The following is a 121,896-nucleotide window of genomic DNA, read 5'->3' as shown; positions in this document are numbered from 1 at the left end:
TCTTTTCTCAGACAGGTCTGTGCAGGAGTCCTGCCTAAGGCTGCCATGTAAGGCCTGATTATCACTGCGCAACATACAGATATGGAGAGCATTCATAGACACACATGGTGGAGGAAGTTTACAGAATGGCATGGTCAGAATGTGTTTAAGATAAGGATGATTGTTATGACGGTAGTTTTATTTTTTATTTTATGTTATGAAGAACAGATATCATAAAATATAGTTACGTTTATATGTATATTTTTGGCAGATGTTTCCTACGAGAGTGAGAAAATGTATATATAGATATTCGACAGAGTATTTATTTGATAGAGTATTAGTAATAATTGATTACTAATAATAGATTATCTCCAAATCAGCATATTTCTTTTGAAGGACCAATATTATTGTTTTACTGCATTTTTGATCAAATATATGCAGCCTTAATTAACACAGCCTTTTAAAAGACCTCTTTTAAAAAAAAAAATTGATTATTTCCAACCATTCTATGTAATGCTATACTGTGAATATTTAAAGTGATGGACATTATCATAGTGCAAACAAGACTCATCTTTTTTCACATGTAAAAATATAGTTTAATTTCTAAGTGAACTTTATATACTTTTTCTACTGGTCTTGGCAACAATAATTCATCAAATGATGGAGTAGAACATTATAACTAGGCATATTTCCAAATACACATGAAGGCAAGTACACTTTCAGCATTGTAAAGCGTTAATTGTAACAAGAAGGAGAATCTTTTTTTTGTGGCAGTGCTGGCAATGGATGCAGTTGCATGGTGGGCTGTGTTTTACCCCCCACCTAAACTCTCTTCACAGGAATCAAAGAAATCCCATGAGCCTTTGAAACAGTGTGCATTGCAACCACTCGCTGAAGAGATTTTAGTTAATCTAGCCCTCTCACACAAACTATGCATGCAGACGCGTGTTTTTTGCAACTTTGCACGCTATTTGCACTCAAGCGTGTTCTCAAACATGTGCATCTGTGTCCACGTTCTCCGTTTGTTTTATTCGGTGCACGGCGCATAGGGTGGCATGCTTCCACAGCTCAGCATTATTACAGGCTGCTTTTGCAGTTGTATATAACAAAGCATATGCAGAAGCAATAACATAAGACAGTATAACAGGAATTCCATGTGGCAGCGGAGTTAATAAAAAACAGTAAATGTACAGTAGGATATTGGGTTAGAATGTCTGCGCTACAGTGGCCGTGTTTATCTCTATCTCTGCTAGTGTAAGCATTCCTCTGGGTGCTCCTGGAGGCTGGGTAATACTCAGAAGCACAGCCCTAGTGCTTCAATAAAAGGCTGTCGAACTGCATGTGGTCCAACCTTGAAGCAATAGAGATGAAAGGTTTAAAAGACCTGTTGCGCTTGCTATTTACAGAGTCTAAGTCCCTAGCCGTGGATCTTTTTTATGGTTACAAGCATGTATTTTTTCTTTTAGCATGATACCAAGGAATTAGTTTTGGGAGTTAATAGCAATAAGTAACAATGCCACTAGTTTTTACAAGTAACACGAGAGTACTTCAGATTTTGCTTTTGCTAGTAATAATTGTGAATTTGTTCTCTTTTTACTTGTTCGGATAAATAAATTAAAGTTAATTTAACTAGTTTAGTTTTTTGGGGTTTTCATTTTATTCGTTATTGTTTATTTATTGAAATTATTGTAATTTCTTTTAGTTCTATTTAACATGATTTTATGTTTTAAATATAATGTTGTAATTCTAATTCAGATTTGAAACTGTGAAATGTTTATATTTGTTATATAAAACATTTAATTCAGTAAATAAATAAATATCGGTTATTTTGCTTAGGTAGAATAACTGGAGTTACGCAATATTGTACCTTTTTGTAAATTACAGTGGTTACATTTTTTTTAACTTTTAATTATGTCTATAATGTACTGTATAAATACTATGAACAGGTGTGATACAATATCAATTTTTGTATTACATAAATAAATGTAAAGTGCACAAATGCAAAATAAACACGTATCATGTCCTTAGAAAATGGTCAGGATTGGGAATGAAACACATTTCTGTGATGACTTGAAGATATTTTGTAGACGTGCAATCCCAAATCCTTCTGTAGTGGAGCAGTTCCAGCTTTTCAAAGCAGACAAATTAAACGCTGGCCAATCGCACAGACAGAGGATGTGCTGCAGCCCCGGGGATGTGGATCTTGTCAGAGTCTGTGATAGATTCTTTGGCCTGCCTGAGATTAAGGTATTACTTACAGCGGGGTGGGTCGATACAGACGCACTATCGATGACTGGATAAAGGAACACGGTTTCTGTTCTACCAGTCTTATATGATCACTTTTCGCGTGCCTGGGTTTGTAGCACGTACAGTATCCCACCCTCACCTTATCAGCCACTCAAACCCTCGATGTCAGGTTGTTGTTCATGCAGAGGTAAAGGGCGTAAATTAGCCCATCATGCTGATGAAACAATCTAACCCTACAGAGGACCCCATGTCTGATATCGAGTGCTGATGTAACAGATTTTATTCTGACTGGCATTTCCATCTAGACAGTAATAAGGTCACCAAATTGCTTTGGCTTCACAGAAAATCTGTTTACGTCGAGCGTTGTATACAAACATCTCTCAGGTGATCCGGCTTCGAGGCACATTTGAGGTGTTTCAACTGAGAACAGATGGAGCAGAGGATTACAGCTTCCTGATACCCAACCAACCAGAACGTTTGACCCAACATAGTCAGTAAACACTACTAGAAATGGCAGGAACAGGTAATAAACACTACTAGAAGAGTGGATAAGGACAGTGTTATTAGAGATGGAAGAAAAGAGGAAAATAGGATACCAGAAAGCAGATAGACGATGGACATGGATAAACATAAAGTAGTATAAAGCAGTAGTAAATACATTATTATTATTTATTTTACATTGTTACTGTATTTAAGTACAGTTTTTCAGTATCTTTATTTTGGGCAACTTTTACTGCACAACAATCCACGTCATAATATTGCACTTTTTTCTCCACTACATTTTATCACTTGTTATTTTGATCTGGAGAAACTTTCATGCACTATGAGATGTTTGATACGTAAACGAGATGATTCTTTTTAATGAGCCTGTTAAATCGATTCAAGAATTGCAATTACTGATTCATTCATCAATTTGACTGAACGGATTACAGCTTTTCTAAAGTCAACACTTACAAATAACACATAAAGATAGTATGTTTGTTTTTAGCAGGATAGAGCATAGGTCTGTATAACTGTAAAATAAATAAACATTTATCAATCAGTACTTTACTTGAATATGTAACTAAAAGTTAAAAAAGTCGAATAGTTTTGTACTTTTACCCAAGTAAAATTCAAACAGACTACTGGAGTAATGTTTTAGAACATGTCTACAGTGTCTATACTTGATTTGTGTACTTTGTGCACATTTAATACATTTAGTATCTTAGCAGAGTTTACTCTGAACAAAAAACATTATAAACAAATTGTGCAGTGGGGTCCAGTTATTAAAATATTTTTATTTTGGATTTTTTTATAACCTGTATTGTCAGCTTACCAATAAAAAGTTGATTAGATTTTTTTTTCTCTCTTTTGCTTTATTAATAGCAACCTTCTAGATGCATGAACTTCACAAGTTTGTGTCAAACCTCATGACCATGTTCTCCAGCATGATTTGAGATTAGCACTGAAGCCTCAATGGAAACAAGAACATCTGACCGTCTAGACAAATTTACTTCTTTGATTAGTGATCTAGAAACGGAAACATTTTTTTATGGAAATCAAGTTGCATAAAAAATAGTCATATAATAATTATATAAAATTTTCATATATTTTTCAAAATCATACATTTAATTTTTTTAAGTTTACATATGTAATTTAATGGTCTTTTGTATTTTTTTTTTTTTTAGTGGCATTTGGTGATATTTCACACTTCGCCTTCTGCTGAACTGAAAAGGACTAAAAATCTGTTGGGTAGAATGTCAGAGGAGGATATGCAGAGGTAAATTAAGGAGAAGGAAGTTGCTCGGGGACAAATCCTTCGCCATCACTTTTAATCATAAGAGATCAGTAAATAATCTGTTAGAGAGCAGTCTCTCATGCTTCAATGATCTTCTCTGACTGTCGTATCGAGATACTGTGAGATAATTATGGCTTCCCGTCTATAATTGTACCCATGCCAGTGATTAATTCCAATTCCAATCGGTCATATTGATCAAGGTTCTGCATGCGTTCACCGCTGACATTTCCGTCGGTTAAAGGCCGTGTGAGGTAATCACGGATCTCCCTCAAACTCTGGAAAAGAATGGTTGACATTTAACCATCATTCTTTAGAAATCCTCATTCACAGCACATGCCTCACATCAAAATACCCAACACACACAGAGTGTAATTGCTACACACACTCTCCTCACACTTAACTACCACGCCAGTGGGGACGGCACAAAACCTGCCAGTCTGTTTTCCTGATAAGTAAGTGTGTTTTCCCACAGAAGACCATCAGTCCTAGACGTATTTCCCTTTTGAACAGTAAGTACTGCTTTGTGGTTATGGCATCATCAAACTGGCAAATAGTACTTTAAATATGAAGAGGGGTGGTTTTACACACAAAAACTATGTTTGATGTACAGTACGTTTGAAGTCATGCGTGTAAACTCCAGATGTTCGTTTGATTCACAGGGCTGTCATCAAAGGCTTCACGCTGTGTGTGTGTGTGTGTGTGTGTGTGTGTGTGCACATGCTGCTGTGCATTTGTACGTCCAATCTGTGTGTGCAAAAAATAAGGACCACTTATCACCTGCCTTCTGACATCTTTACATTTGAAACCCCTTATATTTTAGGTATAGGTGTGTATATGTGCAAACAGTTGACTGTAACCTCTTTTGCCGTCGTGATCCCCTAACGCTTCCCTCCGCATCCTCCCCTGGTCACCATGACAACAGCCCGCTCATCAGCTGCTGTTTGCAGATCAGCCGAAATTAAGACAATTCCCAAATACCACGACTTAATGGAATTATGCCTATGCGTGTCACTAGTCTTGTACAAAATGTGTTTGCTATCCTTCATCTAAGCTTGTGTGTTTGTTTCAGGTCATAGCACAACCTTAATAGGATAAAAGCACAGAGCTGAACGCAGGAGCGCAGGGGCCCGAATCAGAGCCCAACGCCAATTAGATTTCTCTTTGACTTCATCTTTTGTTGCTTGATTCCCTCTCTGCTATTGATATCTCACTCAGATGAATGAACAAGAAGCTCGTATTTAACATCAAACTCTCTTTGAGGTTTTATTTATTGCATTGAATGCTCTTGTTTCTCAATCTTTACTTCACAGCCTGTGATTAAACACTAATCAGTCTATTTTTTTATGTAACACATCTGATATCTTTTTTAAGAGATGAAACAGACTGCAACACCTAAAGCTATGAACAGTCAAGCTTAATGAGCAGTTAGAATTTTTATTCACATTTTAATTTTTTTGAAACAATCCCAAACTTCGGAACAGTAGGGCTTTCAGCTGTTACATCTTTTGTTACGTTCTGATAAATGGTGTTTTTTGATTTGACATAATAACAGTAAAGCAATTCTTCTGCAGTTCATTTTGTTCATTTTTCGACAATATTACCCTTGCAATTTTATATGGAAGGGATGTGCAGGTGTGTGTAGAACAGCTTTGAATGTGGCTCATCTCAGTCGGAACTTAAACTGTTTAGTTGAGACACTGGACCACTGATATCTCTTCTCAGTGCTGGTTTAAAACATAGGGATATTTCTCATTGTTTAGCTGTCAAATATGTGAGCATCATTAATATGTGACCATGGAGCATAATTATGTGACCGAAGTAGCACAGGTATATTTGTAAAGAAAATTTAATGGCAAGAATCATTAGGATAATAAGTAAAAATCCATAAATATATACAATCCATAAATATAAAATATACCATAAATATAATTTGTACATTTCCTACTGTAAATATATCAAAACTTTTTTTTTTATCACTAACATGCATTGCTAAGGACTTCATTTATACAGTTAGGCGATTTTCTCAATATTTAGATTTGTTTGCAAATTCAGATTACAGGGTTTTAGGCTAAATATCGTCTTTTTACTAACAACCAATACACAAATGGAAGACATTATTTCAGCTTTCAGATGATGTATAAATCTCAGTTTCAAACAATTGGCCCTTATGACTCGTTTTGTGGTCCAGGGTCACATATATAGAGGTAATATAAGCAATATTACACAAACAGAAGCACTGATGTACAAAATTGTATATCAAATTAGTAGTAGTTGTTGATAGTAGTTGATAGTAGTTGTTATGAATTCATTCAAGCCAACTTTGCCAGTTTGTACTTACTTATACCCATATACGCAACCAGTCAAAAGTTTTAAATAACCATCAAATATTTCTTGAGCACCAAATCAGCATAATAGACTGATTATACTAAAAAGCTAAATATTGCTGAAAATGTATCTCCGTCACAGAAATCACAGAAGTCTTTTAGTAACGTGTAATTTTTTAAAACAAATCAGTTTTGTTCCCTCAGTTTTAAACACAGTGTCTATATATATATTCTTGGTCTGCCTATTGTAAAGTAATTATCCCTTCGTTTCCGCTGTAGGAGAACTAAGATTGAATTCAATAGCTAATTACCTCTGACTCTTTGGTATGTGTGTGCGCGCGTGTGCGACAGTGGTCATATGTATTTGTTCTTTTCTCTGTTTTAAATATTTAAGGCCATATATGGATACCGTGTGATTATGCGATCAGGTTGTCGTTCCCTTATCTTGGATCTTACCTACTTTTCACTCTCATCTTTGTCTTCCCCCTCACATCCCGCTGCCTTATCAAGATGAAGAAGAGTTACTGAAAGAGAGACAGATGTTCTCGGTTCCAAATCATCTCTTTCCCTTTAAAGTGTATGACTATATTTAGTAATGTAGGCCTGTTCTGCTGAGTGATGCTGTATGATTGTCAGCCTTTCTTTCAGAGCAGCAGTCCGCAGACTTTTTGACTTATTTCTAAAATTAGAGTGCCACTTCGTAAGGTTGCCCCCCCCAGAATGTGTTTTGTTCGTATTTGTGTGCAACCTCTGGTCAAGAACTATCATTTTTATCTGAGGAGATGAGACGTTCAGCCGTCCTTGGCCATGAGCCAGTTACATTCTATTCTCTGCCTCTATCAATGAGATTAACTGTGCGTTTGTGTGAGGCATTCTGGGGAAGCTCTGCAACAACTTCCTCTTGCAGAATCAAAGTAAAGGAGCACCTCGCCCATCTTTCATTTTCTTCATGTTAACATTTTTTCCTGCTGTTCATGTGTCTGCTTGCTCAGAGACTGTCACATACGGATGTGCTTTTAACTGGAGAGTAATATCTATTTTGAAATTGTTTGATCTAGTTGTCGGTACAGGCAGAGCTTGTGCTTTTGCATATAAACTAGTTTTTGCATCCATTGAATTCAGATGGAATGGTGGTTAATATTTATGTACATGCATATAGTACAGTCGTTTTTATATATCTTAATATCTCTTATAAATGTAGGCCCTTAAAATTTAGCTTTTTTTGTGTATCTCATCTGAGATGTGCACAACATAATTTAGCACATCTATTATTATTAAAATGTTATTACAATGTTTCAAGTTTGAATGTTTGAAATTTTGACACTTCTGGGGAACCTTTCTATGCAGAGGTTTGTTTATTTATAAGTCCAAACCATGTGGGACAAAAGTAATGTTCCAAAGAAGTATGAAATATCATGACTGAATACAGAATATGAAATACCACCTACAAGTCTTTTATACAGGTTTAATGAGAATTTTCAAATTACAATAGGCGACCGAGACTGAAAATGGACAAGAACACAAAATCTTGCCCAGATTTTATTTTTTAAAATAAAAAAATTTAATGTTTCAAATGTATGAGCCAGTTCCTTATTATACAAACAACTACAATGAGAACTTTATGTAAAAGAGTGAATTTCTTCATTTTGTATGGCAATCTAGTAATTTATCAGATTCCTATTTTACTAAATTCCTATATTACTAAATTGCTTTTTTTTATGATTAAAGCACAGAGCAGTTTTTAGAGGCTTAGAACAAATGAATGAATGTTTATTTATTTCCAGAAAATGATCTGGTGTTTTCAGTATCCACATATTTGGATACAGCATGATCCGCGGAATATATATTTAATTCTATATTCGAAAACTGCTTTCTTTTAATCATTTCAAGCTTTATATACAGAAACTAAGATTTAATAACTGTCTAATTTACTAGATCAACATCGCCCTCTAGTGTAGATATAAAGCAACAGTGATGTTCATTATTTAGAAAGCACTCCTACATTATACATAGAGAGCGGTTAGTGTAAAGTTTGACGTAAATGTGGAAGTAATAAATGGAATATTTTGCTCTTTTTCCTCAGAATATGCCCGGCCTGCACGATGGACTCCAACAGCACCGAGTTGGGCCTGTACTCACCATCCAATGCCCTGGGAGTGGGAATCTACCCGGCATCCACTCCTTGGCCACTGCTCCAGAACACAAGCCTCATCAACCTCAGTGCTGCTGTTTTCAAACTCAATGGGAGTAATGTTGAGGTTGAAGGTCAATCCTATGATCCTCTGGGTGGCCACTCGCTCTGGCAGGTCATTCTCATCGTTGTCTTTACAGGACTGCTTTCCCTTATTACTATTATCGGCAACATCTTGGTCATGGTGTCGTTTAAGGTCAACCGCCAGCTCAAAACCGTTAACAATTACTTTCTACTTAGTCTTGCTGTGGCAGATCTCATCATTGGGGTCATCTCTATGAACCTGTACACCGCCTACATTGTCATGGGCCAGTGGGCGATGGGAAACTGGGCTTGTGACCTCTGGCTAGCAATAGACTACGTGGCCAGCAATGCATCCGTCATGAATCTGCTGGTCATTAGCTTTGACCGGTATTTCTCCATCACAAGGCCTCTGACGTACCGTGCCAAACGTACCACCAGGCGGGCAGGAGTGATGATCGGCCTGGCATGGTTTGTGTCGCTCATACTTTGGGCTCCTGCAATTTTGTTCTGGCAGTATTTTGTAGGAGAAAGAACCGTTCCACCGATAAATGCTACATTCAATTTCTCTCCGAGCCCATTATTACATTTTGCACCGCAATGGCGGCTTTCTATCTGCCGGTGACGATAATGAGCGTTCTGTACTGGCGGATATACAAAGAGACAGAGAACCGTTCTCGGGAACTTGCAGGATTACAAGGCTCGGTTGGAAGGTTTGGAGGTGTTGAGCGACCTCGCTTCCACCTCCGCGCCACTGGGGGAAGCTCTAGAAGCTGCAGCAGCTTTGAACTGGGCCAACCTGGCCACAAACAAAGCTCCGTTCATGGCCTGAGTGGGCGATTCCATTGCTGGGGGTGGAAGTCGGGTGGCAGGGATAAAGGTGGACCTCACCGGGAGGCAGATCAGAGCAGCAGCGATAGCTGGAACAACAACGATGCTGGACTGTCAGCCGACCACTCAGGCTCATCTGACGATGACGAGAGCGCGCCATCCACTACGCGGGCCATCTTCTCCATCGTTCTTAGTCTGCCTGGCATGAGGGCAGCCGTAAACTCCCAGGTCACTTCTTGTGAGGATTTGGACACTGAGGAAGACCCATTACGGTCCTCTGTGGAGAACGACAGCAGGGATGGCAGCATCTCACGCTCTGTCACGAATGGGAACAAGAGGTTTGTCGGAAGCATGAGTAAAGTTCAGTCAATGTCTGCCATACAGCCATCAGCAGATCCAAATGTTGAAGGCACCAACACCACAGTGAAATCTCCCTCAGCGCCCATAACTTTCAAAGAGGCAGCTCTAGCAAAACGTTTTGCAGCTCGCGCAAGGACGCAGATCACCAAGCGGAAGCGCATGTCACTAATAAAAGAAAAGAAAGCAGCACAAACTCTAAGCGCCATCCTTTTTGCTTTTATTATTACTTGGACACCTTATAACATCATGGTGCTAGTAAACACTTTCTGTAATGGCTGCATACCAGAGAACCTCTGGGCGCTAGGCTATTGGCTATGCTACGTTAACAGTACAGTAAATCCTATGTGCTACGCCCTTTGCAACAAGACTTTTCGTAGCACTTTCAAAATGATCCTGCTTTGTCGCTGGGATCAGAAAAAGAGCAAGCCAAGCTTTCCACAAAGACAGGCTGTGAGGTTTCACAGGAGCATACCGACAGACTCCACATAGCAACCTGATAGTGAAGCTAATTTGCTAATGCTTAAAGTTACAAGGGGTGATTCCCCAAGTATCTGTACTATATAATGAAGCTTTAATGTGTAAGTCTCAATGTGGACGTGTAGTTCAGTTACTTATGATGCCGGGTCACTAGATTGTAACATTTTAAGACATTGTGGTTTAGTGTACAAAGAGCTTCAGTGATACTGAAGTACAACTGAGCAAGTGCAATTGCCATCAGTACTTCCTGTGGACTTTTATATGCCTTTTACTAAATCAGCAGTGCCAACTTTCAGGAGTTCAGCAGTGACATATAAAAAGTAGATTTGAAAGGAGACTGTATATTTTGAACCTCAGAGAGCCGATCGGATGTGACTCTCTCATTTAATTGTTTTAATATTTTGGGGTTGAATATTAAATATCTCATTTTTGTCAGTGAACAAAAACAAAAATACGATTTTTAAATAAGGTGATGTATATCAAAGTATTGAAGATATTTCTTTTTTCTAAGTGCTGATTTCTGTGAAAGCGTGCCACACAGAGGTTCAGTATCTTTGCTGTCTCGGTAAGTGTAAGTGTTCTTCTGCAACATGTGAGCCACAGTTGAACGGTTTGTAGGTTTTACTCTCCTGTTGAAAATTTTGTTTATTCATAAACAACAGCACTTCCGTAAGCTGCTCTTGTATAAAGCGTGGTTGTTTACATTCGTTTTGCTACAAGTATTTTAATAGCTATTATGTAGGTTTTCAGTGCACATTGAGTATGTTTGTATATGTTTGGAATGCCTTATGTTTGGCCTTTGAGATTGTGCACTGAATATACTGGGCTAGCTGTGAAATCATTTATGAAACCTAAAGAATGTTCTTAGCTGTTTAATGGACATTCAGATTTTAACATCAGTGCATTGGAACGTAATTCCATTTACAGCCAAACAGTTTGCTGTCACCACCACATTTGGGAATGCCTGGCTAAAACATAACAAGACTATTTAGTTTCCTAAAGTAGCTGCAGATTTGCTTCATAAAAGCACACAAAATACTGACCTATCAATCAAACATGCATCTTTCTTCAACTATGGGCTCCATTGGTACTGTGGAGAAAATAAAATTGCTTAAAACGCACTTTTAACACACGGTTTATTTAATTTGCATATTATCAATGTACAACAGTGGTCATGTTTTAAAATGTCATGTATATGTGTGATTTCCATCACATCTCCTTACTCCCTTTTCATGCTAATTTCATAACTTTCATAGATCCTAAAAATACACATATAAATAACGCTCTTCACAAAAATTAAAGCTTGATTGGAAAATACGCAAATTTTACATTTGCCATTCAGTTCGAACCCTATAGTGTTTTGAAGAAATATAAAATAATTGCCTGATTTGTAACCACCATTTGTATTAGAGTAAAGAAACTTTTTTGATATGTTTTTATGTTTTACATTGCAAACAAAGGCTGTATGTTTTGTAAGGCCTTGTAAGATCAAAGTTAAAATTGAGCTTCTGTGCGGTGTGTTGTTTGTGGCTGTGCTCTCGTTTTGTTCCAAATTGGCTGTGTACAAGTTAAAGTTAAATGATAGAGTTACTGTCAGATTTGTGATAACTGTTGAATGTTACAAAAATACAGCCCAGTACAAATGCATTTTTATCCTCAGATTGTTTCTCAAAATAAATGTAACATTTTAAAATGAACCGGTGCTCTTTCTAAATATACAACATGTTTGTGGAAACTTTTTTGTTGGTTTGTTTTGTAATTAAGTCATAAAGCTCTAACACTGTCTGTATGAAAGAAGATACATCAATTGCTATTGGCGGCATGTAATAGGAAGAGAAGCCATGTGATGACAGTATGCATGTGATCGAGGAAGAGGAGCAGCCCAGCGAATGTCACAAACACTTACTTGTTCCCTCAGTTTACCAGAGACGCCATCCAGGCAAGTATTCATTTTATTTCTGTACTTCTGTTTATGCTTTTCTGTCTTGATAGACAGGTCTTCATTCTAGACATGTTCATTCTTGATCCAGGTCAGATCAATTTGGATTAACAGTGACCTTCTAGACTAATCATACAGTGGTAAAGCAGACCTCTTACACAAGTGATGTGAGGAATAGAGAAATGTATCCGTATGTGATAAGACATCAGCAGTTCCATGCCTTGAGGAAAACATTTCATTTAACTTGTTTTAAATTAATGCAGGAATATTTTCTAGGTATTTTGATTTTAATTTACTTTAGTACTAATAGTTAGTACTAAAGTAAATTAAAATCAAAATAGTACTAGTTTAGTTTTTGATATATAAAAAAAAATGTAAATTTGATATAAAAACATTTTATATATGTCATTTCTCTAGGCATCTGTGTACTGGATTAAAATGAATATTGTATAAATCGGTTGAAAGCTCATGGGCATGTGTCTGATGCTGCAAGGCTGGAGGATAACTCTGATTTCAGGCCTGCTGGCCACAGTCGTACATCAGTTTATGAGATCAGTCCATAAGCTCACATGACGCTGCACTGGCACACCGTGTCCGTCACACACACACACACACACACACACACACAGATGAAATTCCTGTGCTATTTTCAGATGTTCCATGTGCAGGATTGGATAGAAAAGGGGTAATTTCGATCACATAAAATAAATGCTACATTTGAGGTTTTGAATTTAAATGATGCTACAGTACATCTAAATGCATGTGACTTTAAAGGGATAGTTCACCTAAAAATGAAAATTCTGTTATTAATTACTTAATTAATTACTTACTAATTACTTTTCCAAACTATGACTTTTGTTTATTTCGGAATACAAATGTGACTCTGGACACAAAACAACTCAGAAGTTGCACAAAGAGTTGTGTTCATTGGATCCTGGGCTTGGACTCAGACTGCAGTTGTGAATGAACTTAAACTTGGACGTACATGTACATGGAGATTTGGATATTTTGGACACAGAAATCAGAGTACAGATGAATCCATGTCACATTTTTTAAAAAAAGTAACATCAAATTAATATGAAAGGACATAAATAATTTATTTTATGCCATCAACTGTTAGGATATTAAGATTGTATTCCATGAAATATTTTGTAATTTTCATACTGTAAATATATCAAAACTTTTTTGTGTTTTTTGTAATAATTAATTTTGTTTATTTTCTCTCTATGTTCTCTATGTTCTCTCTCTGTCTCTCTCTCTCTCTCTCTCTCTCTCTCTCTCTCTCTCTCTCTCTCTCTCTCTCTCTCTCTCTCTCTCTCTCTCTCTCTCTCTCTCTCTCTCTCTCTCTCTCTATATATATATATATATATGTGTGTGTGTGTGTGTGTGTGTGTGTGTGTGTGTGTTATTTTGGATGTCAGATTACACGTTTTCAAATATACCAAAAATACCCAAAACAAATCTATAAGAAAGCTTATTTATTCAGCTTTCAGAAGATGTATTAATCTCATTAAAAAAAAAAAAAAAAAAAAAAAAAAAATGATACCCTCATTATTGATTTTGTGATCCAGGGTCACAAATTAAGATATTTATGAAATAAATGAAAAAAGCTTGAGAACTGACATGTTCAAGACCCAAAGAAGTAGTAAGGACATTTTTGGATTATTGTTGCTCTGTGCCTTTTTTACAAGCAGAGAAATTAACGCATGTGGGTCACTGAGACTGAAAATGGAATACAAAAGAAATATGTAATTTAAAAGTAATTCTGCTCCTAATTCTCTTAATTTAGCTCAGCTTTAATTAACTTGTGTCCTCCTCTCAGGTCAGTATAGCAAGAATCAAGATGCAAACCATTCAGACGATAGAGATGCAGTTACCTGTCCTGCGAGAGAGTTTTCACTCCTCTCCCTTCAGAGAGAGAGCGAAAGAACGGAGGAAGAGCAGCCTGACAAATCTCATCAGAAGACAACAGCAACAGTTATTACTCCAGCAACAACAATCAGAATTACATCAGAAGCAACAGCTGTTCTCATCCTCACAGGGCCACACTGCACATGCTCAGTTGGTCCGCTCTTCCAGCAGCCCGTTATGTGACTTGGCAGAGCAAATAGATGAGCAAGAGAAAGTGAAAGAGATTGGGAGGCAGGGGGAGCTGTCTCTCAGACAGTCCTCGGCCACGGCGTCACAGGCTGCATCATCACAGCAGCTGCTGCCGATGGTGAAGAGAGAGAGAGAGGGATTAGAGAGGGAGGGGGAGAAAGTGCAAGGGAGCTCGGAGAGGGAAAGAGGAGAGAAGAGAGAGCAGCACAGAGAACGAGAAAGTCAGTCCAATTACACACGTTCTCAGCATGGCCTGATCGCTAAAGGTGTTCGCCTTCTGAGGAACATGGGAAACCAGGAGGCCAAGCAGAAGAAGTCCACTGTCACATCAGGAGTGGAAGGTGCTGGGAATAGTGCGAGCATCGAGGACCATGACCATGAACATCTCAAGAAGATTAAGAAAAGTAAATTGTCTGGTGACTCGGGCAAGAAGAAATCCAAATCGGAGGGTTCCAAAGGTTCTGTATTTTCCAACATTCGTATCAGAAAGGGCCTCTCCCGGAAAGGGTTGTCCAAAGAGGATGTACTGGACGATGGGATTAGGATTAAGAGCATGGATGCTAACGGCAGCAGTAATGGTGGAATATCGGGTGATGAGCTGGAGGGTCTCACTCCTGACAGTAAGCATCTCACAGCCGAAAGCAGGCAGTCGACCCTGGACACAACAGAAGATGATGCTGAGAGAGAGACTGATGGATCAGGGTCAGATACAGACCTCTGCAGCTACCACTCAGCCACCGAGGCTCAAGATCTGCTGTCGGATATCCAGAGGACTATCAGACAACAGCAGCAAATGGAGGGAGTTGCTGAGGGGCAAAACTGTACTAGACGAATAGGGTCTGAAAGCCAGACTGAGGTCACTCAGGGTCTTACTTTTAGTGGCCTTGCTTGTATGGGCGAACCAGAGAAGACAGAAGCTGTATCTACAGCTGACAGCAATAAACAAGATCTTAAATATAGAGAGGATACAGAAATGGTGATTACAACACCACTAAAGGCAGAATCAGGTGACGAAGTTATTGATGATGCAAATAAAACTGAACGTTTGGCCATTGACTGTTGCATTCAGGATAGCATCACTGACACAAGTAGTGTCCAGGATACCATAGCTGTTTCCAAATCAACCAGTAACTACAGTTTTCAGGATACTACAGCAACATCCACCTCCTATGAGAGTGCAGAGGAGATCCTGGAGAGTTCATCTCTGTCATCTCCACTTGAAGAGTGTCATTTTGGTAGCAATAGCCTCACTCAAAGCCTAGAAATCGGTCTCAATTCAAGAAATCAGACCAACTCTATGTCCAAAATCAGCCGGGTCATTTTCGTCCCACAGAAGAGCATTAGTAGTGTAGAGCTGAACGTAGAGGGTGATGGTCATGTAGAGGAGATAGATAGAGAGTATTTCCACCAACAGAGAAGGAAAAGCAGTGCAGCGTCCATCACACAGTGGTCATCTGAGAACTTTTTAGGCTTGGGGTCACGACCACGTAGAACTTCCAGCACTAACCTCGGAGTTAAACCTTATCCTACAGTACACACTTCATACGTTAAAACAACCACCAGACAGCTTACTTCACCCATAATATCTCCATTGACAACTCCTTCACCAAGCCCTATGTGTCCTCGAAGGGTCGGCTTAGAGTTGGGTTTAGGTCAAGGGTCATACAGAGCAGGAAGCTGGAGAGCACGGAGACAACGGTCCTGTAGCATTGCAGGTCCAGTGGGTTGTCATGAAGAATGGTGTGAAGCCATACATGATCAATCAGAGCTTATTGATCACGGCTTCCAAAACCTCAGATCCAGGCAAATGCCATCCACCTTTCCAGATGTGTTTTCAGGTAAGTCGTTGTGTTTTGATTGATTTTATATCAATGTTCACACTTATAATCAAAGAGACCTGATGTCTAGACCAACAAAAAGATGCTCGAACCTATCTTAGCAACACATACTAGCTGTTGCAGAAGTTCATATTTTTTAAGGAGTGTAATTCCATGTCATGGTTGCCAGGACGTGGTATTATTTTTCCAATTTTTAATCTGGTTCACTACCCTCAAGGTTCAGTGAGCAGTCAAAAAACATAAAATCTGGCTCTGAAAAATGCACACTACACACATACCCACAGAAACACACACAGACACGTGTTAGCTACTGGCTAAGAAAGCTCTGGCTTCTGCCTCATTGAGTCAGAATGCCACAGGAAGTCACTCAAACACACACTCATACAAACGGACACACTGTTTTTAAGTGCTGATGCACAGTGACTGCTCCTGACAATGAAGGTTACAGCAAAACAATTCAGATACAAAAGAATAGAAAAAGATTTTTTAAAAAAGCAGATTTGGAGACTATTGGAGTCCTGCCTTGATATGAAGCTATAGCATCCGTATCTAAATGTGTTTACAAAGTCTTGGGGACACTGAAGTATAAAATGTTTATTCAACCAAAGCTTAAATGTCTTGGAAGGCACATTTGTGCTCCGAATATCAAGCTAAAAGAATAGTACATAATAATAGTACATGCATATTAAATGCACTAAAAAGTGTTGTGTATTACAAACAATTTAAACTCACTCCTAGACATATAATTTGCATCATGTTATGTGAATCCTTTTTAGATAGTGTATGCATTTACTTGATGCTTCAAATAAAACTGTTAAGTTGTAAGTTAAAAAAAAATCTAATTCAACAAGTTATTCCTGCAAGCATTAGCATGCTGCTAACTTTATAGGTCAAATAAATCAGAGACAGTTGAGAGCTGAGCAAGCATAAATCTATTTATTAGTAATTTTACATCCAAATTCAGACAGCACATGATGGAGCAATAAGAAAATTAGAGTCATGTTTTGTAGAAAGAGGGTTTTTTTTCTTATCGATGCTACACAGAAATCAGCCTATTTACCAGACTATGATGGAAGACTCAGGATGAGCTATTGAGTTTGTGTCCAGCTGATAAATGAGGGAAAGGAAGTTGAAGAATATGTTCATGCTTGTGGTGGAGAAATAATTCTTTCAGAAATGTGCAGCAGCTGACCAAATGAAAATGCTCTACTTGTTTCAGATGTGAAATGAATTACGAAGATAAAAGCTTCAAAATTTCCACTGTATGCATTTTCTGTTTCAAAGCATTACAGACACTCAGTCAGAGTCTGAGACAAAACAAAATACATAAAAGGATTTAGTGACAAGTACATATACTGCAGCAGTCATATACAACTGCAGTATTTTCACTTTCTCTATTGTTCTGATTTCACTCTCTTATAGGTCTCTCTCTGTTCGAGAGGTGTCTTGTACAGTGGAAATGTTCTGAAGATGACAGTGCTTTACAGGATGTTGAGAGATTCTGTTCCCATATTCTGGCTTTGGGGATTCTACAGCCTTTCAGTGACTGCATCAAGGAACCACCCTCAGGAAGTGATGTTACAGATAAGCCCATTTTTAATGTATGACCATCAGATTTTTGTCTCTTTCCTATTTTATCATGCACAAAATCTTTTTATTATTATTATTATAATTATAATTATTATTATTATTATTAAAGCATCTGAGAAATGTATTTTTGACATTAAATTATCTTGTATAGTTCAACATCTTCAACATCAAAAACAAAAGAAGATATTTTGAAGAATCCTGGTAACCAAACAGTTGCTGGTAGACATTGACTTCCATGATTTTTTTTTGTCGTACTTTGGAAGTCAGTGGCTACCAGAAATTGTTTGGTTTACCTTTAAGATTCCAGAACACTTGCTAAAGTTTGTATGAGATGACATCAGTCACGAGATCACTTTCTATTATGAAACATAGACATAAACATTGAAATGCAGGTGTACAAGATATCTTTTCAGATAAATGTTTTTCTAAATATTGAATTACTTTAGGATTTAAAAAAGAAATTAGTCTGTGTGATTGAACATCATTTAAATTAATATAATTCTCTATCAGACACATACACACTTGTTATAATGCAAAAAACTTGAAACCATACATCATCAGCATAGATTTTGTCTTTTAGCTCTGTACTAAATTGCATGAGGAAGAAACAGAAAAGCTGTTGATGAGTGTTTCTAAAAACGTGCCAGATTTCACACATTTTATATCACTTCGTTGAACGACCCGCAGAGTCGACTCTGCCTGAGCAGATGTGAGATCAGCTTAGCAGCAGGGTAACTTTATGCTGTAGTCGAAGACAGAGGAAGTGATGCACATTATGTATTTATTATCTCATGCATGAGAAAAAAGTGAAATTTGGATTATTCTGCTACAACCCACAAGGCGTGTTGTAATGCAGTATGTTATGAGTGATACGCTAAAACATGCAACAATGTTTTCGTGTTTTTGTGCTCAGCCCGATGACCTGATTTGAAAGGACTCTTTTTCTTTTGCTTCAACAGCCAAAGCAGATTTGTGTCTGCACAGATAAACATTTAACACTGCTTCTGCGACTTGCCCTTCCCCCTTTTTACGTCATCACACACATACACACTTAACCTGCTTTAGCAGTGTGCACACACATAATCATGTTGTGCGAGTGTACAGTATATTTATAGACCAAGTACAGCACACTTTCACAAACACGTGTAAATATGTGCATCCGGTGCTTGTGCATGCTTAAATGGACACATCTGCACACATAAGCCATCTGACTGGATTACGTAAGATGGGTCACATGCCCTCTGGTGCTGCTCCATCTTAGTATTCATCTCTGTGTGGCAAATATCAAATTCATTATCCGTTTCTATCCAGATATCTATCTTTCTATTCCTGTATGTTTTCTATATTTTACTGTCACCTATTTACAGTACACTAAATTGGAATCATATAATTGTCATTAAAAGGATAATTCACCCAAAATCTGAGAGCTTTCTTGACTGAAATGCAACTGATATATTAAAGACACAGAAAGGTAGCGAGGACATCAATAAAATAGTCCATGGGTCAACCGTGTCAGTTTTGTTGCTTTCTATGCAGGGTCAGAAAGCTCTCAGATTTCATCCAAAATATTTTAACATGTGATTTTAAGATCAACAGTGGTCCTGTGGGTTTGGAACAAAATGAGGGCAAGTAATGACAGAATTAAACTATCCCTTTAAGCATCAGTCACAATGAAGAATTTAAATACATTTGTTACAGCGGTTTTATTCCTTCATCCAATCAGCAGTCTTTGCTCGTGTACTTTATTCCAAGTCTTCTGAAATCAAATGATAGCTTTGTGTTAAGAAGAGACTGCATTTAAATCTTGCTATTACCATTCAGTTTCATTATATGGTAAAGAGCAGCTTGGGCATTCAAACAGGTTTCTAAAGACAGAGTAAATGATGACAGAATCTTCATTTCTGGGTGAACAAACACTGCTGCTCAGTGACTGAAATAACAGTAACCCTGTTGTGCTGGTAGACGGCAGAACATGACTTAATACTGTGATTTCACTAGCAGTGATTTCAAGAGGACAGCATAATGGCAGCATTATTGTCCCTATTCACTATCATATATTTATTGACAAATATATCACTCTGATCACAACTTTATAATAATGTATTACCAAGGAAAACATGTACTGTGTTATAGTGATATCTGTTATATCCAGCTTGTAAGGTTTACCTTTAAATGTTGTACAGTCATACACTGCAGCTCTGCAGCAGGTTCCCTGCATGCTTACGCAAACCCCCAGTGATGTGAATGGACAGCCTCTGGAACAGCCTTTCAATTTGTATGTGTGAACATGCTGGCAGTGTCAGCAAGACAAATGCCATGTATTCTTTCTGCTCTGGATAGTGGTGATGCTGTTCTTTCAGTCTGCCAGCAGAGGTCGCCCTTCACACAGCCCTGCCACAGAATTCTCATTTTTTCTTGCTGTCTAATCAGAAAAGCATCCTCAGGAACAGAAGGCTAATTTTAGATTCTTGTTTGCAGTTTGAAACATTTCTTGCCATAATCAGCTGCTTTAATTTCAGCTTTCTGTATCTTTCACATATACAGAAGGAGCAGCTGTATACCTGGGCTCCACTGGGACAGAATGAGATCAGAACACCTGGGAGGCTCCAAACAATGTGGCCTCCGAGTCCGTCCCCCACTGCTGCACAGGTGCGAGTATATGCACGAATATGGTTTTATATACCCAAACAATGAACCGATCTACCATTATTGACATTATAATGATATTTGATGTGTATCATGATACTGATCATTTGAAATATATTGCCATATGTATGGTTTTAAAGAATGACACCATGTCAGTTAATATCTTCCTACATAATAAACATCTGGTAGTTTATGTAAATACCATTGTATGTGAATTTCAGCACTATGGTTTATCTCAAAGTACCATAATACTCAAAGTACCATATAACACCCTAGTACCTTTTATATGAGTAATTAAAACTTTCTATGCTAGTACCATGATTTAGGCATTTTGATGGAATTATTTTATTGTGTTTTTGGAAACGTTATATAATAAAATGATGTTATTTTGTATTTTGCATTAACATGTCAAATTTATAATGTATGAATATGGTAATCATTCAGTAAATATCAATATACCTTGGTCTGATCCTATACCATAACTGTGCTATGGTACCACCACAGTACCTTTTTAAGGGTAATTCCGAATATATGATACCATGGTTTTTTTTTTTAACATGGTGACATGTTAATAATACAATGTTTTTTTGACGTGTAATATGGTAAAATCGTGTTATTATTTGAAGTTCTTTGCAGCACAATGTGGAAACCATTGTGTGTGAATATAGTTATGATTCAGTACCATATTAAATACCTTGGTATTACCATCTCATTTCATTGCTGTACCCGTGTACATATTTGTTAAAGCTGTGCGTAATCAAACATACATAAGCTTTTCTATATCGTTCATGAATGTGTATGTTTGTAAGTGTAAATACTTTGCTAGTATTTCATTCTCCATCAGGTTCAACACACTTACATTGCTAAGAAAGTATTTTAGCACCTCGCAAGCCATATATCTCTTTAGCGTTGCTATGAGATCCTCTGTAAACAGCATACTAACAGCATTTAACCTGATCTAAACATCTGTCCAGCAGGCGCAATGCCTGCCATTGCGTTTTAAGATCCACCGTGTTTGAATTCTGAAATGATAAATGGCCGCTTGCATTCCAATGTTCAAAGCACACACGCAACACCTTATGTTACAGCTTATTCCTTATGTTCCTGGTAGGAATATACTTGAATGTGATTTGGAATGCAGACTTCTTCGCAATTGGAAATTTACTGCCCTCTCGTTCTTGTGTTGACATTTTTGCAGAACATGTCTTTTTTTTTTTGATACTTGTAATTCATAACATATATTAAAGCCTTGTACAAATGTGACCATATCAAATCACATGAAGGAACTTCTCTGGCTACTGATGACTCTAGAATTCCTGAGGCCTGGAAGTTTGGAGCCAAATTTTCCAAGCCTCCCTGGCTGTGGAAGAGGGTTTTGTGAATGAAAGCGTCCCCCTAAACCCATGTCAGTCTGACAGGGCCCATCATGTAACCAGACTCCATGTGTGTGATATGTTCTCCGTTCCCCCCGACCCTTCACACAGACCCACACAAGCTCTTTGAAGCCGTTTGAAGCTGTGTAATAGAAAGGCACAAACCCTTCCCTTTTCATTCCCAGAGACTCTGCGGCTCGCCTTTTAGGAGTCCTCAGAGACAACTTCTGGAGTCTAGACTTGTTGGACTTCCTTGACCCTCGTTGCCAGATTGTATGTGTGCGTGACGAAGTTCGTCTCTGTATGTTGTGTGTGTGTGTGTGTTTTATCACCATGTTTGTGTGTTCGCCAAGTGCATCCCTTGTGTGTTGTGTGCTGATTTTTACACCCTGGCTGTGGTGGTTCATTCATTTCCCTGGGTTCGCTCTCTTCCCTTTATCCCGGAAGCACCGCTACGTTTTCCCGATCAGCCAAAGTGCTTTTATTGACTTGTGGGACGCCACATGCGTGCCTGGTCTGTGTTATTAAGAAACACGGCCCCTTACTCACAAACACACACTCACTCATACCATTCCTCAGAAAACTGGGTCTCGAAGGGGAAACTAACATCCGCTAAAACAAGGCACTAACTCATGCTAGTACGATTGCATGTGACAGGAGGTGTCTGTGTTTTTCATTCCATGCTGCTGTTTCTTTTTAAAGATGTGAAGTCTCTCTTTTCTGTGTCCCGCTCTCCACAGGATAGATCCACGGGGCAATCTGGAACCGTTCCGGAAGGAACTTCCGTTTCCATTCAGGAGCTAGAGCGAACAATTGAAGAATTACTTGTGAAAATATCAGATATGGAAAAAGACAATAATGTTTTGGATGGCACAAAGCTTGGAACAAGGGATCGAGAAGTGGGTGGTTTAAATCAAACCATTAAACAGACTAAAGGAAATGAACAGCGAGTTCATTCAGCCATTCAGACCTCACCTGTGGAGGAAGCCTTTAAATTTCTAGTGCCTTTTTCAGACCACTCACATGCTCCCAAATTAAACGACACCGCCACTTCACCAGTAGGATTGCCCAATGCCTGTAGCTGCCAAAGAACACTGGAAATCCCTCCCCCTGAACCACCACTACTTCCCGTTGTTTCAGGTTTACCAACACCTTCAAAACAAAATGCATCAATACCTCCACCTCTTCTGCCTCCACTCTCAGATTTGACTCAGCTCCATCTGTCTTTTCCAGGTATGCCTCCACCGCCACCTCCACCTCCACTTTCATGTATGGCTCTGCCTCCTCCACCACCTCCGCTCCCAGGCATGGTTCCACCGCTTGCACCTGTGGGCGCGGCTCCACCTCCTCCTCCTCCACTCCCAGGCATGGTTCCACCCCCTCCACCTCCACTCCCAGGCACGGCCCCACCCCTTCCTCCTCCTCCACTCCCAGGCACGGCCCCACCCTTTCCTCCTCCTCCTCCTCCACCTCCGGGCTGTGGACCCCCACCACCCCCTCCTCCACCTGGTTTTGGGCCACCACCACCCTTCGGTCCCCCTCCACCCTTCGTGGGGCTGATGCCATGTAGCATGACTCAGGAGTCTGTCCCCCTGAAGGCTGTCATCGAGCCTCCTCGGCCCATGAAACCACTCTACTGGACACGGATTCAGCTACAGGCCAAAAAGTAATCACATGCCTCGTTGATTGAATGCTGCATGTTTTTGCAATGCGTATACTGAATGCTTTCGTTTCACCTTATTTCAATTCAGCCAAGGCTTGATTATGATCTCACATGCGATAAGGCAAACTGATATTTTTATTTCCCTCGCTCATAGGGATGCCAAAAGTGCCCTGGTGTGGGAAAAGGTTCAAGAGCCATCAGTAGACTTTGACGAATTTGTGGAGCTGTTTGCCAAAAGTGCAGTCAAGGAAAAGAAGAAACCCATCTCAGATACCATAACAAAATCAAAGGCCAAACAGGTAAGAGGACTTTACTATACAAAAAACACTGGGTACAGGAAATTTTTGGATGTCCCAATAAGTAATGGAACTTAGTTACCCCCCTCGTCTCAGCTCCCCAGACGACATTCCTTGTTGTCTTTCCTTGAAGACAGCTTTGCCCAGGCCCCCACCTCATCACACACAAAACCATTAACACTGATTTCACACGCACAGCTTGTGAATCAGAGCCTTACAGACATTCAGTAAATGTTATAAGCTTTACTTAATGTTCCCTCAACCAAAGTGTGACTATGAGACTCTTTGATAAGACTGTTTACCATCAGAAACAACCCAGGCATCTACCACATCTGAAGCTAATCTCGCTCTCTCTCTTCCTCTCTGGTAGTGGTGTGAAAATTAGTCACTGGTGAGAGTTTTGTGGTTCTTTCGTCTGGAGTCAAGCAGATTTCTGATAACAACCCACAGCTACACAACAAGCACATTACAAACTGCATTACACAAACTAATTTAATTGTTCTGCAGCTCTGTTCTTCAACTATGAATTATGTATGGATATTTTTAATAATCTAGAAGATCATTAAATCTTTTCTTTAGTATTAAATACTTGTTTTTCAGCAAGGAAGTATTAAATTGATCAAAAAGGTATAAATAATTTTCAAATGAATGCTGTTTTTTTTTACTTTCTATTCATTAAAAAATTCTGAAAAGAAATTATTGCAGTTTCCGCAAAAAAATATTAAGAAGCACGACTTTTATTAACATTATTGATAATAAGAAAGTTTACTGTGAAACAAATCAGCATGTTAGAATGATTTCTGATGGAACATGTGACATTGAAAACTGAAGTGATGGCTACGGAAAATTCACAGGAATAAATTACATTTTCAAATATGGAAAAATATAAAGGTCATTTACAGTGGAATATTATTTCATAATATCAGTGTTTTACTTTCATTTCTATCCAATAAATGCAGCCTTAGTGAACATAAAAGTCGTTTAGACTCCACACATCTATATATGATATATACAGTATATATATATATATATATATATATATATATATATATATATATATATATATATATATATATATATATATATATATATATATATATGTGTGTGTGTACTATTATAATACCATTAGGATATTTACCAATATAGAGTTGCCAATAGAAACTTCTGTGGGGAAAAAGGTTTTAATATGAACACGTTTTGAGAATACACAGTGGTATTGTCTACAAATAGGATAAATAACAAACTGGATGTTTTAACTTGTAAATATTGAGAAATTCTGAGACTTTTGAAAGTTTTCTGTTTGCTCTCTCTCTCTCTCTCTCTCTCTCTCTCTCTCTCTCTCTCTCTCTCTCTCTCTCTCTCTCTCTCTTTCTCTCTGTGGTCTGTAAGATCTGAGGAATGGGAGGGGGGGTCTGTATTGAGTTAAAACCCACAACCCTCAAACCACCAGCCAACCCAGCGACTCCAGTCAGCCTAGTGTGGTCATGCCACACTTTATATGTGCGTGTGTAAGAGAAAGAGTGTGTGTATATGCATTAGATAATCTCTTCAACATTATTTAAAGAACAGTTGCTTTAGTCTTACAGTTTACACAGATCAGTCAAAATTAAAGTACTAATATAATCAAATGCCCTTATAATTCATGTGCATTAGATGTATAAATTAAAAACAACTGCCCGAAGCTCCATTTGAGCCCACATAATCATGTTAATTTTATGAATCATATTCATTTTATGGCCCATTGCTCTGGCAGTAGTTATCTGGTCCTTTAGCTGGTAGTTACTGTACGACCGCCGAACCGCCATCCTCCCTCATACAGCGACATCCACGCTTCCCACCGAAACGGTGCTAAAGTATGGAATCAATTCTCATTGGTCGGTAAACGTCTGGTTTGAGATCCAGCTCATCACGAGCATTAGTGTGTTTCCCACATCATTAACGTAGCACAGCACTCTGCAGTCGCGCTGTGTTTAGTGGTCATGAGCCCTGTGGAGATAATGAGAGCCAGCGGCTTTCTGATGATCACACTGGGCCGCCATCACGCTTTCAAGTGTGGCCTGTACTAGAAGGTTTTCATGACTTCAAATTCTTTCCAACAATCAGAATTAGCATGTTGTTAACAGGCAGTCGTGAAAGAAGATATGTTTTCGATGGCACTCAATGTATATGTTTTAATAGACAGAAAATGCTAACCTACAGGAGAACTAGTAAAGGCACACGGTTTCAAAAACACTGTGCAGCGCACTACAAAAAAACATTCTTACTCAAATATCACAACCTTTAAACATTCATAAATCAAGATATATTTATGCAAGTAGTAAAATAACTTCAGGTATTAAATCTTCATTTCATTTCTAAAAAAAGATTATTTTTCTCAACCTACTGACAAATGTTCTTATTTAAAAGCAGAAAACTTAAGCAAGACTTCTTATCTTGTATATTGATTTCTTTATATTTTTTTTATACAAAATAGACAAAGCTAAAAAGAAAAAAAATATTTTTTGCAGTATGAAAAGACTATGTGAGGTATCCCATGCATCCACACACAACTTATTTGGAAATGCCTGATTTGAAGGGGCTGTCTGAAAGTGTCAAAATCTATTTCGGTTTAATATGACTAGACAGGTCTGTCATTTGCATAATTACTGTGGTGTTCCTTGGCAGAGCCAGAAACTGGAGAAAGTAAAGTTTTTTTTGATATATGTGGATGCTATGCATGAAAGAATGAGACAAAGTCCTCTCCATATTACCATATGAGGAAACAGTCATAAATACTCATACTTTGGCTTTGTTTTTGACTTCCTTATTAGGCCAAAGTACCTCTGCATGCTATTAAATTTATGAGAGCAGCCAGATGAAATACTGTGTTTATGTATTTTTGTCACCAGCAATAATATTCAGGGTAAACTGCGTTTAAATAACTGTGGAACCTTTTTATAGTATAAAGTAGCTGATGTTTTATAACGGTAACAAAATATACCTTCTTTCTCTGTCTCTCTCAGGTTGTCAAGCTGCTGAGTAACAAACGTTCTCAAGCGGTGGGGATTCTGATGTCCAGTCTTCATTTAGATATGAAAGATATTCAGAATGGTGAGGTTATTTATTCAATTATTATTATTGTTTATAAGGGTCTTGATAGCGTGTGTACTTATGACACCAGCTACTCCTCTAAGAGATTCTGCTCAGCCTCCTGTCAGCATGTGACTTCTCTAAGGAGGGAAACATGATGTCACAGCCAATTAAGAGTCATTGTTCGGTGCTGTTTATACAGTTACTGATTGTGTTTGAAAGCTGGAGGGAGAGGGGTTGGTTGCATTTCAGGGTTCAAGAATAGGTTGATACTGTAGATCTTAATGGATGTGATGATTAGAGCAGCATCATCTTCCTGGTTGTGTTCTATTATTTTCCTGTAGTTTTACTCTGCTTTTGCATATATCCTCATTGTCCTGTTTCTCTGCTGAAGATATTTCCTCATCTGTCTCTGGAGTCTTTTTCGCTCTAATTTGTCTCTTTCTATCCCTCTTATTGCTGTCATCACTCTACCTGCTCAGTCATCCCCTTGAATTGAGTATAAAGGAAATAATGCAGTTTCTTCTCATCAAAGGTTTGGGAATGTAAGATCTGTCTCTCAGCACCCAGAGCTATCCAGAACTCTTGATTGTGCATTTTGTGAGTTACAGAGGAGTTGTTGTAATAGAATAGGTAGGGAAAAGCCCAAACACTGTGACGGGTTTATTATTTTCGCATATATATTTTTAGATTTTCTACACACATTTTATGTCCCTTTCTCCTACAGATATCTCAAATGACCTGTGTGTTTCCTGAGTCAAATCAAACTTGCTTGTAAAAAGCAAAGAGAGTAAATTATGATAGTCATTCTGATTCATTGAAACACACTGATTTGTTAAGGAATTAAACTAGTCTTTATGAGTCACTGAGTCTTCAAAAGATTTATTTTGATTCGCTTTGCTGTTCAATTAGATTTCAGTGCAAACTTAGAACCAAAAAAAGATTACTTTTCAGTACTATCTAAAATTTATAATTTCTCAATATATTTTAGCAGTGTTTATTTTTAATCATTCATTAGAACAAGAGAAAGAGTGAAGTGAAGACCTCTCCATATATTATTATATTATATTATATTATATTATGATAATTTAACTTTTAAGTTAAGTTTAAGTGAATCCCTTTATTAGTGAGTCACCGAATCGTATGATGCACTGATTTGTGATTCATTTGTTCATTCAGATAAACCACTGCCATGTTGTTTGATTCAGAACCAAAAGATATTATTTTTTGTAATAGGGTGAATAAATAGGGTATTCTTCAACATTGTATTTTTATCATTGTGTGCTTTTTAGCCATTCATTGGTTAACAGGCGGCAGACAAGCTGTATTCTGTTTTCTTTCAGTAACATTTTTTTTTTCATGCATAATTTCCCTCCAGTCTAATCCACTGTAACAACAATCCTTTGTTAAATTCTATTTTTCTTTCTTCATTTTAATGAATCAGCAAAGCTGGATGCAGTTTTGAAAACCACATCACATTATGTGAACGGATACCTAATATTACACACACGCACACATGCACACACATCCTCAGTTAGTCTTTAAACTGCCGGCATTTGAAGAAATTTTTACTGGCTCTTTGAGAATTTATGGGCACAGTCCCCATCTATTATGCAGCTCAGTACCCACAATTCAGCACTGGTCGAGTCTCATTGGGTCTCGCTGCAATTCCACCCATTGCAGAGGCCAGTATGTTTGGCCAGAGTTAACCACCAAATAGAAACAAACAGTTGCTCTGACAGAGTTATTTACCCAGAATCAATACATTCCTCAACATCACGCTTCACCACACTGACCTGGATCAGGCCCTTTGAGGAACTAGGAAAGAATTTCGTGAATTGGTTTAATTGCAGAGTTTAAAGGTTCATGCAAAGTTATGAGCCATTTATTACAGTCGGTAGAGAAGATGTTGTCTCTCTTTTCTTTCATTATTCAATTATCAGCCATCAAACAACATTAAAAACACTCTTCTCAGGATTATTAAGGAAACTAAACCTAATCTAGTGCAACTCCTCGGTGGATTCTCTCTGAATCGCTCCCTTTGTGTCAACTTTCTTGTTTCCCTCAGCTGGTTTTCATAAGATCTCATGTTTGAGCCTGAAAAACACTCCTGCGTGATTGACTAGAGCACAGGCAGCTCTTGCACAAACACACTTGGTGACAGGCCTTTGATTTCTACCCATAACAGTCTCAAAGTTTCACAAGTGAGTTCAGAGTTTGTGCATGTGTGAGACTGAATTCATCGGCGTGTGACGCCAACCCCCTCTGGACGATTTGTTTGTTATGTTTCTTCAGTGACTCACAATCGGTTGTTCTGCAGCACCGTCTGTTTGGGTCTTCTGAACTGTCACAGGACATTGTTTTGTGGAAACATTCTGAATCATGGCAGCCATCACAAAGAACGCAACCAGAAAACATATGTGCACAATCATGTTCTAATATAAAATCCTTCCTTCTCTTCTCTTTGTTAGCCAAACATTGTGCCGTCTTATACTTAGCAGTGTTTAGAGAGAGAAGGTGGTGTGTGTCCGTACAGCTGAGGAATTGCAAACATGGTAGCATTCGTTGTGTATTTTCCTTTGTCTGGTTGTGTACGTTTGGAAGATAGTAATTATGGAAGCTTGGCACGAACTGAACTTTATAAACCTGCTAGGAACTATGGCACTGCTGGAAAAAAAAAATGTTTAGCCTATGAAATATGTAACAAGAGCAGTTAAAATAATGTAGTGCAGTTCAAACCTGATCCATAAGCTAGCATTGTTCACTTAACCCGAGGTTGCTTCAGGGGGATTCCTCCTGTAATAGGTGTTATTTGGATAAAAGCGTCATCTAAATGATGAGCTATATAACAGTAAGAGTGAGTGAATTTCAGGTGATTATAGTCATTGGGCTGTAAAATGTATAATTGCGTTTATTGTTTCAGAAATGTGAGAATTTTTACACAGACACTCCTACTATAATTTCCACTGAGCCTTTCTGTTTATAACAAAACAATAGTTCGCTGAAATGCCATAGATAGTATTATAATTATTATTATTGTTCATATGCAGTGCATATCATATGATATGATATATGATGTATGATGATATATGATATGAAATCATGACATGATATCATATGATATGAAAACTTTTTAATGCTAAACACATTTTTTTAATTTAAATGTGCGTTTTAATGATAATAAAAATGAAAATCTAAAATAATAATAATTAATATGGACAAACGAATGCTTAACACATATTTCTAACATTTTTTTATAATAATAATAATAATAATATTATTATTATTATTATTGTTGTTGTTAAAAGTTTTGTATTATTGATGAACAAATCCTAAGCAGACCTAAACAGACTTTAGCCAATCAAAAAAAAAAAAAAAAAAATCTAAATACACATTAACATATGTAATTCTTTGGTATCTCTGATGCAGAGACCATAACTCACCATACAATATGAGAATTTTGTTGTGCTGATTTGTTTTTTCTCTACAAACTTTTGAAGCTTTTTAAAACAGTGTCTTTCTCAGATTAAAGCAAGCCCACCACACAAACTGCATCAGAGCACATCCCTGGACATCCAGAGACAAATTGATTGTTTGGAGACTGTGTTGTGGGGGTGTGGGGATTACACTGTTGTTGTTTGTGTATGTGGTGATTGGGGTGCAGATCTGGTGGGATGCTGTTGTCAGGTTGATGACAGGTTAAATTACCCAGTCATAGATCGTGTGTACTTTTTTCACTCTCTTTCTAGTTTTCTCTCTACCTCTGTCTGTGTTTCTTCTCCCTATCTCTTTTAAGGCTGTCGATGCTCTCTTTGATATCTTTCTTCCGTAACAGGAGTAATGCTTTGCTGTCTGTCTCTATTTTCTGTGTCTGTGCATTGGCCAGATATGGATGTTTTTGTTATTCTTTCTTGTGTGGTTTCTGGAACGCGCCAATGATCAATTTCTCAATTCCCCAAATGACTAAACACACAAAAGTTATCCCATAATAGCTCTATTTAGCACAGAAAAAGTGTTTGGTCTAGCCAGCTCAATAACAGGCCTGCAAGAGATTCAAATGCTTTTATTATGTAAAAACAGCTTTGGAAAATAAATGTTTGGTGCTGAGTAAACATGTTTTGATAAATTATGCCCAAGCCCAAGGTTAAAGACTTTTTACTTTTTGAATAGTTAGTTTTTGTTGCTCTGTATGTTACTACGTAATCGTTTAAGTTTCTCACTAAGGCTGTGTTTTTTTAATCAATACAGTAAAATGACTTTTTGAATTCATTTGAAATGAATTTTAAATAACTGCTTTCAGTTTTTTGTTTTTCTCTATTTTCTCTATGTTTCTAACTTATTTCTGTGATGCATGAATTTTTACTTTAGTCCTAAGTGTCTTTCAAAAATCTTTCTAATTATGCTGATTTGGGTCTCAAGAAACATATGAAACTTATTAGCAATGTTGAAAAGAGTTCTGCTGCTTAATATTTTTATGGAAACAATGACAGCATTTTTTTCAGTATTCTTTACAGAAAATTCAAAAGATTTGTGATAGACTGTCTTTACTGTCACTTTTCATAAATGTAATTTATCATGCAATATATAGTATTTAAAGTTGTTTAGTTTACGGACACATTATATTGTTTTGATTATGAATGAGTCTTCATTTTGTGTTTTTGGAAACATCAGATTTGACATTTTAATTGGAAAATAATGACAAATTCTCATACAGTTTACAAGTGGTATAGTTTTTCCCAGCAGCTTCAGTTAAAATATTTGCCTGAGAAATCATATGAACAGATCTTGAGTACTGATTGGTCGATCAGTGATGGATTTTTCTTCTCTCTTTCTCTGTCTGACAGCCATCTTGAACATGGACTGCACCGTGGTGGACCTGGAGACGCTCCAGGCGCTGTATGAAAACGTAAGTCCGAAACATGACAAGGCGTGACAGTCCAGATAAGCAAATGTGATGAATCCCGACGTTTCTTATGAAGTATGAATTCCATAAGTGATCATTTATCATATCATTAAACTCTTAAACATCTCAGAACTGGACAGGATATACCCTAAGATCTTGGAGCTTTGCCTTGACGCGGTCCGCTCCAAAAAAGAGCCACGGAAATGTGTGTTAAATACCAAAACAAACATGCAGGCCACAAACACCGCTGGAATGAGTAAGGTTTACCATGGAGCCGGGGTGCGTGTCACTGTCTGAGGGAAAGAGAGAGAGGAACAAGACAGACGTGCAGACATGGAACTGACGACAGACAAGAAGACAAATGAAGAGGATGAGGTTTTCCCTCTTAAAGAATGAAAATCGGACAGTTCAAAAACTGAAAAAAGAGCTTTGAGATTTGTAGCTTATGTAACTTATTGGCAGTTACAGGCTACGTCAGTTTGACGTGGCAACATTAATCAAACCTCTTTCTTGGAAGATCTTTGATTCATTTTTAGATGACTGGCTGCTATTTTCTTTCATTCTTTAAGTGTGTGTGTGCTGATGAGTTTGCGCACTATGATCGCCATGTGCATTGCAGCAACAGTCATAAATCTTGCTGTCAGCACTAGAGCTCCTTTACATGTTTTCTCTGTGCGAGTGTGTGCCGCACGTCATTATGATGAGATAAAGACGAGGCTTCATCTTAAGACCTGCAAGATGCCAGAACACTCCTCACACATTTCTAATAATGATTTAAGACACTTCATATGTTAGCACTTTTCTTGTGATTTTGCTCCACGTATCATTTTGAGAATATTTTATAATAGCTTTAATATTTATATATAGTTGTTCATGACACTGATGTTTTTTTTTATTTTATTAATAATAACTATATGAACAAATATTTTGATAAACCTATGAATTGATTTATTGTTTAGTGGGAAACTGCTTAAAAACATTGTTAACCTGTGTGTGTGTCACATCTGTAAAGAGAGAAAAGTAGCACGAATCTAAAGGTTTATCGCAACAAAGGACAAAAACTGATCGTTTAGATCTCCAGTAATCATGGGGTGTACAAACAAACTATTTTTCCCCAACCGCTATCCGAACCACGTATATTGATTTGCACAGAGCCGAATCACAACCAAAGCAATGTTCTTCCGCAAGATGCATGCAGTTTCATTTTTCAACCACTAGAGGGCCAAAAGTCCCATTCTGGAGTGTTAACAACTAATAAAGAGACATGAAGGTGTGGTGTGTGTGTGTGTGTGTGTGTTTGTGTGGGATTATGTGTAGTAACGTTCTGCTGAAAACTATCTTTTCTTCCATCCCTCTGTTTTTCCTCCAACCCACTCACCCACCCATTCCCAATGTAGCTTGAGGCGATGTTGTTGAGTTTAAATGTTGAGGTTGTTTCTCTTTAGTGTGCGAGACTCCACGCTGTCTCTGACTCCTTCAACCAAAACCACAGAACACCCCCTCACACACACACATAGTATATCCCCTCTTTCCTCTCTCCCGCTTGTTCTCTCATTCTCTTTTTCACAGTCTGACTCAAGCAAAGTCTGAAGTGTGGATCATACTTTGTTTGTTGGGTCATACAAAGACTATAAAGATCATAAAGCAACACACCCACACACACACATACACACATACACGCTCCAAAGAGCATTAGAGTTTATATCACTATTAGATGCTTTATAAAGAGACTATGAGTGTATTTTCCCAAAATGAAATCACATTTCTCTCTAAGTGTACTTTCATTCTGTTTTTCTTTTAAACAGAGAGCTCAGAAAGAAGAGATGGATCAGATTGGGAAACATATGAAGTCTTCAAAAGATAAAGAAAATGCGAAACCACTGGACAAGCCTGAACAGTATCTATCTATCTATCTATCTATCTATCTATCTATCTATCTATCTATCTATCTATCTATCTATCTATCTATCTATCTATCTGTCATTGTTGTATTTTCCTTGCTTCATTCATTTTGCTCTCTCTCTCTCTCTGTCAGGTTTCTGCTGCAGTTGTCAGAGGTTCCTCAATTCTCAGAGCGGGTTTTCTGTATTCTCTTCCAGTCCACCTTCACAGAATGTATTACATCAGTTCAGCGCAAGCTTGAAACACTGCTGAGAGTCTGCACGGTGAGAGCGAACGTGAAGCACTCTAGTCAGATTCCACTGACAGCTTCACTATTGTCGTATTTCAAGTTAAAAGTTCAACTAGAAAGCAGCGAAGAAAACATCTGTTTCACTCCCTGCGCTTCCTCTTCTCCCTCTTCCGTTTAAAGGCTCTCCAATCAAGTCAAGCCGTTCTGCAGGTTCTAGGTTTGGTTCTAGCATTTGGGAACATTATGAACGGGGGCAACCGGAGCAGAGGACAGGCAGACGGATTTTCCCTAGACATCCTACCCAAGTTAAAAGATGTCAAGAGCAGTGTGAGTAAAAGTGAGATCCCTATCACTAGTTTAAAGCAGTTCACACTGAAATAAAAATTGTCATAATTTATTTATCTTTATCTCATTCCAAACCTATATGACTTACTTTCTTCTTTGGGAAACAAAAGAATGTTTCTCTGTTTTGTCGATACAGTGAAAGTCAGTGGGGTCCTAATATTGCATCATTTTATTTTTATTTTTCCATTTTAAAACTGAAAGTAAACTATTTTCTGTGAATGTGCTGGACATCAGATTCGTCAGCTGTTGTAAATAAACAACTAGATAAATGCTTCTAAACTGCAAAAATATTTTCTGCGACGAATGAGCACTTTTTTCATCTTTGGAACGCAAATGAAATGTTTTTGATGAAATCCGAGAACTTGACTGACAAGGAAGAGGAGAAATAGTTAGTTAGTTTGAAAAGTCATTAGTTTCGTTTTATTTGCACGCAAAAATTGTATAGCTTTATAAAGTTATAGTTGAATCACTGATGTCACATGGACTATTTTAACAATGCCCATAATACCTTTCTGGAGCATGATAGTTGCATTGCTGTCTATGTAGGGTCATGGAGTTCTTGGATTTTATCAAAAATATCTAAATTTGTATTACAAAGAGGAATGAAGGTTTTATGGGTTTATTGCTTTAGCATAACAGGCTATTTTTGTACAGGTAAAAATATCTATAAAATGACTAATATTTCCAAAATATCTTTTTTTGCTAAAAGAAATGTTTTGAATGGCATGATGGTACGTAAATGATGCCAAAATATATAGTCCATTACTGAAATAGCATAAACCTTAATCTGAACATGCATGGGAATTTGCATACAGTACTTTGATGGTCTCCTGACCCCATTAACCAGGTCATAAAGAACCCGTTCTGGCAGTTTCACTCAAAATGAGCGGTTATACTTTATTATGCCAAGGCAGTAGCCTATATCCACATCCCATGCGGTCTGTGTGTCTGCACACATGTGCATGTGAGCGAGCGCCTTTGCAAGCCACCAGGTCTGGCATCTTATTCACAAACGCTTTGAGCTAAATGAGTGTATACAATCCCAAAACATGAAAAATGATTATTCTCCTGTGTTTATTTCCATCTCTCATCTCCTCCTCCTCTCGCTCCATCAGGATAACTCTCAGAGCCTCCTGTCCTACATAGTTGCTTACTATCTGCGACACTTTGATGAGGTAGGTTTGGCCAACTGTTTATTTCACTGGTTTGACTAACAGACCCCCAGGTTCCTCAGAATCACCCTTCATGGTAGACAAAAAAGTGGCTTTGTTTTTGGTTTCATCACTTTGATTTGCCTTTCTTTCCCTTCACCATATAGACAAATTGCCGCTCTGAATGAGCAGAGGCCTTTGATTGTTTGATGCCCTTTTTGGACGTAGATTAAAAGCGCTGTATTGTAAATACCGTCAGCCGTCGGTCCAGATGTTGTGATTACAAGGTCATGTCTAAATTGACAAAATATGATCCACAGGTTGTTGAAGTGCTTTTAACGTTCAGGCAAATAACAAGGAGAGAGAAAGAGAGAGTGTGTGTGTGTGTGTGTGTGTGTGCATGCAAGCGGCTCTGATCTCTGACAGACGGAGCGTTATTGAGATTGATTTGTTGTGTTTGATGTTTTCATTGTTTTTGGAATCGTAATGATCTTTACACACCAAAGTATTTGAACATTTCACATTCAATTATTTTTCAAATCAAGCATTGCTACAGTTATGACCTCATAAAAACAACATCCTGTTATTTTGTGTGATTGCGCTTTAGATTTTCTGTTGTTTGTGTGTCAGGATGCAGGTAAGGAAACATGCGTGTACCCGCTTCCAGAGCCTCCGGATCTTTTTCATTCGTCGCAGATGAAGTTTGAGGATTTTCAACGTGACCTGCGCAAGCTACGGAAAGATCTGAATGGTGAGATGCGGACACGTGCATACGCAAAGCAAATAAATGAATTGGATACACAGGCTTCACACACACTTCTGTGCATGTACGTGAGATCACATATACGCGCAAACACATATGGACATACACACATACCCGCAAACATGAGCTCACATACAAGTGTGCGTATACAAAAACACACAGACATGTTTAGTTTGTATACACCAGCGCCAGTGACCCGTGTTCTCCTTTAGAAGGCTCATTGATTTTCAAATGGCTGTTATTATTGAGCCCCCAGCTGGCTGCCACAATGATCAATACTGCAAATGTGGTTTGTTAAAGGCCCCAGCATGTAAATAAATGAGAAAAAGGTCTCATTTCAGCACTTTTCCTAGGGGTCTACCCCATTTTACAGGCCTAAAGCACTTAACTCAAGGTTTCTGCGGGTGAACTGCCCATATACTATATTAACGTTCAAAAGTTTGGGGTCAATATGAATTTTCTTTTTCTTCTTTTTGTGTAGTTCACAGAAATACTTTTAATGAGCATGAATGCATTAAATTGATCAGAGATAACAAAAGAATCTGTGCTATTATATAATAGCTGTTTTCGAACCTAATCTGGAAATCAACATATTAGAATGATGAGTTATTTGAAATTGTAATCTTTTTGTAAAGCTTTTGATCAAATAAATGTGGCCTTGGATCAAATACATTTTAGACATTAAAGTAAAAGGAATGACACGTCCATCCATCCATAAAAATCCATTCATATTTTAGTTTGATAGTCCACATTTTATAAAGGTTAACTCATCTTTTTGAATAAAATAAATACATTTCAGATCCTCTTTTGTTGGTGGGAAATGCCATAAATTCTTGTGTATTTGAAAAGAAACTAGCAGGCAGGTAAAAGGCTTAAACTGCCTTATACATACTCGCTTTGCTCCCTGACCAGTAAAGCAATTTATCAGGGTCTTCAGGAGGTTAGTGAGATTGGTTCAGCTTTGTGCCGCAAGTCAAAGGTTGTACGACCTAGCTTAAGTGCACGACAGAGTGTGAATGAGGTGTAAGAATCCGATTACATGCTCAAAGCCGAGTTTAAATCCCTGCAAACATTTTCATTGCCAATACAAAAACACACACACACTCACACAGATGTGGAAATACTCACATTCCACTGTCGGTGTGTTTGGCTTGTTCAGATCCTTGAAAAAAACACTCGTGGATGTTGACGTGGTCAAATTAGAACACTGCCCTACATCAAGAACACATTTACAATCAATCACTTGTCCAGAGTGAGATTGTCTACCACGCACAAATAATAACGTCCAAGCCTTTTTAGTTCCACTCGAAGCAGTCAAACATATCAGATGGATTTGCATTTGGCTCATGGAAATTTCGATTGAAGGATGGTCCGTTTGATGCATTGCTATACAGCCTATTAGCTTCGCCCCTGCTGTTAGCCATATTTTCGCGTGCCTTCGCTTAAATCCCTTGCTGGCGATTTGCATTGTTAATCTTTCAAAAGCTTATTAGTTGGGCCCACTATACATGTGGTTGATAAATTGTAAATGTACTTTTCCAGAGCTTGTATGCTTAGCTAAATCGTTTTGGCGTACACCTGCTGAACAGATCAAGCCTACGTTTGTTTAACGCAGGCAAATATTTCTTCTCTGGCAATGTTCTGTGTTTCTCTGAATTCTCAACTGTTCACCTCCCTAAAATCTCCCTGTGGCCCAATAAGCATGGCTTCTCTCTTACGCCAGGCTCATACAATAAATGGATCATCACTACATTAGCAAGCTAAGCTAAGCGCTAAAGCAGATGTGCGACACTGACAGCTGGAAGGGGCACAGAGTTATGCAGGCGACCCGGCAGGTCCTCGCTTTCGCAGAGCCCTTGATCCAGCTGGCAGGGACATTAGCATGTGTGTGTGTTTGCATTGCGCTGATTACCATGCGAGGCTGTGATCCATCACCCATTGTAGTGATGGAGTGTGACACGGTGAAGCCTGTCGGCCTGTTGTAAGACTCCAGGTGTACAGCGAACAGAAGCGAAGGAAAGGTTCATGAAATGGGATTCATTAGCATCTGTTAGCACAGGTCACAGATTGCACATTTTTCTCTGAAGTGATACAAGTGTTGGAAGTGGGAGCAGGAGGAATGTACTATAACATGCTAACCTGCTAATAAAAGTCCTTGCTAGTTGAAATGCTAATGCTTGTCCTGACAGTTTAAACTGTGAAGACTGACTGAAAGAAGTTTGGCCATATGGTGAGGCAATCGCCGTGCTAGTCTTTTTAAGATATCTGGCTGACTTGCCCAAAAATCCCTACAATATTTCTTTTGAAGGTTATTTATGTTTATAGTAGTTTTATATGCTGACATTAAATGTTTTCACTGTTCTTCAGTTCCATTAATCATTTTGTTTGTTTCTTTCTCATATCTGTGTTCCTGTTCTCTACTTTATTTTACAGCCTGTTCAACAGAAAAAGAAAAGGTGTGCAATATCTCATCTGAGGAGCACCTGCAGCCCTTTAAGGACAAAATGGAAGAATTTCTCACTAGAGGTAAAAAAACAAAAAAACAAAAGCATTGCAAACATAAGCCCAGTTCAGACTGTTATTGTTTTACATAGTTTTGATATTTTATTGCCACATCGGAATGAATTTTCTGGTTGCATATCATGGATTTAAACAAGAAACTAAAGTAATATTAGCCATGTATTATTGGAGTGAATTCCAAAGACAGCATTGATTTTTGAAAAAGTTCCAAAAAGTTTTTTTTTTCTTTTACTGTGAATCAACCATGCTCTGCGATGCTGAAAGCTGCAAATTGTGTGCAGTAAATGAAATCGGCAACCATCATAAATATATAATTATAACTTATATAACACACACACACACACACACACAAATATCAGGTCTTTGCAAAATTGTTCATCAATTGTTCATTCAGAGTGGTTCAACAAAAAAGTCATCAAAGTACAAAGTAATTTTTAGCAATTAAATTATGCAAATGCATTTCTCAATACAGTTAATAAAAATGATTCACTATTTTCAAATATAGCTATTCGAGTCATTTGATTAAATTGCCTGTACATTATATAGTACAGATAAGTATGCCCTTTTATTCGTCATTGCCTATATATATAAAATGACATCACTCCCACTCCAAATACAGAGAAGCCGTGCAAATATTCTTTTACAGACGTCACCTTAGGAAACAATTAAAGTCTGAATAACGCTGGGATGGATGTACAGTGACCCTGTGTGAGCGGAGAGATGAGGTGCTGAGAAATAAATGTGACAGAGGCTCTGTGAAGGCCTCTGGGAGCCAACAAGAATTCTGGGAAATACATCTGACCTGACCCAGACCCGATCGTTCCAACATTATTTATGCAAAGCTAGTGACATGAAAAGTGAGAGTCCTAAATTTCATTATTCTCACTAATTCCACGTTCCACCCAGAAACTTAAATCGCTAATTCAACCCTTTCAGTATTTGGTTTCTCTGATGAAGGCGAGCTGAACAATCTTTTATAATAGTTGCTCTTCTTGTTTATTTACCTTCTCTGTTCTCCATCTCTGCTTCGATCCATCTCTGTTTGATATGGTTTCTGTTCTCTTGTTTATTTCCTCTAAGTGTGTCTGAGTCAACCTGCCTGATCTATCTGTAGCACTGAAGACTGTTTCTGTCTGCACTTTATTCTTGTCAACAATTCATTGGCCTCTTTTCGTCTTTCACACTCCAATCATCTTCAATTGCCATGCCGTAACCTCTTTTTCCATCGCTCAGCTCGGAGTTAGCTGGAACGTTTTTCTATTTTTCATTCTCTGCTTCACTACAGGCTTAAGCAAATGCTAAATGTGTTGCCGTCTCTCTCTCTTTGTATTCAAATTGGTCCTCGTAACAAAACCCACATGTGCTCTGGCGGCAGGGTGGGGTCCTCGCTGAACAGCCCCCTCCTCATCTCTATCCCTTTGATCTGGAGACTCGTGGGTCTCCTTCATTGAGCTCTCAGATGGGTGACATGACCACGGAAAGAGCCCCTTCAACCCTCCACACTGCCTCCAGTTAGACAGACAGAATGGGGAGTGGAAAAAAAAGTACTGGTCTTATTTTTTGTTAGTTGTATGATTTTGAAACTCCAGGAGAGTAACAGTCTCTGGCTCCAGCGCTTCAACCACTACTGTTTATTTTTCAGAGCATGAAATTAACTACAGAAAGGAAGCGAGGAAGAAAAACTGAGCAAGACAGGGCAGTGTATGTGTTTGAGAGATAGAGACCGTCTCTGTGATGTTTGGTCTACGCTCCGGCTTCTCATACAATTTTTTTTTTAAATGCAGTACTATTTCCGCTGCCCTGGGCACTGAGAAGCAATGTGATAATCCATTTACTGTGATAACAGATACAACATATACAGTAATAGTAATAGCCTTAGCAATCGCTACCAATCAAAAAAGTTTAAGCACAAATACTTGAAGGAAAAGTAAAAAAAAAAAAAACCACAATTTACTCACTGTCAAGTCATCTTAGGTGTATATGACTTTCTTCTTTCAGACAAACACAAAAATTTATCCCGGCTCTTCCAAATTTGGTAATGCTGGTGGATAGCGGCCATTATTTTGATGAGCCATAATTTATATATATATATATATTGGTTGTAAATCTAACCTATATGTTTCTGGGTGGTTAAGACGTGTCTACTGAAGCAGATCAATTCGGTTCTTGTAACAAAAATATAAAATTATAACTCAAATCGCTGACTTACAGCAATGGCTGTATGCGATTTGAAAAAAATAAGAGTGCTGGCTTCTTGGCTGACTTCTGACTTGACGTATGATGTAAGCCGCATTCGTAATGTAAGCTCAGAAGAGCATTGACGAACGAAGACGAAAAAGGCAAAAACAAGAAGAAAAAAAACAACGTCAGAGGATTTCACTATAAGAACAAATGCAACTTACGTCATACGTCAAAAATATAAATATTTTTGTTACCAAACTCATTGATCTGCTTCAGAATCACCTGGAGGTGCATAGGTCAGTTTACGATGGATAAGTGAGATTTATGGAGCTTCAAAATAATGGTCACTATCCACCAGCATTACCAAGCTTGGAAGAGCCAGAATCATTTTTTTTTAAAACTCAGACTGTGTTTTTCTGAAAGAAGAAAGTCATATACACCTAGGATGGCTTGGGCCTGAGTAAATTGTGGGGTAATTATCACTATTCCTTAGTCAGTTTGAAATATTGGGTACATGAGGTGTGAACTGAAGTGATCTGTATTTTGGGGATTCTCTAGTTGCTCAGAATTGTTGTGGTGAGTGGTATGAAAATGTGTTCGAACACTGGGCTCGTCATTCAATTTATTAGCGGATCACAGGAGACTCTCCACGCAGGAGTAAATGAAGTGACATTGACATTGCTGCGGTAATGACTTCAGAGACCGGCTTCTGCGTCTGCAGTCAAACTACGCCTCATCAAACGTTCATGCTGAGACTGTTTGCCAGTATGATTTTACAATGATTTTCTCCTTGATATATTATGTCAGTGGATTACAACTGGCTAACGTGTAATCAGATTTTCAGGGATTTATGTTTGTCATGAAGATCATAGACCTGCAAAGACTTACGCAGACATGTATGCGCGTTCTCACACCTCTCACTTCTGTCTGTTTGTTTAAAACCGGAACGAATCTTCGTTAACCTCTTCCTGATAACCCGTGTCATTCGGTGACAAGCAAAACAAAAACATATTTTAAAAGTATAAAAGTCTGTGTCACAATTACAATGTCCTATTTTTATTCCCACAGCCAAAGCAGAGCTGGAGCTCCAGGAAAAACAGCTCGCTGACACGCAGAGGATGTAAGTTGTCTTACTGTGTTAACCGTGCCAAGTCTCTTGTTCACTTATTATTGTGTCATATTGGTTATGTCTCCTCTGTGAGTGTGTGTGTGTGTGTGTCTTTTGTGCATTAACATTCAATTCTCTGTCTCTCTATATCTGTAATTTTCCCTCACTTATGGATTACTAATCGTGCAATTCGCTTAGATTGATTGACAGTTTGTAGACTGTCTTTTTTAAAAGGGTCGGTTTTTCAAAACCTTGGCTCTTGGAGTGGAAAAAAAAGAACAAATGTGACACGTCAGTTAATTCTGAAAGTTTTTGTGTTCATTGTCTGAATGTTGCCGTTTCTTCCAAGTACTAGTCTTAAGATTGCTGTGGGCGAAAAGAAATTACACTTGTCGTTCTTTATGTAAGAGCATTATTTTTATAAGCTAAAATTTCACATTTCACATGCTTGAAGTAAGCCGATCAATTTCACAATTCCTCAGTGTAAACTTTCTAATCTTATTTTGTAATATTTTGTTCATAGTGTCATGCTTTTCTTTGAATGCTTTCCAGTTTTCTGGAGCTGTGCGTGTTTTTCTCAGTCAAGCCTAAGGCGGGAGAGAAGGAGGTTTCACCAAACACATTCTTCACAGTGTGGCACGAGTTTTCGTCAGATTTTAAGGAGCTCTGGAAGAGAGAGAATAAATGCCTGCTGCAGGAGCGGTGAGGAATATTATGCCTCTGTTGATGTTTTGTCTAATTGTTTTCACTGCAAGTCACCTTTATTTTTTATAAAGTTGTAAAGAAGCACTAAAAGACATTATTTAGCTCAAGTCAGTCACCGCTAATGCATATTTTTTTTAGGTTGAAAGCTGCAGAAGAGACTTTCAGACAAGCACGAGAGAAGGCTAACTACAACGTAAAGCCTAAACATGCATCAGGAATAGTAAGTATTTAAAAATCCCTCAATTCACATTAAAAGAAACGAATAACAGTGTAATTAAACGATTTAATATTTCACTTTCTTCTCACTCAGAAAGCCAAGCTGGGACAGAAGATGTAAATTTCTACAACAACAAAACTCCTTTTAGCCCAGATCTTTTTTTTACTTGACAGTTACTTCAATATAAGAATAATAGCCATGAGAGGGTTTGCATGATCTTAGTATATGAACGTGATCAGAATTGTGTCGTTTCTGTAGTTTCATATAAAGACAATCAAAGATAAAAGTGCCCAAAGTATGATAATTCACAAGTAAATTTTACGTTTTTACCATCTAAAAAAGAATTTAAAAAACCCTCATTATTCATTCATAGCTGTAGCACAACTATTTTCACTGTCTGCTTAAAACATCTCTCTTTTACATCTCTTTAAAGCGTAATGTTTCAAAAAGCTCAGTCTGATCTGATTGGTCTGCTGTTCAACCTCTTACAGCATGTCAGAAATGTAACTTTACAGTTTTCAGTTTCAACTATGGCATCGTTGTTGGAAGTCCTAATTGTTCTTTGAGGGTGGGCCAAAGCAAGCCAGTATGTGTGTGTTATGCTAATATATATCATGGTGACATAGAAGTCATGAAATAATGGCAGGACAACAAACGAGGCGTTTCAGGCAAGTGTTTCCTATTAGAGAGATTAACTCCCTTTGGCATGGGCTTTGTGCTTTGTAATTTTGCAGATTGTTTACATGCGCAAACAGCTATGTTACGCAGTAAAGGAAAGGTTAAATAAAAAAGCATAATGCCATAGGTGCACTTTAAAGCCATACATTGAAACAATTTTAAAAAAGCATGCTGAATATTTAGTATAAATTGAATAGTATACAGTAAATGTGCACATTTATTTTCATATCGTCTGTCAAGAAATCAAAGAAAAATCTATTGTAACCTGTGTGTTTAATTAGCATAAAACAGCACTCTTATTTGTAGGTGAAAGTCACATTTAATGAACTAGAGCAAATTAATGGTGGTTTCATACAGTTTGGCTAATTAAACAATATACTTTTAAATAACGTTTATTTTTGATGAACTAGCAATGAAATTTAAGAAAAATGATTAACTGAACAAAAATATTGCAATCTTGGATATAATACCTGATCTGTGACCTGTGTAAAGTCCAAAAAATGTGTTATTTTTTAAAATAGTAAATTTGATCATATTCTGCGTCCACAGTTTCCTCTACAGGTGTTTATATACTTTAGCCTATGAAATTGACACAGAATTGAGTGATATGTTGTGGGTTTCTCTGTTCCAACTGAACTGTGAGATGTGTAATGAACGGTTGTTGAGAAACATATGGAAATATTATGATTTATGACTTATTCTTTATTTTGTGTGTACAGCTGCTATCAGTAGTTCAATAACCTTTAATTTAAAATACTTAAATATTTTCAATTAAAGAAGCTGACAGCTTTATAGCTCATGCGTGCTGTTCTGTGTGTGTTGCATTAAGAAATGAAGAACTGAAGCAGCTGCCGTATTATTAATTTCCATTCCCTTTATGAGAAACTGTAGAAATGTACAAACACAAAGGTGCATAGAAAATACGAGAAAAAACCCCCAAAACAAAACAAGACATATATTTAGTGTGAAATAATAGATTTATTTTTAGAAGACATGTTTATTATATATTTTATATATATTCATAGATTTTCTATGGTTGCTTTATCATATAATTTCCTTTATCTACACATTTTGCTATTTTGTTAAATATTGTCATTAATGCAAACGTGTCTGTTAGACTTTAAGGTAAAGATTTAAACCATTATGAATCTCAGTTTATGTTGTGCACATGACTCATCATAACAACATTAAGGCTCAAACTCTCTAGTGGCTTGATCAAAGTCAGCCCAGAATGGATGAACTGAAGCAAGCTGCATCATTTTCATCGGATGCAGCAAAGCTAATGGCAGCACCAAGTCAAAATATAGATTATCCCCAACTGACAGACTGTCCTTAGTCAAAATATAGCAAACCCCCTCTAATTTCCTGTCGATAAAGTCCACAGTCACCCAGCATCCTTTCATGTCTTCTCCTGTCCTTCATTAGTGCTGATATATACAACGGCTGGGTAGGTAAGACAAGATGGTGAAGATAGATGGTGGTCAGACCAATTCCACTGTTCTCAAGTATCAAGAGTAATAGAGCGCAACAGTGCCCTCCCGAAATTTCAGCAGCCTTGGTTCCGAAAGTATTTCTCGCAACATTTTTCATTGAGGGATATTTAAAACATTTTTGTTAAAGAGTTAATCCAAAAGCCTAGAAGTGAACCACAACATAAAAAAATGTAAAAAGGCAAAGCTACAAAACTTCAAAAAGAACTACAATCCCACTGACATAATCAAAATTAAAACTATGTATAAATATAAACCTATTGATTTATAGATATATATTGATATATAGAAATTAGATATTTTTAGGTTTCTTTTTTTGTAAAATTCACAATATAAAATACGCTTAGCAGTGGCCAGATCTTTTCTGAAAAGGTTGCAGAATGGTTCAATGGGAATTCAAACGTAGCGTAATTATTTATACATTTTAGTTAAGCTAATACAGGGCTATAAGTTCAACAGAGGTATAGACCATCTAAAATGAGTTTTCCCCTATCGAGAAAAAGCATGGGATTTTTACTTCCGGAACCCTGACTGTTGCACTCTATAGAGAATCAGCATTGCTGAGGTAAAGCAGGAGATCGCTGGAATACAGACGCTCTGTGTTTTGCTAAAGAAAAGCTTTCAAGAGGTCAAAGGTCAAACTCTGTTCATTTATAGCACACGAGTGTTATTTACCGTTTTATGTAATTGTACTCTCAGCTTCATTATATTTGTCAAAAAAGAAGAAAAAAAATCCAGCTTTGTGTTCCATCCCTGCTCGGCAGCTATTAAGCATTCCTGGGTAGCATGCTGTGGTACAGTCCAGACATAATGAAGGTGGCCAGTCTTCTGATTAGCTGTTGTCTTTGGCAGGTTTCACACATTGATTGTTGGGCGGCCCCAGATTTTCCAAAAGGATTTTGAGGCATTGTTTCATTTGTGTGCCTTCTCAGTAAGCGGCATTGACGTTAACAGACACACATTTGCACTGCTTGATCCGTTGAACTTTCCGTTGCCGGTACGGCGGCTGGAGCCCAGGACAGTGAAGCCGTACGGTGACCGTGGTTATTCGGCTGGGCCGACAGAAAGCACAGGACTGGAATGAAGTGTTGTGATCTGGCGTGGAAGCTGTTTTTCTACTTCGATGGGAGGTTTGAGATGTCAGGTGGCGGGGGATGTAGAAGGAGTTACACTGGCCGTAGCAGAACCTGTTGATGACGGTTCGGCTCAGGCACCCCTCCAGGCTCACCGTTTGACGCAACGGCTGTGTTTTGCACCAGTCGCTCTTAAGGTATTTCCTCTCGGTGACCACCAGGGCCTCGCGACTCGACGACAACATGTCGTGTTTGCCTTTCTGTCGTCGTGCTGATGTGTGCTGGGGCAGTGACGCTAGTGTGTGAGGTGGTGATGACAAATCATTGCCTTTTAGCTTGTAAGGGGAGGGGATGGAACCCTGGGGCCGGGGCTTCTTGGTCTCTGTCGATGCAAAAAGGGTCCATGCCAAAATGGCAGGTATTGCCAGCTTCCAGAACATCCTGAGAAAAGATTCAAAATAAGGAGAAACTTTAGTGCTTCTGTTAGGGATTCGAATGTACATGTTTATACTATGAACTATGTCCAGTTTGTTAACTTTGTGTTTTACCAAATCAGCATAATTTTGATTCACTTGCCACATGAAACATAGAAATAGCTGTAATAGTGCAAAATAGTGCAATTTGAATTGGCCTAATTATGATTCACTCACCACATGAAACAACTAGTATACAACAAAACCAGAAAAAGAAAAAAGGAAAGAAAATATCATTAAACTGTGCAGCAACCCCCTTCAAAAATCCATCATTCACCACCAAAAAAAAAAAAAATCCAAATACTTTTCCAAAACTAACAATCAAAATATAACACAGAAACACACATCTATTTTTATTTCAGTCTACTTTGTTCTAAACACGCATATAGTAACATTTAACCGACCAAAATTAATGACCAATGCAAAACTTTCTTGGGAAATAAAATTCCCCTACCCAGATTAAACAAGATAACGTCTCATACTAAAAAAATTACTATTAAGATTCATTCTCTTAAGATCGAGGAAAACATTATGGATTTTTTTGGAAATATTTTATTTTTGTCTTAACATAGATTTGTTCGTTCGTACTGGAGTCTGACTGCGCTGTTGAGTGTTTTTTAATCACTAAAAAGAACAAATTCATAAGATGAATTCGTTTGGGGCACTATTTGCGCTATGTTTTTGATTCTATAAAAATAATATGCTCATAGTCATCCCTGCCATAAACAATATATTACACAGATTCCTCATTAGCGACTGTTGGAACGCTATATGTAAGCCGTCCTCCATATTGTAGTTGTCTTGACTTGACGTCATTCACCATAGTAATCACTGAATATTCAAAAGATGCCACAGTTCTGCACAGCCAATGGTCTGCGATCCCAACGGCTCTGTGAGAAGCTACAGTATGGTGAATGACATCAAGTGGATCATTCCAAGATGGTGGACGCGTCTACATGCTTTGAGCAGCCGAACAGGGCATCTATACATGTCTATGATCCTTGTGAGAATCAGCTTTGAAAGCACTTTTTACAACAGTCTGGAAACAGTTGTATGTAAAAAAACGGCTCTTGATCTTGTAATCATTACTTGTAAAAGCACATGTAGCCTAGTTATTACTTGAAATTCACCCTTTACAAAATGTGATAGTATTAAATATTACAAGATTCAAAGTACGGCAAATGATTATTATGAAGTGTTAACATACAGTATCCACAGAAGTTGTAGATGAATAGACAGACGACTTTGTCTATTCTTGAAAAGCAGAGGTTCTTATGTAATGCTGATAAAGTTAAACCCTGTCTTGGCCTAAACTCTCAATCTTGCTTATACCCTCTGTCAGTTTTGCTTTAGATAACCCTCTGATAACCTCTGACATTTCTACAACCACTGGCATTGTCTGTTTCATTCATGTTCACTCTCCTCTCATTGCCAACCTCTTTCATCTCGTCTGTTAGGTAGATTGGGAATAAGGCACAGTTGTATTTCATCTATTTAAAAGACATAGTCTTTAGTTTGTTTTTATGTCCCAGAGGCTTTTTTAGAGGATTTTTATGTTTTTTCAGGACAGACCAACCAGAAGAGCTCACTGAAAGCCTGGAGCTAAACAACATGAGAAAGTTACATAAAGAACTATTGCATTCTTTTTCACATGATAAAAAAAGTTGAGCAACATATCGGTCACGAAAATGTGAAACTTTTTTTAAAAGAGCAATACATGCAGAGATGTAACAAATCAGTCAGGTTGACGTTTAAACATACATTTTTTCCCCAAAAGAGGTACCTTTTAATTAAATTTTCTTTCGGAATGGTTAATCCAAAATTTTCTATTTATTATTTACTAATCCTCACATCATTCCAAATCTGTATGACTTGGAAAATGATTCAAAGCTCCACATTCAACATCTTCTAAAGCCATAACGTAGCATTGTGAGAGAAACATATTAAACTTACTGTTACAGCTTACTGTTTAATATCATTCCATTTTTCACTTAAATATCTTGTATAAATTAAAAAGACTTAAAATACAGAACTTTTATGATATTGTGTGATGCTTCCTGCAGCTTGAAATCTCCAGCCCGATTCTTTGTAACTTAATGGAAAAGAGCAGCTATCACAGTCTTCGGGATTTCTTTTTTAAACAACACCAGGATGAGTACATGAAAAACTATTATATTATTGGTTAACTGTCCCTTTAAGCTCTGTAAATCTGGGTTACTGGGGAGAATCGGCTACTTCTGAGGCTACAGTTAACTGTGACTCACTCAGTGGCAGAAGGGAATGGATTAATCATCCGTATCTCCCTCCGTCAGTGTCGCCGGCAGCCATTAATGCTGTTTACTTTTACACCAGTCCCAGAATGCTCATGCAAATAAACAGGGCCGCCCATCAAAAGGGAATGCTACAGAAGCCATGAGGTTACGAGGAAGTGGCCTTTATGTCTTTGCCGAGGTAGGGTTAAATAATGAGGGCTTTGCTTATGCCGGTGGTGAGATATGCAGGGGACATGTAAACAGAGGGGAGAGACCATGTGAACATTATTAGATCAGGATGTGGAAAGTTTAGCAGTTTTGGGTTTCTCTCCTTCAGATGACCACAGGCTGAATAGAAGGCTCGGTTTACTGGTAGCTCAAGATTATGTGTGAAGAGACAGGGAATGCCAGGATGTGACAGTGGACTGTGACATACATACACAAACACACCACCAAGCTCACTTGTACCTGAAACACACTTCAGATTGAGAAAGTGAATCACACACACACACACAGACACAGACGTACACAGACAGAGGGGCTATAAATCTCCCCTGAGAAAAATTGAGGTTTGGAGATAATGACAGTGTCTAGTTGGAACATATGCAAGAAAATAAACACAAAACCTTCTATCTCTCTCCGATCTGACTGTGTATGTGAGAAAGTCAAAGACAGATCATCCACACAGTAAGAAACAGTGTGAATTTACAACACAAACTTGACTGCAGTTACTGGACCTTTTACAGACGTTTTTAGACAAGTATTTTTACACTTTGTTGTAAATTGTAATGTATGACAAAGCACAACTTATTTTATTTTTTTTATAGCACAGCAGTTTTTTTGTTGTTGTTTTTCAGTAACTGCAGTAATGTTGTGGGATTTTCCAGCATACTGCATCATTACTAAATTATTATAATTATATAAAATAAATATGCAGATAATTTTCTTTACCTAGAATTATGTGGCATTTTTACAATCAGTTAATTTAATAATGAACATGTAATAACGTTAGCATTATAGCAATTCAATCTATGTTATGTATTAAGTGCGCATTATGAAAGAATGAACATAAATTAACAATGAAATTACATTTATATATATTATATGTGTGTTTGTTTGTGCACGTGTGAATTAAGATGCCATTAAAAATCTAATAATGCAACATTGTGCTGTTTACAGTACTTTGTAAATGGTCTAACTATTTATCCATCCATTTTCAAAATCTTACGTTGGGTCACGGCAGAGCTGGATTTTTTGGGACTCTCCATGAAGAGACAGTCCTACCAACAAGTTACGGTGCCATCAAACGATCTAGTCCAGGGTGTCTAAACCTGTTCCTGGATGGCTACTGTCCAGCAGAGTTTTGTTCCATTCCTAATTAAGCACATTTGAACCAGCAGGTCTTCAGACAAGAAATATCTAGACAAGTGGGTAACGCATTATTTTGATGGTTCCTTCTGAACAGTCACAAAAGCAATTTTTGCAAGCTACAAGTCAACTAACTCTCGTTAGAATATCAGTGTGCTATCTATTCAATATATGATAACTCTTTATTGTGATGGTCTCCCAATAGATATTCTACTGACTAAGTAAATTTTTTAAGTACATGTCAACTCATTCCAAACCTAACCCTACCAGTCAACTTACAGAGTTAGTAGATAGATATATAGGTGCAATGTTACTTAAAGGCAACAGAATATCATAAAGGGACCATCAAAACCTCCAAGTATCTTGGAGCTGGTTCAAAGCTAAACTCTGCTGGTTCGAAGCTAAACTCTAAAACATTGGCCCTCTAGGAACAAGATTGAGCACCCCTGGCTCAGTCCATACTGTTACACTTGGCAATATTTTAAATGGCACTGTTCATTCTAGAATCAAATTTCCATAATGTACATGACAAAGAAAAAATGAACAAAAAGAAATGAATAATATGATTTGGTGTGATACAGTAAGCAGTAATTTCCCAAATGCTTTGTGTTTTGCCCAATGACTGCTATTCCACACCGAAACTTTCTTGCAGATCTTGTTTCCACAGAACACAGCTGCTAAAAACAGTTTGAGCCGAATGACTGATGTAAGAGAATCAGTGTAGCGTAAAACAACCAAACCACAAGTACCAGCATCTCTCATTGAGCAGAAGCCAGCATGCACAGCCAATGATACCAGCATTTGACCGACCACTGTCAAAACCCACAGCGAGCCTTCCCTCACACTTCCACAACATCTCAAACCCAAAACAACAGTCACACGAAGCCACACGTCAAACCCTGAAGCTCTCTTTCTATCTCACACCCATACACACATTAAAACACACAAACATCATCGCACGCATAAACACTAACTGGCGCCACAAAATTATGAATTTGACAGGAGTTATCATCACAGCAATTATGTACCTCCCTCTGCCACAAGACAATGTCCTTACAGAATACTTATGCAACATACACACACACTTTACTGACTGCATTCAAACAAATTTCCTCAAGCACGTTCCTTATACGCTATACTGTAGGTTGGTCCAATGGAACAATGTTTGGATTGCATCGAGCTCTTCACACTTTTGAGGGCAATTAACCTACACATGGCTTGCTTTAGCTGTCTCTTCATGTTAAGCTGGGTTTAGAAAAAAGAATTTTAATGAAACGTAAAAAATGGCTTCAGCTTCAAGAGATAATTTATTCAAATCCAGAGGTTGAGCTATTATCACACAAAAACTCACAATCGCAAAAGGTGTTCTTTTCTGATTTCAGAAACATTTTAATGCTTTTTAAACATGTCAAGACTACATCTGCCCTGAAGCCGAGTCTACCTGTTAATGCTCATACAGTTTTGTTTTCTTTTCGTCATGGTTTAATTTGAACAATTTAATTTAAACATACTGTACAAAGTCTGCAATTTTAAGTGTATTTTTAATGTAAAGATGTCAACTTTAGTGACCAGTGGGCACGTATCTCTATATAGAAAATATCAGAAAGATTACGATAATGAGAGGTTTCGCCCACAAGTTGCCAGGTGCATTCCTGAGTAAACACCTAGAAATTGCAGCGTGAATTAAACTCCACCAAACTGTCAAAAGTGGCTTCTAATATTATTTCTACTTCCAGTTGTTTTTAAAGCATCTATTTATAGTCACTCCAAAAAGAAGAAGTAAAAAAACATTTAGCGGTTACTTTTTCATGCCCAAGGTTTTTGTTATTATTCCACACAACAACCAGGATGTTCTACCATGAAAATATGGAGTGCTGAAAACAAGAACAAGAACATGAATGTTACCCTTTTTATTTTTCATTGTACCAGACAGGCTAAAGACAAGCGGCCATCAACAAAAAGCAAAGGCGCATTTAGAATAATTGTACAGAGAGGTTTGCAGATGAATGTAGATTTCAGCTAAGGATACAGTATGAAGTGTTTCCACGGTGTGATTTGTCACCATGTGGTATATGGGTATCTGTATCAGAGAGAGTAGATGGAATATCTGTGGTTTGGGACTGCTGGGTCAGACTCATGTTACAATACATAGCTGAGGTTTGAAGTGTGGTTGAACAGTTCAACCATATCAGTGACTGAATTCTCTGATGGCTGTCGTCACATAATGCTTTGAGTCTGACTTTGTCCATCAAATACAAACACGACACGCAGTCAAGTCTATCTTTCCCAAGTATTTCACATCTACTGCTGTTAATGTGGGATAATTACAGTTACAGTAAATGAATCCTAACTAATCTTATTATAACAGCATAAACCTTCCATAACATTAACCCTAACCAAACCCTACTCTAATCATAATTATAACTACTCAAGCCCTCAATCATAGGCACACACATTGCCATCATTCTCAGTAGTACTGGTTAATGAAGGAGTGGTGGGGAATTAGAAGGTCACTGGGAAACTCAAAGGCTGTCAGGCTCAAATCCGCTCAGTTTAATGCGCTCTGAGGGGCAGTCACCACTTTGAACTGAGTTGCGGCTGATCCGTTTCCATGCACTTCTTTATAATGCCAATCATGCATTTCAGTCGCAAACACACACACAAGGAATGAAACCAATACTGTCACACAACCTCACACGTTCTCTCATGCACATGTCCCCATCATCAAACATTCACTGTCAGACTCGCTCTCTTCATCCCTGCTCTCAATAGCAGTTCTCTATGATAAACCATATTGGTTTAATTACAGTTAGATAATAAACAGCTACTAACAAAACACTAAATAAATACATACGGATTTAGATATAGAAATTGTTCTAAAAATCACCAGGGTTCTTTGGCTTGTTACAGCTGTAGAACCCAATTAGAACCCTGTTTTTCAGAGGTTCTGTAAGGAGCTAAAGAACCATTCTGGCACAGTTTCTTTACACTCTTAAAAAAAAGGTTCTTCATTGGCATTTATAGACACTTTCCATTGCATAAAATGTTCATATAATGGAAAACCGTTCTTCAGATTATTAAAAGGTTCTTAAGAAAAACACTGAAAAGGTCCTTTGGTGAACCAAAAGCGGCATTGCTGCGAAAATGTCCTTTAGGAACCTATATTTTTAAGAGTGTATGTACTCATTAAAGAATCTTCTTTTTAGAGTGTACCTGTAGATCTGGAGTTCCGAGTCACGTTTTATTGCTGTTATTCCTTGAGAGGTCACTCAGAGGTCAAAGGTCAAGCAGCAGGTCAGAGATCGGCCAAGCCTCAGAGCTCCAGATGTAGAGAAGCAGAGTGGTTATCCATCAGAAGTACGAAAGCTCTCTCAAAGCTCTCCTGAAGATTGTGCCGTGTGCGTCTCCACCAGCCTTTCCTGTTTGAGTCCAGCTCTGCAGAGGCCAAACTGAAGCAGTCACGCTTTATGGCTCATAGTTCCCCAGTTTCACTCATTTATGTGGCATCCAGCTCGCATTCTGTTTCACTGAGTCCTTCCCGGTGAGTCTTTGAATCATCTTTTCTCTGATTTACTGTCACATCCCAGTGGCTCTCCAAAGAGAAGTGTGTGAGTGTGAAGAGAGCAGAAGGAAAATCATCAGTTGCACACAAGTTCCAGAAAGATTCATCTACACCTCTCTCTCTCTTTCTCTCCTTCCCTCCCTCTCTCTCTCTCTCTCTCTCTCTTTTGGTCTAGCACTCTCTGATACCTCCCCCCCAGAAGCCCACTGTTAATCAACCAGTCCTGAAAACATATTGTCTCTCTTTCTCTCTCTCCTCTCGCTCCCAGAACTGCAGCGCTCAAATCTGCATCCCCGGTTTAACCCCGTCCCTCTTGACTGCTGCACTTAACATAGTTTTCATTTATCTTTGTAAATATATATATAAAAAAAAAATCTTCAATAAAGCCATGGCTTTGATCCAGATGATCATTTTATGCATATTTATATTGGTTTGATCAAAAAATGTGTGGGCTTGGTTTCTGGAACATTTTGGAAATTTTCACTGTGGCTTTTATTAAGGTTCAGCCTGAAGGTTTTTCTCGAGTGTCTTTCCAAATACGAAATGGTTTTATAAACAAGTTTTGACAGCACATCAAGGCAAGACAAAGCAGATGTGTTATGTGGCCTAAAAAAGACAAAAGCTTTCAGATGCAAAATCATTAATCTTTCACTCTACAGTTTATCATTTTAAGTTGAAATTTCTGTGCCATAAATCTTCATTTGGCTTGGGATTTTACACAGGACTGACTGTTCTCCTTTTGTTTTCTTTGCTTATTCTGTCATTCGTTTCTCCATTCTGTTGTTTGTGTGGTTTTGAACTCATCTCCATTTGACCACAATAAGAATAACATCCCTCTCTTGTTCCTTTTCTTCTCTCTCAATCGCACACACATGCACAATCTGCATAACTAGTGTGGAGAACGTAGGAAAACACCCAAAACGACATTTTACACACTGGTCGGACACATATACACAAATATTCTGGTTGAAATTAAAGTTACTGAAATGCTCAGATGTCATGTTGAATATCTCACTGTATTGATAGCAGCGAACTAGACCGTTCTGTTCGGAGCTGACTGTTAGTGTTGGATGGGTTAGTCCGGACCTCAAGATTTAATGCTGTTCTCACCAAACTGACCAAATAATCAAACGCAAACAGTAACTCAAAGCCTCTTAAGGAAAAAGCCCTGGTGGAAGGAGTCATTGCCCTCTAGTGGTTAAAAATGCAATAGCAACCCTAAGCGTTTATATTTGTAGAGTCGACAACATGCAAGCATTTTTCCAGTAAATTATAAGTATATATATGTTTAAAAACTATTATCATATAGTATGAATAGTATTGAAAATGTTATTTCAAATAGTTTTTAACTGCTTTTTTACATGCATATCAAACTAGCTAAAATAAACAAAAATAATCAGAATTGCCATGAGCTAAATAAAAGTATTAGAACAGCAATTTAATGTATTTTTTTTATAATTTACAATTAGTATTAGTGCTGTCAAATTATTAATTTCATCCAAAATCATTTTTTTATTTACATGTGTATACTGTGTATATTTACTGTATATATAAAAACACGTGTGAATAGGATATATATTAAAAATAGGTAATGTTTATGCATTAAATATATTTATATATAAAATATAAGACTAAATATACAAATGTATATACATGTACATATTTTCTAAATATATGCTATATGCGTGTGTGTTTATATATACATAATAAATATACACAGCACACTTTTATTTGGAACACGATTAATCATTTGACAGCACTAATTATTCTTTTAAATGTATTATAATAACATTTTTTTTAAAAAAAACGTAATAATTTATTATAAATGGTTATTACTTAAAATAAAAATAAAACAAAAACATTTTAAATCCTGCTCACTGATTTTGTTCTTCTGTTTATGTAAATATAATGAATAATTAAAGAAAACCTTTTGTTTTGGCCCTTATACTATAATGTGACCGGTTTGAGTTTGAGTGCCATGAACCAGTAGCCATGAACAGTAGCACAGGTTCTACAGTGAAAGAGAAATCAGTGCATCACTTTCAGATAAAGGACTGACTTTAATACATCTTCAAGTAAAAGTGTTTACACATGGTATAAAAAAATAAACGGAGGGAGCCAACAAAGAACCGACGAGACAGATTGCAAGACCAGTCGCTTTCAGATATATCCCATGCGACTTCACATGTGCGATAAGCAAACGTGTGCTAAATCCTTTATAGTGCAATAAAATCAATGCAAAAAGAGATGAAAGGTGAGTAGGAAGAGATCATCTCTGTGTCTAAAGCTTCTCGATTTTACACAATGTGCCTACGCTGTTATATTTAACTGTGGTTATGACTTTAAATTTTCTGGTTTTGACATCATTTGATCGGTCTACAGTTGGAGACAGTCCTGACAGACAGAAGATGAGAGGAGAAGATCATTATCCTCTTTTGAAAGACATTGCTGCATTTCCCAAATATTAGAAGTCCATGTCTAACTGTCTTAAAGACTGAAACTAGCAAGTAGCAAGTAGAAACTGACGTAAAAATTCAGTCTCTTGGACATGCATGTGATTTGGTCCGTTGTCCGGGGTATTTGGGATCTGGACCAATCAGACGACAGAGATGAAGATGACAGCGTCCTCATCCTTGGTGGATTGTTTGAGGCTCAGCAAGATTGGACGACAGCGGGCAGCCTCTTCGATATCAGAGATTTTCCCTGAAACAAAGAGAAAGGCGAATGATTTTGAATGGTGTTGGGCAGTAAAACATCAGTCAATCGGTGGTTCATTTACACAGATCTGTGTCTGTACAGGAGGGTTATTTTAACACGCACACATCATGACAGCAGACACAAAACAAACAAACTGTATTTCATGGAAACCTCACCCAAAAAAGAAAATCGTTACCATTATTAACTGTCATGTTATTCCTAACTTTATGTTGTGAGGGATTTTTTTTGTTTGTTTGTTTTCAACTGTAGCTCTCTCTAAAAATCCAAAATACAGTAAAAAAAGTGTCTCCTTATGATAACATCATGATAATGTTCTTATTTGGTGCTCATTATTATTATAATTATTATTCTTATTATAACTGTTGAAAACAGTAGATTCCAACAAAAAAGAGCAGCTCTGACATTCTGACAAACATCTCCATTTATATTCCATAGAAGAAAAAAATCTCTCTCAATTTTCGGTTTTGGGTCATCTTTTCCTTCAACAGAAATGCCGCATGTATCCTCGACTACTCAAACAGGAGCTACTCATATAGGTAGAGGAAAAGCAGGGTTACCTGGAAGCAATGCCTTCCTTCAAAACAAGTTCTTACTTTTCTGTGGACAAGATAGAGAAACGTGAACAGGTACACATTTTGGCAGCTGTTGCAGCAAGAGACCAAAATGCAAAGTCATGCAGAGAGTGACAAACCACAAGAAAACACTCAAGTTATCCCTGTCGGAACTGTCATGACAACATGGTTTAACGTGACATTACAAGGTTTGGGGACGGGATAAAGCACCAGACAAGCTTCATCTGACCAGAGCTGCTATCTGATTGGTCAGTTAAGCTATCACTGAGGGGGCGGGGCCACTACCACTTACCACATTACGAGTGAACTTTTCGAATGAGGTTCTGCGATCCTGTATGCTTCCCAACTTTAGTCAACGAGATGAAGAGTAAAAAAAGGGACTACAGCATGGTGCATATAGGTTTTTATTAAGTGAAATTAATACGCCTATCTATTTGTGCCATTTCGAATGTATCAGATTTAACTATCGGAATTAATCTGTTGAATCACTGATTTACTTTAGAGATTTTGGTTTGTTACAAATATAATATTTCCTCAAATAATACAACATTATTAAAATAACATTATAATCACAGAAACTAACCCACATCATCCTATCCTACCCTTACATTTAAAAAAAAAGGCTCTCATAACATCTTCGCTGACTTCTACATTTAATGATTTACAAAAATAACATGCCAGATTTGAGTCTTTTCTCAGAAAATACTTGTATATACGATTACGTTAAAGCATTATTGAAGGATAACTTCACATACTCTACTGTTCAAAAGTTCAGGGTCAGTCAGATAAATGAGAAATAGAATACTTTTGTTCAGCGAGGACACATAACATTGAAAGTGACGGTAAAGACATTCAAATGAATTTCAAATAAATGCTGTCCTTTTGAACTTTCTATTCATCAAAGCATTTGTATTTTATTTCCCCCACAAAAATATTAAGCAGCAACCGTTCTCAACATTTTGAGCTACAAACCAGCGTATTAAAATGATTTATGTATGTATTTATTTATTATAATAATATTTCACAATATTACTGTTTTTATTTTTTTGCAATTAAAAATGCAGTTTTTCTAAACACGAGAGATTTAAAAATAAGAAAAAATGTACAAAACTTTAAAACAGTAGCGTATCTGCATCAGTCTTAATTCAAGTCAAATTGCTTAAAATATTTTACCTTTTTCTTAGCCTGCAGAAGCTCCTGGTAGGCACTGGATCTAATAAAACGGCTGTAAGAGTCACTCTTCATCAGCTTATAGATGTGTTCCTGGGACACACACATTTACGGTACATTTGCATGTTTATAATTTAATTATTTGCCTCGGCTAAGATAATTAACTGCATAGCTTGTTTCCATTCATTTTCATTTAAAAACAATTATCAGTGTAGCTGCTCAAAAGCATAAGCTCTTCACCTGTGCATCCTCAAAAGCATATCGGCCGGGGTCTTTGACGTTCTGTGTGGTTTTGTCGTAGCTCTTCGAGTCAACGTTAATGGCACTGGGGGCTCCAGGAGCCAAAAACTCCTCCCAGATCTCCTGCACCCGTGTTGGCACCTCACGGATTGGCCTCCTCTTTAGCTCCTGCACCGCCAGCCAGAATCTGAGTGAGTTTGAATTAAGAGAATGAATTAAGATTGAAAAAGTAGCTGCTCAGTGGAGCCGGTCGTTTTGTAGTACCCCTCACCCGCCAACAGGGGGCATAAAGGGGAAGTGTAGCTGTACCTGAGGTTTTCAGAGCTAAATTCAGACTCCAGGAACTTGAGGAACTGCTCTCTGCCGACGGGATCTTTCAGCACCTCATCGATTCCAAATCCCCAGCGCCTAACTCTAGTCTGACCGGGTTCCTTACTGTTAACACATACACAACATATTATACAATGCAGGACGCGTTTATCTGCAGTATAATGGTAATATTCACTGTGTGTGTCTGAAGCTGACCTGGCCTCCATCTCCCAGAGTGTCGTGTCGTCTGATATCCAGGGGTTGGATGGATCAGGAGTGGAGAGGAAGGGGTCATAGTCCGAATACTGTTCAGTATAACTCAGCAAACTACATGAAAAGAGGAGAAGAGGACAGAAGAGGGGTAGAAAAAGGATACTATTTATTAGTAAAACAGCATATCAAAACACACTAGCATATGCATACTAAATATGTGACTCAATTTCAAAAGTAAAAAAAGATTTTTTCAAAAAGTAAAACTTTATGTTTGTTTGTGCGTTTTTGGGTTGGGTATGCTTTTTATTATGCCACTAAAGATAAAAAGCAACTTAGTGCGTTTTTATGAAAAGTAATTAAAAAAGTAAGTAGATTATTTTTATCCACTGCATGCAATAATATACAGTATCTTAACTTTTTATTATACGTATAAGTAATGCTTACTCTATGCAAATATGTTTTGTTTATCAGTGACTTTATATTTAATGGACCATCACAGTAATTATTACTTTTTTTTTATTTTATTTACTTCTTTATCAGTATGCATTACATACTTTTATTTATTTTTTTTATAAATGGTCATTACAGTGTTCATAAAAATATATATATATTACATAATCTTATTATATCTAGTAGACATAGGACACATTACTTTTAAGTAGTTACCTCCAGCACTGATGGATTTTTTTATATTTTGATCTATAACTCATTTCTGCAAGTTGGTTTCATTATAAGTTGCACTAAAATCTTCAAGATGTTGTGGTATTCTAATAGAGCCATTGATCTCGCAGAGGGAGTAAATTTGAGGATGAGAAACAGAAACATGTTTGTCAGCATAAGTAATATCTACACAGACCATTAAAGAGGTCGATAAGAAAATGTTTAAGCACTGTAGAATAATGAAGACCTGTGGATCGATCACAGCACAGACACACACACACACACACACACACTCTCTCTCTCCCTCTCTTTCTCTGACTTACCTCTCTGCAACTTTGGACATTTTCAATCGATGTCGGTCTAACTGTGCTTGCCAAAACTTGATCTGGAAAGACAATAGTGGAAATAGTCAAGGTGAGCGCAAGTGGGTATGTGTGTGTGAAAACAGATGGCAAAAGCAGTCATGGATGAACTAAACGGGAGTTTTCCACACAGCTGCCAAAAAAAAAATAGCCAGCGGTAGTTAGCTGGTCACAAAAGCTGGTTAGGCCGTAGGGTTACTGTAGGGTTTTTGACCACTTTTCCACAGTGGCCTTGCATATGCAGTGCGGGAGAAAATCTAGATATTGCAGACATGAATTTTGTTTCTGCAAATAATTAAAGAGTACAGTAGCTCAACCAAAAATTTAAATGTGCTGAAATTCAAGTCACTCTCAGATCATTCATGTGCAGTCATGTGAATTACTGTAATGTAATCAGTTGTTTGGATTCTCATTCTGACGGCACCAATTCACTGCAAAGGATCTATTGTTGAGCAAGTGATGCATTGCTACATTTCTCTTCTGATAAAGAAACAAACCCATCTACATATTAGGCCTAAGGGTATTATTTTCAAAAGAAATTGTTTTAAGAATTCATTAATTCATTTCAGTTAAATGTGCTATTTTGTCACCTTATTTTAACTCTAAATCATGGTCACAATTCAATTAAAACAAGAGAAAGAATGTGAGCAAGGTGTCCATGATTTTACTATATAATACTAATAATGACGTTGCTGGAATATATTCAATAATTTATGGCTACGATATCTTTCCCCCCTCTTGTCTGGGTCACATAAACACCAACTAAGTAAGTGACCTGAACAAAAAAAAATTAGCATACCTACAAATCAACTTAAAAACAGATACAAAAAAGCATATCATAATATGTAAAGAAAATTATTGTAGTGTTGCAATATGAAATCAGTTTATCAAATAGAACACTTAAGATACATTTGAAATTCAAATTCAAAAACGTACTCTGCCTAAACACACACAGACAGAACCAATCAGGTGTTACCTGTTCCCGAAGCTCTTCCTCGGTTGGTTGCTTGGCCTCGGGGGCGGGTGTGTGGGTGGGGCTATGGCTGCGAATGTCATTCTGAAGGCCGTACACAGACTGTGAAAATCATCAGAATAATTTACAACCATATTTACATAAATTTAAAACAGGTTCAGATATTAGAGAGGGGATTTCTGTGTGATTGCATCAGTGATTGGGGATTTCACATGAGCAGCTGTGTGATTGCTGATGTGAGCCATTCTGGATTGGTAGGATTTTGTGATTGGTGGATTGATTTAAGACTTATTCGGTATTCTGATTGGCTCAGTGGCTGATTGATTCATCAAATGCAAACGCTCAATTGCATAATGAGTGGCATAACTGCTGCAGTGATTAGTCACATGGTTAAGCATATTAAAACCTTGAGTAATTTGATTAAATGCTGGATTTCCTGCAGTGCTATTGGGTTTTGTTACCTTTCTTGTTTTGTGAGGGTTCTTCATTCTGGATGATTTCTTTATGTCCACTTCTGTTGTGTTCACACACCCTGGCTGAAACACATACACAATTTGTCAATATAACTGTCAATTCTCCAGATGACCTATAGTTTACGGTTGCCAGGCAACCGGGTTGCTTTGACTATAAACCACCTGACGCAGTGCACCTAGCCGGCACACTCCCTCCTGTTTTGGGAAACCGAGATGATATTTTTAAAAAGGCACGGAGCTGTCAATCAAACGGTTTCCTGCTGGTTAGACTCAATGTTTGCACTTTCCAGTATAGAATGAACTTTAGGTTCAGGCCTCTAATGTATGTTGAAGAGAGAATGAAAACAGCCTCGAGACACTTAGAGTTCAGCAATAAACCCCATTTGAACCTGTACTGGCTAAATATAGACGGTAGCATCTCGCTACTGCACATCAGCTTGAAAGATCAAGCCAAGTTAGCATGAAATTGCTAATGAGAAGGATCGGCTCAGTGTAATTGAGGGAGAAATTGCTGCTTCCTTTAAAACAAACAGCACACAGACACACAAGTCATAAAGCAATATACACCAGGTGATTCACACATATAGACACTCAAAACCACAAGGACCATTGCTATAATAATAATACTATAAAAGCATAATGTTTAACGACTATTTAACATAGCAATATAATGAAATTGTGTAGTAGCTTAAGTTACTTCTGTTGTGCTTGTACTGTGTTATGCGATGAATAGTTTTAAACTTTAGACTTTTGAAGCACTTTCAAAAACTATAACTACCATAAACTAAATTAAAATTTATCACACTTACACATTTTCTTAACATGTTGGCATTTTTAAAATGATCAACTAATATTTCTACCAAAATGTTCTTAACATTTGCTAAGCTTAAAAAAGGGTTTCTAAGTTGTATTTGAGGAATATGCTGCAAAATGCTTCATTAAATCTGATTTTAAGCATTACTCATGAGTAAGGTTAGGTTTGGTTGTAAAGATATGGTCAAGATAAAATTTTTTGATTAAAATGTAGTTTCAGGGTCAATAAAATACGTTGACCCGGGATCACATGTAACTCTGCAAAATCGAGACGTGCAGGAAGGAATAGCTCTTTAGGGGAAAACTGTGCATTTTCACTTTTTACTTTGTAGAATATTGTCTAAGGAAATGAATGATATATGATTTTCAGAATGCGTGTTCCAGTTTTATGACTAGCCAGCAATTCTTCAAGCACAGAGGCGATTCCATTAACTCAGGGGGGCTTCAACACTGTTATGTCATTCCTCTGTGAGGGAACAACTTCAAACACTCGAGAACAACAAAGAATAATTCTGAAGAAGAAAAGAGAATAGCTGCATTGTTCTTCCACAGACTTAGTCCAGCACTTAGACACACATACATTCACTCACCACTGGTCTGTGCACGTCCCAGAAAGCTCTCTCCTGACTGTCCAGTATTTTCCTCTCAATTTTGTCTCGTTTCTTATCGACTCTGTACAGACAGAACACCAAGCCAAAGCAATTAAAACATTTAACTTCCAAAAGAAAAAGAAAACATGCAACAAACCATGCAACTGAGCTGAAAAGTCATAAAGCTGTTTTGGCATTCAGAGGCACTATAGAGCTCACAGAATGGCCTTGAATTACTTGGAACAACACCAGAAGTGGCTTATAAGACAAGTTCTGTGCAATCCAAAAACAAGAGACTCTTAAAATCCATTAGCACAGACGGCAGAAGACCAACCACCAGCTTGACAGATATTTCAAGAGAACTACCCATTAATATTTTAATTTTTACTATGTAAATAGTCACTTTCCTGTCTTCTCACTTGGTGGCTGGCTTTTACAAATGCACAACAAAAAATAAAAGACTAAAAGATACGTACTTAGCTTGAGCCTCTGCTTGCATAAAAATAAACTCCCATTTCCTGGCGAATGCCCGCTGTAGTCGTGCTAAACTCTCCTGAAAGAGACCAGAAGAACATTTATAGATGAGCAAAAAAAAAAAAAAATATATATATATATATATATATATATATATATATATATATATATATATATATATATATATATATATATTTTTTTTATTTATTATTATTAATTCATTTATTATTTACTTATTTATTTTTTTGTTTAATGTTGCATTCCAGTCATCAAGAGGGTTTCTTTTGACCAAAAATTGTAGTTATACTAAAGTTACAGTAAGGTCAGTACAATAACTTCCCCCACAAAAATGAATATTTTTGTTCTTTTTGGTTGTTTTTTAGACCTGACTGTTTTATGCCTCAATAAACTGAGATACGCATTGTCAAAATCATCCTTAATTAATTTTTTTCACTCAAAAAAAGTTACATAACTTCAGATTAATGACAATGAGACCCATGACATAATGAGCGATTACAAGCATATTTTAAAAGAAAGGTCGACACTAAATGAAGTAAAAGATTTTCAACACATCTCAAGTGTTAACTTAATAATAGAAAAATGAAGAGCAAGTCCAATGATTACATGTTTACAGTTCAATATTAGAAAGAAGTTGGTGGAAATAGATCTATCTATGCAAGCCTACCGGAGAGCTTACATGGATTATGCAAACAAAGCCTGACATTTAAAGCCCAGCTTGGATTAGACCGGCTTTCTTTTTAAAGATTGTCATTACCTTATTATCTTCTTAATATCTTCTATCTAATAATGTCTGAAGTACAAAGCCTGAGATGTGCATTGTTACAATTAAGAGAGAGAGAGAGAGAAAGAGAGAGAGAGAGAAACAAAGAGAAGATTACTTACAGCTTCATAATCAGCAAGTTCCAGGCGAGCTTTGTTCTGCATTGTTCTTTTGCACAAGTACACAGCTGCAAAGAGATGCCAAGAGGTGTGTGAAAAACACTGCTCACACACACCTCAGCAGCCCTCAGGGTTTTCAAATGAGCTGTACTAAAATATTTAGTAAACATTTAACATATTTCTCACCAGCTAGTACCGAATCGCACCTGAGTGTTGCTTTGTTCTGACTGCTATATTCAGAACAAGCATAATTTACCTAACTCAACGCACACTCACGCACACAACAATAACACAGGATGATTGCAATTGCATTTGTTTGTAAAAGTATAAAAATTCACAAAAATGCCCTGGCTGCAAGCGCATTTGATATACAAATACCTATGAAAAATGAACTAGATTTAAATACAGTACTCATCGTACAAGGACAGCTCTCCTGGAAACCTAGATATAATTCTGAGGGTAAAGGATCAGGTTTTATGTAGTGACAACAAACGAATACACACGATCCAGCTGGAAGGATTTGATCAGGTTGTGTTTATATAGGCTAGTCTTATTAAAGCGCACACACTCCTAACATTCCGTGATCCAGCTGATCTCCAGCCATCTGGAGGATTTCATTAAATTCATGTTCATATAGACCGGTGTCAGTGAGACACAGATAACAGATCCTGCACAAAACTTACCGTAGTCAGTGTTTTCCGGCTCCCAGCAGTTTGAGGGCCAAAAATACGGAGTCTGACAAATGAAGGAGTACAATAGGAAGCACATACATCTTTAAATCTCAGTTTATGTACAAAAATAAATAAGACACTTGACAATTTAGTAACATTGATTACAGTGATTATTATGTATTTACATTATAAAGTACTGATTAATTCTAATGTGTAATTATTTGACGGAGTGATCGGTATCTGAGCTAGCTACTGTATTGCATGTTATTAGACTGCTATGCAATTAACTTTAATAACATGCAATATATTTAGCATGGATGCTGTGTTTTTAAGTGTTTCCAAATGTTCACTCTCTATTTCGCTCCAGCAAACAACTGACCTGAAATCTGTAGAATGTGCCATCGTCTTTAAGAGTGAGCACATGGTCGGAGATGGGGAAGAAGTAGCCGTGAGCCGCCATCAGTGTGCCCAGATGAAGAGCCTCCACTAGAAGAACAAATAATGGGGTTTTTGGAAGTCCAACTATGAAGTGACAACCCAACTCTTAAACATTACATGTACAAAACAATGGGGAAAAAAATGTGGGTAAAATTTGAGAAGATGTCAAATTTGAGAAGAAACAAACTATTGAAGGAATTTCATTTTTGATATCTTGGTATATTGTTGTTTTTTTTTTTTTTTTTTTTTTTGCAGGTGTGAAGGTACATTTTGGGACCAAATCTAGAAAATATAAGAAACAAATTGAAGGGAACACAATGCTTCGATACACAACGAGTTGTATTAGCAGCAACAATTCAAAGTTTTAATTAATCTAATTAATCTTTTTAATTCATTATTATAAAAAAATCACTTAATTTGGTTCAGTTTAAATAGATTTATCTTACATTAGCAATTTAAGTAAATGTATCTTGTTCTAAGGAGTCTTCCAGATAATTGTTTAGATAACGTTTAAGATAATATTTTTTTCTTCAATGCGTCCAAAATATAATATATCGAAGTGGTTCAGAAATTTCTTTTTTCCTATTCTAATCTAATAATCTGTCTAATCTAAATGTAACCATATTCCAAGATGGACTGTGTGACCAGAGGAATATCTATTGTATCCACAGGAAACATGAAAAAACACTGTACTACTACCAGCAGAACTGCAGAACCCATACCAGAGTGAGTTAAGCATCAATAAATTATTATCTATTAAACTTTTACAATACAGTGTTTACTGTATGCACGTTCCAGCATGTGTCTGTGCTGATTACAAATTAATATCCTTTTGCTTTCAAGGGTGCAGTATGCTTTTGCAGCTGCTGTTGTTTTGATGAGTGCTCCCTACCAGGCATGTTCAAAAGGTAAATTCCACTAATCAGCAATGTAGCAAAGGACTCGACATAGTGAAACTTTTTTTAAAGTTCTTACTTTTTATCTCTCCTTTGTTTCAGGCACAGTCTGTTGAGTATACTGAGAGGTTCAGTGCACTTATCTGGTCGCTCTTTTCCTGTCTGAGAAGAGCCCCCTATCACACACTCACTCACACACACCTGTCAAATCTGTCAGAGGGAATCTAAAGTAGAGGGATATACACCATACTCAGAAACAAATCGAATCTCGCCCCTGTGTAAAGAAAAAAAATCTCTTCAACTTCTTTACTTCTTTCCTGAAACCTGCTCCATCTTCACAATACCTCAGACTACCTCAGCAAACGCAAGTAAAACCTGGTAAATTAAACATTAGCTGCATATACTTACAACAATACATGGGTTTTTATTATTAAATTTACTAGTGATTTGTGGGTAAAAAATTTTTTTTTCAATGTAGCAGTGCATTGCTTGGTAAGCTACAGTTTCAAAAGATGTTTCTCTATTCTTGTTGCTGAAGACGCAGATGTGCGAAAGTGATCCGGCATTTAGAACAAGCCTTTGGGAAACATAATCTTCCCTTTCAACGACTTATGTGCTGCGTGTTACTGTAAAATGTCTTCCTCCCCCCCCTCTCCTTCAATTAAAGGAGTAACAGGAGATGCTGACATTAGTTGTTTGCCAACTTATAATTGTGAATATGCAAATTCTGAATATATTATCCTGTCAGCTGAAGCTATGATTTTGACTTTTATAAAGAGACTGCATTTGAATGAGTCAAAATAAGAGTAGATTTTTAATCTATGCACATCACAGCTGCAGCAGTGTCAGTCACCTTGATCTTCGATACACAGGTTCTTCAGAAGCCACTGCACAATGTCTGAACCTGGAAAAAAAGAAGGAAAGAAGGTTACTGTTCAAAATCTAAGGAGATTATGTCTGGTTTTAAAGAGATAAATGATAAATGGGCTACTCAAAATGTTTAAATCAAGATTCAACAGCAGCGTCTACTAAAAAAAGGAATCTAAAATATAGTTTTTTTTTATAAAATTGTATTTTTAATTCATTCATTCATTCCTTCATAATCGTGCCACTAGGATTTGAGAAAAAAAGCCATAAATTCATAATCAGTGCAAAAATGAATTAAACCACACGACCAGATGATAATAGTCTTTGTGCATTGTCTGAGATATTGTCCATTCAATATTTTCATTTTGACATTATCTGTTCTAGCTAAATATATATTTTATTCTTCTTCCCCACTGCATCTATTCTTTTCATCTACCACTTCCTATAATTACAGTTCTTTATTTAGTTTTTCCTTTCTAAATTTTCTCAGACTAATCCTCGTCTCAGTCTCTCTCGCTAAGCAGCAGAACTGTATAAATTTAGTCAAAGGTAAGTACAGCAGTTCTGGATGCTGCAAAGAGGATATAAGTCTAGCAGAGCTCTGCTGCAGTATTTCGTGGATTAGCAGAATGGAATAATCTTCACCCCTGCGCCCCTAAAACCCTATTTGTCCTCTTTCTGTCTGACACTTGAAACAACCAAGAAGTCAACACCATGAACTAGTTTTTGCATATGCACTTACAATAAATGAATGCTTAAAGTAAGCTACGCATCTCTGTATAAATTATGACAATTATGTCTCTTAATTGCGGTACAAGGGCAAAAAATTCTGCCAGAGCACTGTTTTACAAGTGAAGTGTGATTATTATAGCTTTATATTCAGAGGAAAGTATAGATTGGCATAGAAATCTTCACCTTTCAATGAACAGTTGACCCAAAAATACAAATTAGCTGGAAAATTTGCTCACCCTAAGGCCATCTTAGATGTAGATGAGTTTGTTCCTTCACCTCAACCGATTTGGAGCAATTTAACTATTTACAGTAGCACATCACTCGCTCACCAATAGATCCTCTGCAGTGAATGGGTGCCGTCAAATAGAGAGTCCAATCTGCTGATAAAAACTTTACAATAATCCACAAGTAACTGATAATTGATGGACTGAATTATTGAAGTTTTTATCAGCTATATGAATTCTCATTCTGACGGCACCCATTCACTGCAGAGGATCATTGGTGAGCAAGTAACGCTAAATTTCTCCAAATCTGTTGTTATGAGGAAACAAATTCATCTGCATCTTGGATGGGCTGAGGGTAAGTATACTTATATTTTCATCAAACTTACATTTTTGGGTGAGCTATTCCTATAAGTATTACTAACCATTTTATGTATTTTTTTTCCCTCAAAGTTTTGCATTCAGTATTTCATTTTCAACCTGGTCACTGCTAAACGAATAAACTGAATAGTTTCTTCTGAGAAAAATATTTCCGAGATGCCCCTTACCGACCAATCAAATCCAGTATTCCCAAAATATGCACAGAGACATTATTGCCTCAGCCAATGAGCGGTGAGAGGCGTGTCCCCAGAGACAGCAGAAGCCGAGAGCTTGAGAGACTTTTTAAAGCATAGAGAGGCAGAGACTGGGGTGTTAGAGCTCGAAGCTGGCCTTTTAATGAATCCTCCAGGGGACCGCAGTCAGAGGAACGAAAGAATATTCTTCTGAGAATTTCTCTCTTGCTTTTTCATTCCTAATCCTGCCCTTCTAAAATGGATTATGGCATATACAGGAGTATAACATTTGCACTCTTCTGATATGTAAATAGTGCAGTCATTATCCAATAAAAATGAAACATTCTAATTATTCTATTTAAATGAATAATGGGTCCAATCATTTCTGTCTTTTCTGCAGTTTTCTTTAAAAATATGTTAAATTAATATTCTTGGTTATGGACCGCAGATAGAATAATAAAGATAATCATTTCTAATAAACTCATTTCTTCTTTGTTGAAAATTAACTGTAAAATTATGGCAATTGACAGCATGCCACTGATGTGGTCCATAAACATTAACTTCAAATTAAGACAGAATATTCCATTAGCTATGTTTACAATGGCTGTTTCCGGCTGTTAGAATAACTATAATGAGTCAAATCTCCTGAAAAACCAATTCGAGCCCTGATCTTTATACCCAGAATTCATTGTGCTTCTCCACCAGAGCAATGCAGGCCAGAGACCTTTGATAGAGATCAGGCTATCAACAGAGATCAGTAGACGAAGGGCTCTGGTACTGGCGCAGCACAACAGAGTTCTGGCTGAGTTTTCATTGAGCTGGTCTTCAGGCTTGCTGTGGGGCACTGGCTCCTGCTGAATCCTGCTTTCTCAGAGCCAGCAGTGTACATAAAACAGATGTAGGGGAATTACCAGAGAAGACACTGGGAATCTTGGAGAGGAAACTCTTCACTGTACGGATAGGTATGCCGTTTTTTTCATCCTGCATCCTGGCAATCACATCCTCCATCTGAGCAAGAGAAAGAAAGACACATTAAACTGAATTCATGGAAACATATGTGCATGTATTTCTTCTGCAACACGAGAAAGAAGTAAGAATAAAAATCTATGTCAGTATTCCATGATGTGATTTTTAAATACAAATATTTTTAGTGTAAATTTTAATTCTTTATACCTTTATACCTTAGAATAATATAATATAATATAATATAATATAATATAATATAATATAAAACCATACATATATATAGATATAACACTAGATATAACACTTCACTAATGAATTTATGCATGAATAGATAAAATTAATGAAATGGACTTTGGCCAACTGTAATTTAATGTAATGTAATGTAATGTAATGTGATATGATATGATATGATATGGTTTGATATATGATATATAATATGACAGCAAAATTAAATGAATGAAAAATTAAATTTCATTACAATAAAATAAAGTAAAATAAAATAAAACATAGTCACAACAAACATGACTGTAGTATAATATAATATAATATAATATAATATAATAGTTAAGTAGATTTAACACTTCATGAATAAATGTATGAATGAATACATAAAATGATACATAAAATCCAAACACATCTATACTATAATATACTATATTATACTATACTATACTATACTATAATATAATATAATATAATATAATATAATATAATATAATATAATATAATATAATAATATGGGGACTGAATAAATCTGATTAGCTGATGAACATTCCAATTATTTTCAGGGAACTGCACGGTGAATGTATTTCCATGCAGCTCTTTGACTGCATTACAGTACCATATCACTTCACTAAATGGTTTATATTATTTCAAAGGTCTTAACCCACAACGATGTCTAAAACCCACAACGACACTGGCCAAACAAATAAATATAATAATCAATATGATAAAAACTACAGCTCATTTTTATGTTTTGCCACAAAATTATATTATATTATGCTTGACAACCGCATACTTTATCTTTTCTGCTCTCTCTTCCTCAGAGATGTACACACATTAATATACGCTAAAGTTGTTGAATTATTGAATTATTAGAAAAATAATGCACATATTTCTAATAATTCAACGGCCCGTTGTCAATTACTACTTACATAATTGTTTACTAGATTTAACACTTCATGAATAAACTGAAGAGATGTCAAATTATTAAATGTGATTAATCGCACACAAAATACACATTTTTGTTTACATAACATATGTATGTGTGTGCTATGTATATCATGTATAAATAAATACAAAAACATGCATACATATTTAAGAAAAATATGTAAAAAAAAATTAAAATAGAAACAAAAATAGAAGAATATAAATATATAAATATGCATGCAAATATTTTTTTAAATATATACCTCATGTGTGTCTATTTCCATATCCAAATAAAGATACATTACACGTGCATATATTATGTAAACTAAAACTTTTATGTTGAATGCGATTAATCATTTGACAGCACTAATAAATGTATGCACTGAGGCATAAAATGAATTAAACATCCAATCAGGACTCAAACGTCCTGAGTATCACAGCCAATCAAAGTAAACCACGAGGCCACAGAGACCTGAGATGACAGCCCACAGGAGGCTTGTCAAAAGGATCCACTCAGCCTTCAGTAAATGAAGTCATTGGATATAACAGCCCTATTTATTAGACGGAGAGAAACCCAGAGCAGAGTGGGAGCGATCACGTCACCCGCTCATTGATCCGCTGACATTTGGACTATTCTCAGAGACGCTCCGAGTGTCTGAGTTAACAAGGCGAGCAGCGTCGCCAGGGAACTCACACTCTGGACATGTGACCGAGTACTTCACAGCTGCCGGTGACATCATTCCAGCGTAAGACCACCTCGAAATCAGGTCAACAATAAGCACCCTAGAGATACCTGACATATATGTGTGTGTGTGTGTGTGTGTGTGTGTGTGTGTGTGTGTGTGTGTACATACATGCAGAGCGTGTTGTGAAAGTATACGAGCTTGTACCCGCGAGTGTTTAGATAGATTGAGAGCGAGAGTGAGTTGTTGCGGTTTCCTCAAGGGGAGGCCCAGTAAACATGCAAAATTACATCAGTGGGCACTGCACTGATGCGGAGTGTTTCTTCGGGCTGTAATGCCTTTGGAGAGAATCCCGAACCGAAAGCCGCGTTAAATTCCCTCGAAAAGCGTTATTACGACTCCAGAAAAAGCTTTCTTTTTTTTAATATCTACAGATGAAATGCTTTTGATGGCTGTTACTAACCACCTACTGCGCACACGCACTCACTGAGGGAGGGAGAATTGCACATACGCTTTGTCGACAACGCAGACCGGGCTGGTGGGAAAACACTGAAGTGCTAATTTAAGGTAATGAGGGATCTGAGCATTCCACTCACATTCACGACTGTAATAGAAACATTTTAGAGAGAAAGAAGGGGAGAGAGAGAGGGAGAGAGATGAAGATAAGCACAACTCAGCTGTATGGTGCAATGGTGTGTGATGATATGAAGTCCCAAAGGCCTTACTGGCATCAGCTGTACTACTGCAGCCAATCTGTGGCCTGGAATTCTTTTAAACCGACGCAGAGATTCATGGGTAAATTTAAACTCTTGGCTTTAACTCTTGATTAAACTAAAATTAACTCCAATGTGGAGGTGGCAGGCATACCAGCGACCAGTAAAATGAATTCTTTATTGCAAATGCTTAAATCGTACACTGTGCTGTTGCTTTTAGAGACTGGCTTTTAATTGAACACAATATTAGGATTACTTCCTATATACAATTATCTGCTGACACAATTTACTCATGATATAAAATATACACTACTACGGTAACACTTTATTTTACAGCAACATTTGCTTATTAGCATACATTATTAGTTATTAGTTATTCTATTTAGTGCTAATTAGGCACATATTAATGCCTTATTCTACACCTTTAATTCTACCCAATGCCTAAACTTAACAACTACCTTGCTATTTTTTAAGCAGCAAATTTATTGAGAATTTATTGAGGGAAAATAAATTCCTAATTTGCTTATTAACTGCTAGTAAGGTAGTTGTTAAATTTAGGTATTGATTAGGTTAGATTAGGTTATTGATTTAGGTTATATCAATAACCTATGTGCAGAATATGTGCTTTATGAATAAATAATCCATATGTTGGCATGCTAATAAGCAACTAGTTAATAGTGAGAATTTATCCCTATACTAAAGTGAGATTACGGTAAATTTATAAACAATTTAATATTTATAAATGTATTATAATGATCACGTGAGATTAAATACTGGAGTTACGGCTGCTAAAAATCAACTTTACAATCACAGGAATTAATTTAATTTGCAAATGTATTCAAATAGAAAGTACTATGAAAATATTTCACAATATTACCATTTTTACCGTATACTTGACCAAATAAATGCAGCCTTGGTGAACATAATAGACTACTTTTTAAAATGTTTTTAAAACCTTAAAAACAGAATTACAGTATAACATTAACACTTGTATTCGAAAAGAGTTTTTTTTATACCTATTAGTTATTTGTTTGTAGTAACAGGTGGGCCGTGCTGATTGTGAATTCAAACATGAAGGTGGTAGCGCAAGCTTTTTACAGGAAAAATTCCCTGATTATGAAATATACATACTGTGTCAGTGCGCATGATAGTTCTAATAACAAGCAGCATACCTGAAACATTCGCACAGACACGTCTCTCAAAACAAAATGTCCTCTGGCAGTATATCTCCAGGGATCACACATCTGTGGCTGCAGCCAATCACAGAACAGACTGATAAAAGCCAATAAGATCAGTTGCCCAGAAAAGAGATATCAAATGCAAATTGAGTCAAAGACCAAAGCACACAATGTGCACTTTTAGATATTTTCTGATCATTGAAGTAAACATTAAACGCATCAATACGCCCTGAGGCTAAACTGTTTGCTAAATCAATATAAAAATAAAAATAAATAAATAAATAAATTCATGCCAGAATCTAAAATGTTAGCTAAATAATAGGGAAACAATATTAAATAAATAAATTTACATCAGAATCTAAAATGGTTTAAAGAGCAACTGAATGTATTTTACTTCTTTAATCCTATAAATGCATTTTTGCTGTAAATTTGTGCAGAAAGAAGCTGCCGCAGTGCCTCCAAAATACAGTATATACCACTTCACACACTTGGAAATTATGGGCAGCTCAATTATTCATATACTAGATGACTTAAGCTTTGTCACTGACTTGTGGCAGACTGTGTCCTGTCTTCATTACCGACACATCTTAAAATATATCATATTAACAGTCCTTGCATACCAAACTAATTGTCTCCTCATGTCCTATATGAAGACATTTCAACATTTTTTGCACATGATCTCAACTGCACAGCAGATTTGACGTCCAGTACAACACAAGACAATCGAGAATTTATTTACTTTCCAGTTTAAACACCTAAAACTTAATAATAACACAACTGTAGCAACTTGAGACATAGAATAGAAAATCCGGATACAAAGCCAAGTATCTCTAATATCACAGCGATATATCAAATGGGGATCACATCAAAGCATCCTTATTCATCAAGCACAAGTGTGCACTTACAAAAAAACAACAACAAAAGGCTTCATCCAAAATCTTCCATACCAGCTAATTAACAGAGACAGACACAAAGAAAAACACTCACACACATAATCAAACCTCCTCTATGTTTAACCCTGCGACCCTGAGCTATGATATCCCATGTGACACCACTTCTCTCTCTCTGTAGCAGACAGAGTGTAGAGAGCTGGTGACAGCACGAGCGTCTTTTCATGATTATTTTGCATCAGAGAAGAGAGGAAGTCTTAGTGGTCGGACGTAGACAAGGTTATTGCAGGAATGACATGAATTTTAGATCTCTTCTGCTCACCCCCATCCCTCTCTCTGTGTCTCACATTTTGCAGCCTCCCCCCTTTCTGTTTCCTAGGCAACCAGGGTGATGATGACATCATATACATATGTCAGCCTGGGATGAGACAGAAAGAGAGGGCTTTAGATGTCTTTAAGTGTATGTGTAAGACAAATTAGAGAAAGGAAAACAGACAAGAACAACAAACAAGATGTTCTTGCATATAAGTCATTCTAAAGCTGTAGTGGCAGGCACTGTTACTCACGTTAAAATGTAGTATACTTACAGTACTATTAAAGTTTTGGGGTAAGATTATTATTACTATTTTTTTAGAAAGAAGAAATTGGTACTTTTACTTTTACTTGGTTTAAAAGTGACAGTAAAGACATTTATAAAGGTTACAAGTTACAAATAAGTCATAAACACTGTTCTATTGAACTTCATGTTCATTAATTTTTTCAACACTGATAAAAAAAATATCAGAAAAACAACATATTAGAATGAAGGATCATGTGACACTGAAGACTAGAGTAATGATGCTGAATATGTAATTAAAAGTAGTTTGCATTTTAAAACTAATTAAGAAAATGGTTATTTTAAATTGTCATAATATTTTACAATATTACTGTTTTTACTGAAAATGTATTAAATAAAATGCTGAATCAGTGAGCATTGGAAACTTTTTTTTTTTTTTTTTTTTCACAAATAATAAAACAAATTGTTACCAACACACATTTTTATCCAGTGGAGTATTTTGGAATAGTATGTTATTGTTAACTATTGATAATTATTATGTACAATTAGTTTAATTTCATAGTCAATGGGAGCATGAAAACATACACAATTAAGTATTTTTGGGATTTGATGTAAAAACAAATGCTAAATAAAATAACTCTGTTGTCTTTGCGTTTTATTTGATAGCTAAAAGATAGGTTAAACAGAAATGAACTATTTAATGTTTTAGCTTGAGCATTTTAAAAGAACTTTTAACTTTAGGACGTTAACTTTTCAAAAGACAATTTTTTTTCCTTCCTATGGCTAAAGGTCATGCGTGATTTTCTACATTATATATTTTTAAAGTACATAAAATCCATAAAAAAACCCCTAAATGATTAAAGCCACATTACTGCAGATTTTGTTTATTAAAAATTAATGCAAATCCATTGAGGGAGTACATATTTGATGACTGATGATTAACGTTAACCATGGGAAAGTGTCAAAACTGACAGAAAAAAAAGGATGCTTTATTGGATAGGACACTAGAGAAATGACAGGAAAGTTTCGGTGGAGAAAGAACAAAGGACCTCGAGACGGGAATCCGACTCGGGTCACCACAAGCACAGTTGCGCTATTCATCACCCCGCTAAACACGAGGCTATCGGTGCTTACGCAACTTGCAATGTTTATTTTACCTAAGAAGGCAATAGGGAGGCAACATTTTCACTGCTCCATTTTAATATGCAGCAGATTTATAGTAGTTTAAAAGAAAAACAAAAATAGCAGATTGAAATGCATGGCACCCAATTAATCTGTCAATTAATTGACTGATCGACTAATTGTATAGCGTGCACAATGCTCACCTTCAAATAATGTAACTTTCTGTGCTATTTATTGTGTATAATCCCCATCTGAGCAGTTCATGCTTGAAGTACCACTTAAAATCTACAAAGCCCCGGTTGCTACCACAGGCAATGCACTTCACCAAACCAAGTGGCGCAGAATGAGTCAGGAGTCGTTCACACTGGACAGGGCACAACAAGAGTCTTTCAAAGCCGACCCACTTTAAAACGTCTTAACAACACGGCACTTATGCTGAAGCAGCGCAAGATACCAGAAAAACAGTGAAACTCGCTGGATGTCTGCCTCGAACACTTCCATTGAGAGGCTTATGTTTAATGAATAAATAAAATATTTAGCTATTCATTGTTTACGACATCTGATTGATTTGTCCACCACAGTCCAGTATAATGTAAATATATTTCAGACGCTTTATGCGCTTTTAAAAGAAGCTTGCCCTTCAGCGATTTACAGCACATGCACAAGCTTGCTCTCTATATTTGGCCTTCCGTCTTTCGTCTTCCATCTGCGTGAGAGCAGAGACCAAAGGTATGAGCGCCCTTTCACAGAAAAATCACATGAATATTCAATACAGCATTACACGTAATTGAATATTCAACATCAGAGAGAGCACTGCTCAGTTATTCACTGAGAACATGATGTGGTTCTCAGCATAAGAGAGCACACTATCTGCTAAGAGAGATGACACACACACACACCTAAAGTTTCCAACCGATTCAGTGGCTTTGAAGTCTTGCTCCAGTCCTGCTCTCTCTCTCTCACACACACACACACACACGCTGATTCACTCGCTCACACATGCCGTGCGCTCACACACAAAAAGGCCACACATTCTGTCATGAGAACACAAATGTGCACAAAACAAACAAACACTCACACACTCGCTATTAAACGGGTAGGAGGACATTAATTCAGTGTTAAACTCGCCTGCAAGCTAAAATCAGACTGTTTATATGACCCTGATCCTTCCAATGTAGTGTCGTGCAACACTTTCGCTCTTTGCATACACACGCACGAATGCGCGTCAATGCTTATGCTACACACGCATACTGTATGCTCTTTCCACTTTCTGTACATAATAGAGCGTTTCGTTAAAGACCGTCCCAAATGCTGCCGTGCATTCTCCATTATGCATAATATAAATCATATTTAGTAAGCTAATGCTTCACCCACACACACACAGCTTGAGGATGCCCTTTAAAGGGTGCCACTGTATCCCTCTCTCCCACACACACAAACAAACACACACACACACACACACACACACAAGCTTCTGTCAGGGAGATTTTCCTAACGCCATCCTTCTCTTTGGACTACAAACGCTAAAAGCTGAGGTTTCACTTAAAAAAAACAGCAAATAAAAATCATGATATTCATTTTGAAATTGGTACACATTTTGTACATGGTATGGACAAAAAAAAAAAAATCATAGTTCTGTTTTGAATTTGTTTAATAGTAATATTTTACAATTATTTGATGTACCTTACAGTACATACATATATATACAATGTTTAATACATTTCAGTACCATCAGAGCACATTGTTATTGATAGTGATACCAGCACTGTATCATGGCACCACCAGAGTATTTTTTGTAAGGGTAAATGTAATATATTTTGGATTTCTTTTAAGTAGAAGAAATATATCACATTATTTATACACGGCAATCATAGAGTACCATATAAAATACCATGTAGATCTAGAACAATAACTCATTTTTCATTTTTCTTAACCACAAATTGCTAAACAGATAAATGGCACAGGATTATTTACAAACTTGAGTCATTTATTAACTTTAGACACTGTGGTAGTGACATGTTTTTTTGTACATGTACCACCTAAATTGTTTTTGTCTAAATGTAAAATGGTAAAATGCCAATTAAAGCAACACACACACACCATGGTATTAAATTTTAATATGGTAAACATTCAGTATCAGTTACCACTGTGCTACCATATGGTAACATCAAGCAGTTTTCCTTGCATCCTCATCTTTATGTTTTAATAATGATGAATAGGGAAAATATCACGTGTAAACTGCAATACTAAGAATATGACTCTCTATGCAATACCGTATATTAAAGTACCATCTGATTATGTGGTACCACAAAATCCTTTCTGTCACACATACAGTGAACGGTGGGGAAAATATAGCAATACAAGCAAACAAGGATGCAGTTCTCAACAATTAGCCAATTATCTCACTTCATCTGTAGTTTCACACACACCTCCTCATTTTGGCTGTACTGGTGATATATCACACTACTGAAAGTGTTCAGCGCTCCAGTAAAATCCTGCTCTCAGCCTCAATCTAATAATTAGTTATATCGAAATTTGTAACAGGTTTTATGTAATATGTTTGGCTCAAATAATCACCATCTCCGGAGGTGGAACCGTGTGTTAAGGAATTAAGGCCAAGCGCAGACAGACTTGAAGGGCAGCCCTATTCATCCCTTCCTCGTTCTCTGTTTTGCATATTTTTGTGTAAATGTGTTCGTGAATTTGCGGTTTTCTGTGATTGCATATATGTGTGCGTGTGTTTCTATGAGAGCATGTGTGGGAGGGATTTTAGTGGGTGTTCTGACTCAGCTCTGGAAGAATACGATTCCACAGAAAATGAATCCGACCACCCACCTGCTGCTTTTTACCAAACAATTTTACAAACACGCACACACACACACAAATACAAACACGCACAAACTCACAAGCACACTAATTTAAAGCGTTGAAATAAATATGGCTCATAATAACCTGATTTAGTGTATTTCTCCACAGTACTTAGCTGACATTCAGCATTTGAGAATGATCACGACAACACCACTAAAAACCTCTAAACCGCATAGCGTCGGACACTAGATCAATATGTAAAACATTGGATTAGGTCTGTCAAAGAAGATTTTTCTTTTCGGTTCCTCTTTAATATTAAAGGTCCCATGTTGTACACCTTATTGGAGTTTTATTTTAGGTCTTAATGTCCTTAAGAATATACATTTGTGGTAAAAAAACATCTCAATATGTTTTCACGGCTCTTTTCTCAGGAGCTCTGTCAAAAACAGGTTGGTTTTGGCCTGTCTAATTACTATTTATGAGTCTCTCTTCTGATTGGTTTGATTTTTCTGAAGGACGCGCGACCAAGCCAATCAAATGTAACGACGTCACAATTATGTCAGGCTAACTGAACGCAAAACAAAGGGAAGACTGAGGCGGCTCTTTGAAAACCTCTTTCAATGCCGATTCGGCTACATAAAGAGCTTAAAATATCGTCTTCTTGTGATGTTGGGGGCCAGAATCAATATAATAGAGCCTCAAATTAGAAATATGATCTTTCCTGACAAAAAAACAACGACAGCTGTTGTAAGACACTATAAAACGAGTGGACTGGACAGAAATGATAGTCAAAAATGCTTGAGTTTGCACACTTCCTATCAGAAAAGGTTCAATAAAGTTTTATTTTTTGTTGTTATGGGAGCGTTTTATCGCATCTCACGACTACGTCATTTATGAAATAATGTCTGTGTACATGCGTGTAAAACAACAAACTGATCATTTATATATGTATTATTGTATATGCTTTGTTGTAATTAGCTGGACTAGTGACTAGTTGTAACATTAGCTGCAATAATAACGTAGCTGTAAAATCTGTTGCCTGATGAAACTGAAATGCATACATCTTCATCAAGACTAGATATACACAGTGAGATTGTCCTCACTATACCCATGAGATCTGATTCATTATAGACTGGACTTGTGAGTACATGATCAGTTCAGCGAATTACCGTAACTACCCTAACCAACACTATTGGTACACGCATGCAATGAAACGCTTGTGTTGTACATTTTTGCAAAAAAGAAATATCATTTGCACATACACATTTCCTACTATGCCATTATATGCATGCACGAATCATGCAGGCATCCCGGATCATGAACTGACAGAGCCATCTGAGCTTTAATTTTCTCAAAGGTGAAGCAGGATACCCAGGGCTCAGTTTACATTGCCATTTCTAGCTACTGGGGGACCATAGGCAGGCCAGGGCAACTCATATTAACGTTAAAAAACCTCATAGAGTGAAATTTCCATGCCATGGGCTTGCATCACTACTTGCATCAAGTACAATGTACCTCATAGCAAACAATTTTGCTGCTAGTGAGGTGGCATACGGGTAAAGTTAGGGATGATCTAACATTTTTTAATTTTAGCCACAGGTATTTTTGCTGATAAGTAAAATATGTTAAAGGCAACATTTTAAAGCATTTTAAACATAATTAACATAATTGAGAGTATGCAGTAAGTAGACTGCCATCTCAGATTAAATTTCCCAAAATCAGAACAATTTAAACTCTGAGTTAAAACGTGTTCCTCTATGACAAACAGGGTAAATACAGGGAGAAAAGGGAACAGATAAATAATGTCAGGCGTTTGTAACCAACAGCTACTGCAGTTGACGTGTCCTCTTAAATAAAACAACACTCAGGGCATGGAAAGATGGGGGAAAGAGAGGGCAGAAACAGATAGTGAGAGATGTGCAAATATAAGGAAATAACGAGAGTAGACGAGAGAAGGATGAATGAAAAAAAACAGACAAATTTTGGGGTCCTTTATGACAAGCAGGAGTGAGTGTGCACTATTTTTAGCCCAAAACCTCTAGCCCATCGTATTCACACATGTGTCCTGAATAACAACAAGGCATTTGAAGACTTTGTCCTCACTAGCCGGATGCCACTGTGATAAGGTTTAAGCTTACACCAACTGAGAATAATTATTATGAGGGAAATCATGTTTATTAATTTACTGTTACAGAAAGTATCTGTACAACCATTTTCACATTCAACATGTTAATAAATGATGGTAGTTATAGACTAAAGACCTTGACCACTAACTGTAACAGCACAAGAACGCCTTATTACTTTCACCCAGTGCTTGCTGAAAAGAAGGGGGACAAGATGAAATGCATACAAATTACCTGCTCTCAGTTAGGCTGTTCTGGAGGTGTTTAATAAGCCTCAACACTGTCATTAAACACTATCCATCCACTGGCCTTGAGACAAATCCTGTGAACTGCACATATTTAGCAAAGCCGCACAGTGTGTAGCAGCAACATAAAAGCGTTCAAATGATCAAACCCGAAGAAATTAAATATTATAGAGATTTTGTAAGTATGCCTGCGGTAATTGTAATGAGCCAAACGTAATGAGTCAGTCACTTAAATCAGGGGTTATCAAACTACAGTCCGGGGAACCTCAGGGGGGCCACAAAGAAATAAGCTGAAAAGTTCAGATAAAAAAATTAAAACAGAACAAAATTAAAAAGGCAATTGCAATTTGAAAATAGCAATATCTTTTTTTGCGGTATGCTATTTACATTAACTACAAATGGACACAATACACAATTGGAATGTTAAATAAAATTAAATGGGTACCACCTTATTAGAACTAGGGCTGGGAAATGTATGGCATGATATATTTATTATCTCATCAGTAAAGCCGTTTTTTTGATTAGCGGTAAATCTCCATCACCTGTTTTCAAATGGAGTGGCAGTTAATAATCAGAGCCATAGATCACTAAAAAGCTACATATGTGGTGTTTAGTATCACAATTGAATCACCCATGAAACTGAACGCAATATTGCGTAGCTTTTCAGTGATTTATGGCCCTAATTGGGACAATAAAGCCCTGCCTACACTTAGCCTAAACATGACAATTCTGGCTTATTTCATTGCTTATAAAACATACAATATGCTCCGAATAATTGTTCCTATCTAACATATAAATACACTACTGTTATGGCAACAACTTGGAAACTCTGGTATCAAAATTATTTAATACCAGAGTAGGTGAATACGACTTGACAGGCTGTTGACATCCAATTTCTGATTAGAAAACATATATTTACGATAATTGTAATAGCACATGAAGTAAAAGTGATTGTATTATTTAATTTTATTTTTTGTCTGTTTACACTAATTGTAAACAGACAACAAATAAAATTAAATAATAAAATTAAATACAATTAAATTATTCCATCGAATGGGAACAGTGCAAACCAAAATATCTTTTTTTCACAAAAATATTGATCTAATTATTTCACAGTGCCAGCCAAAAACAGTTGTGGTCCGGAATATAGTATTTTTTTCCCAGTTTCTGAAATATAATTTTGACCAGTTTGATGATGGATTTCAGGTGATTCAGCATTTCCACATATGCTTTCTCTTCACTTGTTGTATTAAACTTTGACCTGTGTTAACAGACACGATAAAGCACACCTGCTGTTTCTCAACAAAGGTGTCAGAAACACTGAGCTAAAAAAGTCCAGAACAGGCTGGCATTCAGCGGATGCTCTAGGAGCTGAAATCGGTAAAGAAGGGTATGGTAAGATGATGAGATTTCCTAAGGTTACTCAAGAATCCTCATCACAGAACAAGGAGTATCAATGGAGACAGGCAGGGCTTGGGGGATAATTACATTAATGTGGATTTTAGGCTGTGTAAACTGGAGGAAAGTGTAGGTCTGTAGCTATGGAGAAACTTTAGAAAACAATCAATTGAAGCAATAAGCGTCCCCTAACCTCCTTCGTCTTCTGTCTCTCTTTTTCCCTTTTTCCTGTTCTCGCCAGCTCTCTCTCTGGAGGCTCGGTGTGTGATGTATGGGGCAGCGTTCATTGCAATGCTGTGAGAGTTACCCTCAAAGCAAAAAAACCGATAATGAAACACTCGGTTCGCATTTCCTCTTCTGTAAGGCACCATAGCTGCAAGTTGTCTCTGTCAATGCAGGTTCACACATTTGGGATTCATGTTCTAAACGATATATTCACTATTATAGTAGCAGGCACAGAAATCTAAAACAAAAGATTTCAAATATGGCACAGCGAAAAGTCATGCGTGCCCGCAAAACATAAGCCTGTTTACACCTTCTGCAGATATATTCCAGTGACCTGAAAGAGCTATAACTAGAGACAAAGAAGTCATGTTAAAATACTAAACAACTAATGCAATATGGTGAGTGGAACGCAGCCATCATAAAAGAAAAACTGCACCACTGGTCATGAAGAGTCGATTAATGCAACTCATAAGATCTACAAATCATGTGTGTAGTTAGGGTTTCCAGTATACAAGGACTGTTGGATCGATGCATCAGCTTTGCATTGAATTTCATGTTCCATCCGAGTAACCTGAAGGATTGCTTCTGTCTGCGTTTTATTAGTTTATTCAATTTAAACGTGCACATGCAGTACTGTAAAACACTTCATGAAAAAATAGCCTTTTTTTAATATTAGGGCATACAGATATTAGATTGACATTGAACCAATGACAATAGAAAAACAGCAATATAATCTAACAAAGGGCATCTGGAATGCATTCTTTGCAAAGATCTATATGATCCGAATATAAAATCACATTAAATTTATATGTTCATGCTTTCAATTTTATTTTTTGTAAAACATATTTTCTCATTGGTATTTAAACCAATGCTCATTTGTCAAAGGATACACTGTGCATTTATTGTTATATAAGCATCAACTTTAAACAATTTTAAAGTCAATTTATACATTAAAATCTAATTAATAAATTCTAACTAAATATTAGCAAATGTAGCCATTCTGAATAGACTGTTGTTCATGTTTTTAATAGAAAAATCCAAACTGAGTAGTCATGTCTTCTACTAGCACAGGCTAACAAATCCAAGCCAACTAGCAAAACATTGACTAAATAGTTTGGACTAGAGACAACTATCAACACACTGGAACACTGAAACTGGACTAGCTGAGCAGCACTTCAGATACTTTGCAATTCTCTTTCAAAACAACATGTAAGGTGATGCTGACTTTCATCTTCGCTTTGAAATGATTAGAGACTCTCATAACCTTACATTAAAAGGTGCACTGAGAAATCAGCAGTGAAATTAATTAATCCAAACCCCAGTCAGCAGTGCAATAACGTGCTAACGGCTCTCCACACTCAAGAGCGTCTTGTGGCAGTGAGTCATTTCATCTCCTGCCTGACAACTCAGCTTTTCTTCACGTTGTACTGCCAACACAGGAAGAGCTGATCATAGGCAGGATCTCAGTATGCTGAAGAAAACACAGTGACACATAAAGGAAACGACAGAGAAAGAGAAAGAGAAATGTGAGGTTAAGAATTTCAAGTTTAAAAGAAAAGATGATAGTGAGAAGATGGGAAAGCCAGACTCTTCCAAGCGAAGGGATAAAAGGCTAGGAACAAGAGAAGAGGGTGGAAAGATGGATCAAAGTAAGAGGAAGGAAATGATGAAGAACTAGGATAATGGATTCAGACTAGAAATGTCAATGTGCTTGCCTTTTGCTTTACATCATCTTCAATTTGCCTTTAATGCCTAAAAATACAATAAAAACCACTGAACAGTCAGACCTCGGTACACAGAAGCCTTAGGTAGGGATTTCCATGAGAAGGTTTTGTTTAAGCCTGTATCTTGTCCGATCCCATTCCAATAGCTTCACCCGCCCAATATGTTCATGGTATAATATGCATTGCACTTTCCAATAAAAGCATTCATAGCAGCCTATAAATACAAAATATTAATAAAAGAAAATAATAAAAAAATCTAATTTACTATGCTCTAATAGAATAGAATAGAAAGCTATAAGTTAACAAAATGTACTCACTCTTATGAGGTTGGGCGGTGTTTATCAGATTGGCATCAGACAATGTCTACAGTGAGACACGGGGGGGTGATATCAGTTCACTAGATGGCCATCCGCCAAAACATTGAAAACAATTATGCAATTAAAAACGTAACATTCTCATTTACCATGAGATATGATTTTCCACGAGATCTCATCAGCAATCAATTTTGGCACATTCTGCAGCAGCTGACCACCAAAACACCCGTCTACATTAGGCGATGCCAAAATACTGTAGAACCCATTCTAATCAGCGATCCCGTCTAAACATGAAAAATAGTATATTTGGTGCAGCCTATTCAATCAAATTTAAATAATTTGAAATTGCTGCTGTTTTTTATGCTTCGTTTCTAATAATAATGGTATATACATAACAAACACTGTTAAAAGCAAGCATGAATTAAAAAAAAATATGATTATATAAATAAAAAAAATAAGAGCTTTTAGTTGGAAAATAAAATATGTCTCATTTCTTCTGTTATTGATGCAAAAAGATGCATGTCTACTCAAACTTGATGCTGTTTTGGTTTAAATTAAAGTGTCACAGAACAATTAGGAAAATATCAACATGGACAGGCTGCATGCATCTTCAAAAATACACAAAGTAAAAGAAAACACAACCCACACTGCATTAAATAGAGGTTCCCTTGCAGAGAGGATAAGGTGAATCATTGCCTGAGCATTAAACCATTAAAATTCACTAGGCATTTAGAAAGCAAACAATATAGATAGGCAATAAGATAAACAATACTGGGACTGTTTTGGATTAACCTAATGTGAAATTTTTTAAAGACGCTAGAGCAAAACCAAAAACATCAGAGGCTCGTGATCTTAAGAAGCAGAAAAAAAATGATTAGCAGCAGTGATGGAAGTGAGATCAGATGGAGAGGGCAGAATGAAAAACATGAATGAATAGAGTGAATGGAGGGAGTACAGGTGACTGGAGACTTCCGTTTCATATAAGAGCTTTAATATGTGAGAAACAGGATTGAATGTCTCTGTGGAGGTGATAAGAAAGAAAAGGAAGGGAGAGATGTACAACGGGCTAAACAGCCTGATACATGTGTTCAAGACGAGCTGGCCAATGAGGTTGCAAGGTATGGCTCATTTTCAAAATGCTAAAGAAAAAAAACGAGTGGGTTATATAACGATCCTGTGCTAAAGCATTAGGAAATGAGAACATCATATGCAGTATAAACTGGAAAAGCCCTTGGAGACTACTTGAGTGTATGCAAAGAACAAATCTTATTTACACTGTGAATGAATAAATCGCTTTGGTGCATTAAAAATGATCCAATTTGCTTTAAATAGCTCCCTGTTATGGTTGACCTACAGGTCACCTTTTCAAACGCTTGACAAGATGAATGTGATTGACTGCTGTAGTCCTAGTTGTCTGTTGAAGGAAAACGTTAAATCACACCTTAGAGACCAATTTAGAACAATTTAGCTTGGATGCAAAAATATCTTCCCAAGCATTACCTAACATGTATTTGTGTCTATAGTATATCACATCTATTCTGTTCATGTTTTAACAACAGATCCATAAAAGTCATCCATAAGTAAATGCACAATTCTAACCATATTTCAAGGTAGGATTGCACAGACTAAATAAATAAATAAATCTAAATAAATTATAAATATAAGCAATAGATAGATACACATGAATGCACATCATACGATTAAGACATCAAGAGCTTTTCTCTTACGTTCCAAGGTTAAATGGGTCATTTTGGATCAAGCTGCCATAAATCTAGTCAAATAAACAAGCGTCCATTTGCCTCCTGAGATCTACAACAACAGACGAGATTAATTGACTGACGTGTCCATCTGATGGTCTCTCTGCTAAGAAGAAAAGACTCATGTATGGATATTGAAGTCTTCTGGCTGGCTGGCACTCTTGTCAATATGACGCGGATTGTTTACGAAGTCGGACCTTACCGCTAACTGCAATGTTAGGAAACTCACAGACATCTATGACCCTTATTAGCATTCAATGCACACAACACAAAACAATTCGATGCAAACAAACACATAGATCAGTACTATCAATAAAACAGATCTATACACACTCTCATGGAGATTAAGGTTAGAGCATTTTGCTGATATATAGATTTCATTAAAACCTGGGAAATTTTACAATTCATGGACTTAAAAAAAAAAAGGTAACAAAACAAATAAGCAAATTTTTTGCAAAACTTGAATTCATGCAGCTTAAGTTCTGCTGTCATTAAAGCAGAAATAACACATAATGTTTCAAACTTGATATTTTTGAACTGATTTTTGGATCCTACTGTATAAGCATGATTCAATTTAGCCGACTTCTCAAATTCTTGAACTGTCATTTGAATTTTATGTGTTATTTTCATTAACACAGGCACAGCTCAGCCGTACTGAAATAATAATAGCGATATATAGAAATGCGATTTAAGCAGTGATGCCACGAGAAACTCATTGTCAGGCATCCTCACCTCACAGCAACTGGCTGTCTACCGATGATTTTCCCTTCTCAAATTGCACATTTCCCACCTTATTGACGATCTCACCACTTGCTTCGCTCTGCTGTCAATCCCATAATGCCCCTCAAGTCTGCTGCTTGGCTCCCATAGAGAAAGAAAGCCTCACTCATGCTCTGCCCTCTCCACTCCAGCAGACAAGAGAAGCAGCATTACGTTAATTGAATAAATATATATATATATATATATATATATATATATATATATATATATATATATATATATATATATATATATATATATACCCTATGTTTTCCAGATAGAAATTTGGGGAAATATGTGTTTCTTTGTATCTTTGTAGACTGAAAAAACAACAACACTAACGCAACACTAACTTTGATATAATAAATATATAAAAATATACAAAATATATATTTTTATAATCTGGCTGGTTGCATGATTCACTAACAGGACTGTGTACATAAACTACAAATTAAAAACAGCAGACTCAAATCACAGAATGTTCAGAAATTCAACGCAAATATATAGGCTAAATTTATTGCACAATATCTTTGTCGTAACAAAAAACTTGAGATGGATTATGCAAAATAAAAGAAACATTGCTCTCAGCAAATAATTTGAAGCCTGACAGTAATTGTCTTAAAATTTATTGAAAGTGGTCGACTTATTGGAAAAGTGGTGCCGTAATGGTTGTAGTGGCAGGGCTTTAAAGTTAATTAAATTAAACATAAGATGCAACTTCTCAGGCAGAGTTAACTGTCGTCAGTGATTCACTGCATTTGGCACGACGCTCTGTGAAAACTTGCATCTCTACGGTCATTCCCTTTAAAGCACCACTGCTAAAAATATTACAGACAAGTCAATCTACTAGTCTGTCATATGACTTGATTGATACTGTTAAAAGAAAAAAAAAATCTTTAATACATCACAGTAAAAGAAATATAAATACATACTATGACAATGGTCTATTTTGTGGTTTTTAAGCTTGACAACTGCACTAAGAAATGCATTTACCAAAGGTTTGGTGCCAGTAAGATTTTTTTTTATTTTTACTTTTACTCCACAAGGGCACAATTAATTGATCAAAAGTGGCAGTAACGCTACGTATAATATTTCAAAAGATTTATATTTAAAAAAAGCTACTCTCTTGATTTTCATTCTCAACAAAGAATCCTGAAAGTTTATATGCTAAATTATTAAGCAGAACAACTGCTCTCAACATTCATGATAATAAAAATCATTTCTTGAGCTCCAAAACAGCATATTAGAATACTTTCTGAAGGATACTGAAGTAATGACTGCTAAAAGTCCGGCTTTTCATTTTTAGATTTATATGTAATAATTAAATACAAAAAGCAGATCTTTTTACAATGTCTAAATTGCAATACTTCACAATATTACATTTTGACTGTCTTTTTATTTTGTTAAATATATACAGCCTAAAAGACTTCTTTGAAAAAACCAAAAAATCTTACCAAGCCCAAATGTTTAAATGGTCATGAATATGTAAATTTGATGCATAAATACTGCATTAAAAATATGCAAATGCATGCTCGGACGTGGGAAAGAAGATGCACACGAGTGTGTCGAAACAAGCACACGCAAAAAGCATCAACTAAGACCTAGAACAGTCAAAAGAACATGTGACGTTAAGTGTGTTAATAAGAGAAGCTGGCATATCCGCTTAAGTGTCAGTCACGCAACATGGTTTTGAGTCTAAAAATTCAACCAAGAGACAATTCCACATTTCCATCTCATTCCCTACTACAACCCCCGCTAACAGCACATATGTTACCGCTCTCAAAACCATACTGACGTAACAGCCGGAAGACAGGCGTATGCAGAGCGTTAAGATGAGTCATAATAGTCTGTCACCGATGGCAACTCCACTCAGGGTCACGGACCACCAATGAAGGAAGTGCATTCCTCAAATCAAGAAGAAGGGATTAGAAAAGACAAGCCATTCAACACTCGATTAAGTCAACCCTGTTTCTCAAACTGTGTGGAGGCCCGCATAAAAATGGAGCTGTTCTGTGCTGGGTCTGGCCAAGATACTGTAGTAGTCGCTCAACATAGGGTGTACGGAGTGATAAAAAGAGAGGCATGCTGGTCTGGATATGAATTATGTATGAAAAGAAGGCAGAAGTGGAGATGGTCATGTTGGAACAGATTGGTGTCTCCATCAAGCTAAAAGAGATTTTTATATTCACCAGCAGCAGTTTGTGCGACTGAGCATTTTCAACACAGTGTGATAACTGGAAAGTCTAAAGCTCCTTTAGAAGAAAACGCCATTTTCGGAGCTTCTTTTAATGCGAGAAATTTATGCTGCCCTTGGGCTATAAACAATAGCTTAGGAGCACCACAATATATATGTGTGTGTTTATATTTATGGTACGTTCGCCTGGGTGTGCGTCTCAGTATATATTTAGCTACGAGTGTGCTTGTCGATTGTTTGCCCATGGAAAATGAAGAAACCTTTTGGATTAACTCCGTGAAAGCCCTTGACAGCCATTGTACGGCATACTTACATATTCTTGAAACATAACTGAAACGGCTCAGAACAGATTCTGTAACGTAACATACAGTGTTACAGACAAAAGAAAATAACTGAGATTTTAGAAATGTAACTGCTAACGTTTAATCAAAGTAAAAATGTGTGCATGTAAATAATTATGTAAATCATACTCCATGTTGTAAAATCTACGTTAATTTTATGCCAATCTAAAATGTTATTTAACATCATTAAATCAAACATATTAGGTCACACCAACAGATAAAAAGAATCAATTAAATGTAATTAAAAGTATTAAAAAGCATAAGATAAAGATTTATAATAACATACAGTACCATACACTATTTTGTGGAAACCACAATACATTTTGTTACATCTACGGGCCTATTTAGGTCAATTGATATACAAGTCAATGTTTTATTTTAGTTTTCACAGCTACACTTCATGTGGACTACAGTGTGAAGACAGCAGCTTTGCATGTAGAACTGTGTCGTAACATGCTGAAGGCTGTACTTGAGGGACATGTGACTCATCTCTTTCTCCAGCACCTTTGGACACTATGTAGCAGACACCTGGTACACTTCTCGATTTAGTATTCTGTCTCCCCACTCTCTGACTTCGTATCTGCCTCTCCCTCATAGTATGAAACCATGCAGAACAGCTCTATGCCATAATTTACAATTAAGATCATTGCGTTGAGTGCGAAAGGGGTGTATAAAGACATAGAATGGTACAAAGTAGTATTAAAAAAAGCTGATGAATAATTCATAGAGTGTCACTGTTTTCCCTCCAGTTAGTAGCGCTGATTCTTTCAATAAGTCACACTAAAATGGTCAAATATTGTAGGATTACGAAGGAGTCCCACAAGGCTCAGGTTTAGGTTCTGTGACTTTTACTATTTTATAACATTGACTGATTATGCTGTGCAATGCATTGCAAAACGATTTAATTTTAAATGTACATTTAAATGTGGTTTGCAAGCTTATTCAAGTTGTTTTTTTTGTTGTCTTTCTTTACTTTTTTTTGCTGGCATCTTGTTTGATAACATGCTACACTTCCAACAGAAAGTAGAAAACTAATGAGATTTTATCATCAACTGAGGAATTAATCAAGCAGACTACTGAGAATTGCACTCCTACAGTTTAACAGTCTTACAGTTGTAGTTTATTGGAACGCATGCTTTTTAATGATTACTGTTGGCCACTCACACAGAGCAGACTTTAACATTTAACATTTCCAAGCCAATTTTACACAACATTTCTCATTGTATACAGTATTCCTCTCTTTTTCCAAAGAAATAAAAACTCAGGAATGGTCAAGCAAGCCTAGAAATTCCATCTGTTCATACTGAATTGGAACGAATGGTATCCTATGGTAACACCACACTTACGGTATATTATATTCTCTCAATACTTTATGATCAATCTAGTGAGCGCCTTTTTACTGGGATTTAATTGCTACTGTAATTATGTGAGTGTACTGTTATATTTATCCTTTTTTATATAAATATATATTAGGGGTACTATTGTGTATGGTACAATTCATGGTCATTTTCCGAATCATAGAGATCATTCATATCACCTTGTTAGTAGAGACTTGATTAATTGTCATTATTTAGTCGTTTGGAATGCACTTGTCAAAGTGAGCAACGTAATTTCCTCGTTATCTTCAGCTCACAATGAATGCAGCACGATGTGCATCAGCAGGTGTCGCTGTTTTAATTTCATAAATGGCTTTTTATTGTTGTTAGCATAACTGTTGCAAATAAACATACATTTTATATTTTAATACATAAAATATTTATCTAAAATAATGTGTAAAAATTTTTTTAATTTTTTAAATTTTAAAAAATGTAATTTTATGCAATGCATCCATTCCTTAACAAATATGCTGACACACACCGTGCTGCAATTGTTGCCGTGGGAACAATCCCAGCTGAAGATAATGAGGAAATTACATCGCTACCTTTGACATTCTAAACGACTAAACAACGACACATGATCTGTTCACTTCAAAGTTCCCACCATCAAGGGGATAAGGATGATCACTTTGATGATTTGGAAAATGACCATCAATTGTACAATATGCGATACACAAATTGTTATACTGCTAATATTGCTAATATATATATATATATATATATATATATATATATATATATATATATATATATATATATATATATGTGTGTGTGTATGTGTGTGTGTGTGTGTGTGTCTGTGTGTGTATTGGTGCTTTCAAATGATTCCCATCAGAAAGTTTTTTTTACATAATATATGTGTGTGCTATGTATATTTTTTATTCTGTATATATATTCTGTATACACACACATGCATGTTTACAGTACATACATATATTTTATGTAAACAAACTTTTATCTTAGATGTGAATTGTGAATGACAGCACACAAAACACACACACACACACACACACACACAAACTTTCATTCTAAAACAAATAAAATAATTAGAAGACACTATACTGAATCAAGTGCAAATACAAAATAAATTGTGTATGTTTGGGTTTTACAGTTACTCCCAAATCTAGGATTTTCAAGAACCGCTTTAATTTACAATGCTTCTGGTAAACAGTCCGAAATTCTATGATGATTTGCACAGCCTTTTTTACAATGCACTTACGGTTGTGATGCTTTCGGGAAAAGTGGCACCATTCCGCCTAAGGTCCTTTATAAATCTATTCAGCTCTTTGAGATTTGTTAGTAAAGCCTGTGATAAAGGGCTGGCCAGTAGTTATTAGTCCTGAATTGGGTGAGTTAATGTCTTGTGATGTGAAGAGAAGAGCCACAGTATCTCTGACTGCAGAGCACCGCTTGTTCATGCACCTCCGCGGCACAGCACACCTAATAGGACTGAAGCAGCATGGAGGAAATGTGAAAATCAACTGAAGGGTGAAGGAAATGAATTGAAAGAAGGAAGAAAAAATAAAGTCCTGCAGGAAGATGCTGCAGCGTCTGATAGATGAATGATTCACTGTCTCCAAACTATATCTGACTGCAACGTTCTGACAACATATTTCAGCCGCACCTGAGGGAACAGATTGAAATTGAACACGCTCAGGAGAGGAGGGGAGGGCAAGTTGGTACGGAACAGAGAAAATACTAGTCATGATCGCACAGGTTTTGGGTCGCGAGTCTTTGCTGTATCAGAGGGTTGTGCCAAGGTTTGGCTGGTTAACACGGCCTTATAGTCCCTGCTGGTAGATATCGTAACTACACCATCTGGCAGCAAAACCCATCTTTTTGCACAAATCTCTACCTATTTATCTTTAATTTTATGAATACTAAGCATTTGGAATGATTCATAAAAAAAACATTTCAATGAGAGATACACTAAGAAAACAAATGCACAAATAAAAATTGCAATATCGCAATGCTGATTAATTTGATATAGCTAGGCAAAATCACCACTAATGCATAATAAATATTCAATAGATCACCCAGTCCTAATGTCAGCATAAAAACTAGAATCATGAATTCATCACAGAGAAGCACTCAGATACCTGATTCATCATCGGAGCTCATTTAAGCAGGCTAATTAATGATACAACGGCTGACCATGATTGAAACTGTAATTTGCCACACAAGTCTTTAAATATGTGATAATGGCTTCGTGAAAAATTCATGTTTCTTTTTTGAGTCTCCATAGGATGAGTGGTAACATTAGCGGCTCTCAGCCACGATGACTTTAGTTCCCAATCACCAATAACAAATGACTTTGACTCGAGCAGACACGAGAAAATTACCAATCATCGGAAAGATGGAGAGTAAGAAAGGTCAAAAAGTTGTGATCTTCTTTTTTTAAAACACGAAGGACTCAACGTCATAATAGTCAAAAAAGGCACAAGATTAAACGTAACATGCTATTTAATAGCATATGACAACTCATCCCAAATAGCACAAAAGGTCAATGTGTGCAAGCAAACCCTTTCTTATTTTTTCATTAAAAACTCTCAGGATTTGTGTCCACACGGAAACTGGCTTTCCGAAATAAACTAAAGTGTAACAAATTGCCCCTTTATCACCCACACCATTTTCGTGTCTTAGACCGTTTTCCCACCCAAAACGGCACTCAGAACGAAGCTCACACTACCTGTTTTGTCACAAAAGCGATGCATTTAACAAAGTAACCATCTTAACATTTATTCAAAGTCCTACCTTTCTGTAAACCAGCATGTTTGGCGAGTCGTCCGTCTCTCCATTGCTGTTTGGATGGAGGCTGTTGTTCTTCGCCATGGTTCAAAAACTCAGCAAAACAGCTATTCCAGTGGATATGTGCACCTGACAGGGAGAAGCGAGCCACACACACACACACACACACACACACACACACACACACACACACACACACACACACCACAATACACCTGGTTGCTTAAAACATCAAAACTTGCATGACATACAGTATTACCAGACAGAAGTCAAAGATGCTACATCAATGCAGAGCTGATCTGTTGGCAATGTCTTCGTGATAATCCCCACCTAACTGTGTCTTTTGTAATCACAACCCCGCTTTACCAACGGTATTTTAGTGAAAACCAAAACGCAGAGCTATCATTTGGATAGCAGTCATCGTTTGGCTGTCTTAAAATCGTTTATCAGCTGGTGGTCGATGATTTTCATCTCAAGGTTAAAAGGAACCGCTTAATAAGTAAACGCTGAAAATCCGATGACAGCAGATCAAAGATCAGACACACTTTTCAGTTTTGCGATATCGGTGGGACAGCCAATTAAATGCAAACACTGTTCCACCTCGCGCTGCGTCCGTATGTCATGCACGCGAACGCTTCACGGTGTGTCAAGCGAGATTCGCTGTCTTATCTTGCTTCAAACCCGCCAGGAAAGGGAGCAGGAAGCTAATTTTCGCGTAACCAAAAATGCACAGTCTCGCACAGCCACCCGATCCTTTCAGAACCACAGACAGCTCCTCAGGCGGAACTGCAGCCCTTGCACGAGTCCTCGGAAACCTGGCATCGCCAACAAAATGCACAACACAATCGTAAAGCCTCACTTCTGTCCACTCTCACCTCAAACACGCCCCGTCTCCCCCTGATGTATGGATCCGCGATGCCAGAGTGGATCAAGCTCCTGCAGTTCGTCAGCTATCAGACGTACCATTCATTGGAAATATTAGTGATCCTTTGCTTGATGCTGACGCGTTATCGCGCGCAGGGATTCTGCTGAAGGACGGGGCACGCGCCAGCGACAAGGGCACGCGCATCCAACCTTGAACCAATCCTGGAGTCTACACAAAAGAGGAAGGGTGCTTCTCTTTGAGGGTTCAGTATTTTTGCTTTGATTATTTAATAGTTATTTAATAGTTTGATTATTTAGAATTATGTCACACAATTATAGCATGAAATATTACAATGCTTCATTATTAAATTGTGTTCAAAACACTAATAAAATATCAGCATATAAATGTATTTATTTAAATATAAATGGTTTCATTTAAAACATGTAACTATTAAACTACATTTTTATTAAAATATATAAACATACATTTAATTATATAATTGTTTACATTTTACGGACACTTTTGCCCCGAAACAAATTACATTGCTTTTAATCACATTTTATCTTTTTTCTCGTTTTCCTGAAACCATGACCATGGCATTGTTAGCTCCATGCTCTACTGTTTGAGCAACAGGAAAGCTATAATAATTATAATAAGTGGCAACCTGTTGGGGAAAAAAGTTTAAATTTATGACAACTATTGATCACTTCTAAAAATGTTCTTTCCAAATGACTGTCTGTCTTCTAGGTGGCATTATCTAGAAAGTCAGAAATGCAAAATACAAATAAAAATACAAAAGAATTGCACACTCTTGGTCTCAAATGAGAAATTTCTGCATGTTTTGCCTGTACACTATATACTTCCTCTCTAAAGAATTCAGCACTGGGACCCGAATCTCAGGTTTTGTAATAACAATGCATTTATGTTTATATCAAAAACATAAATGGTCAACCAACTCTGGTCCACTTGAGATGGACTAACCTTGTTTAGAACCTCACAGTTTTTCTTGAAGATCCTCAGAGGTCCCTTAGATATAATTTTCTCTCAACACTACATGGCAACCAGGCCACCACAGTCCTTACACCTGTAGAATCATGTAGAACCAACACTATGTTGCATTAACCTTTGCCAATATTTCTATCGTTCCTCGATTTCCTCAAGGGTGCTCTTTAGAGCATATTATAATCAAGAATTTTAATTTCTATTCTCAGCATGGGTCAAAGGATCACAGATAGAACGTTTAACACAAAGGTTAAAGTCACCATTAGCTACCCTGCTTTTCTCCTCTAGACGCATATTAACTATAGCACACTGCAAAATGCACTTTAGGGCAAATAAAGAGAACCTAAAACAGATAAGGCAGAAAATCTGCAGCTGTTGTTCATTGTTTGGTAATGCATAAACATTCTGTTGCACCATCTTTATTTTCGTATTCATTCACAGGACAAGACAACGTTGCATTTACAGTTACCATCTATTATATAACTAACCTACATTATAGCAACAATAAAATATGTTTGATTTCTCTCCAAAAGCAAAAGAAAAACCCTTATGGGTGTCTGTCGAGGGGATCCTTTAACAGTGCATTTCCACTGAGATAACCTGGAGCTTTTACGCGTTTAGTCTAACGTTAACGTTACCTCTTAGCTTTCGGGTCATCTGATATCTATAAGATGACAAAAAGATGGAAAATCAGACTACACGACAATACGTTCGTTTTGAGAAAGAAAAAAAAATCTAATACAAATGTAGCTGTGCGCCCAACCATTGAAGAGCATTTTACATATTCAAAATAAGAAAACGTTTCCAAATTACCTGTTTCAAACTTAACCATTCCTATCCTAGTACGCAAACAGCATGCAATGCAAGAGATGAGCAGCAGCTCCGCCCTGTGACCCTGTTTGGCGCTGAGTCAGTAGTCCAATCAGTGAACGCAGAAGGCGGGACAAACCAGAGACTCTGTCCAATCAGTGGCCAGTCGTGCCATCAATCAAAGGTGACATCGTCCCTTGTCCGAAAAGAACAGGCGAACAGGAAAAAACAATGCATGCATTTTTAACGTTACGGAACATCATGTAGGGAGAAGACAACAGCTTAATACCAGTAGTTATTCGTCAAATAACGATGTCATCTTGCAAACTTGTGTATATCAGGACGTATGCGTTAAAAAAAAGAACTCAGTGGTTGAGTTTTAGCGGCTGGAGGAGCGAGAAAGAAGTTATTATTAGTTATAGTTGAATAGTTTATGCCTCTGGACTGGATCTCCATCAAATCTCATCATTTTAAAGTGCAACAGGTCGGAAGATGGTGTCTTGGATCATATCTAGGGTCATTGTGTGAGTATTTACTGAAAACTATGTGTATTTCTGAGCTTAGAGTAACGCTACATCAGCAAAACTGCTGACTTGCGCGTTTACTTCATACGGATATATAACATCTACAATCTTACAATGCGAAACAATATCATAAGTACATAAAGAAAACTAGTTTATTTGCTGTTGGTTAGGATTTTAAATGGAAAAAAAATGTTTTTTAAAAGTTTATGCATTCGTATGCTTACAAAATTTCTACATTTATCTTATATACTTATATATAATCTTATACATTTTCACTATCAACAAGGTTCACCAGTCCTGGAAAATCTGAAATATACCGTTTAAAAGCTTAATTTCCAGGCCTAGAAAAGTAATGGAACTTAAAGAAAATAAAATTTAAAAAAAAGTAATTTAAATGTTTATATTCAGAATAAATGTATAAGTTGCTGTAGTTCTGCTCAGAACTTAAGTAGTCTGCTTACTAGGCTGGAAACTAGTGTTTGTTGAGTACACAAAAAGCTCATCCAGCCATCAGAAATCATTAGAAAAGTAATGGAAAACCACATGTAAGAAAGTTTAGGAACCTCTGAATCAACCATAATAAAAATTCACAAATTATGCAGAAGAAAAAAAGCCACATCAATTTTGCTGAGGCAGTGGAGTACAGCAGGAAATTCATCATGGTTTTGGCTGGAGACCTGTTTTATTCAAAGTCCCTGTCTGCCAAGGAGGAACTGCTGTTTTCCTGCTAGACCGTAATGTTAGAGTAGGTGTGTCCCTTTCTTTGCGGAAAAGGTCAGCACAGCAAAGCACACTCTGTGCTTCATCTCACTAGGTGCTGTTTGCTGTGGGTTTGGTTATCTTTAGTATACCGACAATATAAGAGATAAAGGTCTGGTTGTAACTGATAGAAATACATTTCTATATAGTAGCTTATAGTCGGTTTCAAAGTCTAAAGGTCTTTTAAAATGCTTTTTGTGTTCTTACTGTAAGCTAAAATGATGAATTATTTGCTGTCGGCAAACAAGGCCTAGCTGTTTTAGAGATGTGCAGTAACAACAGACAGACACACACACACTCATTTCTAATTCTTTCCCTTCTTTTTTTTTTTACCCTCACGAGTTCTCCCAGAGAACAGCGTAATAGGAAATGCATGACTAAACCATTGTGACTCTAATGTGTTCTCACAGCATTCGAAGTTTAAACACTTTCTTCGAACTAGTAGTAAAAGCAAGACGGAAATACTGACTTGGTGATGCTGCAGTTGTTTAATTACAAACGGTTTCACTGTTTTAAGTTTAAGAGATGGCCCCTGCTCTTGACATCACCACTTATTTTGCTTTATGGTAGAGATGTTTTAGAGTGGAGAAACGTTACGCAATAAATGGAATCCATCCAACAGCCCCTCACCACACACACACACACACACACACACACACACACACACACACACACACACCCATGATCACACATAACTTTAGACGGTATCAGGCAGTGATGTCGTTCCCATAGCTACTCGAAAATAAATGGTTCAGGGAAACACAAGCCAGTTACAGTGAAGGCGGTGAATTTACTGTGTGTATATGTACTGAGAATTTAAAACCTCTTTGAAAAAACAACAACAGGATTTCAGTCTCGCACGTCACAATAAATAAAGGATTTTTATAATGCAGCCAAGAGATCAGTGTTCAGTTTTAATATTTGAGCAGGCCTAAGGCAAAGGCTGGATTTGCATTTTTATCATTAAATATATAATTGATAAATAACTAAATTCTACACTATTTTATAATTTACTTTAAATGCAACAAGTTAAATTTAGTCATATAAATGACTTTCTATAGATGATTTACATTTAACAGTGTTATTAAATGTCGTGTTTATATTCAAATAAATTGTTAGTCTTTTTCAAGTGTTAGATGAAGATAATTCAAAGGCAAAAAATAAATGATAATATTGCCCATCTACCAGATCTATCAGTAAATAACAGTATCATCATACATTTGTATATCAGTGTATCTGCATTTTCATTGGATTGGGGTTGAACTGTTAATTCTCCAACCTTTATTTGTTTGCTTGCATATAACAATTGCATGATATTTTCGAATATAAATCATGTCAAGTGTGTAGTTTATGCGTTTATGTGTGTTTTCACAGTCTTGTGTTTGGAACGCTGTTTCCTGCGTACTACTCCTTTAAAGCCGTCAAATCCAAAAACGTCAAAGAATATGTGAGTACTCAATTCATAAAGGCACGTGCAAATCTCTATCCATGTTCCACTGATTGTTCACATCTTAATATTTGAGTTTAGAGAATATTAATAACCAGAATAGGCAAAGTGCTCCAGTCTGTATGTCCTGGTTACTCTTTATACCTGACGGAGGCTGTCAGTAACTAAACCCCGAGCTGTTAAGCAATTTAATACTGTTCGTCCACCATGTGTGCCCTGTTTGTGGTTTGTGCACTTCCTTTTCTTTCCTTACAAAAAGTACCGTGACTGTGCCATGGTACAATGATACCATTGCACTTTGATGCGTAGCATATTAGTGAATGAATAATATTCATATATTATAGCATGTACATGGTAAGGAGTGTTTGCTTTTGTGGTTTGACAGGTGCGATGGATGATGTACTGGATCGTGTTTGCTCTTTACACAGTGGTGGAGACCATCACAGACCTTTCTTTGGCTTGGTAAATATACACACACAGCCCGGAAATACATAATTGTTAATGGAGTGCATGGGGTAATTTAGCATTAAGTAGTTTTATTAACATTTTGCCGTTCTTTTCCTTTGTATGATTTTCGCTCTCTAGCCATTATGGTAAATGGAAGGGCTTTTACCTGTTGTTGCAGATGTTGAGCTTCGTTTTGTTTTCCTCAGGCCAGTTAGAGGAACCAGTCCGTTAGGTTCAGTTTTAGTTTGGTTAAATTCCGGTGCATTTCATTAGTTTCATGACATAGTTTTATATAAATGGATATAGTTCTATGTAGTGTACTAGTACTGAGAAAATTTATTTTAGAAAAATTACACTAATATAATGGATTAAATGTGACAAATACATATTTTTGGTATATTATTGACTTTCAATTTAAATTACAGTTCAACATTTAAAATCATAGCACTTGATTGTTTCAGGTTTCCAGTTTATTACGAACTGAAAATGGCTTTCGTCTTTTGGTTGCTGTCTCCCTACACCAGAGGAGCCAGTGTCCTCTACAGGAAATTCCTACACCCTATGCTGGCATCCAAGGAGAGGGTAATGACCTAAACACATCATCAGGTTCCCTGGGAATAGGCGTTAACTGACAGTGACAGCCATACTAAAATGCATTATGGAATCGAAAGGATTACATAATCAATGATTATATAAAGGACGTTAAGAGATAAACAGACGAATTGTGCTAGTTGGATGTGTCAATTACATGATCATTATGAACTGTAATTATTTGTTGTCAAACAACTCCTAGTTGGAGGTTAATGGTGATTGTTTCACATTGTGTTTTTCAGGAGATTGATGAATATATCGTTCAGGCCAGAGAGAGGAGTTACGAGACCATGGTGAATTTTGGGCGTCAGGGTCTCACGATTGCGGCTGCTGCTGCCGTCTCTGCTGCTGTGAAGGTACTGCACGGACACAAGTTCTCATTTGTACACGCATGCACTGTTTATACTGGGCATTTGAGTTAACCTAGCTAACTAAGCTGATTTGGTCAGCTTTCAATCCATGTAAGCAAAATCATTGTTTTGCATTGATACATTACTTCTTTTTGCGGTCAGTTGTTTTCATTTCTTTTCTGCTACTACAAACTTGAAAGTAAAACGGATTTATATGAAAGGGTATATCAGGTTTTAAGAAATATTAAAGTTAGTTAAATGATCACAAAAGCTTGATTTAAAAGTACAGTAATAACAGTAAGAGCAGCCATTATTCTAGTCTTCGTGTCACTAGATACTTGGTTTCCTTCAGAAATAATTTTTTGGAAACTTGAACCATTCTGCTAATACACAGACACACACACACACACACACACACACACACACACGAGACCCTTAAAAATATACAGCATATTAATGATATGCTGACATAGACACTAAAATGCACTGCAAAAATGTAAAATGCACTCTTCACTGCGCCTCTCCTGTTCTCTTGACTGCTTTTTTAAAATCAGATTTGCTGTCTGGCCATGTCTGGTTCCTAAAAAAGATCTAAATTGCTAATGCTTTTCTGTTTTTGCTAAGGTCTGTTCTTATCTTGATTCTTAAGACTGTCATAGACATGCACCACTTATGTTTTCTTTCGAACATGTAAAATCTTCCCTTTTCCTTTCTCTTTCTGTCTACATGCTAAACTAATCTCCAGCAGTAGCTGCTGCACCTAGCGCAGGTAACTTGCTTTCTTTTCAGTCTGCTATAACCTGTCGCCAGCACACCATTGGACCGTTATTAAGCAGGAAGTTAAATAACAGATGTCTTTGTGTATTATAAAGGTAGCCACAGCTTCTTGAATTCTGTTTACTCAGTGCACCTCATCTCTTGACTCATGTCACAGGGACAGGGCGCCATCAGTGAACGTCTGAGGAGTTTCAGTATTCCAGACCTGACACAGTTACCCTCTGAACAATCAGTGTTCTCGAACCCCAGCCGACGGGCCCTCCAGTCTGCTAACCCTAGCGCTGCTGATTCTGGTGAGTACTGCACGTGCCTTAAAGGAATAGGTCACCCAAATAAAAAGAAAAAAGAAAATCTGGAAATTTACTTTAATGACGTAGATGAGTTCGTTTCTTCATCGAAATGGATTTGAAGGAATCTAGCAGTACATAACTTAGCTCTCCAATGGATTCTCTGCAGGGAATGAGAGTCCAAACAGGTTATAAAAACATCATAATAATCAAGTAATCCACACGACTTCAGTCCATCATTCAGTCAGTCCATACATCTTGTGAATTGAAACGCTGTGTGTTTGTAAGAAACAAATCTATCATATAGGCTTGTCATATAACTTAAAACTGTCGCTTCTGCTCAAAATAGGCATTCTAAATTCCATAATAATGCTTCCTCCAGTAAGAAAGTCCATCATCTTGTCTTCTCACATTAAAATATATATTTGTTTTTGCTTCTAAATGTTGCATGATCTATGCATATTTCTCTCTTGATTCTGACACAATTCTTTCGCTGGAGAAAGCATCATTATGGATTAGAAGCAACAAAGTTAAAAATGTGTTAATGATTAATTTAGTACAACCACACAGCTTGAGGATTTCTTGTTTAATGTGTAGAATATTTTAATGTTTTATCAACTGCTCTCATTCTGATGGCACCCATGCAATGCAGTGATGTGAAGCAAGTGACGTAATGCTAAATTTCTCCAGATATGTTCAAATGAAAAAATCTTGATCATTTTTTACCAAATGCGTACATTTTGGGGTGAACTTTTTCTTTAATGACATCCTAGCTGATTACATAGTGATAATGACAATGTAATGCTGAAAAATTATTGCATACCGATTTAACAAAATTAAAGTAAAAACCAAAAGAAAATAAATGTAACAAGGTTCAGACTTTGCTTTTTAAACCTCAAGGGCAAATGAATCCTTGTGGAGTGCATTGTCTGTCATCAAAATAATTATTATGTCTCCCTCTAGTGGTAGAACAAGTATTAAAAAGCAATCCTGAAATTTCAGCTGGCCAATCAATCAATACATTAACCAAAAAACATTTATAAAAATAAATAAATAAATAAAAAACGAAAATGTGACTTTCATTCAAGGACAAAACAATAAGAAAAACAAGAAACTGGTGATGAATAAGCTCCAACTTTTTCACTATACTCCCATAATTGTTTATCGCCCTTTTGCATTTTATATGAGGCTTGAAAGCTTTAGAACCCATTTGTTGTGATTGTATGGAATATTTCTATTTTGCTCTGTTCCACAAATTCACAATATGGGTTTGAAGCGACATGAGGGTGAGTAAATGATGACAAAATTTCCATTTTTTGGGTAAACTAATGCTTCAAGGTTGAGTTCCTCTTGTTTGAGATCTTTATTGCTTCCTCTGTGCATCTGCTCCAACAGAGCCATATAAACAAGCAGGGGAGGGGCATGAGGAGGAAACAGATGGAGTATTCTCCGAAGACGAGGCGTCGGTGCAGAAGGGTCTGCGCAGATCTCAGAGTGTGAAACTCACCCGTGCCAAAGCAGCACGCAAAGAGGTACATTTGCACATGCAAACGTTTTATATTTAGTTGTATCATAATATCAAGCAGAATATGGAATACAAACATTTTCCCTGGTGGTCTCAGACTTTCAGACCCTTTAGTACTTCCTAAAAAAATGAATTGATGTTGTATTGTTTTTTAAAGCCTCGCTACGGCTCTCTGAAGCTGAAACCCAGAAGGCGGCAGTTGATTACATCATCCACTTTCGACCATCCTTGATTGTCCAATACAAACCCACATGGGATCAGCATCAAAACTGCAGTCTAATCCTCGGTTTAAAACTGTTTAATCCTAAACTTCGGATTAATGCTAATGCTCTTTCAAAGCAGCACTAAACACAAAGCTACAAACAGACTTACAGCATGAACAATGACCTTTACATTAATTCATTTAGTAGATGCTTTTTCTACAGATGAAAATACTACAAGTAACGATGCAGAATAGAGAATATTGCATGCAGCATTATTTGTTCAGAAAAAAATACCAAAGCCTAATATGAGTACAGGAAGACTAAGAATGTATTAAAAATGTCATTTAAAAGTGGATCTGAGCGCATTTGATCTGTAACTTGATCTGAACCTGCCTTTGTAGAGACATCTCTTATTACGAATAGCGTGGACACAGTAGCACAGATATACCCCTGATGCCCTCGCTCTCCCTCCACAGGGGCAGGAGTCAAAGTCAAAGGTTGCTGTAGCGTGTGCCTTTCAGCCAGTTTTCACGGTACTGAAACGGAGCGTGAAAAAAATGGCTAAAAAGTGCATGTTAGCGGGGTTTTATGTACGCATCAGTGATTCAGCTTGTTAATGTTTACATTTCTATAGTTCGCCCAGAATTAAACTTATTTTATCATTTATTCACCCATATGTCATTCCAAACCCACATTCCTTTTTTTTCAGTGGAAAGGAAAAGGAATATTTTTGAAGAATAACCTGTACGCTCTTTTCCGTTGATTTAAAGTGAATGGGCATTCGGCCTGTCAAGCAAGTACCAAAATGACAGATAAAGCACATATACTTTTTTTGTTATAATTTTACACTTATGTTTTTGTTATACTAATTTTATTATAAAAGTAGTATAACAAAAAAAAGTAATTTTGTCATTGAAATGAACAGCTATTTACTCTTATCTGCAATTTTACAACAGACTACTGAAGGTTTGGAAATTGCATGTTATCAAACACCATTGGATAATTTCAGAACTCTCATTTAAGGGAAGATTTACAGTAAAATTTAATGTTTAAAAGTATTCATACAGGTTTGGAATGACAAGATGATTTTTCCTACATTTTTGGGTGAACTTTGCCTTTAAATTTTAAATCTCTCGTGACATTCTGGAACTGTAATCTTAAGTTGTTTTTATGTAACAGTATTTTTAAAAGTGTCTTTAAAATACATTTCTTAAGTTTGAATGTCTTGGGATTGTATTTAAAAAAACAAAAACATTTTGTGCAATCCATTTTGGAGTGACGTATGATCATTTTAATATTTGTTTGTGTACTTAGTCTGTCATTCTAATGTTTTTCTGCCTCCTCTAATTTAAATATCAGCATGCATTTATTAGCACATCATTTGACCAAAACAATCCAGCTTTAACTTTGCTAAGCATGACAGGACAGTGTATCTGACTAGTAGACAGAAGACTGTGTTGTAAACAATGGGATAATCTTTCTTTTTTGTGTGTGTGTGTGTGTGTGTGTGTTGGACAGTTAAATGTGTAGTAAAAGCATCCGAGGATTTGGTTTGTTAGTGTGTTTTATGTAATAGAAAAAACCTGTTAAATGGGGATATGTATGCAGATGTGTGACCAACAGCAGTGTTTAATGTGTTAGGCTCTGGACCTAAACCAGTAATAAGGTTTAAAACTGGAAAAGTCATGTTTGGGACAGGTGGAAATTTCTTTGAAGATAATGTGTTTTCTTGGTTTCTGTGCTTTAAGATATATGGACCAGATATTGCTATAAAGTCAGTGTGAAGCATCAGTCTGTCTGTTATGAGTCTCTTTGGTGAAAACTAATAAAACACTAAATATGTTTATGTAAACAAGTGCAGTCTATTAAATACAACTTCTATGTTTTTACCAGTGTAATGTACCAAAACATCTGCTTTAAGTCAAGTCAAGTGGCTTTTATTGTCATTTCAACTACATGTAGCAGTACATAGTGAAATGAGACGACGTTTCTCCGGGACCTGGTGCTACATGGACTCACATCACAACACAAGACAAAAACTCATATAATGAGCTGAGACAGTAGTGTTTTAGCAACGTGAAGTGCAAAGTGTGCAGAATAGTGCAAACAGCAAGAGAGTTAAGTGCAAAACCCAGTGTGCAAGCACTAGTGCAAACACTGCAAGGACGAAAAGCAAAAAGAACACAAAACACAAGACAACAATAAATATGAAGTGCAAATAAGCGTATTGGAAAAAGGTCCATTTCAGGTGTGATGGCTTGTGGAAAGAAACTGTTCTGGTTCTCAACTGACTGGTTGTGAGGGCCCGAATGCTCCGGTACCTTACCAGATGGCAGGAGGGTGAAGAGTGTATGAAGGGTGTTAGGGTCGTGTTAATTAATTATATATATATATATATATATATATATATATATATATATATATATATACACACACACACACACAGACACAGTGACATAATATAGCAGTAGATGCACCAATTAGTCATAAATTATAAGCTCATCTAGCTCCTTTTGTTAATAAAATAAATGCTTTAGGTATTGCAATGTTAATTCTTAATGGCTCCTAGTTAATCATGGTGTCTGTCACACTGCAGTTTCTCCACTGACCACTAGAAGCAGTCACGTTTTATTTTTCAAAATCATTGTTTGGTTTGGCCAGCGTATTTATTTACCAAAGTAGGGATCATTTGTAGTTAGTTTAGGGATCTGTAAAGGCACATATTTTAAAAGATTTAACCCCAACAAACCCATTAAGTTTTTACAATGGTCTTTCTCAACGGAAACTTGCTACTTCAGGTTGAACATTCAAAACAGAACGGGGGACGTAAGGGATTTGCATCACTTTTAGATTAACAGTGAGATAGTATATGCTTCTGAAAGCTGTCTTTAGAGACCGTGTGTGTTTGTGTGTGTGTGTGAGAGAGAGAGAATGAATGTGTGTTTAACCTTTATAAGGAGCCGCCTGATTTAAATATTTATGCCTTTAGGCTATAAAGAAGAAAGCGATTAACGTCACAAACAAGCTGCCACGTGTTGTGCTGCTAGTTTTGTCTTGAACTGCAAAAAACACCCTGTTTTATTTATTTGAACTTGCACAACAATAACAATACAAAAATACTTCTCAATAAGACTTGACAGTAATGGCCGATAAATGTAAAAAGACTGTGTGTGTGTGTGTGTGTGTGTGTGTGTGTGTGTGTGTGAGAGAGAGTATGTGTGAGTGAGTGAGTGAGTGAGAGAACAGCAGTTGTTTCATTAAGGTCTTTGTCACAGGACGTGTCCAAATCTTTCAGCACATTAGTGTGGAGACGTCCTGTGTCTCAGACGCTATCACAGAAAAAAGGGGAAGAGAAGAGGAAAAGGATGAGGGAATAAGAGAGCGAATGAAAGAGAAATAGGTTCATCTGTCAGGAGGTCAAGTCCTCCTGGAATATGAGTGTATGTTTGTGGAGACTTCAGTGAGAGAGTGAAACTACCTGTTGGTCCACAACCATGTATATCAAAACCACACTTTCTTGCTTATTTTCTTGGACAACTACAATTAGACAGCATCTGTTTCATATAAATCAGTGCAGTGTGCAGTTCATTCTGTTTTTGTTGTTGTTGAATCTTTCCTATATGTAATTGAACTAAAAATGACACAAAATATTATTTTTAATCAATGAGATGTTCTGTTCCAGGAGGATAAACTTTGCAATCTAGGATTAATTATTGTTGACTAAATCTAATAAAACATTTTTGCTAATTGAAATAGATCTGAAATCTTAAAAACTGAATCTAAGACAAATTAAGTGAACTAATAATAAAACCTGAAAAAAAAAAAAAATGCAATTAGTAATAGCAATAGGAATTCATAATTACAAAAGCAATAAATTAATAAAGATTACTAAGATTACAAAACTAAACTAAAATTACAAATGTAAAAATCTATAATAAATGGTATACGTTATTCAATATTATTAAAAAATAGTAAATAATAATAAATAATAATAAACATGTTTCAATTTAACCAGGTGTATTTAATAGATCGGGATTGAATCGCACTAAGCAAATATAATGTTGAAAGCATTGCTTGTTGTTTGTTGCTTTTAAGTGAAAAAAAAAAATTTAATTAACAGCGAATACATTTTAAATGCATTACTGAACTATGTAATATTTTTGTGTGTTTTCACAAATGTCACATGCTGTTGAGCTTAACTTGTGCCGAACCCGGAACATGCCTTGAAGGTCCAGTAGACATTTGCAACGATCTCTATCAACGTGTTATTTCATTGATACATTGCGTGTTATCATAGAGCTTAAACTGCAGTGGAGGTAATACTGTACTGACGCAATGGTGCGGTTTGTTTTCATGAGCGCTGATGAACAGATAAAGGTTATTTAATCCAAAAACAATAGCATTTCTGTCTTTAAAATGTAACTTTGAATGTTGGCTTGATAAAGCCTTATTAAAAAAAGTTTAATCATTTGTTGCATTTAATTGACTGCGATTTAATCACACGTTATTAAAATGAATATATTAGTTCATAGCATTAATACTGTGGTCAGTGCAATTTTTTATTCTTTTTTCATGAAAGAAATATCTCATATTTTGTGTGATTTTTACAATGTATTGAAAAATATTAAGGTGCAAGAATATGATTAGAAAAATTATAAAATGGTAAGGAAAATGATTTCAGTATTACAAAGTGGGTCTAATATCACCTTGATGTTTAATTTTGTAATAAATTCCCAAATGACTATTCCTCATTAATTTTGTGTTTGATTCATGTATTATGTTAAAGAAAGACAGCAAAGTCATACACATTAAATAACTATCACAACTATGAAGGAAATCAGTTGCGGGGGAACAGTTTCGAGATCAGCTAAATGTCACAAGTTTGATCAGAATCAAATATTCCCAAAACAGGAATATAGACAACAATACTGCATATTACTGTTTTTCATTCCATTAAAAGTGTGGCTGAAATAGTCATTATTTATTCTGTTTCTTTCTTTCATTCATTCTTTTTCCTTGTTTTGACCTTGTGCTACTTCCAGCATTCCTTGAATCTCATTCCTCTCCTTAGCCTCTCTTTGAATTTTTAACCCCCATCTCACCCGCTCTTCCTTTCTTTCTGTCTCTCTCCCGCTGGGTCAGACTGCTCTCTGCCCTCATCTCTCCTCAGCCTGTCCCCAATAATCCTGCCCTCAATACCCGGAGCCCCAGACCCTTCTGCCCCGGTCCAGACCTCCAGCACCCAGCCACTATCGGGTTCCTCTAGCTGCTTTTCAGGATCTGACATTTCTTGCCCCTTTTTCAATTCCCAAATATCTCTCTAGGACGCCAGCGACACTCCACCTGGAGTGGGTTAGCAGCGTAAGAGGCAGGCAATCAAGTTTTTGAAGTCAAGACCACAAACATAAAAAAGTATGGTGCCTTTAAAAAAAAATACTGACTGTAATGGATTTTTGACTTTTTATTGCCTCAGCATTTTAAATAGTAAAAATGGTATATGGAATGGACTGAAATTTGAAACTTTATTATGACTTAAGTTTTTTGGTGAAAAAAAAGTTTAAAAAGTCACATATAGGTCTTAATCTTTACTAAGACATTATTGGGTGATCTAGAATGACAACTACTGTAGAATTTATATGCATTTTTTTGTAATTAGTCAGCTATACTTTTATTAAAATCTCATTGATTTATAATAAAACTATCAGAATTTCATCTTGCTTTTTGTCCATATAGACATGCGATTTGCAAATGATCTTCTCATTGTGGACCTCTGAATAAAAGGCATTTTTTCTTTGACTATGAGCTCCAAAATATATGCAAACTATATTTGTTATTCATTCATCCATTCTTTCATGCATTCATTTATGTGATTTTTGTCTAAAGCTTTAGCAATGCATGTTTTACAAAAAAACATATGCAAACCTTTTTTTATTATTATTATTATTATTATTATAATTGTTATTATTTGTTTATCTATTCATATTTTTTGATTGTCTCTAAATATTCAGCATTGATTGATGTTTTTGGTTTTTCCAATCTGAGTATGAACTCCAAAACATGCAAAATATTTTTATTGATGCAGTTGCAATTTCGTCCTAAAGCTTCAGCAATTGACATTTTGCAATTTGATCCCGTTAATTCCCTCAGTATCCAAATCTGGGGCCTCTTTTAAAAAATGTGTGCACGCTCATTTTGTGTGTTAATAATACTAATTCAGAGTCGTTTACAAGCGGAGAGCTGAAATCATTCATTTGCTCGAAAGTTCGAGATCTTTTGCAATACACGATTCATTCTATAAAATCACATTTTGCAAATCGGTGAAATGATCGTAAGTTCAAATTTACGATGTTTTCTGTGCAACAATTTATAAATTAGGGCTCCAGGTCATTTTTGTTGCAGACAACAGCATAAGAATTGGGACGACTGGTTAATGCTATTGAATTACTTTGGATGCTTGTTTTTATTTTGTAACATGTATCACCAATGAGAGGTTAAAAACATAAAATCGGATTTTATCTGTCAAACTGAAAGAAAAAAAAAAAGAATTGACAAAAGCTGACAAAAAAAGTCTCATCGATAGCCTGTGTAGCTTTCACATAAAAGAATATTTTCATTTTCAGCGTCAAAAAGGTCAAATGAAATTGTGGTTCAAAGTTGTAAAACAATAAAACATGAGAACTTTCAAGGGAGCAAATACTTTTTATAGTCACCACACATTCATATTCATCCAGAACAAGAGTAAGTATTGTGTTTGAATAGGTGCCTGACAGATCACTGGGGTGGCGTCCCATGGACGAGTTCATTTTTCAGAAATAATGTGTCCTGGGACATATTTGGAAGAGAACACTACCATCAAGGATATTCTTGGAGCCTTGAAAGGCACATGCTTATGTATATTTAGTGTATGTGTGGGTTTTGGTGGCTCCTGTCTCATAAACCTTAGTGATCAGAAGTGACTCTGAGAAAGGCAAGCTGCGTTTTTGGCAAAGAACTGCGTCTATTGCAGTACTATATATGTGTTTATGAGTGCAATAACACGGACACATGCGTACGAACGCATCTTTAACTCCCTTTACACCAGCAACCGTTAATTCCAGCACGTAGCATTCAAACCACGGTTTATTCACAACATAATTAAACCCTATGCGAAAGGATATGCATATAACAAGCTTGGTGCCCCCGGGAGCAACGAGGTCAGTGGCCGGTCTTTTGTAGCAAGCACTAATGAGAATTCAATTAAACAATATGCGCTTCCGTCATCACGATGACCTAATGAGCGGCATGGTACGGTGGGAAAACCCAGCACCTGTGCGATCACGCAAGTGACACTACGCTGAACCCACCAAACGGTGCCCCGCGATGAAAGAAAGAGTGGGGAGAGAGAACAAGCTTAATTACCAGAAAATGCAATCAGCGCTAGAGTTCATTCGCACACAATAGACAGGGCATGGACCTCATTGGGGTTACCCAACAGGGCCCAGTGGACAATTGGGTCATTGACATCAGAGTGCTTGACAAGTCCCCGCAGGGCAGAGGAGAGTTCAAAAACCAGAGCAAAATCGAGAAGTTTGTCGCTGAATCTGTCGGAAAGGGCCTGTCAGGAGTGATTAGCACGCCCTCCAAGCGCCCAAATGATCAAAAGGTCCTGTCCCTAACACACAAACACACACACTGGCCCCGACCGCTGCAGGTTTAATCTGAATTTGCATGGCTCTGTGTCTCGGCCTTCCTCAGGCATGATATAATTACGGCGATGAACGCTGCCCCATTGGCTCTGTGCTGTCTGGACTCTGGAGTTATTTAGCGAGCTGAGTTTGGAGAATAGCGTCAGTCACAGAGCTGGTGAAGATTGCCTGCTGACGGTGATTTAGTGCTGTTATCAGTCTGTGCGTTTTCTTTGGTGCTCTTTCTTTTTCTCTTTCATATTTATTATTGGCTCTGTAATGTAAGGTGACAAAAGCAACTGTTGGGCTGAACTTGCCAGGGTGTGTATGCGGGTATTGTTGGAGACAAAGTTCTTAGGATTGAAGTTCAGATTTTGGTAACGCTATTTTAAGGTTTTCTTAGTTTGTTGATGGTGCAGATGGTGCTGTTGCTGCATTTAAATTTTGTGTAAATTCGTTGTTGCACCAGAGAGACCCTTAAACTTTGTGTCATCAGTCAGAATGCATTTTGTTTCTTTTTGGCTATGCATAAATTTATTTAATATCTGCGCATCATAGATTGTTTTCTTTGAACATTTGAATGTCATGTGGAAACCGGAAAGAACAAAAATAAGAAATAATTATTTGCTTAAATAACAAAAGTGATTTTTAAAATGACAACATCAATTAAGTGCATTTTTTTTTTTTTTACAATTTCTCATTACTGAAATGCAACCTTGAAAATCACCCTGTCCAGACACAATTATGATTCAAACATATTAAGATTCACAGAAAGAAAGAAAGCAAGAAAGCAAGAAATTTTCTTTATCAGCAAATCAGCACATAATGATTTCTGAAGGATCATGTGACACTGAAGACAGGAGTAATAGCTGCTAAAATTCAGCTTAGCGTCACAATAATTACATTTTATGAAACAATTTTTCTAATTTTACTGCGTTTATTACATCAAGAAAAGACTTCTAAACAGTAGTGTATACATAATGCAGAATTATTCATTCATGCATTACATTAATGAAAATGAGTTGTTCATTTTTCACACTGGGGGCTACTAAGAAGTAGAGGCATAAACTTGTGAGTTTTTAAATGATGCCAGATCACATCAGTCACTTGGCCAAAGAAAAGATCTGCAGCATAATTTGATTCAAATGTATTTGTTTAAACAAGAAAAACACTCTGTTAACTTCTTAAAGTTGTTGTTTTTGACTCACTTAACCTGTTTGTCTTCTAGCGTATTTTCTCACCCCTTCAGGCATAATTTGACCATTAAGCAGCGACAAAGCCTCTGTTATTCAGCACCTTGAGTGACACCATCCATAAGCAACTGACGTCAAAAAGGCCAGACAGTGAGATTACAGTAAGAGTGTTTTTGTACATAGGGTACATACTGATCTCTCACTGAACGACCTGTCCCCTTTCATCACTGTCTGTTAAATCTATTGTGGCAGATGAGGGAAGAGTGCAGCCATTCCAACAGGGCACAATTGACCCTGTGTGGCCTTCCCCAGCAGCTGTCACATTGCCACACTGTAATGGAGGCAATTAGCCGCACTGTGTCTGTTACTATCACAGTCAAATCTACCCCACATATCCATGCACACAACAGGTACTGCAGACAGATCTAATGGATGTGTGAAGATTACACCGGCAGAGTAACCACAGGTGAAGTTCATTACATTAACTATGGACATGATCCAGCATTTGACAGTCAGAAAATGTCCGAATGCTTTGTCTTCTTGGGAAAAATCGATCTGTCTGTCTTTCTTTTGTTTTATAACCTAAAAAAGAAACTTTGTGAAAATTGTGCTTGTGCTATGTTTTTATTAAATACAGTGGTGTTATGCATTGGGGAATAGTTTACCCTCCCCCCAAAATATACTTACCTTCAGACCGTTCAAGATGTAGTTACGTTTTTTTCTTCATCAAAACAGATTTGCAAAAATTTAACATCACCATTAACCATCTGTGTTGTGAATGGGTGCCGTCAAAATGAGAGTCCAAACAGCTGCTAAGTGTATCGCAATAATCCAAAGGTAATCCAGAAAAAAGCTATTACATATTCATCATTAAAGCATTTCACAACAAAACCAAAATATTAATTTAGGACTGTTTTGTGATGTTTTCACTTGCGATGGGTGCTTGATCTGTGCATGTTTCACTCCTGATTCAGACAAGATAAATTTCTCAATTTTATTAGAGCACTCATTTTTAATAGGTTTGTTAAAATAACATGTTAACAATTAGGGATCTTATCTATGCAGAGACAGCTTGTAACACTCCAAAGAGAAAGGAAAACTCGAAATCACATCGTATGAACCCTTAAATTCAGGCTTAAGTGGCCATACACTTTTTGACACTTTCAGATTATGTAAATGTAAATGCAAACATAGTTAATCAACTACAGGAAAAGAGGGGATTTAAGGACAACTGCAAGTTTAAATTCTTGGCCAGAAATGAAGGAAATTCCTCTCATACTTTTAATCATGGGTGTGGCATATGTCATAGGCATTGTGGTTTGCTATTCACAAATGACTGTGCAATACTTACTGACGGGAGTTTCAAAACACAAACATCCACACCTTAACACATCTCAACTCGAAAGCTCTAGCTCACGGTCCCTCATAACAGAATTCATCTCTGAATGGTGGTTAGTCAGTTAAAACATGTTGAAACATTCTTCTCTAAGTCTGTACAATGACACAGTTCCTCAATATAAAACCCTCTTGACATCAAATAGGAGTCTGGCGCTGAATCACTCTCATTATTTAACAGGCTGCCATTCACACAATTTTAGAATTAATTAAACACCTTTCAGGCAGTTTAACTTTCCCTTTTTAAAACAAAGTCAATTCTTTCCGTTAGGTTGATCAATAGTAAAGTTAAAAAAATAATACGCCGTGCACTGACTACTTGTGACTCGATAAGTTTCCAGCGTCAGGCAATTTAGTTGTCCACACCAAATGAAACGCAATATCAGAAAGTGACAAAATCAATAAAATATCGCAGCCAGTCAGAAGCATGTGTGGGCGGGCTCTCTCCATGAAAGCTCACTCCTCTTCGCAACGAAAAGGATACATTTATAATCTAATTCATAACTATTAAACCTTCTAATATCATTAAATGTAGCTACCGAGTGACTGATAACAAACATCGCGGTCAGAAATGTTCCACCGTGCCAGACGCAGTGTCTCTTTCAAGGCTCCAGAAAAGGATAAGAGGTCTATCACTGCATCAGGCTGAGCTATCCTGCAGGTCCACCAAGCCAAGGCAAAAGCTGATGCAGGAACTATGCACGACGACTGACTTCATTCAATATGGTGATCCAGGAGTGCCATCTCTGGCTGAACCTGGTGCAGATGAGTAATGCCGACAAAGTTCGACTTTCTCCACTGTCTCCAGGCATGATATCGCCACCACTGGATCTGGAGGAGCAGGTAAGTACTGACTGACGAAAAGGTCTGATTGAGTCGCCCATGGTGGGTATCAGTTCTAATGAGAGCCATGCCCCCTAAAAGTGAGGGCTCATTCCATTTGGAGTGTTGCCTCCACCTGGGCACTAGTGCACATTGCCTCTTCTGCAGACATATGTAGAGCTGCAGGCTGTACGACACAGGTTACACGGTTTTTGCCTAATTGTGTTCCCCTTCCTACACTTACAAAAAACTATTTAACATCTTGTCATTGTGCTCCACCCCTAACGACTGCGAATTAGCACCCCTGGTGGGCCCGCTAAACTGGCTTATTTGTTTCATTTGCACTGACATGCTCACCTGTCAGCATTTGTACCTCAATTACATATCGCAGTTTAGCTTGTGCCGTTTTCCATAGGGTCCACATGACGTCAGTCTTGGTTACTTGTGTAACCCACGTTCCCTGACGGAGAAATAGAGAAGTTACATCCCTCTTGTCACAATTTTGAACTATGTCACCATTCCTTCCTTTAGAGAACCAAGATACCGAAACGTTTCTAAACTAGAAAGTCTGTGTGACACCGTCGTGGATAGTTAGGACCAAACGTCAACAAAAAAGGAACATTTACTTGAAATAGATTTTGATTAGTTGAATGCAATCTTGCTGGAAAAAAATAAATATAACACTGTGGTTATACACAGTTAATCATTCCTGTAATTCTTTTGGTTGTACAACATGACTAATTTATTTTTTATTCCCTAAATTTATTGTCATTACAGCAATGAAAACATTTAAAATTTTCTATGTGAAATTCGAAACTGACCCTATTATTACGTTATCAAAGTGCAAATAAGGCTGAAATCCTCTTGTTTCTCTTTTTAATAATGTGGTATGGTTTACAGCTGGAAGGCAGAATTCTTTGGGACTTTCCATGTTCTGTCAAAAGCAGGTTCAAAAAAAAAATGAGATTAATCTCAGAGCACAATTTGCTAAGAAATGCAATAATTCTGCTTTTTAAATGTATAATAAACCTTCACAACTCCTTAGTCTGATTAGATGTCATATTAAAATGAAACTGTAAGAAGTAGACGTACAGTTCTAGATCACATCAACTCAAAACTACTTGTGATGTTGTGAAAAACACAAAAACATTTATTAATCAGAAAATAAAATTTTAGCTGTTAACATTGTACAATATATATCCTTATATAGTCTTAATATTGAAAGACAGCAGTTTCTTGGAGCTCACACATTTTCCTAAAGTCACAATTATGTTTCTCGTTGTCATATGAAGATTAGTAGTTCCATTTAAAAGACTAAAAAAAAAGTTCATTCGGGAAAAGAAAAAGAACTTCATTCTATGACCCGATTCTCAAAGAGGCGAGGAGGCCTCAGACAGTTATAATAAAATTGACCCTGTCCTTGTTTTCTATTGTACTCTAGCGGGTCAGTGGGTCACATAATCTCTGCCTTTGATTTAGGCTTTGAGCTCAACGTAGCAAGGCTAGACTGAAGTTTAGCAGTTGGAGACTTGCTCGCTCTTCTTTCTCTCCGTCTGTGCTTTTGTGCAGGCATAAGCCTATAGTATGGAGCAAATGTAATCCTGTGTTCTTAAGACCAGCACACGGCCGTGCTCCTAATGAGAGTGACCGCACACTCACCCCCAGCAGCAAAAACACACTGAGCTCAAGTATTCAAAGGGAACCTGTTTTTACCATTACATTCAGTGACTGTAGTGCTTTTCATGTGTCTTCTCTGGTCATAGATTTGCGAGACTTTTAAATAATCATTGTTTTAGCAATACTGTTGGGTAATTGTTATTTTAGGCTAAAACATATTTCTCAATATAATTTATTTATTTTATTCTCATGCACTGAGATAGAGAACTGCGTTAGTGCTCAGTCTCATGGAGGTAAGGCTCTCCCCATAGCATGTAATATGAAGCCAGCTCTCAATGAGCTGCAGGTGTGACCAATCAGCCTGTGATGGGTGCGGCCAGGTGCTCCTCGCTGGTTACCAGGGCAACGCTGGCTGTCTTTCAGGACGCTTGTCACAATATATATAGACATTAAAAAAAAAAACATTTTTTACAGAAAATATAAAAATAAAACTTATTTCAAAATCGTAATAAAACTATAATAGTATCTCATTCATACTAAAATAGTCTAATAGATTTATTCCTATCTGTTTTTGCAGTAGTATATAAAGGGATCTGTTCATATATCAGCTGCCTGATACATTTAACATCTTATTTCTAAAAACATTGACATTAACATTTTTTCCAGGCTGTTGAGTTTTTAATTAAATAAACATTACATAGAACACCAAAAATATTAGCAATTCTCAATGTGATCAGTTAGCTGGGGAAGAATGGTTAATATATTGGTTAATTTTTCTTCTGTGTTTCACCTGGGTTGTTTTGCCTTAAATTTGAAAATCTGAAACTTTAAAGCTGAGAAATTGAGAGAAATGTTGCCAATATACGGTCAACCAGGTGAGACACAGGGCCCAAGACTGATCTAAGTTATCCAGATAGAAATCTGTTACCCACTCTCAATTTAAAAGTGCCCAAGCATCATTGTTTAAAAAAAAGTTCAGTGTATCATCAGCATAAGAGTTGAAAAATGAAACACGTGCATCTTAAAGGGCCAGTTCACCCAGAAATAAAAATGCTGTCATTATTTACTCACCCTCATGTCATTCTGAACCTATTTAGTTGTTGCTGTTTCCTTTGTGTTCAACCGTATAAAAAAAAGTCATACAGTTTTGGAACAACATGAGACTTAGTAAATGATACCAGAATTTTCATTTTGGGTTGAACTATCCTTTTAAGTGATCCTGATAGTATCAGCCCTAGACTTTTCACATCTCTTTCCCATTCCATCTCGAGAATTGGATGAACCTCAAATGTGTTTTAATTAGACCTGCAGATGGAGAAACAGAGAGACAGAGAGACAGACAGACAGACAGAGGCAGAGACAGCAAGGCTGCTTTAATCAACAGACCTTCAGGCAGTACGTGTCTGTTTCACCCAAGTGGAGGAAAAATCCCCTCTGATCTCACTCCCATCATTCCCTTGTTCTCTCTCAGCACCTCTTTTCTACCTTTCTCCCCTGTCACTCTTTCTTTCACCACCAAGCCATGAATCTTTTTCAATTTACCACATCATTTTACTGAATGAATGTTTTCTCGCCTTAAAAACAGCATGCCATGCTCGTTCAGTCTGAGTGCATGGACTCTCAGGTTTTCCTACTATACTATAATTTGTGTCTTTGTGAATTCATCAGCAAGATGTAAAAATGTTTTCCTAAAACATTGTCAGAAATTCATCAGTCCAAAATAAAAGGAATTGTATTGTTTACCAAACTATTATTATTATGTAAATATATTCATTTGTGTTTAATTAATACATTCCAGTTGATGTAGTTCAGGGTGCAGTTTTGTCTTAGCAATAAAAAAATTAAATTATAAAAATAATGATCTATTATTATTGTGTTTTATAGATACATGACATTGGTAAAGTGTATGTTTGTGTGTGTGTGTGTGTGTGTGTGTGTGTGTGTGCATGTGCATGTGCTCAGAAGTCTTAGATTTCAGTTAGATTTAACATATGCCAATTTTCTGACCCTTGCCTGGTCCCTCATTCAACTTTCCTGGTCTTTCCTTCCTTTCCGTTCTCTCTGTCATTCATTCCTGTTATTCATCTCCTGTCTCCTTCCTTCTTTTCCTTTAAATCTCAGTCTCTAACCCACTCTCTCTCTCTCTCTCATATGGGCTTTTTCCCAATGTAAATAATTCTTCAATGTCTCTGCAGAGCTGACAGGTTGAGAGACGTGTGTATGAGGTGATGAACTCTTGCTTAACGCTTAGCGAGTCACATCCAACAGAGGTCAAAGGAGGCTCAGTGCAGATTCAATTTAGATTACCACCACAGGCAGCTATTGTTTTAACTTGAAATAGAAGTCGACTGCAGGAAAAAAAAAGAGAGACAGAAGTTCAAGGCTATATATCTGTTGTGACAGAAAGTAATTGGTGGTTTCACAAGTGTTTAATATAAGCAACAGTGATAAAGTACTTCTTCTGATTGCCAAGTATTTGGATATTACGGCAACTTCCTATTTCGCAGTGAAGGTGAAAAAGTAATAATTTGATTCACTGATGTTTTCATAAGGGTTTTAAAGGCACGTAATCATTTAGCAACCACATAGACATATTGCTTAGTAGACAATGCTGAGGTGTTTTGCACATTTCCATGCAGTTATGGTGTTCTGAGTGTTTATAGCACATTTTTGTAGATTTGGTAAGGTGTTCTAAATTATTTTAACACATTTCTGTGCAGTTATTCTGGTTGTATTTGCACATTCAGGTGCTTGGGTGTTCTGAGTGTTATTTATATGCAGTTGCTAAGGTGTTTCAAGTATTTTTGAACATTTTTATGCAGTTTCTAGTGTGCTTGGTGTATATTTGTATATTTATATGCCGTGGTTCAAGTATTCTGAGTGTTATTGCACATTTCTATGTGGTTCCTATGGATTTGGTGTATTTTAGCCCGTTTCCATGCAGCTGCTAAGGTGCTTTGAGCGTTTTTGCACATTTCTACGCAGTTGCTGAGGCATTTAAGTGTTTTACTCGTAGCTCTATGCAGTCTCCAAGGCATCTGGTGTACTTTAGCACATTTATATGCAGTTTCTAAGGTGTTCTGAGTGATATTGCAAATTTATATGCATTTGCTAAGGCGCTAGATATACAGACGTGGACAAAATTGTTGGTAGCACATTTCAATGGTCACAGTTTTAATCTGACAAAAGGCGTTTTGAGTGTTTTGCTTGTTGCTTCAACAGAATTGATAAAAAAAATAAACTCATGCATTTACCCTAACTTAATATTTTGTTGCGCAACCTTTGAGGCAATCACTGCAATCAAACGCTTCCTGTAACTGTCACATTTATATGCAGTTACTCTGAGGCTCCAGTTTGGTGTATTTTTCCAGCTCCTTCCAAAGATGCATTTCTATGCAGTTACTAAGCCATTCTTGGGTGTTTTTAGCGGTGTGTTTTGGGTCATTGTCCTGTTGCAAGACCCATGACCTGAGACCAAGCTTTCTGACACTGTTTTTCTCTAGGATAGTCATTTCATTGCACATTTCTAAGACACCCTGCAGTTAACAGAGCCTCCTCCATGTTTCACAGTAGGGACAGTGTTCTTTTCTTGATATGCTTCATTTTTTCGTCTGTGAACATACAGCTTGTGCTGAAAAACTTGTTTTGTTCATCTGTCCAGGACATTCTCCCAGAAGCTTTGTTGCTCAACATGTAGTTTGTTTCTCTTGAGATTCGTTTTTCAACTGAATCCTTGGTTCTCCCATGTAGTCCACTTTGGCTCAAACAACGACGGATGCTTGAGCAGACATTTTAACTAATTTAACTGTTTAGCAGACTCAAGCTTTTCACTTCTGGTCTAAGGCGTGACATTTTTTTTTATTTACATTTTTCTTTATCAGCGAGTCCCTCCTTTGTTGCTAGTGATTACCTGGAGCCATATATAGCCCAATGGCTGAGTTACAAGGTTGTAGACACCTGCTAATTAGTGGACACACCTAGGTGAAAAGACCCATTTGAGACCACCAGGTTGAAGTAACCTGCAGTCATTGGTTAACATTTATAGAATTTTTATTTATTATTACTTTTGTCAGATAACAGTTATTTCTGTGACCATTGTTACCTCCCTACACCCGGTATACGGCTCCTCAAAACCCAGTACACAACACCAGTGCCTGCAGTTACTAAAGCGTTCTGATTGTTTTAGGTCAACAGTTCTGAGTGTCTGAATGGTTCAGACCATCTGATTTAATTGAGAGGACATTCTTTCTCCTTTTCTTTCTTTATATATCTCGCTCCAAATGCCCTTCTCCCCTACCTCTCCTTTTTTCATTCTTTCTTTCTCTCTCCTTTTTCATTCTTTCTTTCTCTCTGTGGCACGTTTTCACTCAGTCTCTCAGTGTGGCATCTGACCTATCACACACTTCAGTGCCCCGTTCGGTTTGTACTCAAAGCGAGGCTGACATGCTATTCAACGTGTTCACATTCTAGACATATTAATGCACACTCATGCACTGATGCTAACAAACTAACACACACATAATGGCATTGGGGCCTGCTGTCTGTGTCTGCGGGTGGTACTAGGATTAAATCACGTTTTAGAGTAAATGTTCGCACATCTGACCTGTGAATGCTCTGCTAAATTACCTAATTTCATTGCAAGTTTCTCTCATGCCAAAAATCTGCAAGGGCAAAACCTGCGAGTGTCTGTTTGTGTTCATATATGTTGCATCCTGGGGCAATTCTGTATCTTTCAGCACCCGGTAATTTGTCTGAACTAACATGCTCCCCTGTTGTGTAATGCTGGAGAGACAAGAGGTATGTGTGTTTGTTATGTCCAATAAATGTATGTTTAAATAAGGAGTCAGTTTAAGTACAGTAGAGCTTTATGGTTGGTGTTAAAGATTTAGGTGTAGGAATAATTTATATAAAAATAGAGACTATTATGCAAAGTAAAGTTGTTTTTGAAATTTTGGGGAAAAAAACTGAGGAACTGGCATTACTTTGAAAAAATGTATATATATATATATATATATATGTGTGTGTGTGTGTGTGTGTATGTGTGTGTGCATATATATATTACACATATACAATAAATTACACATGTATCAGTTGGTATTATTCAAATATGACAGTTTATGTAATGCAAAAGTCATATATAATTAAAAAAATATTTATATATTACACCTTCAATATCTCATTGTATCTTTTAATATCACTTTATATTAGTATTACATATTGTACTACGAGGCCGTTCAATGCCTCAATCTTATTGGCTGAACGTTCTAAGGTGTGCAATTATTTTCAGGGAACTACACAGTGAATGTATTTCCAGGCAACTCTTTCGACCGCATTACAGTTCCACATCACAACACCAAATGGTTTCTATTATCTCAAAGGTCTTACAACAGCAAAATAACCAAAACCCACAATGACACTGTGTAATTAACATTTACATTCAATAAGTTGCATTCTGTTTTATAATGTACTTCAATACTGACAAGCAGATAATTATCACTTGCAATATAGTATAAATAGCAGAAAATGCTATTTTCAATGAGTGTAAATGGAATCCATTGCTATTTGCACTTAGTGTAAATAGCATCTATGTTAAGAAAATATACTAAACAAAATATAAACCCATAATATAAAAAAAAATTATATAAATTCATTCTACACGTTTTTTTCATATTTTATATATCGTTTATATATTTCAAAAAGAAAAAATATATAATAGAAATTAAATAAGTGATATACAAATTTAAACACCATAATTTACATTTGATAATTAAATTTATTTAAACATGTATGCATGTGTATGTGTATGTGTATATATATATATATATATATATATATATATATATATATATATATATATATATA

At 36.8% G+C, this 121,896-nt stretch overlaps 5 protein-coding genes across 8 annotated transcripts; 3 read left to right on the top strand and 2 right to left on the bottom strand.

Moving 5' to 3' along the window:
- Positions 1-3,898: 3,898 nt before the first annotated feature.
- On the top strand, positions 3,899-11,942 carry chrm3a (cholinergic receptor, muscarinic 3a). Its single transcript, XM_043262252.1, is given in 3 exon segments — positions 3,899-3,985; positions 8,411-9,084; positions 9,087-11,942. Coding segments are annotated over 3 exon segments (1,830 nt in total). The 5' UTR covers positions 3,899-3,962; the 3' UTR covers positions 10,220-11,942.
- Positions 11,943-13,982: 2,040 nt separating this feature from the next.
- Positions 13,983-44,221, top strand: fmn2a (formin 2a). Its single transcript, XM_043262191.1, has 18 exons — positions 13,983-16,084; positions 17,507-17,685; positions 20,219-20,323; positions 22,434-22,833; positions 22,927-23,359; positions 23,511-23,655; positions 26,655-26,742; positions 31,566-31,627; positions 33,430-33,521; positions 33,660-33,789; positions 33,936-34,082; positions 35,216-35,275; positions 35,882-36,002; positions 38,448-38,540; positions 41,784-41,835; positions 42,376-42,525; positions 42,667-42,748; positions 42,839-44,221. Exons 1-18 carry the CDS (start codon positions 13,990-13,992, stop codon positions 42,863-42,865), a joined length of 4,461 nt encoding a protein of 1,486 aa, XP_043118126.1. The 5' UTR covers positions 13,983-13,989; the 3' UTR covers positions 42,866-44,221.
- A 162-nt stretch (positions 44,222-44,383) lies between these two features.
- On the bottom strand, positions 44,384-53,962 carry grem2a (gremlin 2, DAN family BMP antagonist a). Its single transcript, XM_043262192.1, has 2 exons — positions 53,293-53,962; positions 44,384-46,427 (listed from the first exon to the last, which is right to left on the bottom strand). The coding sequence occupies exon 2, from the start codon at positions 46,424-46,426 to the stop codon at positions 45,842-45,844; it is 585 nt and encodes a 194-aa protein (XP_043118127.1). The 5' UTR covers position 46,427; positions 53,293-53,962; the 3' UTR covers positions 44,384-45,841.
- Positions 53,963-55,681: 1,719 nt separating this feature from the next.
- On the bottom strand, positions 55,682-94,821 carry rgs7a (regulator of G protein signaling 7a). 4 transcript variants are annotated; one of them, XM_043263833.1, is made up of 18 exons: positions 94,632-94,820; positions 93,763-93,885; positions 69,399-69,495; positions 66,967-67,017; positions 65,159-65,265; positions 64,792-64,843; positions 64,112-64,176; positions 63,211-63,287; positions 62,735-62,816; positions 61,320-61,394; positions 60,862-60,960; positions 59,847-59,908; positions 58,867-58,977; positions 58,651-58,776; positions 58,342-58,528; positions 58,105-58,194; positions 56,917-56,956; positions 55,682-56,344 (listed from the first exon to the last, which is right to left on the bottom strand). In XM_043263833.1, exons 2-17 carry the CDS (start codon positions 93,838-93,840, stop codon positions 56,936-56,938), a joined length of 1,380 nt encoding a protein of 459 aa, XP_043119768.1. In that variant the 5' UTR covers positions 93,841-93,885; positions 94,632-94,820; the 3' UTR covers positions 55,682-56,344; positions 56,917-56,935. The 4 variants fall into 4 exon arrangements, with proteins under 4 accessions (XP_043119768.1, XP_043119766.1, XP_043119767.1 ...); XM_043263831.1 differs by lacking the exon at positions 56,917-56,956 and having other exon boundaries at positions 94,632-94,821; XM_043263832.1 differs by lacking the exons at positions 56,917-56,956; positions 94,632-94,820 and adding an exon at positions 94,087-94,573.
- A 1,807-nt stretch (positions 94,822-96,628) lies between these two features.
- Positions 96,629-105,195, top strand: reep3a (receptor accessory protein 3a). Its single transcript, XM_043263296.1, has 8 exons — positions 96,629-96,957; positions 99,091-99,163; positions 99,549-99,625; positions 100,072-100,192; positions 100,444-100,557; positions 101,486-101,621; positions 103,011-103,147; positions 103,298-105,195. Exons 1-8 carry the CDS (start codon positions 96,926-96,928, stop codon positions 103,370-103,372), a joined length of 765 nt encoding a protein of 254 aa, XP_043119231.1. The 5' UTR covers positions 96,629-96,925; the 3' UTR covers positions 103,373-105,195.
- Positions 105,196-121,896: the final 16,701 nt, after the last annotated feature.

The sequence above is a fragment of the Puntigrus tetrazona genome, chromosome 17 (genome assembly GCF_018831695.1).
Source record: "Puntigrus tetrazona isolate hp1 chromosome 17, ASM1883169v1, whole genome shotgun sequence".
Classification (NCBI taxonomy): Eukaryota; Metazoa; Chordata; class Actinopteri; order Cypriniformes; family Cyprinidae; genus Puntigrus; species Puntigrus tetrazona.
This window is presented reverse-complemented; position numbering and strand designations above follow the sequence as displayed.

Bases quoted from the DNA above. Each gene is read 5' to 3' on its own strand.
- fmn2a (XM_043262191.1), top strand. From the start codon at position 13,990: ATGCAAACCATTCAGACGATAGAGATGCAGTTACCTGTCCTGCGAGAG. The intron at 36,003-38,447 runs GTGAGATGCGGA...TTTATTTTACAG, and splicing joins GCTACGGAAAGATCTGAATG to CCTGTTCAACAGAAAAAGAA. The intron at 38,541-41,783 runs GTAAAAAAACAA...TTATTCCCACAG, and splicing joins GGAAGAATTTCTCACTAGAG to CCAAAGCAGAGCTGGAGCTC.
- grem2a (XM_043262192.1), bottom strand. From the start codon at position 46,426: ATGTTCTGGAAGCTGGCAATACCTGCCATTTTGGCATGGACCCTTTTT.
- rgs7a (XM_043263831.1), bottom strand. From the start codon at position 93,840: ATGGCGAAGAACAACAGCCTCCATCCAAACAGCAATGGAGAGACGGAC. The intron at 64,844-65,158 runs GTCAGTTGTTTG...TTCATTTGTCAG, and splicing joins GCACATTCTACAGATTTCAG to ACTCCGTATTTTTGGCCCTC. The intron at 64,177-64,791 runs GTAAGTTTTGTG...ATCTCTTTGCAG, and splicing joins GCCGGAAAACACTGACTACG to CTGTGTACTTGTGCAAAAGA.
- reep3a (XM_043263296.1), top strand. From the start codon at position 96,926: ATGGTGTCTTGGATCATATCTAGGGTCATTGT. The intron at 100,193-100,443 runs GTAATGACCTAA...TGTGTTTTTCAG, and splicing joins TGCTGGCATCCAAGGAGAGG to GAGATTGATGAATATATCGT. The intron at 100,558-101,485 runs GTACTGCACGGA...CTCATGTCACAG, and splicing joins CCGTCTCTGCTGCTGTGAAG to GGACAGGGCGCCATCAGTGA.